This window comes from Taudactylus pleione, unplaced genomic scaffold (genome assembly GCF_031769625.1).
Source record: "Taudactylus pleione unplaced genomic scaffold, aTauple2 ptg000205l, whole genome shotgun sequence".
NCBI classification, from domain to species: Eukaryota; Metazoa; Chordata; class Amphibia; order Anura; family Myobatrachidae; genus Taudactylus; species Taudactylus pleione.
In genome coordinates this window covers 2,342,077-2,453,767 of record NW_028284607.1, presented here as the reverse complement: position 1 = coordinate 2,453,767, position 111,691 = coordinate 2,342,077, and the positions used below count along the sequence as shown (strand labels likewise).

Below are 111,691 nucleotides of genomic sequence, written 5' to 3'. Positions count from 1 at the left end.
ATTGCTACCCAGAGAACGCAAGTACTCAACTGTGGAACATGAGTGCTTGGCGATTAAATGGGCAGTAGAGTCACTAAAATATTATCTAGTGGGGCGAGAATTCCGGCTAGTCACAGATCATGCTCCCTTACAGTGGATGCACACATACAAAGAGGTGAATGCCCAGGTGACCCGCTGGTTTTTGGCTTTACAGCCATTCAAATTTGAGGTACAGCATCGACCAGGGAAACAGCACCTCAATGCTGATGCCCTTTCCAGAAAGTTTGTGGGTCCCGAACCTCCGAGCAAGAGTATGGTGAAGCTAGGGGAGGAAGAGGGAGTGCAAGGCGAGCTCTAGAAACTGGTAGAGGAATGTGTTCCAGGTCGGATGACTCAAATAGAGGTGGACGAGGAAGAGAGCTTGTCTGAAAAGTGTTAGCTTCACCAGGGTGGTTGAAGCTAAGGGGGAAGGAATGTGGCAAGCAGTGGCATAACTAGGGCTGGGCAAGCGGGGTGCTTGCCCTGGGCGCTGTAGGACCGGCTGCGCGGGGGGGCGCCACCGGCCACGGTCCGGCCTGCCCTAGTTAGCCACCAGTGTAGCGCCGACCGCAATGAGTGCGGTCAGCGCTACACATTTACACAGGACCGGCGCTAGGCTTCCAGCGCCGGTCCTGTGCTGCACACCTGAGCCCGTTCCCTCCCCCTGAGCGCTTGCCCAATAGCGCCAGGAGGCGGGCTCAGGCTGTGCATAACACACGCATCGCTGCCAGCGCTGGCGGCGATGCGTGTGTTAAACAGCAGCCAATGAGAGTCAGATAGACTCTCATTGACTGCTGCAGCTCCCAGCTCCTGCAGTGGGTAATGGGACTAACATCATGATGTCATGACGTCTGTCCCATTATGCTGAGCGCGCCAGCCCGGGAGGACTGGCGGGTGGCGGAAGCGGTGTCACGGACTGGAGGAGGAGCAGCAGGAGCAGCAGGAGCAGTAGCAGCAGCGTGGATTCAGGTAAGTATGTTCTTATATATATATTTTTTAAAACTTGTCAGCACTACTGGGGGCACAACGGGGGTGGCTACCACTGGGGGGACCTCTACTGGGGTGGGGGCACAACGGGGGGGTGGCTACTACTGGGGGTACCATTATTAGGAGGACCTCTACTGGGGGGTGTTACTGGGGGCACCATTATTGGGAGGACCTCTACTGGGGGGGCTATTACTGGGGGCACCATTATTAGGAGGACCTCTACTGGGGGGGCTATTACTGGGGGCACCATTATTAGGAGGACCTCTACTGGGGGGGGCTATTACTGGGGGCACCATTATTGGGAGGACCTCTACTGGGGGGCTATTACAGGGGGCACTTAATCGGGAGGGGGAACCTCAACTGGGGACCACGACTTGGGGGGGAACTACTACTGGGGGCATTATAAAAGGGGCCTACTACTAGGGGCACTGCACTGGGGGCACCACAACTGGGGGCAATAACAGGAAGGACCACTACAGGGACCACTGGATAGGGGGGGTCACTACTGGGAGCCTGCATCAGGGGGACCACTACTGGGGGCACTGCATGGGAGGGGGGGACTACTGCTGGGGGCACTATATAAGGGGCTTACTGTTAGAGGCACTGCGGGGACCACTACAGGGGGCACTAGATAGGGGGGACCACTACTGGGAAACCTGCATGGGGGGGACTACTGCTGGGGGCACTATATAAAGGGCACTGCATAGGGGTGGAACTACTACTGGGGGCACTATATAAAGGGCACTGCATAAGGGGATACCACTACTGCGTGCACTGCTTTGTGGGGACTGCTACTAGGGGCACTGCATAAGGTGGAACACTACACAGGGCACTGCATTTGGGGGGACCACTACTGGGGGCACTGAGTAAGGGGAACTAATTGGGGGCTGTATAAGGGGGACCACTACTGGGGATACTGTATAAGGGGCACTACTATGGGCCTGCATAAGAGGGACCACAACTGCATACTGGGGGTACTATATAAGGGGTACTACTGGGGTTAATGTGCATATGAATAGGAATGTTCAGCGTGAAAATAAAGGGGTGTGTCATGTTGACACGCCCCATTTTTAAGTGACCACGCCCATTTTTTCCCGCACACATATCGGGGTGTTTTAGACGGGGGGAGGCTCCCTTTTCAAATTTGCCCTGGGCTCCAAATACCCTAGTTACGCCACTGGTGGCAAGGACAGGATAGATCTGACATAGTGGTAAAACTGCAGGTTGTCATATCCAGGCCCAGGTTTGTGTGTGTGTGTTTAAGTCTGGAAAAGCAGCTGATTACAGACACCTGTATGAGGCTGGTAAAAGAGCTGTATTGCTGTTTGGAAGATTCTGTGTACCAGCCTGTAACACAGTGATTCCCAACCAAGGCACACTAACAGTCCTGGTTTTAGTGATATCCATGCTAAAGCACAGGTGGTTACATCAAAATAACTGAGATAATAATTAAGTCACCTGTGCCCAAGTATGGCTATCCTTAAAACTTGGACTGTTAGTGTGCCTTGAGGACCGTGGTTGGGAACCCCTGCTGTAACATCTTGCCTGTGAACACTGCAGTGTCCTATATGAAAATAAAGCTACTGTTGGACTTAACCCGGTCCTTATGTTTCTGGTCACAATATATACATATACACGTACACACATATATATACACACACACACACACACACATATATATATATATATATATATATATATATATATATATAGCAAATGCATATGTTGTAAAATTTCAACAACAGATTGATAGTAAAAATAAAACAGAAAAATGTCAGTCTTTTCCGTTAATCTTTTTATTTCCCTAAATTAGTAAACTAGACAGACCAAAGGGACAATTAGCATCCATTAATTAGCTTAAGAAAACAATTATTGGACTTCCGGTGGGCGGGCCAGCTAAAATGGCCGCTTTTTAGAGTCTCTCTCGCAAAGGGCTCCCTACTTTGCCCTCCATTTTCAACTTAAAGTGTCCTTCTGGGCTTATCAGGCATCCTAATTTTAAGCCTAAATTGGGAGGAGAAGATTGATAGGTCTCTTGTCCCTGCGAGACCATTGTACCACCGGAATCGGGCCATAAGACGTACTGGCCGCGTGGTTGTTCCTCCCCCCAGGACAAGACATCCTGAAGCGTCTCTGCCCCCTGGCTGTGGAGGAAATACTACCTGCACTCCCTGCCACAAAGTTGAGGGTGTGCTCCGGATCGCCAGACCCGGATGAGAAGCGATGACGCCTGTTGCCTCCGGTGCAAACGCCGCTGAAGTCGGTCGCGTGTTCCTGCCTTCCGGAAGCATCACCAGCACTCCCTGTTGTGCAACATTGAGGGTGTGCACTGGACCGCCGGACTCGGATGAGAAGTGGTGATGCCTGTTGCCTCCGGTGCAGGTTCCGCTGAAGTCGGCCGCGTGCTCCTGCCTTCCGGAAGCATCACCCGCACTCCCTGTTGTGCTCCTGTCGGGAGTGTGCGTTTGACCGCCGGAGCCGCGGGAGCGGCAGTAGTACCTGTCGCCCCTTGCACGGCAGGGGTTTATCGCATCCCTCTGCCTTCTACTTGCGCAGGACGTGCCACCTGCATTCTCGGGGGGTCTCCAGTCGGGAGTGAACACCCGGTCACCGGTCCCAGAGACGGGCGGTAAGCACATATCACCTACCTGGGTGGGCACCTCTGAATCACTTTTTCCCTCTGCTGCTCACCCTTCTGACCTCTGCAATACTTGCAGAACCGCTTGCACACTGTTTAAACGGTGGCTACCAGCATCTCTCTATTCAGCTTGCTGTGCAGTGTGACAGTGGGACTCTGGTCCCTATATCAATTAGTGTCACTTCATAAACGGAGCTCCAGTTCTGCATGCCCCCCCAAACAAAGTTGGTATTCTACCTCTGCAAAAGTGTGGGACTCATAAGCTAAAACGAGGAAGATCTTTCGACTACTATTTACCCTCTGGAGTCTTGGGTATATTGATGTGGAGGAGTTTGTGCGGGCAGCTGTGAATTATTATATACCATACTTGTGTCTTTCAGCACTTCACAGAATAAGTTCATCACTCTAATTGTTAGCTTACGCTACCCTCTAGTGGCGAACCTTCCTATACACAGCCACATTTAATTTCTATATTTCCATTTTTTGTGATTGAGAAATATCTTCACAATAATTATGGAGCGATATGTTAAAAAGACACCCAAGCCTCCAAAGGGCTCACAGACAGCCAAAAATAAATCTGCAATTCCTGCTTCAGAGGCATCCCTATTTGACACCAACAAATACAGTTCACTCTCCATAGAAAGAGTGAGGGAAATTTCTGATATAATTTCGCCACTTTTAGATATTAAATTAGCTCCACTTACAGAGGCTATTACTGCGGCTACTGCACAGATATCTCAGCACACAAAACTCTTGACTGAAGCGGAAGACTGCATTTCAACTTTGGAAGATGATCTCCACGAAGTTAAATCTCTATTACATTCTCAAGTCTCCACCATAGCGGCTTTGAATGACAAGGTTGAAGATCTAGAAAACCGTAACAGACGTAACAATCTGGGTCTAATAGGTCTTCCTGAGTCAGTAAAGCCTAAAGATCTTCACGCCATAGTCTCTAACTGGCTTCCTGTGACCCTGGGAGTCATTTCTGGATCCTCCTCTTTGATAGCGGAAAGGGCGCACCGAGTAGGTCCAGATCGACAACAGATGCAGCATCGCCCACGTCCAGTAATTTTCAAATTATTAAATTACCTGGATATGGTGAAGATCCTGGAGGCATACCGCAAACTCAACAACTTATCCTACGAAGGATCTAAACTTCTCCTGTTTCAAGACTTTTCCTTTCAAGTTTCCTCTAAACGGAGGGAGTTTTCACCAATCTGTAAGGACCTGTTCTCCAAAGGTATACGGTTCTCCTTACTCTACCCTGCTAAACTACGGATCATCCATAATGGTAAACCTTACTGTCTGGACTCCCCATCTGCTGCACAGAACTTTCTAAAATCAATGGGATCGGCTTCCCCCCATGTCTCCATGGATGACAATGACTGATTCCATTACATCAACGCTGATAAGTATTGTATTACTGTTTATAATGGCTAACAGTGTTTTTCTTTTATTTGCAATGCTGTTTCTGCTAATACTAGATTGCTCTGGATTTATTGTTGATAATCTATGTTTTCAATATGTAATGGGGAGCCTCCTTTTCCTCTTTTCTTTCTTCAGTGGTTCTTGTGGCCCCCATGCTGTTTTTTCTGTTCTGTTTTTCTCTAACCTTGCAAAATTTTTATTCTTATTGCGACAACCTCTTGGGTTGTCATACTGGGTTCAGTTAAATTTCAAAAACTTTGACAGATTGTTTTTCTATAATATATTTACTGTTATTGCAATTGTTGGGTATATGCTAGATTTCATTCTATGCAAATGTTTATGGTCCCTATTATTGGGATTCCCCCGGCTTGCTGGCTGGGACGGGCTTGGGGATTTTTTTGGATGGCATCTTTTTGACGGTTTTCCTGTTGTTGGTATAGGTTAATGACTGCTGGGTATAAACAGACACCTCAGGATACTTTGATTAAACGTTATCTCACATTTATATCCTGGAATGTAGAAGGTTTAAATACTCCTACCAAACATAGAAAAGTTTTATGCCACCTTAAGAAATACCATCCTGATGTAGTTTTCCTACAGGAAACTCACTGGCAAAGTACTGACCCAAACACCTTAAAAGATACATGGTTGAAGGAATATAGAAGTGCTTCATATACAACAAAAATCTGTGGGGTATTGGTTTTGTTTAATAAGTCTCTTAAATACACTATAAAAGATGAGAAAATAGACCCAGACGGTAGATATCTGTTGTTAAAAGTGGTTGTTGGGCATGAAATTTATACTTTAGCCTGTATATATGCCCCCACAGGCAGGGCCGGATTGAGGGCCACATGTGCCTGGAGCTGAAAATGACCAAGAACCTATTATGAGATGCAGAGGAGGTGTGACCAGTGCTGTGTGGGTGTGGCCAGTGCCATGTGGGTGTGTACCACCTTATATTCTCAGCCCCAATGCCTCCCTAAATATGTAAAAGAAAAAGATGCTTCATTTTGTGAGGTAAATAGAAATACAATGTTACTACTTATGATTTATGGCTGACCGTGTGGAGAGCAGATGACCAGTCAACATCATTGTGTCATGACAATGGGCCTATTTTTATGTGGAGGCCTGGAGCTGGAGCTCCATCCGCCCCATTGTTCATCTGGCCCTGCCCACAGGGCCTAACGCAGAATTCTTTTCTACTTTATATGTGACTATACAAGCTTGGTCAGAGGGTACCTTGATAATGGGAGGTGATCTAATTATAGTTCTAGACTCTTCGTTGGATGTCTCTGGTGGCCCTAGGCATGAGGTATGGGCTCATTCTGCTCCCTACACTATGGCATTGTTATTAGACTCCCTGGAGTTAGTCGATCCTTGGCGTCATCTTCACCCAGTCTCTAGGGAATATACATTTTTCTCACATCCCCATAAAAGTTTCTCTAGATTAGACTATTGGTTGACGTCTAGTTCTTTATTACACAGAATATTGGATGCTTCAGTTGAGGACATACTTATCTCAGACCATGCCCCTATTAAATTAAAGATACAATTGGAATCCCCTATATTTCGTTCCCCAAATTGGCGTTTTCCTGATTATTTAGCTTCCTCAGAGGATTTTCAACAATATCTACAACAAACTTTCCTAAATTATTTATCTGACAACGCTGAGCATGTTGATAATATTAATCTTTTTTGGCAGGCATCGAAACCAGTTATGCGAGGTTATTTGATTTCCTATGTAGCGTCAAAGAAAAAAGATATGCAGAAAACTTTTTCCCAAGCTGCTAGTACAGTATCTTCTAAATACTCTGCCTTATTATCAAACCCAACAGAAGCAAATAGAACATCATATAGAGATGCTAAAACCGTTTATGATTCCCTCTGTGAAGAACAGGCTCGAATGAATATCACTTATTGTAATAATAGATATTTTTGTTGGGGTAATCGCCCGGGTAAATTAGTGGCGCACTTGGTGAGAGCTGCAAATGCACCTAAACATATTAGATTCGGGTTCAATGGGATCCACTCCAAACCAGATTAGTGAGGCGTTCCTCAAGTATTTTGAATCTTTCTCTATGGAATCTCCTGACCATCCTACACAAGGTATGGAATTTCTAGATAAGGCTGATCTCCCAACTCTGACGGAGGGAGACAGGAAAATTTTAATGGCTCCAGTTACCGATCTAGAACTTACGTCGCTCATAAAAGGTTTACCTACAGACAAAACACCAGGCCCAGATGGTCTGTCAGCGGCCTATTATAAGTTATTATTCCCACATCTTGTCCCCCATCTTTCGTTTCTATTTAATTCTATTTTACAAGGTAAACCAGCCCCAAAAGATTTTAATACTGCCCGGATCATCCTCTTGCCAAAACAAGATAAGGACCCCACGCTAGTTACCTCGTATAGGCCGATTTCTCTCTTGAATCAAGACATGAAACTTTTTACAAAATTATTATCAATAAGACTACAGATGATATTGCCTAAAATTCTACACCCTGCTCAAACCGGCTTTCTTAAAAATCGTCACTCAGTACATAATATTAGAACACTCCTGGCTGCCATGATAAAAATTCACCAGACTCGGGGTAAAGATAGTATAGTAGTCAGCTGTGACGCAGATAAAGCCTTTTACCGAGTGTCATGGGCACATTTAAATAGAATTTTCTCTTACCAGGAATTTGGTTCAGAATTTACCCATATTTTTAATACTTTATATCATATGCCAACAGCTTTTCTAACTATAAACGCCCTAAATACAAGATCATTTAGACTCTTTCGTGGCACTAGGCAGGGTTGCCCGCTGTCCCCGCTTTTATTCAACTTGGCTTTAGATCCCCTTATTAGGCTTTTCTTTAAGGATACTAGATGGCAGGGCATTATGTTAGCACAAACAGAAATAAAATGTTCTGCATTGGCGGATGATTTTTGTTATATTTACCTGACCCAAAATTAGCAATGCCTTAAATGCTAGATTTATTTGACGCTTTTGAATTAATATCGGGATTCAAAATTAATTACACCAAAACTGTGGCCCTACCATTTTTTCCTGAGGCCAGGTTGGGTTGGCGGGATTCTTTTCCATTTAAATGGGCTAATGAGGTTGGTATAACCTATTTGGGTATCAAAATTCCGACTCATCCTGCTAAGCTGTGTGACATCAACTATTCCCCTCTCCTGTCAAAGACCATATCAGATTTTAATAAATGGTCTCATCTTCCCTTATCATATCTGGGTAGATGTCACCTATATAAGATGATATGTTTCCCCAGATTCCTTTATTTTGCACAAATGCTCCCAATAATTCCGCATAAAAGATTTTTGTCAGCTTTGAACAAAGCGCTAACGAAATTTATATGGGCAGGGAAAAAGGAGCTAGGAGGGGTTAATTTGCCTTGTTTACGTAGATATGCTCTGGCCGCAAACTACAGAGTGGCGCTAGATTGGATCGGGGGTTCTGACGTCTACATGCAGCGACATATTGAACAATCTTTCACTCCTGATTGGAACCTGACTTCATTATTACAGACCCCTCAAACATCTTTCCCTATTTTAATTAAAGACAATATTTTGCTATATTCCACGTGCGTGGTGTGGGGTCTAACGAGATCTAGTCTAAAACTGCCCAAAACAAAATCTATTTTCCTGCCATTATGGGGGAGCCCATGTTTTCCACCTGGCCAGAACTCATCCATATTTAAAATATGGCATGCTGCGGGATCATGTTATATCTATCAATTTTTGAATACTGAAGATTTAACTCCAATTACTAGATCGCAAATTACAAGAAAAATTCCCCTCCCTCTCTATCCCGTTATTTCCGTATTTACAAGCTGTCAGCTATGCGCAGTCTTTCTTAGGAAATCATAACTTTAAGTTAGATCAGCTATGCTCTCTCGATAGAATATTGTACTACAAACCTAAAGATCCCCTCAACACTTCCACCATATATACGTATTCCCGACCTGAACTTGATTTGGAAACCGGCTCGATAGGCTTGTTGAAGTGGAGGGAGATGTTCCCTGATCTTACTATGGCAAATATGCTGATAGCATATGTGAGACTCAATAAACTTTTAGTTTCAACGTCATATATGGAAATGCATATAAAGATATTACACAGGGTATACTTCACCCCAAAATTTAAATTTGTTATAGGGGAAGCGCAGGATTCAAACTGCTACAAATGTAAAACCCCTGATGCAGATATTATGCATTGTTTGTGGTCTTGTTCTCAAGTCCAATCATTTTGGAAATCTCTCCAAACCTATATCAATACTATATTGAAAATAGAGTTTGCAATAACTAAAGAATGGGTCTTTTGGGGCATATATCCAAACTCTATGAAATGTAGATTAACAAAAGGCAATCGTGTTCTATTGATTAAATTGACGGCTGCCGCAAAAAAAACTATCCTGTCACACTGGATCTCGTCGGAACCTATCCCCATACACTTATTTCAAACCAAATTTTCCTTTTTATTTTTTATGGACTGGACTGAAACCTCCTTACATAAAGAGAAAATGACAGAAAGGTTTTTTGCTGTTTGGCTCCCATATGTTCTCACACTTTCTGATGTTATAAGGGATGCATTAAGAAAATGTTTCGGTTTAACAACCTGGTACAATCGGGAAGTACTGTCCACTGGTGTGCCATTTTAATAGACTTAATAGTTATAATTGGGTACTATAGGTTTTTGCATTTGAAAGATATAAGTATAGATACCCTCACGTTTCTGAAATGTTTTTTCTGTTTTTTTCTATATGTGATCTGCCTGACATTGCAATATTTATGTAATGCTTATGTATTGTATTGTTTTGTCAATCTGTCAATAAAAATTTGATGAAGAAAAAAAAAAAAAAAGAAAACAATTATTACAACTTGAACATCAAATGATGTGAAAAGACTGGTTCAGATCCTTAGCTACGGAAAAGGATGTTATTAATTGCTGTCGGTCATGTTGTGATTGCGATTGATATGCTATTGTAATAGCTACTGCGTATGGCATCGCAAGCACTGCGTATGGTGGGTGTGTTTATTTCTCCGTCACACTCCTGCTGGCGATCGCAATTTGTGCATACGCAATCGCAGTTGCGATCCGTAATAAATCAGGCCCTCAGTTTGAGGTGGCAAGAGAACCTGCAAAGTAAAATGGCAGAGATATATCAGTTGCCTATATTCTGTCCAATTCATGTGAATATTAGCTTATTATTATTTTGTGAGTTAATGGTGTCTTGTAAAACATTGGGTCAATAATACAGAAAAACCATTATAAGAATCTTTCACTTTTCTGGGATGAATCATTTATAGATTGAAAGGAACATTAAACCAACACAGGATATTTCAATAAAAATAAAATTTTCAAAGTCCTCTTCCCTGTAGAATGTCGGCTTTCACGAGCAGGTCCCAGTTCCCTTGTGTTTTCCATCCTACCACTACACCCCTGCTTCGCAGACCTATTTATTTAGTCCAATGCTCCTGAGCACTGATCTAGTTCACACAGGCTACTTAGAAAGCTGGCCACACACTAGACCAACTTACATCCAACCAGCCAACTAATTGATTGGTTGGAATGAAAATCTGGTAGGTATGAAAGCAAATGACAATCAGCAATTTGCTCCCAAATGCCGGAAAATGGACAAAAACTTTTGTTTGAACAAATTGTTTAGATTAAACATTTAACAAATTTATCTGAACGACCATTTTCATCTGTTGTCTGGCATTTAGGAGCAAATTGCTGATCATCAGTTACTAACATACGTTACCAGATTTTCATTCCAACCAGCCAACTAGTTGGCTGGTTGGACAGATAATCTTTAGATGTGTGGCCAGTTTTACTGACACTCACTGTCTTGTAGCTGGAGCCACAATTTTATGTCATACTTGCCAACTCTCCCTCATTATTAGGGAGACTCCCTGAAATAGTAGCAATCTCCCTGATTCCCTGAAGAGTCTAGCAATCTATCTCCCTGATTGCACCTTACTCCCATTATGAAGCTTTTATATTAAAATAAACAGATATATACATTCAAATGGGATCATTAGTATCAGGGCCGTAACTAGGGTAGTGTGACCAGTGCTATGGCACCGCAGGGCAGGGGGCACTGTTTGGACCTGTCAATTTTCCTGTTTATTAACATTCTCACTTGTAGCTTCCTCTTCTTTTATCCCCAGTATCTCCTGGCCTCCCCTATCTCTTCCCTGGCCCTTCCCCATGAGGCCTTGTCCCTTTTTCCGGGGTACTATCTAATGTCCCTATTTAAAAAGTGTGTGGGGGGGGTGCAAAAGCTCTCTCTGGCACAGGGCATCAAAAAGTCTAGTTATAGCTCTGATTAGTATAATTTCTCTGCATTGGTTATAAGGCATGATGATCCCTATGGCTACATGCAGTTTCTGAAAAGTATCAGTGTTTTTTAATCAACAAATAGATCTTAGTAACTGCTTTTGGGCTCAGTTACATTTGGATTAGGGGTGAGCGGGTTCGGATTTCTGAAATCCGAACCCCCCCGAGTCCCCCCGATCCGAGTCCGATCCGAATCAGGCTCGACTTTTCCCGCCTGACTCGGATCTGAAATCGAGGCAAAACGTCATCATCCCGCCTTCCGAGTCTCGCGGGTTTTGGATCCTATATAAGGTACCCGCGTCGGCGCCATTTTCTCACTCGGCTGTGGACAGTGAAGAGGGAGGGTGGGAGTTAGGGCTGGCTGGGCTGTGTAGTGTAGTGTAGTGTAGTGTAGTGCTGCTGTTGTCCACTACTTCAAAGTCCGTAGGGGCTGGCTGTGTTGTGCTGTGCTGCTGTTGTTAATAGGGGCTGTGTCCACTACTTCAAAGTCCTTTGGGCACTGGCTGGACTGTGTTGTGCAGTCAGTTCTCCATAGGGGCTGTGTCCACTCCAAAGTCCTGTGCAGTGTCCCAGTCCTAAAGGGGTGCTGTAGTGTTGTCCATGGGGTGCTCTGTCCATCAGGGGTGCTCCCCCCAAGTGCTAAAAAAATAATATATTTTCTGTGTTTGTGAATTGTGCGCGCAGTAGCCGCACGTGCATCAACAAAGTAGTGCCAAGCGTGTGCCTGTGTCATAAGTAAAGGGCCGGCTGGCTTGACCGTTAAAGGGTGCTGTAACCCCCAAAGTACACTCCAGTCCAAACCAAAAAAAAAATTATTTTCTGTGTTTGTGAATTGTGTGCGCAGTAGCCGCACGTGCATCAACAAAGTAGTGCCAAGCATGCGCCTGTGTCATAAGTAAAGGGCCGGCTGGCTTGACCGTTAAAGGGTGCTGTAACCCCCAAAGTACACTCTAGTCCAAACCAAAAAAAAAATTATTTTCTGTGTTTGTGAATTGTGTGCGCAGTAGCCGCACGTGCATCAACAAAGTAGTGCCAAGCGTGCGCCTGTGTCATAAGTAAAGGGCCGGCTGGCTTGACCGTTAAAGGGTGCTGTAACCCCCAAAGTACACTCCAGTCCAAACCAAAAAAATATATATTTTCTGTGTTTGTGAATTGTGTGCGCAGTAGCCGCACGTGCATCAACAAAGTAGTGCCAAGCGTGCGCCTGTGTCATAAGTAAAGGGCCGGCTGGCTTGACCGTTAAAGGGTGCTGTAACCCCCAAAGTACACTCCAGTCCAAACCAAAAAAATATATATTTTCTGTGTTTGTGAATTGTGTGCACTGTGGCTGCACGTGCATCAACAAAGGAGCAGCGCCAAGCGTGCGCCTGTGTCCCTTAAGTAAAGAGCCGGCTGGCTCATTTCTTAAAGGGTGGTGTAACCCACAAAGTGCACTACTCTCCAGCAAAAATAAAAAAATATTTTCTGTGTTTGTGTGCGCTTTAGCCGCACGTATATATCAATATAACATAAATGGAGGACCAAACTTTCTCCGATAAAAATAAAATAGGGAAAGATCAAGAACCACTTCCTCCTAGTGCTGTTGCTGCTGCTGGGAGTTGTTCATCATCCCAGAGAGGAAGTAGGAACATCACTACTTTTACTAAACAATTGACCCTCCAACAGTCCCTAGCGATGAGGATGAAGTACGACAGCAGTCATCCTGAAGCAAAACGTATAACTGAGGCCTTGACTGCTATGTTGGTGTTAGACGTGCGTCCGGTATCCGCCATTAGTGCAGTGGGATTTAGACAATTGATGGAGGTAGTGTGTCCCCGGTTCCAAATCCCGTCTAGATTCCACCTGCATCCTCAAAGCAGCAGCGACAAGCGTGCGTCTGTCTGTCAAAGGGTGGTGACACCCTCAAAGTGTGCTACACAAACAATAAAAATATTCTTCTTTTTTCTGTCTTTGTGAATTGTGTGGGCTGTAGCTGCACTTGCATCCTCAAAGCAGCAGTGACAAGCGTGCGTCTGTCTGTTAAAGGGTGGTGACACCCTCAAAGTGTGCTACACAAACAATAAAAATATTGTTCTTTTTTTTCTGTCTTTGTGAAATGTGTGGGCTGTAGCCGCACCTGCATCCTTAAAGCAGCAGCGACAAGCATGCGTCTATGTGTTAAAGGGTGGTGACACCCTCAAAGTTTGCTACACAAATAAAAATATTGTTCTTTTTTTTCCGTCTTTGTGAAATGTGTGGGCTGTAGCCGCACCTGCATCCTTAAAGCAGCAGCGACAAGCGTGCGTCTGTCTGTTAAAGGGTGGTGACACCCTCAAAGTGTGCTACACAAACAATAAAAATATTCTTCTTTTTTCTGTCTTTGTGAATTGTGTGGGCTGTAGCCGCACTTGCATCCTCAAAGCAGCAGTGACAAGCGTGCGTCTGTCTGTTAAAGGGTGGTGTAACTCTCAAAGTGCTCCAAAAAATAAAAAACTATTTTTTTAATGTGTTTGTGACTTGTGTGCAATGTAGCCGCACTTGCATCCTCAAAGCAGCAGCGACAAGCGTGCGTCTGTCTGTTAAAGGGTGGTGACACCCTCAAAGTGTGCTACACAAACAATAAAAATATTCTTCTTTTTTCTGTCTTTGTGAATTGTGTGGGCTGTAGCTGCACTTGCATCCTCAAAGCAGCAGTGACAAGCGTGCGTCTGTCTGTTAAAGGGTGGTGACACCCTCAAAGTGTGCTACACAAACAATAAAAATATTGTTCTTTTTTTTTCTGTCTTTGTAAAATGTGTGGGCTGTAGCCGCACCTGCATCCTTAAAGCAGCAGCGACAAGCGTGCGTCTATGTGTTAAAGGGTGGTGACACCCTCAAAGTGTGCTACACAAACAATAAAAATATTGTTCTTTTTTTTCCGTCTTTGTGAAATGTGTGGGCTGTAGCCGCACCTGCATCCTTAAAGCAGCAGCGACAAGCGTGCGTCTGTCTGTTAAAGGGTGGTGACACCCTCAAAGTGTGCTACACAAACAATAAAAATATTCTTCTTTTTTCTGTCTTTGTGAATTGTGTGGGCTGTAGCCGCACTTGCATCCTCAAAGCAGCAGTGACAAGCGTGCGTCTGTCTGTTAAAGGGTGGTGTAACTCTCAAAGTGCTCCAAAAAATAAAAAACTATTTTTTTAATGTGTTTGTGACTTGTGTGCGATGTAGCCGCACTTGCATCCTCAAAGCAGCAGCGACAAGCGTGCGTCTGTCTGTTAAAGGGTGGTGACACCCTCAAAGTGTGCTACACAAACAATAAAAATATTCTTCTTTTTTCTGTCTTTGTGAATTGTGTGGGCTGTAGCCGCACTTGCATCCTCAAAGCAGCAGCGACAAGCGTGCGTCTGTCTGTTAAAGGGTGGTGTAACTCTCAAAGTGCTCCAAAAAATAAAAAACTATTTTTTTAATGTGTTTGTGACTTGTGTGCGATGTAGCCGCACTTGCATCCTCAAAGCAGCAGCGACAAGCGTGCGTCTGTCTGTTAAAGGGTGGTTACACCCTCAAAGTGTGCTACACAAACAATAAAAATATTCTTCTTCTTTTTTCTGTCTTTGTGAATTGTGTGGGCTGTAGCCGCAGTTGCATCCTCAAAGCAGCAGCGACAAGTGTGCGTCTGTCTGCTAAAGGGTGGTGACACCCTCAAAGTGTGCTACACAAACAATAAAAATATTCTTCTTTTTTTTCTGTCTTTGTGAATTGTGTGGGCTGTAGCTGCACTTGCATCCTCAAAGCAGCAGCGACAAGCGTGCATCTGTCTGTTAAAGGGTGGTGACACCCTCAAAGTGTGCTACACAAACAATAAAAATATTCTTTATCTTTTTTCTGTCTTTGTGAATTGTGTGGGCTGTAGCCGCACTTGCATCCTCAAAGCAGCAGCAACAAGCGTGCGTCTGTCTGTTAAAGGGTGGTGTAACCCTCAAAGTGCGCTCCACAAACAATAAAAATATTCTTCTTTTTTTTTCTGTCTTTGTGAATTGTGTGGGCTGTAGCCGCACTTGCATCCTCAAAGCAGCAGCGACAAGCATGCGTCTGTCTGTTAAAGGATTACATCGGTGACAGCATCCAAGTAGGCATGTCAGACAGTCCGTACCTGTACTGGCAGGAAAAAGAAGCAATTTGGAGGTCCCTGTACAAACTGGCTCTATTTTACCTGAGTTGCCCCCCCTCCAGTGTGTACTCTGAAAGAGTGTTTAGTGCAGCCGGGAACCTTGTCATCGAAAGGCGTAGGAGGTTGCTTCCACAAAATGTGGAGAAGATGATGTTCATAAAATGAATTATCAACTCTTCCAGGGAGACCAGCCTCCAGAACGTACAGAGGGACCTGTGGTTGTGGATTCCAGCGGGGACGAATTAATACTCTGTGAGGATGAGGATGTACACACTGAAGAGGGTGAGGAATCGGTGGATGAGGAGGATGAGGACGACATCTTGCCTCCGTAGAGCCAGTTTGTGCAGGGACAGATTAATTGCCAGCTTGTTTTGTGGGGGCCCAAACGAACCAATCATTTCAGCCACAGTTGTGTGGCAGACCCTGGCGCTGAAATGATTGGTTTGTTAAAGTGTGCATGTCCTGTTTATACAACATAAGGGTGGGTGGGAGGGACCAAGGACAATTCCATCTTGCACCTCTTTTTTTTCTTTGCATTATGTACAGTTTGGGGCCTAGTTTTTCAAACTGCCATCCTGTCTGCCACTGCAGTTTCACGCCTAGATGGGTCACGTGTTTGTGCCGCCCACTCGTGTCACTTAGCATAGTCATCCAGCTACCTCGGTGCAACCTTTTGGACATAAAAACACTATTGTGAGATGTGAGGTGTTCAGAATAGACTGGAAATGAGTGGAAATTAAGGTTATTGAGGTTAATAATAGCATAGGAGCAGAAAAACCTACAAATTCTGTGATTTTAGCTGTTTTTATGCTTTTTTTTCAAAAAAATACAGATCCAAAACACAAAACCCAGAACCCAAAACACGGAAGGGTGGTTTTGGCAAAACCAATCCAGATCCAAAACACGAAGAAAGATCCAGATCCAAAACCAAAACACAAAACACGAAAAGTGGCCGATGCACACCCCTAATTTGGATGTAAGTCAGTTTTATGACACGCCTCTCAGATGTAGCAGAACACGCCCACTTTACCGCTGTGCTCATGCAGGGCAGCACAGACGGTGTAATGGTTAGCGTTACAGCCTCACAGCAATAAGGTCATGGGTTCAATTCCCACCATGGACCCTAACTGTGTGGAGTTGGTATATTCTCCCTGTGCTTGTGTGGGTTTCCTCCGCGTGTTCTGGTTTCCTCCCACATCCCAAAAATATACCGGAAGGAAGGAATTGGCTCCCAACAAAAAATTAACCCAAGTGTGTATGTGTGTGTGGGCATGTGATAGGGAACATAGGCCCTGATTCAGAGCGCTCGCTCTGAATCAGGGCATCTTTTTTTTTTTCGCATTGCTGTGGGTTGCCACCCACAGCTAATGCGAGTGGCCAGGATGATGGTCGCGATGGTCAAGAGCATTGCGACCATCGGGCTTGCGACGAGACCCTTGTGGTAGGGTCATTTGGCCGCAAGCCCCAGAGAGCTTTCGGCTCAAACAGAGCCGAAATCTCTCCCACTGACATCACTTGTCAGTGGGGCCATCCCCAAACGGTAGGCGTTCTCATGGGAACGCCTCCATCTGGGCAGACACCCCCCCAGCCCGCCCACCAAAGGGGGCGTGCTGTCACTCAACAACGACAGCACGACCACTTTGGTGTGAGACCTGGAGCCACAGATTGCCCGTCGCTATCCGGGTCTCGCCAGCTCTGTCATGCGCATGCGCTCTGGGCCACTATCGACACGGTTGCCAGCGCTCAGCGCTTGCGACCGGGTCTGAATCAGGCCCATAGATTGTAAGCTCCACTTGGGGCAGGGACTGATGTGAATGGCCAAATATTCTCTCTGTAAAGCGCTGTGGAATATGTGTGCGCTATATAAATAACTAGTACTAAATAATAATAGGTGTTGCTTTCACAATCTCCCTGAAATGCTTTTTCAAAAATAGGCAAGTATGTTTTATGTTCTGCTTCCTTATATCATTTTGTATTGTATATTAGTGTTTTATTCATGCTGTCTGTGCATTGTTTAATGCTATTAAATGTGTTCTCTGTTCACCCCCTTTTGTCAGGGTTGCCTACCCTCCCGATTCGGGCAGGAGCCTCCCGATAAATGCCGGAAAGGCAGGCAAGCCCCCCCCCCCCCCCCCGCCAGTACCTGTTAAACCCCCGCAGCAGGGGGGCGCTGATGCGATTCGCGTCATTTTGGCCCCGCCACCTGCTTCACAATGCCTGTTTTTTCGTCATTGTGTAGCGTGGCACCGCCCCCTGTCCCACCCGCAAACTGCCCTCAGCCCGCCCGGCCACGCCCCCTGTTCTGCCGATCTGGCTGCTTCCTCCCGGAAGGAGCAGCCAGATAGTCGGCAAGTATGCCCTTATGTATGACGCTATGGATCATTTGTGGTGCCTTACAAATAACAATAACAAGAAGAAGAAAAATACTACTACTAATAATAATAAGGCGAGTCCAGCGTTAAGGCTATTAGTTTATCTCCTTGGGCACCTTGCACTTGGCCCTGGCTAGCTCCCTCTGGCAACATGTTTTTAGTGAACAACAGGCTGCCTTTCTGAAAGGAATAGGGGCAAGGATACACCCCTTTTCATCTTGTAAGTAAGCAATCTCAGCTACCTACTGTAGTAGCCTCACTCACACAAAAAGATCTAATGTTGCCATCTAGTGGATAAAGCTTGGTAATGAAAACATATTATTCAAATAAGGTAGACTTTAATTTTAAAAACTGTAGATAGATAGATAGATAGATAGATAGATAGATAGATAGATAGATAGACACACTGGACGATGTTGAGAACAATTGTTCATTGTTATCATTCACAATTTTGGCCAGTGTGTATGCGGCTTTAGCTGGACACAGTATAACTTTTATCCAGGAAAAATAATAGTCTTTTAGAGCAAGAGGTATTTTTACCACTGAATCCTGAGACAGGTGATACAATTATCCGACATCTAGGGAGATTCACAGAAGACTTAGCCTGTTTAGCTGTCCACTCGATTCCAATTCTCTAAATCAGAGTGACCTCCAGTCAAAGTCCATATAGGCTGTGAATAGTTCAGCAAAAAGGGCTTAGGGCCTGATTCAGCAGGGATCGCAATTGCAACCGCATACGCAGATCGGCCAATTGTTGCGTACAGCGCATGCATATGCACCGCACTGCACTTGCATGGCTATCGCACTGCGATTACGCACACAGACAGGAATCATTACAGAGTGAGTGACAGGCTGTGAGCTTTTGGGGGTGGTGACGGGGGAGAGGCTGTTGAAATGCAGACGTGCCTGTCCATTTGAACACCGTTACATGGGCGTGTATAAATTAGCCACTGCGATTGCCTACGCAGCTTGAGTACTCACTGCGTGTGACAAGAATTGCAAATTCTGCGACAGGTCAGACCTGCTGTAATGTGCATGAAGGGCAGATGTGCTTCGATGTTACCGATGTATACGCAGGACTGAAAGGTACTATGGATGTGAAAATGCAGTAGTGGGCGTCTCTATGCTGGCTGACCGGCGGCAGACATTAGCATATTTTTGCAGCTGCATTGCGTCTAATTATGCAGCTGCAATTGCAGTCCATGCTGAATCAGGCCCTTAATTCATTTACTGTGTTTCACTACTCCATGTAAAGTGAAGTTAAAAGAGCTGCAGCGATCCAAACTCCAAATGGGCAGCTGTCCCTTTGTTCTCTACGCATTTCTCCGCCTCTCGCTATCAACGTCTTCCTGAGGAAACAGTGTCATTGTGATGTTCCCTGCATTATGTGGTGGTCACTGCAATGTCCTCTGTAAAATATGGCGGTCACGGTGATGCTCTACGTTTTCTGTATTGTATGGATGTCACTGCTATGTTCTCTGTGTTATATGTCGGTCACTGTGAAGCTTAATAGGGATGACCTCCACTGCATGCTGCACAGTGATTGACACTGACTGGGGGATAGAGATGTTTCAGCACACTGTATCATTGACAGGCTCAGTGCGACAGTAAATGTGTGGGGCTCTGATCCTGCACCCACACCTGGTGCCTGGACGCCCAGCTCTCCCATGCTGCTGCCTGTATCATGCATATAGAGCGGGATGTGACTTCTGCAGCTGCATCACAATGTTCCATCTGCGTTTTTTTTCAGCTGCTCATGAGGGGACGACATTCAGCAATTTAGGAGCACCAAAATCAAATTATATCTTGCCCCTCCTCCCAAACTAAAACATTGTGGCACCCCTGAAGTGAATCAGAGTTGGTTTATCAAAGTGAACCAAATTTAGGGCCAAATTGGATAAACCGAAAGCTTTTAGCCACCAGTCTGTTTTAGTTGTGTTCAAACTCTTAGAAGCAATGCCAGAGGTGGAAAAGTATACTGTATGGTCAAAGGTCTTTTGGAAAGGAAAACTGCAATTTTTCCTGTAACATATATATTACACTGTCATGCCCATTGTCAAATCTCCAGAACTTCTTGCCTAGAGTAATGGGACATGTAGATCACGTCCTGATTTAATGTAGGATATCAGTGTCATATTGTCTAGACAAAGTAGAGTAATGCTGGGTACACGCTGGTCGACATATCGGCCGTTCAGTTGAACGGCTGATATACCATGTATGCATCGACCAGTGTGTACCAGCGATATGTCTGTGAATGACGTCATTCACAGACATATCGTGATGGTTGTGCTGCACAGCCAAAGCCCAATATATCTGCAAGTATATTGGGGCATTGTGCGGTGTGTACGGGCAACCAGCCGACCTCCCGTACACTTGCTGCATGAGACGGCGGTGATTGACAGCTCAACTGGATCGGGCAGTCTGTATATCTGCAGTTATATCTGAATATCAATCAATCTACAGTTATATAGGTAAGGTGTGTACCCACCTTTAGAGTTCTAGCTAGTGAATTCAGGAATAGAGGTCCTGATTCAGAGCCGGACACTCTTACAGAGCACTCGCTCTGAATCAGGGCCGGGCTATTTTTTTTTTAGAACGGCCTCCTGACCGCTCGCATAGCTGTGGGTGACCACCTGCAGCTATATCGAGCGGCCAGGAAGATGGTCGCGATGGTCAAGACCATCGCGACCATCGCGACCATCGGGCTTGCGACGAGACCCTTATGGCAGGGTCTCGTTGCTGCAAGCCCCAGAGAGATTTCGGCTCTAACAGCCGAAATCTCTCCCACTGACATCACTCGTGATGTCAGTGGGGCCACCCCCAAACGGAGTTGTTCACATGGCAACGCCTCCGTTTGGGCAGCCACTCCCCTGGCCCGCCCACCAAAGGGGGCGTGCTGTCACTCAACATCGACAGCACGCCCCCTTTGGTACGCGACCCGGAGCGACGGATTGCATGCGCTCTGGCCCACCATCGACCCGGTTTCGAGCGCACAGCACTTGCGACCGGGTCTGAATCAGGCCCAGAGTCTGTAAAGCAGGGGGTATTAATGCCTGAGGGGGCTCATCTGAGCAGCACCCCCTCCCCCCAACTCGGAATCATACCTTGCTCCTGCAGGCGGGTTCATCCTCCTCTGTAGTAGCATCATCTTCCCAGTGATATTCAGGAAGGTCGCACATGCCCACTAGAGAGCAAAGGCTCTGGTATATTTTGGGTGCAGGGTGTAGGGTACATGTCTTATAGTTTCAATTAATAAGGTTGTCACCTTCCACATCTCCATGACATCAAAAACAGAATTCTATTTGTTGGTTTTCAAAATGAAATTGGTAAGTAATAATGCATTTTTATGTATTCTGTGTTTATGGAATTTTCATATAGGCAAGAAAAATACAGGCAGTGCATTTTTTATCAAAACAAAATCAGATCTGCTCAAGAGGGCGGTCATGTACATGTCTATAAAAAATTAGTAGCATAATACAATTTAAACAATTCAAAAGAAAAGTAACAGATTAATGGAGGGTACACACGGTCAGATTTTCTGAAAGATATGAACGACAACGATTGTAAAAATTACATCGTTCATATCGTTAACATGTTTGGCATGCATCGATGAACGATACGCGTGCCCGCATGTCAGATAACGATGTCTGAAATCGACTGTGTTTGCAGTCAGATTTGGACGATTTCATTCATTTAAATACTCAGAAATTGTCCATCGTTATCGTTCATCATTATCGATGATCTAGCAAATCTGACCATGGGTATGCACCATTAGAAGAAAAAGAAGATAAACCTGAGAGGGGAGAGAGAAAGCGTGTACAAGGGAAAATAAGAGGGAAGGGATCATTGAATGATAGGAGAAATATTGATCATTACACTGGTCAATCTGTTGCCAGGGATTTAAGAGTCGATTTCGATTTATTTTGTGCTTCTGATCATGAATATGCCATGCTTATTTTTCAATTGGCTCTATAATTTATGAAAAATTCAATTAAACAATGTTAAAAATATATTTTTTTTATTCTGGTTACATTTGATTCGTAAAATGTTATAAAAAGACACAGGATAATTACATACATAAGTGTTAGGAAGCTATGAGAAACATTTTTTGTAGGATTTTCTTTTGTATTCTTGTTGCGAGCAGTCCCTCTGCAGACTCGAACAGTATAGTAACATCTGACTCAAGACAGTGCTTTTCTTGAAGGCTGGATGCTAAAAGCTCAGGGCCTGATTCAGAACCGGACGCTCTGACCAGAGCGCTCGCTCTGAATCAGGGCCCTCCTACCTAAACTTGGAGCGGCCTCTTGGACGCTCGTATAGCTGTGGGTTACCATCCACACCTTATGCGAGCGTCCATGATGATGGTCGCGATGGCCAAGACCATCGCGCCCATCGGGCTTGCGACGAGACCCTGCGGTAGGGCCTCGGTGACCGCAAGCCCTGGAGTGATTTTGGCTCTATCAGAGCCAAAATCACTCCCACTGACATCACTAGTGATGTCAGTGGGGCCGGACCCAGACGGTAGGCGTTCCCATGGGAACGCCTCCGTCTGGAAGCCACGCCCCCGGCACGCCCACCAAAGGGGGCGTGCTGTCAATCAACATCGACAGCATGCCCTCTTTGGTGCGAGACCTGGAGCGACGGCTTCCCCGTCGCTCCCCGGGTCTCGCGCATGCGCACGACGGAGCTCCCTCTGTCGTGCGCATGCACACTAGGGCACCATCGACCCGCTTATGAGCGCTCGCGAGCGGGTCTGAATCAGGCCCTCAGCTCCTTCTTTCGATAAATCGTTTAGTTCCTTTTGAGAAAATTTGTGTGGAGCAGAGGAACTTTCTTCAAACTCACTTTCATCTGTGTTGTCACTTGAACTTGATGAAATTAACATTTCCACATCATCACATTCAACTTCGCACAAAGAACTAAATGATGGTACAGGTAAATCTTCGCTATGTGGTATTGGTTGTTTTGCAGAATTCATACTCTGGTATTCCCATTTGCGTTTCTTAAATCGATTCATACCCTTCACATTTACAGCACAAAAATAGCAGTCACTCATGTGATCTTTTGTCTCACTCCACATCATAGGTATGCCGAAAATAAAGTCCTTTTTCGGTCACATTTAGTCCAATTGCGGAGTGATTCCACGCAGGTTTTACAAACTTTGTGAGGCACCGAAAATCTTGTCTTGTTGGCTTATGTGACGTTCAAAATAAGCCTGATACGCTTGTTTTACGAATACAGTTATATTTTTCTTTCTTTTACAACACTATATTTGCTACAAATAAAACAAAAAAACATCAGGGTTGTTAGTTCACCGTCTCCGAGAACAACCCATTTTTATGGCAAAAACGTTTTGTTTCACACATTCAGTGCTAACTCCCAACAAAAGCCGAGGACGTACTGAACAAAACAAGCCCAACCGGCGGGAAATTGGTTGTGGTGGGACAGAGAGAGGGCTGAGCAAAGGGACAGGAGGTGTGCTAACTGCGTCACTCGGCCCTCTCCATTGCTCCTCTCTGTATGCTGGGAGGAGGCGTGGCTGTGGTCTGAGGATGTCCCAGCAGGCTCAGCAGTGCCCTGCCACGTCTCCTCCCAGCGTTAGTGAGGAGATATGAATGTGTTGTGTTGCTCCTCTCTGCATGCTGGGAGGAGGCGTGACTGTGGTCTGAGGATGTCCCAGCAGTGCCCTGCCATGCCTCCTCCCAGCGTTAGTGAGGAGATATGAATGTGTTGTGTTGCTCCTCTCTGTATACTGGGAGGAGGCGTGACTGTGGTCTGAGGATGTCCCAGCAGTGCCCTGCCATGCCTCCTCCCAGCGTTAGTGAGGAGATATGAATGTGTTGTGTTGCTCCTCTCTGTATACTGGGAGGAGGCGTGGCTGTGGTCTGAGGATGTCCCAGCAGGCTCAGCAGTGCACTGCCACGCCTCCTCCCAGCGTTAGTGAGGAGATATGAACGTTTTATGTGTCTCAAACGTGACTACCAGCTACGTTATCACAAATAAAAGAAATTCTTGTTATTGTTGAAAGAGGATAGTTGTTAAAAAAAGCAAAACTAAGTCGATTCTATTAAGTAAAGAAGGCCTAGGATAGTAAGGTACTTCAAATGGAGAAAATAATAGAATTTTATAATTTTTAATTCATTTGAAAACTGGAACCAATTCAGCTATAGCGAAGATCTAATGCGAAAATAGGACCTGCGAGTACTCTCAAACCGATCTTATATCCTTGGCAAGAAAAAAATTGTTTTTGTTCCCCAGTATTATCTGAGGATTGTAAGTTATTTTACATTTTTGCTGTTTTCAACTTATACAATGAGTAGGAATAAGAATGGGCGTAACTACCATAGGTGCAAGGGGTGCAGCTGCTATGGGGCCCAGTGCTAAGGGGGCATCTTTCTTATCAAAGTTACATGTGATATATACATTTTTCACCCTTGGCTGGTACATGGGGGCCCTTATAAACTTTCGCTATGGGGCCTTCAAATACTTAGTTACTCCCCTGGGAATAAGTGTAGTTTGAAGGAATCTATTATCTGTAAACTCTATTCCATACTGTTATAACGTATGAGAGTATGAAACTCTGAATGTGCAGTGAGAATGTAGGCTATAAAAACTATTCACTGTCTTCCTTACTGACGAAGGAATGAAATGACAGCTTATACCACGGTGAGCATGAGTATTTTGGTAGGACAAAAAATAACAGACCATCAGTAATACATTCCCTCCAGTAGAAGTAGAGCCAAACGACTGTCAGTTGGATGTATACAGTACAGGACGTATAGAATGGTAACATCCATGAGATCCACTTTTACCTAGTAGCAATGTGTTGGGAGAGGAAAACAAACAGTAATACAACATTCTGAATCTTTAGGGATTAAAAAACCTGTTTAAAGTTTCTTAGTTCCAGACTGTACTGAATCGTCTTGTTTCTGATTTGAAATTATTATATATAAATATGGCTCATCTGGCCATGTAATTCAGTATTTATTGGCTCTATCTTGCCTTGTATTAGAGGCTGTTTTAGGGTGTTGTCAAATGGATGACTGTATTTGTCTGTAACATAAGCATCATTAATGTGGACTTAAGGCCTGGTCGAGATGGCCAGTAATGTGATCATAGTATTCGCATGGTACGCAGCTACGAAAAATATGTTAATTGTTCCTAAGATCACCTGAGCATAGGGACGCCCACTGCTGCCTTCTCATCTACGTACGACGTTGCTTACCAGCGTAAATATCGGTAACATCAACGCACATTGAGCAGCAATCTTGCCCTTGTGGCAGTTCTGACCAGCCGCAAACACTGCAGCTATCCTGGCATGCAGAGGGGTCTCATGCTGCGTAGGAGATTGCAATGGCTAACTTATGCACGCCCATGTAACGGCATTTCTGACCACCCCCATTATCTCATCCAAACACTGTCTACCTGTCACTCATTTTGCAAATGGGTTCTCTGTGTGTGCAGAATCGCTAACACCCATTTGAATGGCAAACAATTGCTCAATCTGCGTAAAATCGTCATTATGTAGTTTCTGAATCAGGCCCTTAGTCTTACTCAGTTCTGTGGGATCACGTCAGGCCTTTGTAATTTTTGGGTCTGACCTGGGAATCTAAGTGTAAGATCCCCTTTCAAAAGGATCTTGACCACTAGCGTTGAGGTCGCTAAGGACTTGCAAACCTTATATTTAGAACTGGCTTGTCATATGAAAACTAGAATAATAGCAAAAATAAATAAATTCTATGTCCATAATATCAGGTTTTATTTGATACATGACCAGATTATCCACAAGGCGGAACAGGCACCCACGTCGCGTCTGATGGATCTTAGGGGGCCTGCCTGCCGCCCTATTTCTTCATGTCAAGAATTTCTCAAGCCCTTTTGTTGTATGCAGGAGCAAAATACTCCATAAAATAGGTGCCTGCCTGTAGTACTTCAGGTTGAGAATTTGAGTCTCAGTTATGTCATGCTGGAAATGTGTGTTTTAAATACAGGGAGATTTAACTGAAGGTGTGGATAGAGGCGTAACTAGGGTCAATGGCACCCAGGACAAAAAATATTGCACCTCTTAATTGTAATTTAAAATTATGTCTGAATTCTCATAGCTTATTTGTACTCAAATAAACATACATTGTCATACAGTGCCGTCACCTTGTCTGTATTCTCCTTATAGTGCCCTCTGTGCCACCCTTGTCTGTATGCTCTTCATAGTGCTATCCCCTGTTTGTACTCTCCTTATAGTGCCCCCCTGTCTGTACTCTCCTTATAGTGTCACCCTTGTGTGTCCTCTCCTCATAGTGACCCATTTGTCTGTTCTCTCCTCATAGCTCGCCCCTTGTGTGTTCTCTCCTCATCGTGACCCCCTTGTCTATGCTCTCCTGATAGTGCCACCCTTGTCTGGTATAGTCTCATAGTGACCCTCCTGGTCTTTACTCTACTCATAGTGCCCCCCTTGTCTGAGCTCTACTTATAGTGCCCCCCCTTGTCTGTACGTTCCTCATAGTGCCCCTTTGTCTGTGCTTTCCTTCTAGTGCCCCTCTGTCTATTCTTTAGTTAACACCTCACCACCTCCCCATATGTTCCTTATAGAGCCATCCCCACATATTTTCCTTATTGTGCCATCCTTCACTGAACCCCAGTCTGTATGTTCAGTCATTTCTTCAATGCGCTTTACATTCCTGATACCCTTTCCCTAATAGTAGTTAACTTGCTGAAGACAGTCCTTCTTCCTGCTCTGTCTTCTCTATCCCGGTCAGGCAATGTTGGATAATATGTGCATCATGTGCAAGATACTGCCGGGAGCCTTGACCAGTATGATATAATGTCTGCTGCAGCAAACTGAAGGGAAGAGGTGCTGCTAGGTGATTAGAGGGTGGCTATCTGCCCCTTTGCAGGAGAAAAGTGTGGGGCTCTCAGCAGCTGTGCCCCTTCAAGGGCCTATGTGGGTCAGGGCCAACACTGAATGCAAGTCTTGGCACTGGTGCCCCTACTGTATTAGTGCCCAGAGTACATGCCCCACTGTTGTTACACCACTGCATACAGGACCCAAATAACCAAGCCTGCCTGCCCCCACTCCTATACACATTGATAGAACATTGGGAAACACATGATCATACAGGGTTAGCCATCAGCCACTGGCACCAAACATCATTTGATTTCCATCCCTACTCTACCACCTCTCAACATAGGATCCAGTAAGACAAGGCAAATGGAGGAGAGAGAGAGTTAAAATATATTTTCTGGCAAATAAGATTATGTGGGGGCATCTGATGGGCATATAAGGGGCACCGGGAGACATCTGAAAGGCATATAAGAGGCATCAGAGGCACATCCGATGGGCATATAAGAGGCACCGGGGAATATCTGATGAGCATATAAGAGGCACAGGGGGACATCTGGTGGGCATATAACGGGTATGGGAGGACATCGGACATATAAGGGGCATTGAAGGAAATGTGATGGACATATGAGGCATGTGGTGACATCTGATGTGAACGTAAGTGGCATGGGGGCTATTTGACAGACATAAAAGGGGCAGGAGCGAAGTTTTGATGGGCAATTAGTATGGTTTGATGGCCCTGTGGCTTATGTGTGTATGAGGGGAGAAGAATCTTATGGTGAGTGTGCAAATGTGAGGGGTTTGTAGCCATTTACATTGTTTTCCCTTAGCTCATGTGTGCATGTAGGGCCTCATCTTGCCTAGGGCCCCCACTGGTCCTTAATTTGGCTCTGATGGAATGCTTAGCAAAGCTGTATGATATCCCTGAGCGACGGCTTCCAATTTTAGTATGTTTGCTGCAAAAGCAAACACTGGTCTCGAGACATCCTAGCTATATATTAGCACAGAGGTTCCCAAACACGTTCCTCAAGCAGTGGCATAGCAATGGCCCATGCAGACCTCACGGTGGCTTGGGGGCACCGGCAGGGGGGGATGACGTGGGGGCAATCGTGAGGATTGGAATGCCGAGGGGGGGAGCCTCCCTCAGCGTTCCAATCCTCACAGTTGCCAGGGAGACCGGGTACTCTGTAAACCTCAGAGCTGTCTCCCCAGCCCCGCCCCTCCCCAGTTGTGATTGGTTTTGGCTTAGCAGTACAGGGAACAGATGTAACTGACAGACAGTGCCTCCTGCCTCGCTCATAGTGATGAGAGGATATCGTTCATAGGCCGATACTGGCGCGCGATGCAGGGGTCTTTTAGGGGAGTGGAGACAGGTTGGTGGGCAGTGCTATGAGGAAATATATAATGGCATGTTGTCTCACACTCCAATGTCAGTAGACCTCTGACAGAGGGGGGGGTTGTGCCAGAAACTTTTTTTTTGCAGGGTGGAGCAAAATTTATAGTTACGCCGCTGTCCTCAAGGCTCCCTATTCAGCTCAGCTTTTAAAGATATCCATGGTTGAGCACAGGTGACTTCATTAGTGCATCAGTCAATTTGATTTAACTGCCTGTGCGCAACCATAGATCTCTCTAAAACCTGAACTGTTCTAGTGCCTTGAGGACTGCATTTGGGAACCTCTGTATTAGCAGCAGAAAGTGCTCTGGTGATCCATCTAGATCTCCTACCATTAGTCTCCTAGTTAAATGTTTGGCACACAATTCAAGATGTCCTACTAAAAGAATATTTAGAAGCAATCAAACTTTTCCTTTTAAAGCACCGCAAGCAAAATAGACACTGTCTAACACCCAAAGACTGTACAGAGGTGGTTGGATTATAAGATAAATCAGAACAGCCTCTAAAGAAGGCTCCTCTTCCCATACTAAGCAGGGTCTGCTGCAAAAAAAGCCATGCAATCCTGTCAAAGCATTTTTACGCACGTAGAGCCTCCACCAGAGTCCTATGAGCTGCAACATAGTTTAAAACAATGATCCCTCTGCTATAAACGGTAACAAGAGAAGAGAGAGACTGGCCTTTAGTTACCCAATTTTTGCATTACATTATCGAGTTAAATATACCTGCCAGCATGGGAAATGAGGCACCTGCAAACTTTACATATTTGGAGGTGGTGAAACTATTCAGACCCAGGAAGGCTTAGCATTTAAGCTCTTTTATCTGGATGTAGTCCGGAAGCCGATGGCCTAAATCCCGACCGCCGGCTTCCAGACACTGTAATCACGGCGTGGTACTAATGACAGGCGTCATTAACCAGACGCCGGAAGACCGACGCCCAGCATACCAAACGAAGGTAAGCCGGGCCCTGGTAGCGGGCAGCCGCGGGGAGGGGGGGGATTAGGTTTAGGGCTCCCGGGGGGTCTTAGGGTTAGGCACCCCCCCGGAAGGGTTAGGTATAGGCAGCGGGGAAGGGAGGGTTAGGGACCCCCCCGGGAGACTTAGATTTAGGCAGCGGGGAAGGTTTAGGCACTTACAGGGGGGATTAGGGTTAGGAACTTGGGGGGAGGTTAGGGTTAGGCACCCCTAAGGGAGGGTTAAGGTAGGAAATTAGGTTAGCGATACTTACCTTAGGACGATCAGGATTTTCACCCTTGCCGGGCAGCCGCTGTCGGGATTTGAACCGCCGGCCATGCGTCCGGCGGCAATACTTACCACACCCCTTTTATCATATTTACATTCTTTCCAATCATAATTTCGCATTTATGAAATGTGGTTTGGATACTGGATCACCCAGCTCAGTCACAAAATTGTATTGTGAGGTCATTTGTTGGTGGAATCTACTATTTAAGTAATATGATCCCATTTCTAATGTGTTTAGCTTTCAACTTCTGGGGTAAGGAAGGTGTCAGCTTTTGTCCTTTTTCTTAGTACCACTGTTGCAGCCAGAGTAGAGTTGTAACAGTTTCTCTTGAGAGTGTTTGATTTAGTTGGCCCTTGAGAACAAGTAACCTAAAATTGGAAGCTTTTTTTTTTTTTAAAGATGATTTTGATCATTGGTGCTCAGGGTTGCGTTAGGCTGGCAGCGATGTAATTTTAAACTAACCTTATGAGCCTCCCACCCTATTTCTGAGTCTCAAATGTAGCATTGGTTGCTAAGTAGCCCTTAATCATTTTGGTGCTCTTTAAAATATTATTTTGTAATAATGAAGACACCAGCAATGCTGACTGTGCATTGGATGTAAAATAGAAAGTGCCATTTCTAATGCCACATAGTCTGCCCAGGTGACAGGAGATTTGGCAACATGATCTACTGCATTAGAAAGTTGTCAATGCTCAAGTAGTGTTTATGTGGGCAGTGGGTGAAGGCTTTAGTGTTGGGTTAAGCCATTCAGCACTCATTATATACTGTAGGTTGATTCATTTTAGTTGGGTTAATAATTGACAATCTTAAAAGAGTTGACCCACCCCAGGGGAATATGGTTGCTACGGTGTGGCATATGCAGTTGGGAACCTGGAATTCCTCAATTGAATTCCTGGGTTTGGAAAAGGGTTGGTTGAATAACTCTGGGCAGCGATGGTTCCAGCAAATCTCCAACCTTGTTGATAGAGGTCTGAGCTGTAATTAAAAATAAATCCAATGTTTCAGAGTGTACCAAGAATAGAAAAGAAAAAAATCACCAGTGTACACTGTGGATGAAATAAAATGCAGAAATTAAGGTGCTAATACCCTCACCAAAGTTTCAGACACCTTGGTCAATCTTGCACCTAAGGCGCCAATGTTCTGGAGTGTTGCAGCCATTAGTCTTTTGTGAGAATCCAATGTATTGAAGTTCTAGGATAATGTTACATCCAGTCCATTAGAAAATCCATGAGCTCAGAGAGGGATTAGATAAGACATGACATAGGGGTAAAAAAAAAGTGAGTAATAATTACACCTGTGCACCTGGAAAACGTGACCTGTGTGGAGTCCTGAGGATCGAGTTTGGGAACCACTGCACTAGATCCTTCATTCCTACCTTCCCTGAAGTTCCATTCAACCACTGGGGTATAGAGAGGGTGGAGCCGGAGCTCTATGACCATTTTAAAGTGCCCATGCTCCTTGTACACACTACACCCCATTGTTTGTCCCCCCAATGGCTGCCTGAGAAATTATTGTATTCAAAGATATCAGTATTATATAAGCAGATGTGTAAACTCCCAAATAAACAACAAAAAAGTATCTTAACCAAGTGAAAAGGTGATAAAACTATTAAAAATCAATTACTAAAACTAGATATATTGAAATAAATTAATAAAAATAAATATACCTTTGATAGATACAGCAGTACTTCAACCTCCAAATAATCTCCTCCATGAAGAACTTCCAGCTGGTCCAGATTTATGTATGAAAAGCAGTTTAATTCATGTTGAAACCAATAGAAATCTAGCATTATAAGCCTGCCATACTGAATAAGTACACAGACTAGCTATGCTTTGATGGATAAAGGAATGTTAATAATTGTTAATACTATTATGTCAATCAAACATCTAAAATGCAGCTATTGATCCGTTAATCAGTGACATTGAATGTGTGATGTAAAGGATTTGGCAGGGGTAGGCAACCTGCGGCACTACAGCTGCTGTGAAACTACACATTCCAGCATGCCCTGCCAGAGTTTTGCTGTTAGGGCATGCTAAACGTAGGGAGGGGTTAATGATGGAAGGCCTCATAGAGGGCCTATCTGTCCGGTGGGAGAGGCTGCAGTGGGGATCCTTATTGCAGCACTCTCCGTTCCTCAGAAAGAAAAAAACTCGCAAATATACACTTGTATGATGCTTAGTTAATTGTTGCAGCTGTGAAAGAAGAGTATTAAACCTCCTATTAGAATCTTAAAAAAAAAAGCGACTAGCATGAAAGTATAAGATGTAAGCAGATAATAAAAGTGTACAAGCAATATTCTAAAATCTGTTACATTTAATTAAGCAAAAAAAACAGTAAACAAATCATTCATGTGTCTTAAAAAGACCGAAGCAATTTGGCATGGAACAATTATATTCACCACAGTTACGGACTTATCAAGAGCAGTTATAGCACATGATTAGAACATACAATTCAATAATAATACCAGCACAGAGGGAGATTTCTATTTAAGCTGGAGTCCAGAGTTATGCGCTCCAAAACCGGAGGTCTCCTATAAAGCTTAAAAAGTCACATGCAGTGTCCCAATGGTCAGCGGCTGTGGATCGTACTGAGCCGTTGAGGTGGTTAATATATGAAATGAAAGTGGCCTATAAGATGAAAAGCACCTGTAACTGCACTCTCACCTGTCCATGTCCGGTGGTGATGAGAGTTTCTGTCAGCAGTAAGGGCCAATTGTGAAATGCAGGCAGGTGGTGAGGTAGCTCCAAGTGCGGCCAGCACTGTAAGGGGATGGCTGGCAATTGAAAGTCCGTGTGGCTGGTTCGATGCTAAGCAAAGCTCGGTGGTCACAAATTGAACAATGGCAGTGTCTGACGTGTTTCCCTGTGGCTCTGCCCACGGCTTCGTCAGAGGCATATGCTCTAATCATGTTGTATAACTGTTCTTGATCTGTCCATAACTATGGTGAATATAGTTGTTCCATGATAAATTGCTCCAGTCTTTTTAAGCCACATGAATGATTTTTTACTGTTTTTTTTCTTAATTAAATTTAACTCATTTTAGAATATCGCTTGTACACTTTTATTATTATCTGCTTAAATCGTAGTGCTGTGTTATACTTTCTTTACTCTCCGGTCCTCAGCTGCATTCTTCTGCCGCAGGCCCGTCCTGGCCAGCAGTGGCACTGCTGGAGCTCTTCACCCGCCACACTAGCTCTTCCACTCAGCAGCATCAAATGCCGTGATCAGGGCCAGCCATGATGTGGTGAGGCACGATTGGCTTGCCGCTTTCTATTAGCCAGCACCAAACATCACCCACCGCTGCTCCTTGACCAGCGCTGGGAACAGACTTACTGTCTCAGTGCCGGCAACTGATATGTCCAGTTGAGGACACATCTCACAAACTTGATCCCAGCGCTGGCTGCTGGGGTATGGAGCAAATCTCCACATTGTACATTGCCCTGGCAGGCGGCACCCCCCCTCTGTCGGGCCTGTCATGGCGTCCAGGGCACGTGCCCCACTCGTTCCTCCCTCATTGTGCCACTGATAGCCATACGCAAAGATCTGATACTTTAAAGAATCTTTTGCACCCATAATACAGTTGCTCTCACATGCATATGTACAGGAACAAACTCAATCGAGTAATTAGCAATTACGTTTTTTCATATGCAAGAAAAAAAAAGTAGGTAGAATATGGCTAACTGCGATGAACAGGGTAATTGTTACAAACAGTGTAATCATAATGACGTAATTCTTTTGTATATTCTATTTTACATATATATTATAGGGGATAATAGTGCAACCCTGGAATTCCAGGAATATATGTAATTTATATTTGAGTCTCCTGGTTATATATGTTAATGCTTAGTGCACATGTGTAAGAGATAAGAATGGTTTATGTTATTCTGTACCATCCAAGTAACTCTGGTACAAGAAATGCAACATATTATGGGATTAACATCCAATATCCACCACCCTAATTCCAATTTAAATAGAGGGTCCCTATACTATCTTCTTCAGCCTCATGTCAGGACCCAAGACTGCAGTATATGGTGCTTGCTTGTATATTGATTTGATCCAGGCGTTAGGGTGTAGTTCTCCAAGGAGCCCCCCCATTCCTATGTTAAGAATAAGCTGACCCTAACCTGTATTGCCTGAACATCTTGACGAAGTTGAGTATAATTTGTTTCTCTATCTTTTTATTATAATAAAGTGTGAATTGAATTTTACTCAATCCAGTGGTCACATGTATAACTATACACTTTGATCAGAACGAAACCCACCAAACAAACAAACAGCAATACTACCTAAATTAAAGATCAACATATTGCAATATACAACATAAGACATTATTACCAAAGTTTAGCTTAAATGAAAAAGTTAACCTACATTAATTAATGGCGATATTTAAAATTCCTATTTGATCAGTTAGTACTGTACACAGTATTAAAATATAACTGGTCTAAGCATTTGTTTCAACAGTACACCAAGGCATCGATCCCGGCATAGTAGAAATTAATGTCAAGCACCTGAAGCCAGGACATGACGGCTTGTTGAATTTCACCATCGGTTGCAAATCGCCTGCCGCCAGATGCAACTTCAATGGACCAAAGAGATGGAAATCACTTGGTGCCAGGTCAGGGATGTAGGGAGGATGGTACATGCGGTTGGCTGAGTGTGACGTGGCATTATTGTGCAGCAATAAGACGCCTGTTCACAGCAACCCAGGTCGTTTTCAACTAATTGCCCTCCGCAACCAGCTCAATGTGTCACAATAGTGGACAGCATTCACAGTATATCAATTGGTGTGGAAATCAACAAGTAGCATGGCCTTGTGGTCCCAAAGCATGTATGCCATGAACTTCTTCACTGATTGAATTTTGCATTTTTTGGGGCTGGCCGGGCTCCGTTTTTGAAAAAGCAGAGCAGAGATTTTAGAAGTGCCCTGTTCCTCCCCAAAATGTTGCTATGGAGCAAGGTAGGCAACAGAGTGTCATGCCCCTACCGCAACATCTAGAACTTTTACTCAGATGTTGCAAACACCTCCTCTTACACATGCTAAAAAGATACAGACTATCCCACTGACATTACATGCAAATATAGAAATTTTGAGCAGCCGATTGGTAAGAATTTGTATCTTATTAAATCGGCCACTGGGTCAATGCGACGGCTGGTCGGCCACTGGATCGGGTAAGTGTTCCCAGCTTAAGAGTATGACAAACGACTACTTTGCATTGGCAATGTATACCAGACTGCAAGCAGAGAATTGATTCAACACACTGACTGAATACCATGGGTTACTATTAAATGCTACAGTGCCTGATATTATACCACTTCCACCTCTAAGATTAACCCTACATAATTTCTTTCTTGGACAATAACCTGGATTATCTGTGCTAAGGTTCATTCAAGCTGTTACCTTTCAATACAACTTTATACAAGGTGTCCTTTTTCTCCATGTCTGTGGCACTACATAAACTTTGCGCCTATCCAGAAAACACCATTCAACTGCCTGGACTTGATGGAAGAGAGCAAGTACATACCTGTTCTGGTACGAACACACTAGAAGATTGTAACAGATAACATACTGTATATGCTTTAACTGGGCTCACACGGTGCAGATAACATGATTACAAACTTTAATGTGTGTGCAGATAAAAGAATTACAAAACTTTAATATGTATCACACAGACAAGTTGAATGAGAACCTTGTAAGTCATACCTAAAATTTTCTAAACTGAGAAAAAAACAAATCAAGCTCCATTAGAACCTAGCAGCAATCAGCACGATTCAGCCTTTTGTTTGAGATATTGGGGAGATGTATCAAGTCTGCTAAAGAGTGGAGGTTGCCTATAGCACCTATCAGCTTCTAATAAAAAGAATAATTGTATGTATATAGTGCTTTAACCCATCAGGACTCCTTACAAGCATCAAAAGTATTTTAGTATTACAGCAAGAAGAAAACACCAAAAAACATTTAAGCTAGGGACTGACTCAGATTTACGCAAAGCCGATATTTTCGCAGTACGAGCGTTAGAAAAACGCAGGAGTATCGGAATCATTTAAACTCTTTCATGGGCGTGCATAAATTTGCCATTGCGATCTCCTTTGCAGCACGAGAGTTCTCTGCGTGTCAGGAGAGTTCCAATGTTTGCGGCTGGTCAGATTTGACTTACATTCTGAATGAGTGTGTGTCGATGTTACCGATGTTGTAAGTCATCGGAAGGATATGAGAAGGCAGCAGTGGGCGTCCCTATGCTCTGCATTAGCATATTTTACATCTCTGAATCAGGCCCATAGTAAACATAACAGGGACAATAAACTTAGGGCCTGATTCAGAGCCAGACGCTATTTGCGTTCGCTCGTTCAGAAAAAGGGTCCGGCTATTTAAATTGAGCGCTCGCTCTTTGCGGTCTGTTGATGCCTCTATGTCTGAGCGAGCGAGCGAACTAAACATGCGCTCGCTATTTTGTAAAGACGCCCCCTGGCCATTCGCATCCTACGTCATCTCCGCTATTTATTAGATTAATCGAGTACATCGAAAGGCGTCTGAACTGCTCGCAGTGCTTGTGGTTGGATTTTCCTACCGCAATCATGCGAACAGTTCAGGCTAAGAGACAACCAAGTGACGTGGCTGATGACGCTGCTTTGTTAATTATGCACACCCTTAAAACGCCCGTTTTGACCGCTTGGCACGCCTGCGTTCGGATCTCCACTCCCCGTTTTCAAGCACCTTCCCCTGTTACCACCCACAAACGCCTCATCCGACCGCACTGACTGGTTGGCGCATGCGCATTACGATCCATACACATGCGCAGATGTGTGAACATCGCTCGGAGCGAACGAGCGGCCGCTTACGAGCGGCTCTGAAACAGGCCCTTAATGCGGGGTTGAGCAGCCATTTTGGGTAATAAATAGCTAGAATATATAAAGTACAATTGAGAAAATGCTTGGTAGTAGCGGACTGGATGCTATGGGTAACTTCCCCACTCTTTAGAAGGCTTTGTACCCCCTTGTCCCTTTCTTTGGGCCCTATTCTGTAAGGATCGTAATTGCAAAGCTGCACGCAGGATATAGATACTGTATATGATGTATGCACTCAGGCAGCTTTGCAATTGCGATCCTTGCAGATATGGTAATGCGGCAGAAGGCATCACGCCCCCTGTGCATTACTTAACCGAGCTGCGTTGTTCAACGCAGCATCGGTTAATCTGCGTACCATCGGCCGGCCGCCGCGACCCATAGGGTCCCAGATTAGAGGAACAGGCCAGGAAATCTCAGTCACCCGACAGAGATGCTGGTCTCTTCCCTCCCCCCCCCCCCCAACGGCAGCAACACGCCTCCGTTTCGGGTAACGGAGACTGCCGCCGCCCCCTCCCCGCCCTGCACTTACTTTGTTGTTTATCTGGTATGTCCCTTGTACAGCAATTGATCTGTGCTACAAAGCACTATGGCTCCTTAAAAAACACTGGTAGCAATAATAAAGTGCCTCCTGTCAGTCCATATTCAACAAAGCATGTTGCTTGACTGAAGGCCCCTATACATCAGCAATTGATTGCGGCAATTCTGCAATTTGCAATCGATTGTGTATGAAAATCTTTCCCTTTTTCAATCGATTGTGGCAATTCTGCAATCGATTGAAAAAGGGAAAGATTTTTATACACAATCGATTGCAGATTAGCCGCAATCAATTGCAGATATATGGGGGCATTAACAGTTGATTCAACTTTCATTAATCAGTGTAATGACATCCAAATCAGTGTATACAAAAATGTAAATGTGAATGCCTCTCTAATCTTTGCTTAGTTGATAATGGCACCTCTTACATTTTCTGCTAAGAATTAAACATAGTACATCCTGGTTTAATATATTAGCTTGTAAAACAGAAGAATGTGTAATGATCACGGAGACGCAAACAAAATGAAAATTCCAGAATACAGCTTTATTTTGGCATATGAATGAAATGTTTGTCACAGTAACATGAAGAGAAAATCAGTAGATTTAGTGAAAATGAAACTAAACAACCAAAAAATGAAATTAAAAAAGTCACAGGGGCTGAAAGATACAGCATCAAGTGTCATTTCTACATTGTATATCAAAATTATTTACACACTGCCACAGGTAAGATCAGTCACAACAGCTGACGTTGAGTAGAGCAGGAACCACTCCCCCTCCCCCACCCCCATACACACCTGCAATAGTGGCTTGTAAACATATGCCCATTATATCATAGTGATAAATGATGACCATTTTCTGTTATAACATACAAGAGAGGATATGCTCAAAGCATGTCAGTGCTGACTCAGCAATATTGTCCTGACATCTGGGATGAAGTTTTTGGGAAATTGTGCCATCCATAGTAGAAAAAAAATTATATAATTCTAATTTAGTAAGTCTATTTTGTCCAGACAAGTCAGCAGTACATAAAGTACAAGACTAAAGCACTTCTCTCCTGCATATTTGGCTTTATAACCAGAGTGACACCACAGTTTAAACAGAATGTATGACCTATGCTTGGATATACTCAGTGGATATTACTGTACTGGTAAATGGGAGGAGGAAAACGGTTTTGGTAGTACTGTGCAAAAAAGATTTCACTGTAAATGAAATAAGGTTACTGATAAATATGCATGTACTGGATACTAGATTTAGGGCCTGATTCAGAGATGGCTGCACATCACACATTAGCTGCATCTTTGTACGCAGCAGCTGTGTGATAATACACTAATGGCTAAGGAGGCGTCTTGTGTAAATAGACGCTTCCTGTCGGCTTCTCTGATCTGCTGCTGCGACTGAGGACACAGCATCAGATCATCTGCGTGCACGCTGGACAGCCGAGTAACCCTCATGTTATTCACACTGCTGAAGCCAGTGAAGCTGCATCCAAGGACACAGCCACTGACTTCAGCACGCCCAGAAAACGGGTCCCGGCGCGTTTCCTGGGACGCTGCATGACGCCTGGGGCACTGCGGGTGACATTGCAGCCCAGAATCTGTACATGTGCAGTACAGCTCCTGCACAGATCTTAAAACATCAGATGTACATAAACCATCGGGTTTGTGTACATCACTGCATTAGACCCTTCGTGCAGTAGTTTTTAAGCACAATTTTGGTGTGGTTCCTTATTTTAATTAACCAAATCCATGATTTTTGAAAATAAATATTGGCTTACAAACTAGCATTCACTCTCCTATTATCTTAAATTAATGATAGCATTGTATCAAAGGAAACATTGTATTGCACTAACTCCTAAAATATGCATTTGGTACATCTTTGCATTTCATTTTTAAATTGTCTGCCCCGACTGATATTTATTTCCACCATTACACAATTTAAAAGTAACGCACCACATCTGGGAGTGTGAGCTACATCCTGCATTATACTGAAGTACCAGCCAGTAGTGCTGATCATATCCTGCAGATACCTCAGAGCATCATCACATATTAAGACTAACATGGGACTGAGGATGGAGAGAGAAGCATGATGTAGATCTGCAAACATAGGATATACAGTTCTATTGTACTGGACCCTGCAGAGCTGCCACCAACAACAGAAATCTCTTCTGACCTCCATGTATGTAGCACACACTTTAGATTGTGAATGTAAAATGTGCTTGTTATGATAAGCAGCACAGCCAAGAGGACCGAAAAACAAACAGCAAAGCAAAGTGTTCTGGACACAAAATTGATCATCTATAATACAGCAGCTTTTAAATCCTTCCCAGTAGAAAGAAAAAAAATTGTTCGAAAATGAAATACTTTTAATTAAGAGAGCAATGCCTCTGTTTAAAAGTGCAATCCTCAATTTTCATGCAGCTTAGGTCCTGGCAAATGCAAGAGCTACAAAATATAATAAACATACACAAAGTTATACTAGTGTCCCAGAAATCATGCACATTTCCACATATCTACCATTTTGTTGGTCTACTGTTAGATGGGAAGAGATTGCTCTTAGCAATCCTCTTTCCATTACAGTTGGATGAATAACAGAAGAATGCACTTTTAAAAAGGCAAAGATATGAGCAAAATACACTGCAGAATTTCAGTTCCAGGGTTGATGACGTTACAATAACTATTAACCATTCTTTCTTGCACTGCACTAGCGGTGCTCCCAAAACGTAATCCCCCTCTTACCTCCATCGTGAATACAGAAAGGTAGCCTTAGCATCTCATGTCAGCATGCTGTGATATGGTAATAATACATAATGTATGAAGACTGCTAGATATAACTTGAACTAAGGAAAAATAGGGACAACTTAATGGAGGAGACATATGCTATAAGTTCATACCTGGAGACACATTTGTAAGTAGGAAGTCTTCTGTTATCTTTAGGGAAAATAAAATTCATATCAACACTACCTGGTCCCAACAGTAGAGAATATCTACACCTTGCAAGTCTACAAACAGATGAAAACTCATCACACATACAAAGATCTCGCAGATATAGTCGAGTGCCTGGGAGGATGGCACCAAGCAGTTTAAATCCATTACTGCCAGAGACCCAGTGGCAGCTTAATGTCAACGCTGAAAGTACTCCAAACAAGTATATTGTCCTTCATGGTGGGTGAGTCTCACCATGTGCTGAAGCCGAATTTACAGTATCTTGGAGGGTCCCATGATTGAAGTTCTTGCTTGATTATTGCAAGTAATTTAATTCAGAAAAAAGCAAAATACAATCCCAAAATATGTATAAAAACTCTACAGGAGAGACTGTCCTCCTCACACGCCCACACATACACACTCTAGGGGGAATGGACAAAGTGCAGCACTTTAAAAGTAATATTTACATGATAAATCATTCAAATTTCAGGACATGGTGTAGATTGCCTATTTATTTAACACCTGATCTGCCCTCAGCAGCTTTGCAAAATGGCATACACCTTAGGTAGCAAAAGGGTTAATTATAACTGTTGTTTTTTTTTAATTAACAGGCAAGAATGATCTGGGTTCCTTCTGATAGTGAGAGTATATTCAAACAGTCCACAGTATATTCAAACAGTTAGCACTTTGTTCTGGGCACAAATTTTATGCCATTCTCCCGGTCTTGCGGTTTTCTCCCTTCCTTTAAACAACAGTGTTAAGAGAACAGTTACTTGGTGAGGGTCCTGTCTGACCAACACTACAGAAGGCTTCACGTTGCAGAATATTAGGGGCCACAAGTAGTGAAGTGCTTCTATCTTCAGAGTCTTCTGTGTCACCTTGTGTTTGAGGTGGGGCTGCTGGTGGCAGTGGTTCTTCTGTGGTTTGCGGTGAGGAGGAGTTGCTACTGCTTGCAGTGGATAGTTGCCCCAGCACAGCAGATTGCCGAGTCACTTGATCTGAGTTTGGATTCACAAGAGAAAAGTGAAGAAGGAACATCAGATATTTTAAATAATAGACAAAAACAGATTAATAGAAAGGCATTTTCCATCTAGCAACTCCAGACAAAATCATCAGTGTATGTCCTTCCCAATTCCTGATGAAACTGTCCCCTGCACCTTCTTTACTGGGTTTTTCTACAGAGCTGCTGAATAATGGAACTAAAGGAAATATTCAACAAAATAAGTGAAATGATAGCCAGCTGATGATTGGATGGCCTGTTAGTGTTTACAACTGCTATAATGGTGTTAACATTGCGCTGCCTGACAGTACAGAACGTGGCATTAGTGCACAACTTAGATTTATAAATTGTGTGGTGTAACATACGTCACGCAGCGCGATGTGAGTGAGCCGCCAGGTCCCGTACTACTCTGCTAGCGTTGGGAGTCTATTTTTTGCTGAAAATGCGTCAGAAGGTGCCTACACACTAGACGATTTTTGGAACGCTATGCCAGATTATGACACATCGGAACGACATATCGTTCACAATCATCTAGTGTGTATGCTCTATATCGTCCGGTGCGTGCTCCCATGGAGTCGTCAGTCACATTGTCAGGTTAGCCGCCATGTAGGAATGCATTCCATGCTGCGGGATGCGGCAGGGGCAGACATATCGGGTGGTCGGGCACCTGGTTGTGTGTAAGGACCGCCCGGCATGTCGGCCCGTCAGCAAGGAGGGGAGTAATCGCAGACGGGCCAGAGGATGAGTCAGCCCGGCCTGCGATGCGACTAGACTGTACCGATTAATTTGATATGCGACACTTGTATATCTGTGTGCACCTGAGTCTGTATAAATGAACCACAATGGAACTTGGAATGAAAAAAGCTGCGGCCGCTACATTGTAACACTTCGTATGCCGATTCAGAGACTCAGTCGCACACAGATATACAAGTATCAAATAATCAACACACTCTGCTGGTGTGCCTAGTCACAACACATTGCAACTTAGAAGCATTTTTGGCAAAAAGAGATGCAAAAAAGACGCCCGGCGCTAGCAGAGTATCATGGGACCTGGTGCAGAGAGAGAGAGGGGCTTTTTAGCATGAATGCAGCAAAGATGTATAAGGCCACATCTGCAAGTGGCAGGAAAGAAACATCTAACATTGAGATAATAAAAAATGGGATCTGATCCCATTCGGATATGCCAAACGCTGCATCTTTTAAAAGGGGTCATAGGTTATAGAAATCCTGTCCCTAAAACATAGCCGTTGCCAATACTAAACAACTGCAAGCACCCCACAGCTTTTCATTTATATCAATTTCTCACCAAGCTCTATATAAACACAGACAATATCATACAAATATCACCATTTACAGACAAAAAGGCCTCTCTACAATCTCATGTACACATAGTTATTTGCTACAGAATGTAAGCCAATGGAAATGAAAGCAACCAGATACGCATGTTATAGGAGATTGTTTGCATGAAAGCACACAAGTATACCCACCAGTTGTTGAGCATAGAATGATATCAGGACATATAGAAGCTTCATATGGTGGCGGTGGATCGTCCGGATGCTGGATGTCAGAGTATTTGTATGCAGTATAAGGGGGAGGTGGCTCATGGAAGTGAAAAGCTCCACCCTCTCCATCATCAGATAAATGTAGGGGAGTCAGACCAGTACCAAAGCCATCAGGCCCATAATCAAAGCCAGGCATTCTGCGGCCAAGGTTAAAATGATGCACTGTGAAGGAAAAAATTGAAATCAAAGACCAAAACCTCAAAATTTACATAAATAACAAAATGTTGCTGAAAAAAAGACCTATCCTAGAGGAGATCGTTGATGGTTAACCTAAAAAAAGCAGCAAAATGTAATCATATTGGTGACAGGGTTTTCAACTTTAGTATCTGGAATGCTTATCTTTTCTGGAAACACGATAAAAGGAAGCAATATCACAAATACCATTAGTCTTCTGACACATCTTCAGTATCAGTCATCACTATAAGATGCTCTTATTAGTCACTAATACTATTAAAAGTTCTGCCTGGTAACCCCACTTATGAACAGTATACAATATGATCGCGATGACCTCCCATGCACTAAATCAGCAGAGCAGGCTTTCACTACAAATTGGTAACAGTTCCTTTGGGATAACTGCTACAAATAAACAAAGGGATTGACAGTTTCAATGTAAGCTATACTTATGGATCATTTTACGACTGTCAACTTCAGATAGGTCCCTGTCTGCTGTATAACCTCTTTGTAAAAAAACAGTGAATAGTGCAGTTTGTGATCACAGAGTACTGCTACTAGCCATTACAGCCTTATTCTGTTCCAGCGTGAGGTGTAATGCTGGGTACACACTGGCCGATGCATCAATCGTTCAATTAATCGGCCGATATATCGTGTGTGCTTCGGCTAGTGTGTACAGTGTATATGTCTGTGAATGACATTGTTCACAGACATATCGTGACGGTTGTGCAGAACAGCCAGTGGCCGATACATCTGCAGATATATCAGCTCATTGTGCTGTGTACCCGGGCGGTAAGCAGACCGCCCGTACACTTACTGCAGAGGCTACGGGAGACTGACATCACAACTGGGCTGACTATTGGCAAGTCTGTATGCACTTACCAATCGTCAGATAGGACGGCAGATCAGCCATCCTAGTGCGTATCCATATTTAGCCACAGAGTGTTTTTTTATGGTCTTATTTATTCACAAACTGCTAAACTTGTTAGGTTTTGGATTATCAAGACATAATACTGTACACATGATCACCAGTATTTCTGTACCAACATCTTTCATACACTTCTGATGAAGCACGCAGTACGTCTGTGAAACATGCATAATGCACCTTAATACAAGACTTAAACAGGTATAAGGAATATAGCAAGGAGTTAGTTGCACATTTTAACAACTATTGCTTCATCTGGGTCATATGTGAGTCGTTTTGACTTTTCTACTTGAATGTCTATTATTAATTTTATATCCCTTGACTTTAAAAATAAAATGAAAGCCTAAAAAGAACCTTAGCTGAAAGATTACTTCCTTCAGCACTCCAGGTGGTACTTGAAAATAGAGACAATATAAAAATAGATTGACTGATAACAGTAATTTATTTTCATATGCTCAAGCTCCCTGCCAGTAACCATATTTAAGTAAAAACTGCAGGAGGTCACATACAAAGAGAGTCCCTAAAATTAAACAATGTAAATGCCTGTATGCTTGCTTTGGGTTGCTGCACATGGACACTGGTTGGTTACTAATGTGCAAATCATTTACTGGTCAGAACATGGTAACTTTTATATAACCCATGTGGAGCAAGTTTCTTAGTGGAAGATTTACCAAATATTCCAAAGAGCAGGGCTGGCTCTAGGGGTGTTCGACCAGTGCGGTCGCACAGGGGCGCCACCTGTAGAGGGACGGCACCCCTCCCCAGCATACCGATTTCAGCGGGACAGTACTGTCCCGCTGTTCCACCAGCGGGCCGAGGTGGCCCACGGGTGGTCAAATCGGGAGGTTGGGACCCCAACCGCCGCAGCTGTGCCGCGGTGCTGGACCCCCAGAGTGTCCCCGGAGTGTGAATGGAAGCTGCGTGCATGCGCGCCGCATCCATTCACTGACGGGAGAGGGCTGGGGGAAGCCCAGCCAGTGACTGAGTGCTGGGCTTTACCCCCAGCCTGACATTATGGCGTGGCCTATGGTAATTAGGCCACGCTCCCAAATGTGCACTGTTAGGGCGCCTTCTGAAGGGCTGGCACAGGGTGCTCCAAACCCTGGAGCCGGCCCTGCCAAAGAGCACAAGTGGAGAAGTTGCCCATAGCAACCAATCAACTTCTCTCTACCATTTTGTACAGTGTACTTGGTAAATAAATTTGCACAATAAAAAAAAAAAAAAAAGATGCTGATTGAATCTATAAACCTCTTCCATTACCCTACTTAAGTTGTAGAATATTGATGAAGTTCCACAGACAAGATTTTGAAATGAGAAAAAACCAAAAGCAAAGGCCAATGAGCACAGGTGGTTACTTTGTATGATACTAATGCACATTTTTCCTTCCTACATAGAGCAGAAAAAGATAAAGACTCCACAAGCAGCTCAGCTGTGCTGCCACAAGACTGCTTTTCTGTTTAACAAAATCCACAGATTTACAGGTGCAGAAGTAGACAGACATTTCATTACAATACTGCCTGCAATTGTAGGGAAACTGCTTACAGTTGGCCCCAATTAAGGACTCAATACGTTCCCTCCGTCGCTGACGCAGCCGGTGGACCATAAATAGCAGGAGGGAGAGGATGAGGAAAGAGGAGATGCAGCTCACAATCAGACGCATACCACTGGCCATTGAATCAAAGAGGCTGCTTCCATCTTTAAGACAAAGAAGAAAAAATGTAGTTAGTTTACAATCTAGGTGACAGCTAGCCTAAGTATTGCAGCTTCCGTTCACACACTGCTTTTTAAAGAACATGTCGGGACTCCTCCATTTACAAAGGAATACCCAAATATTTGGATGGCAACAAAAATGCTGAAACCATTTAAAAACAAAATGCTGGTCTCTAGTGAAACACAGAAACACAAACATTTCCTCAATTAATGAACCACTGTAAGTAACCTACAGACAGCAGCTTGTCAGCTTTTTCTGCTGTGTAATTTATCTACATAAGCTAGAGCAATGGCAGGCTTGCACAAATAGCAGGCTCTAGCTGTTCTCCTATTCCCTGGGAGCAATAAGGCAACCGTTACAGCATATAAAACATTGCATTAGCAAATTCAGCATATACACTTTCATTTTTCAAAATAAAAGACTTATTCCATAATTTGAGTGTCCAACTGAAGAAAATTTCTTATAATTTTCATATAACATAATATCCCTCTATATTTGATTTGGCACATGATCAGTGAACCATGTGTCTACCTAGTACTCCCTGCACGGAAACTTTGGGCTCTATACATAGGATGCCTGCGCTCGGGATCCCAAAGGTCAGAATCTCAAAACAGACATCCCGACAGGGTTAGGATACATACACCTGTTTGTAGGTATCCCAACCCTCCCCCTCCCCGGAACCCAAACTGCCCCCCAGTGCCTAAACCTAACCTGCCCCTCCCCGTACCCTAAACCTAACCCTCCACCTCTAGTGCTTAACCCTAACCCACCCCCTAGTGCCTAACCCCGCTACTTACCTTCGGGATTACGACAGTCGAGAATCCAGAACCGGGTTTCTGACAGGTGTCAAGATTCCGGCGCCGGTAGTCTGACCACCGGAATCCCCGCAGTCAGGATATTGACTGCATCCCCTATACATCTACATTTATTAGATTGTGATGGCTGCAATATGGATTATGCTGCCAAGGTAAAATTAGAAGTTAGTCGTATAGACATGGAGAATGTAAGCTCTCACGAGAGCAGGGCCCTCTTCCCTCATGTGCTTCTCCTTACTTATACTTTCATATACTCCCACAAGGGCACCTAACACTTGGTTGCTGACCAATGCAGCAATGTGTATATAAACCATGTCCTTGTCCTACATTGTATTGTACTGTAAAGCTGGCCACACACCATGACTCGCAAATGATACATTGTCGTTAACGATTTCCCTTAAACTCCCCGGCAGCCTTTGACAAACGATATATGCATAAAACTGCACAATCTGACCAACGATCTCACGATATATCGTGCATCGTTAACAATTTCCAAATCGTTAGATCGTGCACGATATATCGTTTGCTTGCTAAAACACCTGAAGATCTTAAAAATTTGTTTAAAATTTTAATAATGGGCAGAACTATAGTGAGTATAAAAAGCAGGCGCCATTTTCGCTCAGTACACTTCTGCTCTGTGACTAGTGAGGCTTGGTGTATACCTGCTGAACGCTGTACATTGCTATTGTGCTCTGCTTTGTTTTGCCTGGCTCAACAAAGTGTGTTTATCCTGCATTCTGTGGTGATGGATCCCTATCGCTATACACTTCTGCTAGCCTATGCTGGCGTGAAGCTGAGATCTGAGAAGGAGAGGAGGCTGAAGTCCTGCTAGATAAAGGAGTGGCTATTGCAGAGGGATAGTCGCTGCTGTTGGAGATTAGGGAGAACAACCCGGATGATTACCACAACTCCCTGCGTATGGATGACGCCACGTTTCAAGAGTAGCTGCGTCTGGTGACCCCCTACCCAGAGGCAGAATACAAAGATGCAGAGGGCCATTCCTGCTGAGGACAGACTGGTGGCTACCCTGAGGTTCCTGACTACAGGAAGGTCCATGGTAGAACTGAAGTTTGTGACCCTCATCTCCCTTCAAGCTTTGGGACTCATCATCCCTGAGACCTGCAAAGCCATTGTGAAAGTGCTGCAATACAAGTTTTGCGAGGTAAGAAACCAGACCACACTTATCTTGAGAATGAAAAAAGTTTTTTTATTCAACATTTTTTTCTAAACTCAATTTTTTTTTTTTTTATAAAATGTAAAACACTATAAAAATGGTTTTGATGTCAACCTGGCTGCTTTCTTCTTTAAAATTGTAAAATCAATGTACAACTGTACAAAATATCCAGACAGCTTTCTTTATATAGCTCCTCTGAATAAAGATTTGGGAGCGTTGACATAGGGAAGAGACCACTTTGGAGTGAAGAAAACATATTCCCTCTACACCTCTCCCCCAGGCACATAAAGCTCACAGGGGAAAAGTGTTTGTTTTAACATATGCACTATAGTGACTGTAAATACACAAAACAATAGTATTCAGCAGACATTCAATACTCAAAAGCGGGAAAAAAAAACTACAATACAATTTGAAAAAAAAATTTTCAACAAGTTTTATCAGGCCCAAATAACTATGGGGTACATACATATACAGTATGTTGCTTCAAGCACAGATCGGAATAGAAGAATAAACATGTGATGTAATCGCAAATTGAGGTGCGGGCCCATCATTTTGCACTTACATCAGGTGTTTATTGACCTATTTTAATCTGTGACAGAAGCATCATATAGCATACAGCCCCATAGTTATTTGGGCCTGATAAAACTTGTTGATAATTTGGGTACATTTTATAAAGTAAGTCAGGAGTCTCCTCCTCTGCCTCTATCAAGGCAGCGTATATTGTGGACGGGTAGGGTGGGGGAGCAGGTTGTGATGCGAAGGACGGGTGGGGGGAGTAGGGTGTAATAGGGTGGGATACATCCCTCTAGTGGGAGGGGCAGTGGTGATAGGTCCATGCTGCGTCAGGCAGGTGTCTGCAGTAGAGGGCTGCTTTCTCCCATGGAATATAAGGTCGGAGACTATACGTTCAAACTCCACCTGCATGTCAGTGTCCATCTGGCGGACTGCGCTAGATATATCTATGTAGCAAGGTGGTAAAAATGATCAGGTGGTTGTCGTAAAGCTTCTTCTGTCTGTTTCAGTATGTCATCCTCGCGTTGTGCAATATGCTTGGTTTTTAGCCGCTGTTTCTTTGGGGGTTGTAGGGATGCTGGTGTAGCCGATTAATCCCCCTCACTCTCAGCGAGTAGGCTTAGGTCAGGGGTGTCCGGTATGTCCAGGTCTGGGAGTCTGTTGAGGAAAAAAAAAAATAAAGATCATGTTTTAACCATCTATTTTATTTTTTTTCTAGTTCCCTACAAGCGTTTTGGAGTGGAAAGCCGTCGCAGAACAATTTCAAAGGTATTGGAATTTTCCTAACTGCAGGGGAGCTATCAATGGGAAACATGTACGCACTATTCCACCTGCCAACACCGTATCATATTATTACAATTACAAGGGGTAATTCAGTATCGTTCTCATGGCGGTGGTGAATGCCAACTATGAGTTTATCTTTGTTATTGTTGGCAAGAATGGCCGTGCTTCGGATGGTGGGTCCTTCAAAAAGACGGCTTTCTACAAGAGACTCACCTCCAAGACCCTTAATTTGCCTTCTGTGGTGGAATCCAAGCACAGACTAAAGTTTCTCTTTATCATGAAGCCACACACACAAAGGGGCCTGAACAAAGAGAAGCGGATCTACAACTACAGGCTTTTCAGGGCACGGTGTATTGTTTATAATGCCTTTGGAGTATTAAGCAACGGTTTCCACATATTTCACACCGCAATCAACCTGCACGTAGACAAGATTGACCGGGTGGTGTCGGCATGCTGTGTCCTGCATAACTTTCTACGCCACAAAAACACACATCAAAGGACATTAGGCACAGCTGTACCAGAAGACATAGAACAGCCAGTGGAGGTAGTTCAAATGTCTTCTGTGGCTGCACCTGCACTGCAAAATACAGGGACTGCACGGGTAAATGGTAAAGGAGTACATGGCCTATTTTAATGGAGTGGGTGTAATGCCAAGGCAGGAGGACTCAATCAGATAAAGTTGTGTAATGTGAATTCCAAATGCATTTAAAAATTATTGGGACTTTTACATTTCACAACAACATTTAGCATGGTGTTTATGTACTGTGTACCTACTAACTAATAGTGCTTCAGACGATTCCCCCACATCTGCGGCCTCCTCTGCAGTGTCTCGCTCGGCCATTTTCAAAAGGCCTGTCCTCTGCGGCTCCTGCTCCTTACAAAAACTTCAGCAGACGAAAGTACCACAAGGTGGGTTTGTATACCTCATCCGCCCCTGCACCGGACATCTTGCATTCTTCATTCTTCTTGTTCTCCTTCGTGAAGACGGTGCTGAGGTTTTGCATCTTTCGGCGCACCCAATCCACCGTTGCAGCACTGTAACATGGCTTGCAGAATTCAACCAATGCCTGCAGTGCCTGAGTCTTCTTTGCCTTTTTGGCATAGTCCCTGCTTTTCACTCTCCAGAGACTTTCGTTTTCTCTCAATAAATCCTGAGATGAACTGGTGGTCTTTGTCCAACCCAATTACTATGCAAAAAGAATAAAAGAAAAATCATTTAAATATTGTGGCCCCAATCTTTAGACTACTTTTTAAATTTGTACATAGTTAGATTGTTTATAATCTGGAGTCGATAATATTTTTGTTTTTTTGTGGTTTCAATAAAAATTGGTTAATGGTTTAATATTTGTGATAACAACACATTTGGGGGGACAGTAGCGTGTAATACACAGTTGGGGGACAGTAGCGTGTTTTGCACGTCAGTAGCATATTATATTACACACATTTGGGGGAGAGTGGGAAATGTACAAATTGCAGGGTAAACATATAGGCGTTCAGTGTATATGGACACTGCTATTAAGGGGAATATACATTTGGGTGGGCAAACATTGGTGTTCAGGGAAAAAAAAACATTTGTAGGCAAACATTGGTGTTCAGTGGATTAAAACATTGGTGACCAGCAGTACACACATACCAGAACATAGTAGAATCGGGCTTGCAAATTGTAGATCAGTCACAGCTGCTCTGTGTGCTTCCTCTTCAATCGCCCTCATGATGCTGCACAAAATGTAGGATGGAAGTGTCCAGAAATGCTGCTGAATTGACGCTGATCAGACGATATATTGTTAGTATGATCGGAGGTGTAAAAAGACGGGAAGATATGAAGATACGATTAACGACCCGCGGGCCCGCGCATCGGATCATTATCGCTTGTGGAAACTGAACGATTTGCACGAATTTGAACGATTTATCATTACGATGCAACAAAAGCATGCAGAAAATCGTCTAGTGTGTGGGCACCTTAAGTCACTGGTCCCTTGTTCATTTATTTGTTTATGTACTTTGTAAGGCGCTGTGGAACATTTGTGACGCCATATAAATAAAGGATATCAATAATTATAAGAAGAAGAAGAAGGACATTTGGTAATCAGTTTCATGACTCATTCATTTTCTCATTAATGATGTGCTTTTTAATGTCACAATTATTATTAAACTGCTACAAATAATATGATGAAGTACTGTTTGCACATTGGAAGGTAGAGTTTGCCATGTATAACTTCAGTTCTGCTCACTCTACATAAGAGAAACTCTGCTTACCTGGGTCCAGACAAGTGAACTTGCAGCATTCTTTGGGATCCTTGCGATACTGTTGGCATCCCTGTGGTTTCTCACATAGAGCAGCCACACACATTTCTGGTTCCCCGTTGTGGCATGTGCAGCTCAGACAGGGATCATCCCCTTTTGGGGTGAAATAGTAGCCCTCATCCACAATATTATCTTTAATGTCAACACATGTCTGGCCTAAAAAAGGTAAGCACAATACAGATGTTTAAAGTTCTACTGCATGTATATGATTGACACTTAGAAAATATTAAGATGTTTCAGGAGGAGAGGACAAGTTATTCATCTGTAAAAGTTATGCAGGATATACCACTTTTATGGGTGATTTTTAGACAACTGGGACTCCTGACATTTATTCAATGCAGTCAGGTCCTGTACTTCTAAATAGTGAAGACCTCAACTGGAATGATTTATTACTGCTAGTGTTGGTGACAATGCAGGTGTACACGCTAAGAGCTAACACTGATAGAGTTTATCTTAATTGTTTTGACTAAAATAAACATGGAGTATAAATTAGGTTCTTAGTGCATATTTGGCCAAACAGTGAGCTGATCCACTACGTCAAGGTGAACCTGATCAGATGGCAGCAATGCTAAAACTAACACATTATATCAATTTATCAAGGACTCACCTATTTTGGCCAGTCCTTGATAAATTGATATAATATGTTAGGGAGATTGATTTGGAAGGATATGGCCAGCCTATCAGACAAACAGACATGGGCCTGTATTCAATTAGTTTCGCACGCGCAATACTTTCCGCCTGCTGCACTTTTCGCCTACATCGCGTGTTTTGCATGAGAAAAAGTATCGGGTTCGCCGTATTCAATTAGAAAGGATGCGAAAACGGCACCCAGCGAAACTGAAACAGGCTGAGTTCCACATTTTTGTCAGGACTTTTTATCCTGACACCCCCCAAAAGATGCACTAACATTGGGAATCACTATAGATGCCCCCCATTAGCCCTAATGAAGGTATTTGGGGTACTTGAGTTGAGACAAATGGTGCCTAATTATGGCATTAACACAAGTAGTGAAGAATAGCATTAAGCAGTATTGTTATGTGAAAATAACTACTCTCAGCAAATTTGGGGTTCTTAAAAATGGGTACTAGCATATTTTTAAGTTGCTAAAGTGAAACTTTAAATTATATTAAAAACCAACCTGCCGCAAGCACCTGCAATCAAAAAAACACCTGCCCCATACTTGGGGACCCCCCAGAAGTCTATTTTGTTAGTTTTTAAGTCTATCCCCTCAACTTTGCACTTTTTCGCCCCTAAAATGAAAGTACTTTTTTGGGGTGTTCTAAAGTAATTTTTTTTAATTATCTTTGGGGGACTGTCACAAGGGTGCAGGGGGGTTTCCCAAAGTTTGCACCCCAAAACCGCAATTCTGCACTTTTTTCCCCCTGCTATTCATAGGCAAAACTTTTTCGCTGATTTCATTGCATTGACTTTTCGCGTATGCGGAAAGTCTTTGGAATAGAATACGGCGGAAACTTTCCACCTGGCGAAATGACATCATCCGCGATACTTTTCAGCAGATTCTGACTTTTCGACTGTAATTGAATACGGGCTTAATTGTCTGACATTGCCGTACACTGTAAGATGTACTGTAAGATATACTCGCTGTTTGTTAGAGAGTATATCCACTGTCAGATCCGAACACAAATTATCAAATCTGCCGGATATGCTGGAAGATTTTCATGCCCAACAAAAAGATAATAGCTGCTCGGTCGCAGTCGCTTAATAGACTGATTGTGCAATTCTTGTCCCAATGTATGGCCCATCTTTAGTATTAAAGATGTTAGAGACCCATCTGAAGAAATTAATTTATAGAATTTATCAGTGCACTAACATTTTCTTTTTCCTTTAAGGTACTATAAGCTCGACATGGTAGCGCCACTTACTATGTTTAACATTAGGGTGTGCAGTCAAAGCATAACCCACCCCCTTCCCTCACCTTCCTTAATATTGTACAATACACAGCTTAATAAAAGAGCTCATTTAATGTCACATACTAGACAACTCCATAATTATAACCAGGTCCAAGTGTTTTATCAGTGAGCTACAAGTAAACAAAATGAACTAAAACTCCCTGTGCACCAATATTAAAAAAATAGGAATTTCCCCAAAATGACATTACAAATTAAAATGACCAATAAACTCTACAACCACAAAAAGTGCTGTAGCTCTACAAGCAGAGCTAAAAACAGAAGCGCAGCCACCATTGTAGATATGGTCAGCTGGATGTGCAACCCTGGAATCCGCAAGTAGTGTCACGTTGCAGAAGGTGTTACAGCCAGTTGGGCAGACACATTACAGATATGTAAAAGAGTATATGGAATAATAATGCATGGAGGCAGTGAGACGTTTCTTGCACCTTACAAAAAAACGGGAGGTATTTGGCATCCCTATAGTCGAGATGCCGGCGATCATAATCCCGGCACCGGAGTCCCAACAGCAGTCGGAATGCTCGCTCCAGAATCCCAACAGTAAGTATCAAGGGTAAGGAGGAGGACTAAGTTTAGGGATAGAGGTTAAGCTGCAGAGGGGAGGGTTAGGATGCGGAAGGCGAGGGGGAGGGTTAGGCTGTGGAAAAGGTGGGTTAGGGTGAGTGTAAGGGGTTAGAGTACTTACCTGTATGCGTCGGGATTCTGACCGCCAACATCCCGACTGCCGAGATCCCATACCCAACCACAAAAAACAGCAGTCAGTCAACACAATTCCTAATATTATATATACACCATAAAAATCTACTTACTGCGTTTGCAGAGGAAGGATGACTTTTCATTGCAGTTCTCAGCATACCAGCTGTGCAGGCCATGATGCCGCAAAGACGGCATATGGAAATATTGCAGCTGGGCACACAGGATGTTCTCATTTTCAGACAATGCTGTTCCAAAGATTGGCACTGGGGGTAAGAATACTTCAGAAGAACCTGTGATGGGAGATCAAGGACACTCTGCTTACTACTGAAGTCATTTGGTTTATTACCAGCAGCAATTATATATTCTTCTTAGTTTGCTGCAGCAGAACTGTAATTTAAATCTAACGAGAGGTTATGGATGAGTGTATGTGTACGGATGAGTATGTGTAAATTGGGCACAAATGCTAAATTCTGCACCTACCTTTATATGCAACCTCCCAGTGTCCCTCCACGGAATGGTTCCGGCTTGTTATCACAAACTGGTAACCCACCCACAGTCTAAAAATGTGGGGAAACAATATAACAATATTTAAAAAAAATAAATAGAAACGTTTTTTGTTTTTTTAAATACACTAAATATCTGCTTTATGCTGTACTTGAATAAAGTCAAAGAAGTCATAACCAGCAAAGTGCATTACTACAAATTATTCAGAACTGTTCAAAGATACAGTACATTATATTATGGGTTCTACCAGGGACGTGCTTATAAGTTTGGGTACATTGTATGGACTTCTTAAAGCTGAATAGAGCAATGTACCTATTCTGCAAAATAAGGCATTGTGGATTTTATATTTTTAATACAGAGGAAGAAAACAAGATAATTATATATGTATCTAAAAATATAAGAAATAAATCAAACAGGGAATCCCAGGGCGATGTATTCATGCAGATGGAAAACAAAGAACTCTCCTATGATAGGCAGGAATAATTGAGGAAAGAACCTGCATTTAATGAATTCTCCTGTTTCTTTGGTTGGAGCTTAACCACATTAGTTGTGTACTTTAAGTGGTTGTGGGAAACTGAGCCTATTAATGACACCAATTACTCCAAGAGCACCCATATTGTGCATATCAGTTGGGTTGGAAAAATTAAAACCCAGTAAGTTGAAAGGAAAAAAAAAAATGTTCCCTTAACTATGTACAAAGTATCTGTTACTACATTTGACTTGAATAAATGCATCTGCGTTTCCCAATTTGCCTGTGGTGCAAGCAGTACAGTGGAAATGGATGCTCATCACTTCCAACCAGTGCTCTATTTGCATGGCGGCGGTATAAAAAATAAATATAAATATATATATATATACATACATACATACATACATACATACACACACACACACACCCACTGTACATACACACACACTCTTGATTTGCATTCTGACACTGAGTGGATCGTCTGGTTAGATTTAAAAGTGACAATTTACTTATTAGTTGCTTAAAGTTTAAGCCTCACCTTCGCTGGTCCTTTCTTAAAAATGGTCTTTCTTCCATGTCCCACTCTTGTGCCAGGATGAACTTTAGCTCAGAGTCTGTAGTGAATGTTGCTAGTGAGCCATTCACCTTCTGACAGGTCTGAACAGCATCCCAGTAATTCTCCCCGGAGGAATACACCTTGTAGCAGCTTGCAGTCCCATCATAGTGATGCCACCCTGATGGGCATTTCCCTAGGAAACATAAAGGAAGGAGGGGGTACACACCCCCACAATATGAACACCTTTGACAGAATAAAACTGTTAAAAAAAGAAAAAAAAAAAAAACAGATTTATGCAAAGCCTTTTTTTATCATGGCCCGTATTCAATTGTCGGCAAAAAGTCTCGGACTTTTCGCATGCCGGAGTTTTCACCATGATCGCTAGTTTTTCCTTCGGAAAAGTTTTGCGCTCGTCACCACTTTTCGCCCTATTCAATTGCAAAGGACGCGCCCTGGCGAAACACAAATTAGCGAAAAGTCCTGTCAGATTTGGGGAAATCAGCCCGACACACCCCAAAAAATGAAAAAAGGAAGAAAGAATATTCTCTTTTGTGGTGCACTCAACCTACTAAAGTAATACTGTAAAATATAACTTTTATTCTTAAATCAATAAAATAATGATGTCCAGGAAATAGATATCAGTATACATACAACAAAACGGACGAACAAACCATAACAGAGTACGGGCCACAATAGGTCCAGAAATGGGTGCCTGGAAGAAGAAAAATAGATAAGGACAACTATGTGTCCATATTCAATTACCCAGAATAGTGGGTCAGACACACGAATAAAGACACTATGGTCAAATAAAATGGCGAAAATATATACTGGAGGGATAGATAATTTCACAAATATATACCCATCAGTGTAAATATAGGCGGCTATTGACTACATCCCCTGAAATTCAGGGTGAAACCCACTATGTTATTCTTAGATCAAATTCATGCATCACGTGGGAATGTAATAACATAGTTATAAGTCTCGTTATTAGAGCAGACACAATAAACAAAGTTCCTTCTTAATTATTCTAGAAACATGAAATAATGTCCTGTGATAGTGCAAGAGCTGATACCTTGGTACACGAGCACAGGTTTGTTAAACAGGTAAGTCATATGAATATAATTAGAATTCAGTGATCAGTTATTAGATAAATCTAAATCAAGATTGGATAGACAATTGAGCAATTAGTGCATACTAATGATGATCACCCATTGTAAACAAACGGATTCCTGAATGTAAACCATGTATATTCATTGGTGGATACATATCCCCTCCTGATTTTCTGCTAGATATAGTTAAAGTTGTAGTAGATATTGGAATAATTGAACAAAAGATGCAAGTCTCTCCACTTGTGCTCGGGAGAAATGGCTGCTGCACGGTGTTATACTGATGCATTGAACACCGTGTGAACGGAGATCTTCCTATGCATGGAGATAGAAGTAAGATATAGACATCTGCTGTTAGACAGGACATATGGGGTGAGAGTCTAGTAATGTAAATCAGTGCAGACTCGCTCTCCTACGTCCTGCGTAATGAGAGTGTCTGTAATAGAACCAGATATAGAAAATTATATAGAAAATATGAATCACAAAGGGAGAGTGGAAGAAGGATAGAAGGGATATTAGCCTCAGAGTGCTGCTTCCCGCGGTGTGTGTACGATACACATTGGACCGTGGGTGAGCGGCTCAGGGGCTTCCCTAATCACCAGAATGACTGCAGAGAAACGGCACTGCCGTGCAAAAAGGCTATCCCTTCTGTGCCCTGATGTAAATACAATGCAGGGACACATGCGGGGTGCGCTAGTGCACTAAGTGTCCAAAGGAAATACCTGTAACAAGAGAGTGGCTGCTCGTAGTAGTCCACCGATGAGGGTCCCCCCTGTGAATTAAGAGGGATATCCCTAGGGTTCCCACCCAGACGCACGTTTCGCCGGGAGGCTCTCTCAGTGGGTGGCCTGCAGAGGGTGACGTGAGTTCCGATTATAAACCGGCATCAGCCAATAGAAATCTGACTTAGTTAATAGGCAAGTAAGTATGCCCTATGAGAGGACTCCTAAGTCAGGCCAGTGAGGGAGTTATAAAGTGATAGGCATATATAAGAGCCAATCAAATTTGAGGAAAAAAACGGACATATGGTTAATTGGCATATGTAAACATGCTGATGATTACAGTCCGTAAGTCTTAAGAAACAGAATTGAGACCTGCTCTAATTTAAAAATGCCTGGTGTGGGAATACTGTATAAATATACATATCCACATGTGACACACACACACACACACACACACACACACCACTCTGTATGTGCACGCGCGGATGCATGTGTGTGCTATACGCAAGTTAGATGGGGAGAAAGGAAAAAAAAAAAAAGGGGAGAATCATGGATCAAGCAATAAAAATAATATCGATGTAGGGGGATACATTATGTCATTGTATGGGACTGCAATGAATAGCTCACAATATGTTTTAAGCCCTCTATGTATGCTTGAATGTGTGTCAAATGGTTGTCTAATAGGTGAAGTAAATCAAAGTGATCTCAAGGTTTCAAATGAGATAAATTGTGAATGGATGAAGATCATAGTCAGTGATATGTAAGTGAACAAAAAGACTAAACAATAATAGATAAAATAAGATAAATGTATGAATAAAATGAAATGATGAAAGAAAAAATAAAAATTAAATAAAAATTATAAACTAAAAACAAAAAAAATAAAAAAAATAAAAAATTATATAAAAATATAATAATAAATACAGAATAATAAACAAAGATAATTATAATGCTAGTGAAAAGTAAATTAGAGAGAGTGATGATATTAACATCAAATTTATAGTGAAGAAGATGAGTAATAGGAGAGACATACATATAGTATGTATCTATTTGATGTGCATGTGTGGACACAGTCGTACACATGTGAGGGTGAAATTCAAATGACAACAGTATAGAAATAAATAACCAGTGTAGGTATACAAGAGATGATAGTTAAAAATAAGATGACCTAATATGGCATACGCAGAGGAATTAACATTAGAAATGGTATATAGTAGATAGTGAGAATATTACATCGATGATATCAGGTAGGGACAGAAGGATTGACAGATTAGATATACTATATCTAGAGAGAATCTTACAGAAAAGCACTATAGTTATTTCCTTTGTTCAGTCCAAATGGAGTGACTGTATTCAGTCTAAAGAGCCACTGGCTTTCACTTTGTAGTAGAATTTTGTTAAGGTCCCCTCCTCTAATCCTAAGTCTGATGTGTTCAAGTCCAAATGCTTTGAGATCCTGGGGGGATCCTTTGTGTAATTTCAAGAAATGTCTCAATACCGAAGTTAGTTTCTTAATTTTTTTGTGTGTCGGCCAATGCATTTCTGATATTTCCAACATGCTCCAAGATCCTCTGTTTCAATGTCCGCGAGGTCATCCCTACATACCTGAGTTTGCATGGGCATTCTAGACAATATATTACCCCCATTGCATTACAATTGATAAATTGTCGGATCTCAACGAGTTTATGATAACGATCATATATTTTGTCTTTCTTGGTGATATGTCCACAGGCTTTGCAATTGCCACAAGGGTAAGTTCCTTTAATTTTAGTGACCTTTGGAGGGTATCTATTGAAGTGACTTTGGACCAAAGTATCTCTTAAGTTGGTAGATCTACGCCTACTGAATGCAGGTTTGGTTTCCAATCTTTTATTCAAATCATTATCCACAAGAAGGATATGCCAATGCTTTTGGGTAATGTTTTGTAATGTCTCCCATTGTCTATAAAAGTCTCCCACAAAACGGACTTTGGGCCTGATTCAGACCCACTCGCGAGCGGCTGTCCGCTCGCAAGTGGGTCGATGTTGAGCACTGAGCATGCGCACGACGCATGCGCGCTCGTTGTGTCTGATCAAAGGGGGCGTGCTGTCGATGTTGATTGACAGCACGCCCTTTGGTGGGCGTGCCAGGGGCGTGCCTCCCTGACGGGGGCGTTCCCAAGGGAACGCCTACCGTCAGAAGCCGGCCCACTGACATCACTAGTGATGTCAGTGGGAGTGATTTTGGCTCTGATAGAGCCAAAATCACTCCGGGCCTTGCGGTTGAAAACCTCAACCGCAGGCTCCGGCTCGCAGTGGCGTGGTCGCGATGGTCACGACCATCGCGGCCATCAAACTGCACGCTCGTATAGGCTGTGGGTGGTGACCCACAGCTATACGAGCGTCCAGGAGGACGCTCCATAATTATGGAGGGCGGCCCTCATTCAGAGCGTGCGCTCTGCTCAGAGCGTACGGCTCTGAAAGAGGGCCATTGTTGTCATTTCTTCTATTATTGTGAGCAGCTAAAATAAGGTCTTCCCTTTTCATTTTGGAGACAAGATACTTGGCATTTTTGATAGATTTTTTTGCTATATCCCCTTTAAAGGAGTCTTTGGGTGAGTTCCCCACTTTTCTCTTCAAAGGTATCATCTTCTGAACAGTTACGCCTCAAATGCATAAATTCTCCTTTCGGTATATTCCTAATTGTTGCTGGGAAATGAGAGCTCCCATGAAATAGGACACGGTTTGTGGCAGTTTCTTTTCTGTAAAGTTCGGTCATAATTTTACCATGTTTGTCACAAATGAGTTTTAAGTCCAGGAAGTTTGCCGTAGTCTTACTCAGGGTGTAGGTCAGTCTCAAATTGAGATCATTGTTATTCAGGGTTTTAATGATTTGATGAAGATCACCCTCCGGGCCTTGCCATATCATGAGGATGTCATCTATGTAGCGTAGCCATGTTACATTATTGGTGTATTTCTCATTTTCCTCATTAAAGACAGATTCCCTCTCCCACCATCTGAGGAACAGGTTGGCAATGGCGGGCGCTCATGCTGCACCCATCGCTGTTCCTCGGATCTGTAGGTAAAACCTGTCATCAAAGGTAAAATAATTTCTGAAGAGAATGAATGCAAGAATTTCCAATATAAATTCGTGAAAATTGTCCATGCCTTCTGTATTAAGAAAATATCTTACTGCAGCAATCCCAGCTTGATGTCCTATACTAGTGTATAGTGACTCGACATCAAGAGTCACCATATACTGATCATTTTCCAATTGTACATAATTTAATTTTCTTAATACATCCGATGTATCTTGCAGATAAGATGGTAAGGCACATACGTGATGACGGAGATGCTTGTCCACAAAAATGCTACCTTGTTCTGTAAGACTTCCTATCCCTGAAACGATAGGTCTGCCCGGAGGTTTGTGTATATCTTTATGTACTTTTGGTAGCATGTAAAATGTAGGTGTTTTAGGGCATTTGACCTGTACAAAATTATGCTCATCCTTGGTTATGATACCATTTTTGAAGGCATTATCTATCATCTTATCATAGAAATAAGAGAAGTGATTCGTAGGGTTGAACATCATAAGTTTGTAGCATGAAGTGTCTCCCAGTTGTCTTTGTGCTTCCTGGAGATATTGATCTTTGGGCCAAATCACCACATTACCCCCTTTGTCTGAGGGTTTAATTTCACATCTGTCCATTCTTTTAATTCCCTCAGGGCGGTTTGCTCCTGTTGGGCCAAGTTATCATTATTATGAATATGATGTTTCCCACTACTATCCATCTGTAGTTGATCTAAATCTCTGGAAATTAGGTCCATAAAGACCTTAACTTCCGGACAGATACTGTCTTGAGGTGAGAATGTAGATCTTCTTTTACAAACTGGTTTTCTACCCTGTGCTGTGATCTGATATCCTGTGTCGTCACCCTCATATAGTTCTTCCAGGGTTAAAAGCGCTTCTAGGATCTTCATTAGTGTCTAGAGTGATGGAATGATCCAATTGAGGTTGAGTGGATGAAGTGACATTATTTCATGTTTCCAGAATAATTAAGAAGGAACTTTATGTCTATTGTGTCTGCTCTAATAACGAGACTTATAACTATGTTATTACAGTCCCACGTGATGATGCTATGCATGGATTTGATCTAAGAATAACATAGTGGGTTTCACCCTGAATCTCAGGGGATGTAGTCAATAGCCGCCTATATTTACACTGAAGGGTATATATTTGTGATATTATCTACCCTCCAGTATATATTTTCGCCACTTTATTTGACCATAGTGTCTTTATTCGTGTGTCTGACCCACTATTCTGGGTAATTGAATATGGACACATAGTTGTCCTTACCTATTTTTCTTCTTTCAGGCACCCATTTCTGGACCTATTGTGGCCCGTACTCTATGCTATGGTTTGTTCGTCCGTTTTGTTGTATGTATACTGATATCTATTTCCTGGATATCATTATTTTATTGATTTAAGAATAAAGTTATATTTTACAGTATTACTTTAGTAGGTTGAGTGCACCACAAAAGAGTATTCTTTCTTCCTGTTTTCTTCTTTACACACAATCTACTCCAACAGTTGCACCTCCATACAGAGACTCCATTTGGATTTGATCCAGTTATAATATTTACTTTGGAAAAACAAGAGATATGGTAAGAACTTACCTTTGTTATCTCTGTTTCTACGAAGTCCATAGGGTCCACAGGGTTGAACTTGGGGTATAGCTGGATCTGGATCCACGTGCACCACGCAGTTAAAGCTTTGCTGCTCCCAGGATGCACTTGGGTCCGTCCTCCTCTATACCCCGCCCCCAGGCACCTCAGTTGGTAAGCAGCTAAGGCCGGAGGAGGAGACTAAACAGAGAGAAGGAAGACTGGAACACACAAGAAACCATACTCACAGAAATGGGAGACGGAAAACCGGTGACCAGCCACACAGCCCATTTGAAGCCAGGTGCGTCAGGGCGGGCGCCCTGTGCACCCTATGGACTTCGTAGAAACAGAGATAACAAAGGTAAGTTCTTACCATATCTCTTGTTTTCTACTTCAGGGTCCATAGGGGGTCCACAGGGTTGACCTTGGGGATGTCCCAAAGCAGTTCAACTAAGGGCGGGGACGCTCCTGTGCTGAAAGGAGTACCCGGCGCCCAAAGGATGCATCCTGAGAGATGAAGGTGTCAAACGCATAGAACCTCAAAAACGTTTGAATTGAAGACCAAGTGGCCGCCTTACACAGCTGAACAGCGGAGGCGCCACGTCTAGCAGCCCAAGAGGGACCCACAGAATGAGTGGAATGAGCCTTAACAGAGACTGGCACAGGTAAACCCTCCTGTGCATAAGCCTCACAAATAACGGAACGAAGCCAACGGGCTAATGTTTGCTTGTTGGCAGGCCAACCCCTCTTGTGAAAACCGAAGAGGACAAACAAAGAATCCGACTTCCTAACCGAAGCAGTCTGATCCACATAGTTTCTAAGTGCCCAGACATCTCAAGAGCCACGCCGTCAAAGACAGCCGACCCAGATCCGGGTAAAGGCAGGGCCCTTGAGACAACAGGTCCCGACGCTGAGGAAGAAGGTACAGAGCGTCGATGGAGAGACACCTCAGATCGGAGTACCAAGGACGTCTGGGCCACGCCGGAGCAACCAGCACGAGCGTGCCGCCGTCCTGCTTGAATTTCCGCAGAACCCAAGGAAGTAAGGATATCGGAGGAAACAGATATGCCAGGTGAAACGAATTTCACCGACAGCGCGTCTACCAGACTGGCGCCTGCGTCTCTTGTCCTTGACCCGTAAACGGGCAACTTGTGATTGTGGCGGGAGGCCATCAAGTCCAGCTCCGGCAGCCCCCACCTGTCCACGAGTAGCTGAAACACCTCTGGGTGAAGCGACCATTCCCCGGGATGCACGTCGTGACGGCTGAGGAAGTCCGCCTACCAATTGAGGACTCCGGGAATGAAGACTGCCGAGATCGCTGGAAGGTGACACTCCGCCCAAGCAAGGATGCGAGACACCTCTGACATTGCTGCCCGACTGCGAGTTCCTCCTTGGTGGTTGATATACACCACTGTGGTGGCGTTGTCGGACTGCACCTGAACCGCCCTTCCGTGAAGAGCGGGACCGGACGACTGCAGGGCCCGATAAACTGCCCGCAGTTCCAGAATGTTGATGGGAAGAAGAGCTTCTTCCGCAGACCAACGACCCTGAAGTGACAACGAGCCGGTCACTGCCCCCCAACCCCGAAGACTGGCATCCGTCGTGAGCAGGACCCAGTCCGGGATCCAAAAGGGGCGCCCCTCGACCAGATGAGCTGACTGAAGCCACCAAGCCAAAGACTGCTGAACCTCCGGGGACAACACCAGCAACTGAGAGCGGATCCGGTGAAGTAACCCGTTCCATTCTGATAGAATCAGCCCCTGCAGGGGCCGGGAATGGAACTGGGCAAATTCCACCATGTCGAATGTTGACACCATGGAGCCCAAAACCCTCATAGCCGAATGGACCGACAAGCGGCAACTGCTCAGGCAACTGTGTATCCTCAGCTGCAGGGAGGAGACCTTCTCCGGGGTCAGGAAGATCCTTTGCTAACGAGAATCCAGCTGGGCTCCCAAATGAACCATCTGCTGAGATGGAATCAGGGAGGACTTTTTCCAATTTATCAGCCACCCGTGCGCTTGCAGGCAAGCGATCGTCAAGTGGAGATGTTGAAGCAATACCTCCGGGGAACTCGCCAGCAACAGGAGGTCGTCCAGATACGGCAGTAGCCGTACATTCTGGTTCCGAAGATGTGCGGCCATGACCGCCATAATCTTCGTGAACACCCTCGGTGCCGTGGAGAGACCAAAGGGTAGCGCCCGGAACTGGTAATGGCGTTGAAGGATAGCGAACCTCAGATACCGCTGGTGCGAAGGTGCTATCGGAACATGAAGGTAGGCGTCCTGGATATCCAGGGACACCATGTAATCCCCCGGTTCCATCGCCAGAATGATGGAATGTAACGTTTCCGTCCTGAACTTGGGAACTCTGAGGAATTTGTTCAGAGACTTCAAGTTGAGGATAGGGCGATGAGAACCATTGGGTTTCCGCACCAGAAACAGAGAAGAATAGTACCCCGTCCCTCGTTGTAATTGAGGAATGGGAACAATGACCCCTGCTGTCAGCAAGGACTCTATAGCTTCCTGAATCTGTAAAGACTTGGTCGTATCCTGAGAAGGACTCGTGCAGAAAAACTGGTGGGGCGGTCTGTGCCGAAAAGACAGGGCGTACCCCTGGGAGACCACTTCTCGAACCCAGGCATCTGTGGTGGTATTGTGCCAGCACTGGGCAAATAGAAGTCATCGGCCTCCCACTCTGGGGTCCCCCAGAGGGAGGCCCGTCCCATCAGGCAGAAGGTTTATCTTCCTATTTGGAAGAAGGACGCCTGGCACTCCAGGCCTGCTTCTTGGGCTTAGAAGCGGCCTTGGACGTCGACTGCCTCGGGAAGGACTGACCTTTGGCCTTGCCCTGAACCCGAAAGGACCGAAAGGCAGAGCTCCGTACCTTGGTAGGTGCAGAAGCCGAAGGGAGAAAGGCTGACTTAAACTTAGCCAGAGTGTCTACAATTTTGTCCAAGTCTGGACCAAAAAGCAACTCCCCATTAAAAGGTAAGGCCTCCAGTCCCTTCTTGGAATCAGCGTCAGCTCTCCAAGATCTCAGCAACAAGGACCGACGTGCTGACACCGCTGCAGCCGACACCCGAGAGGTCAGCAGGCTTGCATCTAACGATGCTTCTCTAATGTAGGAAGCCGCATCCCTCATTTGGCCTATCAACGCTCTCTGGATCACCAGAGAATCCTCCGGAAAGGTATCCGCCAAAGCATTGGCCCAGCTCTCGATGGCCTTAGCCACCCAAGAGATGGCCATGGACGGACGGGCCACTGCCCCCGAGAGAGAGTAGATAGACTTTAAACAAGTCTCCACTTTCCTGTCCGTGGGATCTTTCAGGGAGGAGATCGACGGCAAAGGCAGAGTAGCGCTTTTAATCAAGCGGGTAACGTGGGAATCAACCGCAGGCGGAGTTTCCCACTTCCTGCAATGAGCCTCCGGAAACAGATAGTTCGAAGCCAACCGCTTCTGCAGTTGGAACCTCTTGCTGGGCAACTGCCAGGCCCCTGCCATATGATCCGTTAACTGGTCAGACAGGGGAAAAACCTTCGAAGTCACCTTGGCCTTTTTAAAGTTAGGGTACTTCGACCTGGGAGCTGGCACATCCTCCTCAATATGAAGGATGGCCCGCACCACCCTAACCAACGCCGGCACATTGATGGAGGACTTAGCCTCCACCTCCTGGGCCCCGGCATCCGAGTCAGAGTCTTCATGGATCTCCCCGTCATCCGAAGACACGTCCGTGTCCGTGAACTGAGTCGCCAGTGAAGCCGGAACGGGTCGCTTGGACGCCCGTGGGGGCAAATCACTGTGCAACATAGATTGAAAGGCCGATGACGAAGCCGCCAGGCTCTGAACGGAGCTGGAGAGAACGTCCACCCAAGGAGGGGGTGCCGCCTGAGGATACCCCTGAAAAGGTACCATCGACTGCTGCGGCACCGTAGGTGATTGCAAGTATACAGGCAAACCTGCATAAGGACCCACAGTCTGAGACCCGGGAGGAGACTGCACCAGACGCGTCACACCCGGGGAACGGGGGATGGTAGGCTGGGGCAACGCCCTAGAAGGGGCCGCAGCCGGGACCGCAAGCCGGTCCGCGATAGACGCCAGGACTTGCGTAAACATCGCCCACGGAGGATCCTGCACCACCGGGGGTTTAGAGGGACCAGGTACCAGCTGGCACCGCCCGCACAGACCGTCTTGAGACAAATCTGCCCCGTCAACCCCTGCCGAACAGCGTCGGCAGGAAAACAGCACAGGAGCCTCGGAGCGCACATTCTCCTCATCAGACATGACACAAACTTTTCGCAATAAAAACGTATCACCGAAACGAGGTAAGGCGTATAACACCCACGCACTCCCAAGTATGCAACCCAAACAGCCCACAATATGGTACTGAGGAGCACACCGCAGTATGTGATGGACCTCACAAATACGTAGATTTATATAAGTGAGGTTACACAGAAAGAACACCCCTCCCCCACGCACCTGCGGGCCGTAGGAGAAGGAAAGGGATAGGTAAAAAGCTGACAGTAAGTAGAAATAAGCACAGACAGCAGCACTAGCAAAAAGTCACATACCATGCAGAGAAAGTACGCACTGCACCTTCCGCTACAATCAATCTCCCAGATTCAGTGTCTGGGAGGGCTATAGCGCTGCGAACACCGTCCTGATCAGGGGAGAGGCACGCAGGGGGACTGGTCCACTGTAAGCCTGCCTGGGAGCTCTGCGATGCTGCCTGAAGATGGCCGCCGCAGAGCACAGAGGAGGAGTGGCCAGGAGAGCACAGCCCAGTGACGCCAGCACGCTTGAGAGAAGGCGCGCTGAAGCAGGGAAGGCTGCCTCCCCTGCTAGTATGAAACCCCCAGGGAAGCCGGTTCCCCGCCGGTCTTACACCCTGGAGGTCAGCAGACACGCGGGGTATTCCACAGAGGGGGGAGCCCGCCGCCGCTACTAGCGCCGCCGGTCTGTCCCCAGAGACCGGCGGCTACAAGACTGCATAATCCCCGCGCACAGCGCGAAGCGCTGCACGCGGCTTACCTGGCTCCTTCAGTCCGGCAGCAGTCCTTGGGAGGTCCCGGAGCCACGCTAGTACTGACTCCGGGGTCCCGCTGCGATCCCCGGATCAGTACCGGCGTCGCAGCGCCAGCAGGGCTGGTGGAGCGGCAGCGTGGACGTCCAGTTGGACAGTCCCTTGCTGCCGCTCTGAAGAGTAAAAAATAAAATAATAATTCTTCTTTTTTTTTTTTAAATAAATAAATAAATAAAATAAATAAACCTTAGGGGCTGCTTATGCAGCTCCACTGCGCAGGGTGACCCGACTCCGGCCAGGCACCAACTAAAACTGAGGTGCCTGTGCCCAGGGGCGGGGTATAGAGGAGGACGGACCCAAGTGCATCCTGGGAGCAGCAAAGCTTTAACTGTGTGGTGCCCGTGGATCCAGATCCAGCTATACCCCAAGGTCAACCCTGTGGACCCCCTATGGACCCTGAAGTAGAAATACCTACTACATGCAACTTTTAAAGTAGTCCAACCAGTGCTTAGGATATCCCCTCTTTTCCCCCTTACACACCCCAAAAGATGCACTGACATGGGGGATCACTATGGATATCCCCGAATAGCCCTGCTGAAGGTATTTGGGGTGCATAAATGCTCTCAATTGGTGCTATTTAGCGTCTCTGCACAAGTGGTGAAGAACAGCATTTAGCAGGTTTTTTTGGCAAAAATAAGTAGTCCCAGCATATTTGGGGTAAATGAAAATGGGTGCATAGTTAAAAATCGCTAAAGTGCGTTTAAAAAAAAACCCCTAAATAAACGCACCATCAGCAAGCACCTGCAATCAAAAAAACAGCACGGGCATACTTGGGGGACCCAAACCCCCAATTCTGCACTTTTTTCTGCCTCCTTTCAGAGGCGATTCTTTCCCGCTGGTTACAAGGTGCAGAATTTTCGCACCGGCGAAAAGTCTATGGAATTGAATACGGGGAAAAGTTCTCGCCTGGCGAAATGACAACACCAGCGAGAAATTTTCGCCGGCAATTGAATATGGCCCTATATATCCGATGGCTGTATCTGGCTAGGCAGAGTCAATAGATTGCAGCTCTACATTTAAAAAGCCAGAAGAAAGGATAAGCATGAAAGTATGGCATTTGAACATCTAACTTCGGTTTACCAACAACAAAAACAATAACTGGGGGGTGAAGAGAGGGGCAATGGATGGAAATAAAGTAGCAGTGAGGCCTAAAGTCTTGACAGTACACATTGTGTAGTGCAATGACAAAGTATTACAATGAAATGTTGCCAGCAAGGGAATTCTGGGTAGGAAATTATAATGTAAAATCCTGCAGCGTTTGATTGCATATCTTTGCTCTTCTTAAAAATCAACTATAGGGCATCTGTACCTCCTAATTAAGACTAAACAATGATATTTTTACATTGATTTATGTGTACTCCATTTTGGGTAGTGAATCATCAGTAAATCCAGGGATGGATGAATATCTCCCACATCCTGGCTTCAATAAACTCAGAAACACAATGTTTGAAAGAAGGGGTCCCCATTTTTAAATTATGTTGCCCCTTAGTGGTTAATGTTTCTTAACCACTAGACAATATTAACCTGCACTGCAGAAATAGTACAATGGAGTTGGTGGATGGGGAAGGGCGCTTAAAGTGCCTGAAATCCCTCACCTAGGCATCAATACTTCCCTTAATAGTTCTTTTCTGGATCACCAGACAATAACACCCTATGATACAGAAGGAATTAAGAATTCCAGAGATCGGGGGGGTTTTAATGTTCAGATCTCCCCAATCCTGCCATCAATAAACTAGGGGTGAGCGGATTCGGTTCTACTCTGTTCCGTTCGGATTTAAAAACCGAATCTTATTGGGTATCAGCTGTCACGAGTTTTGGATAGCCAATAAGATTCGGTTTTTAAAACCGAACGGAACCGAGTAGAACCGAATCCGCTCACCCCTACAATAAACACAGTTGTCACCTCATTTAATGCAGTAGGTTGTCTACTTTTAAAATTGCTAAACCTTGTTGGACTGCTATATTATCCCTACATATTTTATGCACGTAAAATAACATGCATCTTCATTTACAAATACAAATTTTAGAATTAGTCTTTTTTCTGTTTTAGAAAGATGGATTAATGCCAAAGCAAGAACCACAAAGCATCAGTTGTTGTATATACTGTATATGTATCATCTTAAAGCAGTTCTTTCGTCAGAGACATTTGGAGATGTACTAAGCCTTGAAAAGTGATAGAGTGGAGAGTGATTAAGTACCAACCAATCAATTCCTAAGTATAATTTTTCAAACAGCCTGTAAAATTACAGTTAGGAGCTATTTGGTTGGTACTTTATTTCTCTTCACTTTATCACTTTTCAAGACTTAGTACATCTCCTCGTTGGTATGGTAAAAGGATGGCACAGAAAGCAAGTTAACCTTTAAAAATGCAATTGAGAGCCGGCTCACTGCTTGTATACAAAAAAGAAAAAAGTTTTAGTTACATTGCTTAATTATTCTCACAAGGCTAAGACAAACTAAAGCTATTTTTAAGCAGTACATATTTTAAGTTATCATTTAGTTGAAAACCAATAGACAAGAGCATGAGTGTATAAACAATATTGAAAATGAGCACAAGAAATAAAATAAAAAATTAGAAAAAAGAAAAATTCTGGACAGCACTGCTACAGACAAAAACTAAATGTATTTTATTTAACTGCATGGATGTTTATAACTTTTTTGTGCCATCACAAAAACAAAAGCATTTTGTGCTTCTGTGCCAAAATATGTTTATTTCCACTACCCAGATTAGAACACAAACCTGCTGACTGGATACAGTTGTATCAAATATAGTACTCCATTGTAAGCATAACAAAAAAAAAACACAACAACCGACACTTATGATAAAAACACATGACTGAAAACCACATAAATAAAACAGAAGGTTAAAGAAATATATTTAATAAAAATAGCAGCAAGACATGCTCTAGGTACCAAATTTCTGTAGGGGGATAACCTTTAAAAATAAGTCTGTGTAAGCCAATGAGCTAAAATTAGACAATGAAAATACAAAACATGACTTACTGCTGAAGCGCACAGGTTGGGCAAAGTTCACTGTGTGAAATCGAGGAGTTTCCCCATTCCTACTGCGACCGTGTCTTGTCTCCACACTTTCCTTTCCATGAAATGCTCTCTGGTCTCCAGCCAGACCTAACATAATATAAAAGGACCAAAGAAATAACATGTATTTTACAATTTACTATATGTAGGTCATATAGGACTGTAAACGTTTACATATATGTTCACTTTTGATGCCTCTCAGACCAGACCCAGCCAACCTGTGGCTCTCCAGGTGTTGTAGTTTCACAAGTCCCAGCATGCTTTACCAGCTGGTCAGTGGGAGGTTATGCTGAGACTTGCAAAAAAAAAAGGGTGTACACAGATTACTTTGCCCATCACTGCCCACTGCTACGGCTTATTACCAGCTTTACAACTAAATCGTAAAAATACCTTGAGTGAGCAATTCTCCCTTAGAAGCAGTATATTCCAGGAGATACAAACACATCATTTAGGGAGCCAAAAAGTTTATGTTTGTACCACCAGTCATCCTGGAATAAATAACTTCTCAGGGAGAATTGTTCTCTAACCTGATTGTGTGTGGTCTTTATTATTTTCATTAGCATTGAATTTTGGACCTGTGGGGTGGTGTTAGTTGTGGCTTGTTCCAGCTGAATATAGGGGTGAATGGACATCACAGTATATGAATTAACCTTTGCTTTTTATTTCAAGCATTACAACTTACTTTTACTACTGAACATATGATGTGGGTGGCTTATAAATGGGCATTACTGTTGGCTTATTACCAGGAATTACGGTTACTGCTTGACATATTTCTCATTAAATATTGACCTAATAAGGGGCACTAGTGTTTGAAACTTATTACGGACCACTACTATATGGCCAATAATTGGGAATCTGTTTTTAAGCATTACTTGTGGCATTACTACTGTAGGAGTCAATTTATTGGATATTAATGCTGTACATATTACTGGACATTACTTCTACTGATCGATTGCTAGTAGTGATATGCCTTTAGTAAGAGTAATGCCTAAGCAATATTACTATTGAAGTGCTAGCTACAGCCAATAGGTATCCAAGCCTCTGCTGACATGGGGCCTGATTCAGCTTGGATCGCTATTCTGCTAATACACACGCAAAGCAGTTACTAATATCAACGGTGATATGCAAAAGTTTGCATTCACATTGCGATCGCAGCCCAACATAAGGACATCCACTTCCCCTTACTCACAACCCTAAACTTTAGCAAAATAGCTAAACCATCGGTACAATCGAGTAACATCGGACCCATACGCACATTTGTACAAGCTCTGACTTCACTCAGAAATTGCTAACAGCCACGCACGCTATGAGACCTCAGGCTGTGTAGGCTGTAGCAGTGGATAATATATGCATGCCCCTGCAATGCCTTTGAAACGCACTGGCACGTCTGCGTTCGCCCAGCCACCCCTCCGTCACCACCCACAAATAGCACTTCCTGTCAATCACTCTGCAATGGGTCTGCATACCCTCTGCAAATGCAGTCCCGCAGATCGCAATATCTAAATGCACACCGCAATGCATACGCAGAATGCAACAATCAGCCGACTGCGTGCGTATTAGCAACTGCGATCCAAGCTAATTCAGGCCCATAGTCAGCTCTGCTCAAAGTGGTGTTTTGGCTCAAAATGGGCCTACAGAGAATTCCAAATGAATTTAAATATTAAAAAAGTATATAGCAATCTGATTGTTTATATTTACTTTTAAGAAAAATCTTAAAGAATGAAAAGGTGCTGAATGGCTGTTTGGAGGAGTCAGGAGCCACCAAAATCTTATCGATTGTGCACTACTGTTCTGGATTATAAATAACACACATACTACATTGTTATTTACCTTACGATTAAAACACACACACACACACACACACACACTTCACTGTGATAAGCTATGAAAGACTGGTAGAAAAGCAGTATAGCAGCGGTACCCAAACTCGGTCCTCAAAGCACCCTAACAGTCCAGGTTTTCAGGATATCCATGGTTTTCAGGATATCCATACTTAAGTACAAGTGACTTAATTAGTACCTCAGTCACCTTGATTATACCATCTATGCACAAGCATGGATATCCTTAAAACCTGGACTGTTAGGGTGCCTTGAGGACTGATTTTGGGAACCCTGCAGCCCAGCACACTATGGAAAATATTAAAAAGAAATAACAGTGAAAAATATAATTTCAGGAGCAGATTGTATAGGATTAAAGGGCCCATACAACAGCAATTAATTGGGGGAAATTCTGCATTCTGCTGATGCCTGGGTCGGATGATCGGCAAAATCCAACATGTTGGACAATCCCGATTGTCAGATTCTGACCTAAAGATTATCGAAATTGGCAAGTAGGTGATTTTGAAGAAATTGTATTTGCCAATCCCTCTAGAAATTGTATATGGCCTGCATTGGTCTCTACCAGAATTTGGTATTATGGGCAGCACACATATCAATCAAACATGTTATTAAGCATTACTATAGTGTGCATTGTATAAAGTGGTAAAGTCTGAACCACCACAGCACGAAAATCTCCATTCTAAGAAAATGCTGTTGTATTTCCCCATCTTACTAAACAGCCGTGCACTGCAAGCCTTCTGAAGCTTTAAGGCAGAGAAGGTCACTGTGCTTGGCGAACACAGCTGCAAGCAGCAGCAGAAAGGCAGGTGTTGGTCTGGATTTAGCATGCAAGAACGTGTTGTGCTGAGTGATGTTAATGCCATTTGTGCTGTAGGGTATCAATATTTCAAGCACCAGGTTTAGGCTGTTGGCAAGTTATGTGGCTTCTACTTCAGGAGCAGTGCAACATCCCAGCTTTCTAAAACACACTATTTCTTGTATTAGGCTAAAGAAAAACTGGCATTTGCAATGTATTTTTTTATGTAAAAAAATAAAATAAATTAATTATATGCAAATGCATTTTAAAAAGAAAAAAATCTATGTACACATATGCAAATGTGTTCTATCTGCATTTTTAAACATATGTATATGTCAAATCAATAAGTTATTTTGTTCACGTCAATGACAGTACATTACTGTTTTTATAATGCATTCATTAAGATGAATATTACGTTTTCAATGGCATTATGAGCGTCAGATGCAATTAAATGGTATAGGAGCCATAAAAGTCAAGTATGTTCAGACTTATTTGTTAAAAATATTTTTTAGTTCCACATACAATAGCATGTGCTTCATTAGTATTAAAACACATTTTAAAAGCAGAATTGTATTGCCATTGTATATGTAGCCACATAAAAGATCAATACTGATTAAAAAAAAAAGGGTGTTTAATGAAACTGCAACAAAATTGAAACAATGTTGACATTAATCTGTCACTTGAAGCTATCTGCACTAGCCTCAGGTACAGTGGTAAGTTCCTCTCCCCCCCCCCCTTCCCCACCTCGTTCGTGTGCTGGCGTCCTTCTGGATTCCGGCGGCAGGATTAAGATAGATGTCAGTATTTCAATGCCCACCTTAATTCCCTTGTCAGGCTTCCCCCGTCGGGAATTAGGCGGCATTGCGGCTGCTAGTCTCATAACTACATCCCTCAGAAAGTTTGATTTTGGCAGACGAACAGATAGCAGAGCTAGTCAAAAATGTAAACCCTATGATTTTCTTTCTACTCTATATCAGTGGCTAAAGGTGGGTACACACTATAGTGATATATCTGCAGATCGAGTGATCTGCAGATGATGGTCGTTCATATGCACTGAACGACCATCATCTGCATGCTGCATAGGGTCGGGCCGGCCTAGGAGCAGGTAGGGGGCATGGCCTAACTGCAAACGGCGTAGCCACGCCCCCTCGAGAGAAAAAAAACATTTCACGTCGCAGCGCTGCGCGCTGGGGAGGGGGCGCTGTGTGCCCCTCATCCCGGCACACAGCCAATGGGGGGCACGATCAGCTCCCTCCCCCTCTGAGCACCCCTTGTGTATGGGCGATCGGCTGATCGCCCATACACACTTGCTGATGGACAGACATGTCTGCAGACATATCTGTTCATCGGCTGTGCAGTACAGCCAATGCGATAGGTCTGTGAACGATGTCGTTCACAGACATATCGTCTGCACACAGAGGCACGATATATTGGCCGATCACAAGTATGGCATATTAAATTAATCAGTACAGCGTCCTGGTTGCACACAGATACACAAGTATTGCATATTAAATTAAATTGATCGGCCAATATATCGGCCAGTGTGTACCCAGCAGATTGGGACGAACTATAAACAAGTTGGACAATAATAACTAGTGTGGTAGCTCTTGTAGGGGTTGGGAATAAGCAATTTGGGAAATAATTATTTAATAGTAAAAGATCTAGGGACAAGTGGGGAAAACATCTTGTTGTTATAGGAACAAAATATATCTGTTCATACAAGTATTCCGCATGAATACAAAGCCTTAGGCCTCATAAAAGCTTTTGCCAATATAAGGCAATGTTGTCATCCCTCATATAATGCTTTTATTTATTGGGGCAGAGCCACTGTGCCCTATTTATATGCATTATTGCACACTACCATTAAAATAGAATGTATGGGTAAAACACCATGGAAAACACTATAGACGCACGTCATCGGGCATCCTGGGAACAGCTGCAAGGTCCAACAGTTACTGCTGCCTGTTGCTCCTCGCTCCCGGTGAGTTCAGATATCTGTGCACTGTTTGCGCTCTATAGGAGTGGGAGTACAGTTCTGCAGTGATCTTAAAAGGATGACCAAATGACCGATCATGTCAGATAGCCAACAATTTCTAAACTGGTCAGCCTATATAATGCAGGTCTTATTCCAATTCTGTTCCTGGTTTCTAGTATCCAGCTGGTCTGTATCATGAATACAGACTGTCTGCAGCGTATTCAAGCAGGCTTATTCCCAATCCCTCATCTGCAGATTTGGCTCAGATATTTCTGCTCCATTTGGTAGTACTACCCTCTGATGAAATAGCCTAAGAGCAAAGAAATGCATTAGGGAAACTTTGTGGTGAGCCCTTGGGTCATCACGAAGGACCAAGACAAGCTTACACAGCTGCATCTCATTGTGCATATACCTGATTTCAGATGCACTAACAAGAACCCGATTCTCAACCGCTGCAGGGGGTCTGTGCAATCACAGCTGAACATCTGTCTGTAGGCGAGTCTTTATGCATCCATCTAAAAGAGCTACACACTACAGTCATTCCTATTCATGGTCTCTTGTTTGCAATTACTACATTCATACAATCCACATAAGTCAGCTACATCTAAATCAAGTAACCCAGATTCCATTGGACTGGTCGCGGGAACTGAGACACCAGGGCCATTTTACTGCACACGGGATCGCACACGCGGACTGAGACACGCTCTGAAAATGGTCACACTATGCCTGCATTTGAGTCACTCCCCGTTGCTGACCACAAACAGTTCCTGTCGGTCCATAAATTTGCAAATAAATCCTCACTGTAAGCAACATCTGTAATGATACTTGATGCATGCGCAGTGTAACTCAGTTGCATGCGCAGATACCCATGATCGCTCAGCGCAGTAAACATGGGCATTGCATCCCTCTCTGAATCAGGCCCACTGTGTGGTTTCCAACGGGTTGACTTTTTTTTTTATACAACTCACAGTATTTGCTTATATTTATACTACAATATTACAATGGTGGAGTTGTGCTAATTGGACTTGTATATGTTAGATTTATTTGGTGTCTTGAATTAATTTCTGCCACGTTAAGTATTTGTTTGTAATTACAAGTCCAATTAGCGCAACTCCACCAGTGTAATATTTATGTTTGGGATCATCAGTAGGTGATCTTTTATTGGGTTTACACAGACCCATAGGAGTTTGCAGCTGTGGTCTATTATTCAATTGTAGTTTATTAGCGCCAGGCTGTCATTTGGTGGGACTTATTTATACTACAATACGACTTTCTAGAAAACACTGAAAAAGCTGCTGCTTTGGCATTTTTAATACTCATTTTACTTGTTCGATATTTACTTACATTATTTCAAAATTGCATTACCCAAGCACAATATTTACTTCAAAATGTTTCATTTTTCCGATAGCTCTGTGTGTTCATCCTGTTTACATGATCTCTGAATATTTTTATATTACAGTTATTAATATCTATTTTGAATAAGAATAAACATATTACACACAATCCCGGTTCTAATATATTTTATTGTGTAAATGTCTGACTGCTGTGCTGTGATATTTTCTTCCTAGTATCTACAGATGCCACAGTAGAGCTACCTGATACACAGCTTACATTTTCAAACAAAATTGGTCTGATTTAGAATCCACCGTGGATTGACAGTGGTATACTTGCTAGCATTTAGTAAATCGCGCATAATCCGCCATTGATGCTCGTTGGATTAGATTAGAGATGACAAGTTATTTTGGCGGCTTCTACTCAAATGCTTTGATTTGCGTTATTGAAAGCATCATTCAATTGACATCATTGAAACAGAGCTGACCACTTCCTTTTTCTACTTTTGTGGGTTTGTGCAGAGTTTAAGTGAGGTAGGAGAAAGTTGTAGGAAAATAGCAAGAGAAAGATATAAAGCGATTGCTGATTGTGGCAATTGTTTTGGAAGCAGTCTTGCTTCTTATTCTGTATATTGTCTATTTGAGGCGTAATTTCCATACAGCTGTGTTTTGTGTGTGGGTGTGTGTGAGCATTGACGTATCTATAATGGGTGAGGTTGTGTGGTCCACACAGGACCCTGGGTCCAGGGGAGACCACACTGCACACTCTGCACTAATAATTATACTTACCTCTCCGGAGTCCCCCATCAGTCGGCACTGCAGTACAGCAGTAATCACTGGAAAAATGGGGTGTTGCACATTTTCTTGGTGTTTTGCGCATCCGCAATAGAGAAGTCTCCGGGGCGTCATGTTCCCAGACACCTGCGCATGCTCAGTGGACTCTGGCACAAAGCCAAAGCTGCCAGAGAGGAAAAGGCTCACCTCTGTTTGTGAGTGTGGTGTGATTGTGTTTTATTTTTAGTGTTTCATAATTTTGTGTATTTCTGTCCAGTCATGTCTGGTGAGAGGCATTATAATTCAGCAATCACACTTGTCTAAAATAAAAAAAGATAAAATTAGGAGTTTCTTTTCTATGCATGGCCTATAACATCAATATTAGATTGTAAAATATGGTTTCTCTGTGGTTTTGGCCATAGTTAACCGGTGAGTGGCAAATCCACCAAAAACCCAAAACTGCCGCTTAGTAAATTTAGCCCTAAGTGAGGACACAACTACAAACACAAGTGGAACAGAAAGAATGTCATATAAATAACCAATTTAGATGGTCCAGGTGTTTTAATTCAAGTCTTTAAAGTATTTTTCAATGGTAAATGCAAAAACTGATTATTAGATACATGACAGTTGGTAAATCTCTGCAGCCATAAAACAGAGAACACAGAATTTGATCTTATTCTAAATTCCACATCACACGTTCTCCTCCACACAATGGGAGACCAGGAGTGCCAGAAGCACATGTGAGATCACACGAGAAAGGATAAGCAATTTGCACCACATGATCTCCCTCCTGGTGTACTATGTAGCCCATTTAAAAGGTTAAATGGCCGCACATGCAGCCCTTAAAATGTGCCATGCTGCCCAGTCATTGTTCCAGAGCCGGCCCTAGGCATAGGCATAATAAGCATATGCCTAGGGGCGACTGGAATGCCTAGGGGCATTTCAGAGCTCTGCCGCGCTCCCCCCCGCTGCTAACACGATCGGAGCTCGGCTCCGATCGGTCAGCGCCCTGCACCACTGCTGACGCGATCGGAGCTAGTCTCCGATCAGACAGCGCAGCGGTCAGGTGAGCTGCCCAAGTCAGAATGAGCTTCTGGACAGAAGCTCATTCAGACTACAGGAGAAAACAAGATGGCTGCGCATGCCAGCCGCGTCCACTCCTCCCATGAGCATTTGCGAAGCAGAGCAGTGAGTGACAACTCACGGCTCCGCCTCCGGCCCCATTTTAGCCTCCCAGCCATCGGAACAAGGTGGCATCTTCAGCAGTAGGATTAGCTGCGCAGCGCTCCATAATTTAAATAAAGGTTAGTAAATCCTTTAGCTTTATTAGCCATCTCTAGCTGGGAGAGGGACATACGTTGGGGTGGACACCATGTACAGTGTATGTGTGTGTGTGCATATATTATATATATTTGTATTATATATCTAGACATATATATATCTATATTAGGATTGTGCAGGCTTGGATAGGTTCGAGTTTGCACGCAGAGTTCGGATTTTTCCCTCCAAAAAAACGGAACTCAGGAAGAGGAAAAACGTCATCTTGCAATGACAAACATCATCATTCCTGGACAAAAGTCATCCCTAATCTATATATATTTCCAAAAAGACTTGCACTCAGCTCCTTCTTAAAAATACTCTGCGTTGATGCCCTCCCTGCTGCGTAGTAGCGGATCGCCACAGCCCAGGTATGTAGAAAGTTTTCACCGGCGGCAGGACTTGATATTAGTGGTAATAATTCAGGAGTCACTACTCCATAAGTGTAATTAACGTTTCAGTCGTTCTCTCCCCCTCTCCCTCGGTCTCTCCCCCTCTCCCACGGTCTCTCCCCCTCTCCCACGGTCTCTCCCCCTCTCCCACGGTCTCTCCCCCTCTCTCTATATATACACACACACTTAGAGACTTGTGAAGAAGTTTAATGTGACATCTCATCTCACATCACACCGACGCTATTATATGCTGCAATGCACATAGATATTTGCTTTTCCTGTATATCTGTCTCTAACATTTACACTTAGTTATCTCCATCTTATCTTTTTTTCTGTAATAGGATGACCAGCCACGTCGATCCGCTGGCGTCCTGGTTGTCTTCACAACGGGAGACATGCAGCGTGACGTCGTCATCATTGCGGGACTCCGGCTGCGACACAGGGAGTCCCAGGCGGCGTCCGGTTCACTTCTCTTGGCGGGCTTCTCCCTTTATAATGTAAGCTGTCTTTTAGTTCTTCTACTTTGACAAAGGGGCGTGTGAGCCCCGAAACGTCGGTGTGATGTGAGGGGTCACATTAAACTTCTTCACAAGTCTCCAAGTGCCACTGATTTGTTCCACTTGTTTGCAGATGGCACAGGAGCATGTATTGGTCGGTGTAAAGGAGTGCCGGTCCGTCTGAATAAATTTACTGGTAATCTCCTTTACTGAGCTGAAGAGCCCCCTCAGGAAAAAAAATAGACTGCACTTGTCAGTAGTTGTAAAAAAGTGATATATTGTCACAAATCAGATATCACATAGGTGCTCTTAATGTTTCAAGACCCATTGTTTTTTTTCCATCAGGACATATCTTGATGAAAAGACTGATGGGTCGTAAAAAGACAGCACCTACTGAGGAGTGCCGCCTGTTTTTTTCCTGAGGGGCTGTTCAGCTCGGTATGGGAAGTTGTTAGGGGGCACCAGTCAAAATTTTGCCTAGGGCATCAAATGGGCTAGGGCCGGCTCTGCATTGTTCTATGCATGGAATACATATATAATATATTTTATCTAGAGGCAGGTAGAACATATTTTCTAGCTGCATCCGGTTAGACACTAAAGATAGTATCAACCTGCAGCTTAGCAGTGGTCCTCTGTGTAGGAAACAAGATACCAATGACCTTTGCAGCTATATTTAGCTCAGGACACACTCATAATATCTTAGGTTACTGATCCACCTTTCTGAAATGTATTTCTACACCTAGAAACTAAAATACATGCATTTAAAAAAATAAAACAATACAATACATAGCTAAAAAGTAAAAGAAGCCTAGATCAGGGTATGCAACCTGCAACATTCCAGCTGCTGTGTAACTACACATCCCAGCATCACCTGCCACAGTTTTAGCATGATCTAACGGCAAATCTGTAGCAGTGAATGCTGGGATGTGTAGTTTCACAACCACTTTTTAGAAACTTTAGTAGATTTACACCATAGTGTTTAAAAAGAAACACTTGCAGATAATGGACTCTGGTATGACTTACCCGGACAGTTTACCTCATCACTCTCATCCTCGCAGGTTGGCCATCCATCACACTGCCAGTTCAAGGGAATGCACTGGATGGCACCACTGTGGCATGCAAACTGCACAGGTGTACAGCGCAGTTCTGAAAAAAAAAAAAAAAAAAAAGTACTTATTCTAAGTATTAAATGACTTAAACTATAGATTGACTCTTCCATACTAAAGACCTGAAAATCATAAAAGGTGTAAGGGGAAAAAAAAAAAAAAGTTGACCGTTTTTTGACTTGCCAATTAGAGGAACACAAAGTACCTCTTCCTACAGTTACAGTAATAAGGAAAGTAATGAAGAATTTAAAAAGGGTATGCTGTAGCCAAGCACACAACTAGCAAACAAAACCACATTAAAAGCACCATTGTCTGCAGAGTTACAAAGCTCCTCATAAGATCTAAGCACGTCTAGCATCATTCATCAGAATCCTCCAGATAAACACTAGATGCGATAATTCTGCTATTCTCCCGATAATTTTGTTTTCACGGCTATCACGAGAAAACGACTACTTTCAGTTTCGTCATTTTCGTGGTATCCAATTGCAAGCGACCTTCCGTAAAGATCTCCTGAATACAGACCAATCGTGCAATTGGGGGGTGGGAACTTATCACTTTCCCGCCGTTACCTCACAATATTTAAGGACTACTGGGGCGTAGTGCTTGCACCGTTTTGACCAGCGTGTTTCCACTGCTTGCCTACACAGTTCATAAACATTTCATAATTTTCCACTGAAAACGTTTATCCCAGTTTATTATATTCATTGTATGTACCACTCTTGGCTGCTATAGATAAAGTGGCTAGATAGCTTTGACCTTGCCTTGCCCGCTTGAAGAGTCACAAAGGTGAGGTGGAAATGACAACAGTCAAATAATGAAATAAAGCAAGTGTTTTCTTGCAAAATAAATTTTCTATCTAAATTGGGGGAGCATAAAAATGGATATAAAGTATATATTTGGGTCATTTTAAGACACTTTAAAAAAAAATAAAAAAAATACTTTAAAAATTCATCTCTAACACCCACCTGCTTAAAAGACACCTGTTCCACTCATACATCACCCCATATACCTTCCCCACATCAATTAACCCACTTTCCTGCACTTTTTCACCCACAAAAGCTTTAAGCAACTTGTCTGAACTACAGTTTATCTGTTTTCTGGCGCTTGGGAGCAAACAGCCTATTATCATTTGCTATCATATTTTCATTCAAACCAGATGGGTGGCTATAAAAATTATCTTTGTGTGTGTGGCCATCTTATCACATCAGAAGCAGCATATTTGCATTTTCTTATAACCACAGCCATGCTAGTAGACAAATCACTGTATTATGGTGCGTACACGCAGTACGATTTTTCTGAACTATGATATAGTTTAACAATAAATCGTTAATTTTTATGCAGCGAACGACCAACGATGCGCATTCCCGTATGGGCGATAAACATATCTATGGTCGTTCATACATGCAGGCCAACTTGGACGATTTCATCACGATTTGCATGTTAAGAGATGTGGAAGATTTACTTCACTGAGAGATATCTATCATAGATATCTTTCAGTGTGTACACCCAATATCGTTTGTCCTGCACTACAGAAATGTTCAAAGGAAATCGTTCAGCGATCTCGTTAGTTGTGCAGATCGTACCGTGTGTATCCAGCTTTAATATGCAAGCATTTTAAATAGAATTGTAGATTGATAAAGACTAACTATAAAACTTTCCTGTTTATCTTTGACACCAATTGAAATCTTCAAGGTAAACAATTTTTCACTCTTATAAGTCACCATGACAAACATTGCATATTTACTTTGTTAAATAAAAAAAAAAAAAAACCACACACATGCAACTTGCCAGAGACCCATATGATTTAAAGTTTATACAGCAACATCTATGAAAAAGCAAAAACACTGCAACATTTTTGCAGTGTGTGTGTGTTCGTATTCCTAAAGGTGTGGTGCAGTATTCAGAGAAAAGCATGTTTTAATAATTTATTCACACGAAGAAACCCATTTCTCTACATCAGTGTTTCCCAACTCCAGTCCACAGAGACCCCTAACAATGCACATTTTACAATAACCTCAGAAACATGCTTTATTAATCAAAAAGTGATCTAAGATTTATTATTAACTAAGGGCCTGAGTCAGAAATGGTCGCAATGCCGATGTTTATGCAGTGGAGCGATTATCAGCGATCTGCGTATGTGTCTGAGTCACACTGCACATGCGTCAAGTTTCATTACTGACGGCGGTTGTAGAGAGCCTTTGGTCACAGAGTGTGACAGTCAGGGAGCATTTCTGAGACGTAATGGGAGAGTGACGATCAAAACACAGGCGTGTATCTACCATTTGGGGGTTTTAAGGGGGGGGGGGTTTCAGACTGGGACCGCAATCTTGTATGCAGTTGCAAATGTTCTGTTGTCTCAGTTCGGCGGCAATGGGGTTACTCAGACCTTCGATAATCAGTTGATCTGTGTCTGATTCGGCATCTTTTTCTGAAATCACTTGGATGTGAAAGGCTGCCGGTGGGTGTCTCAAAACAAATCCCTGTGACTGCGACCTTTGTGATTTTCACATATGTGTATAAATGCGCAGCAGGGTGGCATTAGAGTCCATCTCTGAATCAGGCCCTAAGACATTATATTAACCCTTTAATCAACTAAGTGGTCTCTATTGTGCTTCAATAATGGGCATATTACCCTGGCAAGGTTTGGGTTCAGTCATTTAAATAGAAGGCAAGGTTAATACTAACTGCTACTTAACCACTTGCCAGGCACTGACATATGAGATGCGACCGTAGCCAGGAGTGTATTAGCTAACCTTCACCCCCTAGGTATATATTTTTTGAAAATAGCCTGACTCTCCAACAGGGCGGACGTGTCTCCTGGAGCTCCCGAATCCAGCGCCGTTGTAGCAGCCCCACGCCTGTGCTTGATCCCCTGAATGGGTCATCTGCCTCTCCTGTGGTGCCGGCAGTGCTCCTGACCCCTCCGTCGAGCTCTGGAAGTGAGCTGCAGTGTCTGGCATGTCACAACCCACACAGACACCTGATGCCCCAGCCTTGATTTCGGAGCCCTATCGGCGGTCCATGTGACGTCAACGCCACCGTTATATACAGTAACCGCTCCCCCTCACTCTAGGACCTCTCTACAGTGGATCCCCCCCATTTTCAGTGGTGTTCTTTTGCTAGCATGCCCTCAGGATCCTTCAGTACTTGAGGGGGGCACCATTTTGGGCCTTACTGTGATAGCTGCTGTGTGCTTGGGCTTCACCTGCACTGCTCTAACTTGTAATAAAGACACTCTTAATGGCTCCAGAGCTCCCTGCAGTCATTAGTGTTCAGGCTAGTAACTGATCTAAATCTACCTACATTTCCCTGCTGGGCTGTGCTGCCCCTCTCCTCAGCTCCATGTTGCTGCATTGATTAAACTTCCACACATCCATGAGACCTCAGTAGTTTCTGTACATCTACCCTAAAACCTATTGTAACCTTTTTTCTTTTTTGCTGGCCCTTGGACTACCTGTATTTTTATTTCACTGAGAGCCACCATGTCTGTTAAACGGGACAAACTCCCCACCCTTGCTCCTCCCATTAGATCTTCAGCACAGAAAACCTCCGAATCAGTATCTGCTGGAAAATCTTTAATGGCACTTGTCTCTATGACCTCCTCTCCTAGATCAGTTCCTGAACCGGACCTCTCTGCTGTGCTCCGCTTACGGTTCGCATGCTGCACCAGGCGTTCCAGAACAGATCTCACCTCTGACTCAAGATTCTATCAGACAGCTCACTGGAGATATGACCAGTATTGGCGACCGTACTAATAACCTGGAGAATAAAATGTAAGAACTAGTTTCCTCGCATAATGATCTCCTCACCTCCCACAACTCGGTCTTAACTGAATTGACGGCTGTTAAAGATAAATTAGCTGATTTGGAAGACAGGTCCAGGAGAAATATTAAAGATCAGAGGTGTACCGGAATCTGTGGATAATGATGGGCTTTGGGACTTTGCTTCGACCCACTTAAAAAAATTGCTACCTTCGCTAGAAGACCAGGATTTGTTGATTGACCGTATCCACTGCCTGTCAAAGCCTCGCTCAGCTACTGGAAGTTCTCCCAGAGATGTCGTTTTACGTCTCTACTTCTTCCACATTAAGGAGGACATTATTAAGGCTGCGTGTTTGGTGGAAGATACGGATGTCTTAAATAATTTACAGCTTTTTACTAATTTTTCGATCCATAGCATAAACAATCGCAGATCCTTCCAGCCCATCACAAAAGCGCTTCATGATCAAGATATCAAATACCGTTGGGGGTTTCCGGTTAAGCTACTAGTGCGGGAGAATGGCTTCACATATTTTATCTCGTCCCTGGAAGCCGGCACCAAATTACTGGCTGAATGGAATATTTCTGTCACCATTGCACCATCTTCTCAAGGTCTCCCTAGTGGTCCCAGGTGGGATGAAGAAATCCCAAATATATCCGTTTTGGTTTCTCAAATATTCCTGGATATTTAAATCAAACACTAAGAGAAAAAACAAGATTTTGATTTTATTTATTACTCTTTAAAATAATGTGTTCTACTATTAGGTGATTATATTAAATAAAATCAAAGTAATAGTATTGTAAAGATAAGAGTAGGTGTCAGATATATAAATAGGGGATTCAAAATTCCTTCTGCCGTTGGTCTAATGTGGTCCTTCTCATATTTTGTGTATCTGAGTAGTAGGGTTTACATTTATAATTATCTCTGAATTGAATCCAGCGTATCCCCTCTGAGTGTTAATAATTTTCCCTGTGACAAGGTTGTCATCTGTTCATTTGAAATGCTCTATTTTGGTGAATAATGAGTCATACTACAATATACAGATTTTGTTGCTTTATACCATTTATAATTATTGAATGTTGCCATTTCATGAAATACTGTATTAAATATTGCAACAAATGTATCTGAATAGGCTAGGTTGAGTGACATATGTATTTTCTTTTCTAGTTTTTAATATAGCATCTAGGGGTTGTAGATATTATTTCAACAATCTGAAAGGTTTATTCCCGATAGGTCACATCCGTGTTCTGCAAAATCCACGGGCATTATATGTATCTTTCCCTAATTGGTAGCTTCAATTGTAGCGTCAGTGTAAAGTGTTCCTTAATATGCTGTATCCTGAATGATAATCTAACCCCAGAAAGATTGTGGCCTCACATTCATACAAAACCGCGACTCTATTCACTCTTAATCATTAGACAGGGGAATGGTCATCACTGTAGGTTTAAAGCTCCGTGTTTCTTGTTAATCAATACATGACAAGTAGCATTGTGCTGCATACAGTTATACAGTACCCGGCGATGTCAGCTAAAACGCCGGGCTGTTTCTCACTAGGGATTATATCCCTTACACTCAGTATTCATTATTACAACAGGTACTTCAGTGTAACATAAGCTGCATTTGATAGTGCGGTGACCAGCAGCAGTGGGTAGAAACGCCAACGCGCGTTTTGCCTGAGGCTGCCTTGAAAAAGCAGCCTCTGTCGAAATGCGCGTTGACACAGGACGAAGACTTTTGGAGGACGGCCTGGTTTCAAGAATGGCAGGAAAGAAGCCACTTCTCTCCAGGAAAAACATCAGGGACAGACTGGTATTCTGCAAAAGGTACAGGGATTGGACTGCTGAGGACTGGGGTAAAGTTATTTTCTCTGATGAATCCCCTTTAAGATGTTTGGGGCATCTGGAAAAATGCTTGTCCGGAGAAGGAAAGGTTAGCGCTACCATCAGTCCTGTGTCATGTCAACAGTAAAGCATCCTGAGACCATTCATGTGTGGGTGGGGTTGCTTCTCAGTCAAGGGAGTGGGCTCACTCACAATTTTGCCTAAGAACACAGCCATGAATAAAGAATTGTACCAAAACATCCTCCAAGAGCAACTTCTCCCAACCATCCAAGAACAGTTTGGTGATGAACAATGCCTTTTCCAGCTTGATGGAGCACCTTGCCATAAGGCAAAAGTGATAACTAAAGTGGCTAGGGGAACAAAACATCGATATTTTGAGTCCATGGCCAGGAAACTCCTCAGACCTTAATCCCATTGAGAACTTGTGGTCAATCCTCAAGAGGCGGGTGGACAAACAAAAACCCACAAATTCTGACAAACTCCAAGCATTGATTAGGCAAGAATGGGCGGCCATCAGTCAGTATGTGGTCCAGAAGTTGATTGACAGCATGTCAGGGCGAATAGCAGAGGTCTTGAAAAAGAAGGGTCAACACTGCAAATGCACTCTTTGCATAAACTTAATGTAATTGTCAATAAAAGCCTTTGACACTTATGAAATGCTTGAAATCTTACTTCAGTATACCATAGTAACATCTGACAAAAAGGTCTAAAAACACTGAAGCAGCAAACTTTGAGAAAACCAATACTGGTGTCATTCTCAAAACTTTTGCCTATGTTTGTACACTCTGATCAGGCAACCGGATCACTAAGTAGTACTTTTTATCTTGACTGGAGACTGAACCGTACATCTAAATTTTCTTTCATTTACTGCACCCATTAGTCCTACTGCACATAGGTTTGTCCAGTCACTGTGTCTAAAGGTGCGTACACACCAGATGACATTTTAAACAAATCATGGGACTCTGCAACTAGGTGTTGATGTGGTGAGAGACTGGTATAACAGTGTGCGCACTTATATCATACAGAAAGAGCTTTGTATATTTAATTATTTATTATTGGATTTTCCACATCATTAATTTGACAAGAGACTGCTCCAGGCATCAAAGATACAGTGATTCATTTCTATTAGAGGTAGTATATTTTATATATTTAAATTCTCAGGAGTGCATTTGAATCTTTCTATATTGGATAAATGTGATTATTTATAAAGTGTAAATGTGATTATATGTACTGACATATTCCATTTTTATAAAGATTATTAATATTATATAGGTGGTTTCTTGAGAATTTTTTTCTGCCCTTTAGGGAACTACATAGTATATTATTTGTTTATTAGTGCATAACCATTGTCTTGTTGTGGTATCACTATATTAGTAGTGGGCAGACACAAGCCCATTGGGTGAATTTGCTGCTATTATTTATAATATTCTATTCATTGATTAGCGCCCAGTCTTTTTGTTTTTCTATCTTTACATACCTGACCTAACCCATTTTTGAGCTTTTTAGAGAAATTCACCAGAAAACTGACATGTTTATTGGCCAAATTATGCTATTTAAACCCCTCCAAGTGCATGATTATTCATTGGCATGGGTGACCCATAGGTTCTACACTGTGTCCCGACATTGCTACCGTAAAATATCTTAATTCTTCTGACAGGCACCTTGGAAGGGATACAGAACCACTACGCCTAACCTCTGGCTCTTTACGATGCTACCTTGGGCACTGCCTCTACCGGTCACGTTCTTGATCTCTTCACCATCTGGCCCTATCCAAGACTCTGCACTAACTTTGCCTCTACATCATCAGGTCCTTCTAGGTCTCTGCTCAATCCAGGTGTTAGTATCTTGCTGCCAACTGTCCAAGTTTTTCTTACTGTCTAGTTACCCCCTCCGTTAGAACGTAAGGTAACCATGGCAGCACAGTCGAAACTGGGGGTTGGCCCGGACCACCCATTAGCCCAGTTCGCCAATCCACCGTTACCCGGCTGGCCAGCCCACTGCCCACACGCTGCCCGCCCATCTTATTGGAGACCTGGCACCCAGGCCACTGAAATAGGATCTACATCAGAGGAGTGGACTTTTTCAAAGCAACAAGAAAGTAAGTGAGGGTGGTGTTTGGGGCCGGAGACACATAAGGGTGGCTGGCTGTCTATTTATCCATTTTAAAATCTTGTTGCTAATCATGTTACTGCATGGTCTAGTTTTTGAATTGTACAATACTGACATATAGAATTGAAGACATAAAGCAGAACTTTCAGAAAATGATCAGTTGCTTTTATTTGTTGGTTCACTTGATTTATTTTTTTACATAGAAATGTAAAGGAGACTATCTTGTTAACTTTAAATTGGTGTATAAAAAAATCACTGTATGTGTGCTGCAAATATGTTCTATACAGCACTGCTTTTAAATGGTTCCTGCATGCGTACAAACAACAATATCTGGCTTAGGGCAACATTTATCGAGCTGCTCTGTCTGATATGCCTCATAATTAATATCTCTTGATTTGAAAGCCTGCTTATTAGATCTAAACAATGAAAATGGCGGTAATAGTGTTTTCACACATACGCAAAGCCTGGCCCATCTTGAGATGCGATTTGGTCTCTACATTATGTATCCTGTGGTTTGTAATTAGGTTTATATGCAATTCTGTGTAAAGTACTTGTTACTATCCTTTTTGGTCTCTCCTGTAGTACATCATTTAACTATAGATTCCATCATCTGTACAGTGCTGCGGAACCCATGTGAAGCCATATAAAAGTCAAAATATATATTAATAAATAATAAAAAAAAAAACACACAACATTGCATGTGAAACCGGCACATCGCCAAAATGTGAAAATTGGTCTGTATGTAACATGGATTCAAAAATGTCAAAAGTAACTTTTCTCATTATACAGAGACATGTTCTTGTATTATGTTCAGAATTGTTAAAGTAGGCACTTTTCACATAAACAGCAGTAGCTTTAAGGATCCATTCACATGGGGACTGTTACTCTAATATGGATTGCACATTCTCATTGCGTAAAATGTCATAAAGGAACAGGACTAAAGGCGCATAACCACTAGACGATATGTTCCATGAGGGATATCGTCTAGTGTTTGCCCTGCAGTGCCGATCTCAATGTTGTTAACGACACTGAGCATCCACACTGAACGATATCGTTAACGGCCAGCGGAAGCGTGCATCACTGGTTGTTGATGGCATACACACTGAACAATATTGTGGACGATGAACGATAACGATATAGTTATCGCTCAAATCGTCCACTTTATCGTTTAGTGGATTGCGTATTATCCTGTGTTTTTCTAAAGGCTTGTATCCACTAAACGTTAAGGGGATGATTTGAACGATAACGTTATCATTCATCATCCGCAATATCGTTCAGTGTGTATGCCATCAATGACCAGTGATGCGCGCTCCCGCTGGTCGTTGACGATATCTTTCATTGCCCGTACTTACAGGGTAACCTGACAATATCGTCAGTAGAGCAAGTACGGGGATGAGGGAGAGTGCCGGCACTGAACGTTATCGCCAACGATATCGTTCCATGTTTATTCTCAATGTCGTTAACGAGCCTGGCAATGCATGGCAAACACTAGACAATATCGCTCATGGAGCATATCGTCTAGTGGATACACGCCTTAAAGCTGAGTACACACTGTACAGATATCTGTAGATTGAGTGATCTGCAGATATATCTGCAAATGATGGTCGTTCATACACACTGAACTGTCATCTGTCTGGCCGCAGCGTCCAGGAGGCATGTCCCACCCACCCGCCCCAATGCGATGGTGCGTGTACGGACGGTCAGCAGACTGCCCGTACACACTTGCCAATGGACAGATATATCTGCAGCACAGCTGACGCGATATGTCTGAACAACGTCGTTCACAGACATATTGCTGGTACACACTGGCTGACGGGCACCAGATATATTGGCCAACAAATCTAAGTGTGTACCCAAACTTAACAGCTACAGTGGTTTACAGGGTGGTAAAAATACAACAAACATTAAATCAACACAACATTAGCATACTTATTCACTGCAAAAAAATAATTAATGTAGGTAAATAAACAACTATTTTTACAGTTACAGATTACTGCCTCATGTTATATGGGTCATCTAAGAATAGAAAACCTCATCTGTTGATACACTTGTAATCACTCCCATACACTCTAGGAAGGAGCATATGACCAAACAATGCTAATGCTTTGCAAGGCTAGATTTCTAGATAGCACTTATGATATAACACTCTTTTGAAAAGCTTTAAACAAGTGTCAAAAAAAAAAAAAAAATATCATATACTGATTTTACAAGCTACACAATTTTAGTACATTAGGGCAATATCAGCGGTCTTCTTCAATGAAAAACAGAAATTCCTAAATGCCTACAAGTTCACATATTATGTGTGAGGCATAAACGGGGTTCCTAAAAATCCTCAAAGGCACTGCTTGGCTAAACACTAATCGGAGATGGTTCCTTTCAGTTGGCTAATGAACCGTGGGAAGGGCCTCAGTCCAATGAATGAATACAAAGCACTGAGGCACCATTATCACATCTGGGAGGCTCTTTTTAAAAAGCATTAAAAATAATGGCTTCCCTTTCAGGTTTTAAAAAATTAAATGTAAATAATTTCTTATAAAAAAAAGTAGAAAAAAAAAAAAAAAAAAAAAAAGTCAGCTCTACTGCTTGATTGGGTTTACATTTTATATTCAGCACAGAGGTCACAGTGTACATGTAATACTATAGGGGAATGACTATACATGTGAAGGTTCAGAGCACACAGGAATTATTTTATCAGTTTATGAGATGGAAAGCAAAGCTACAACAAAAGAGATGATACACTGATAGACAAGAGACAGACAACTGCTTATAGGGATTCTCCTCCTAAAACAAACATGTACTGTGTCTTCAGAGATACAAGTGTGCAGAAACAAGCACATGTAGCTGCAATATGAACCAAGACAGGATACATTGCCCCTCTATATGCAGCTTAGAATGGATGATACTGTACAAGCGTAGAGGAAGAGTGCAAAATGATAGATAAAACCTGTAAGCTAGCCATGCTGGATTCCACACACCAGCAGCAGAGAAAAGAAATTGTCAAAGACTATAAAATATTTATATTTATTAAATAGGTGAAAACCCCATTTAAGCAGGTTTATTCATATCACAGGAAACATAAAAAAGGCATTCTTTTTGTAAATTATTGGTTTACAAGGAAAGATAAAAACGGTCAGTATCTGCTGCATTTCTAGATATTCGAATTACATTTCTGTCTATGCTGGGGAAACATTCAATGAGGTGTACCCAGCCGACCTGTCGTGCGACGGGACACTTGCCGATATCGGGGGAGACATCGTGGCAGCAGGGGCCATGCTTGCATTCGGCAGCATGGTCCTCGCTGACAATGTCGCCTGTCAGGTAATGTCACTGACGATGCATGGGAGTGCGCATCATCGGTGACATTGAGTGTACACGCTGGACGATTTTGCCAACATGTCATCCGATCCAGTCGGATCAGACAACATATTGTTTAGTGCGTACCGGCCTGGTAATGATGTCAACAATAACACTATGAGGAATTTACAAGATTTATTTCATGGTGTAAAATAGTTGGGAATGCAAGACCTACATGAGCACAGACAAATATTATGATCTGCTTTTTCCAAGAAGAAATGCTGAACAGCAAGAAGGCCCAATATATAAAAAATATGTTTGTTTACATACCCTGCAATTATTTTAGAGAAAATTACAGTTACATGAAAGGACACCCAAGAGCCTAGTATAAATAAATAGAACACCATTAAGGGTATAACGTTTGACCTAACAGTACTCAATTTTTGTTTTTAGCAGGTACCACCAAAGGCCATTGTGCCATTATTCTAATATAACAAAGGGTTACTCCAAATTGAATATCTGACAACCAGTGGATCCCACTGTGCATACTTTACATTATATCAGAACAAGCATAGCAGTGCTTATCAATGGCAATTCTATTGAAAAAGGACCTCATCATTTTATAAAAAATTACTGGTAAGTATTTTAACATTTATGTGGCTCTGCGGCAGCTGTACAGGTTGTCATCCCAGGCACCCTGCAAGCCAGATGCAGATGCACCAGGGTAGCAACAGTGCCGCTCCACAGGCTCAGCGTGACAAGATCGATCTCAAACTCCTAGTTACAGCCCTGGCTGTACACAGTTATGTCCAGATGCAGTATATAACCAGAATTTAAAAAAAAGAGCTTGAAGACTACATAATATCAATCTATGTTCGTATTAGTGGCGCTCAGAAACAGATTATATTTCATATCTAAAAAATACTGTAAAGGTATGCGGTCAATATCCCGGCAAGTGGGATGCCGGCGCTTAGAATATCGGAGCCAGAATCCCGATGCCAGCATTCCTGACTGCCGACATCCCGGTAAGTAGTGGGGTTAGGAGAAGGGTTAGGCACTAGGGGGGAGGGTTACGCACTAAAGGGGGAGGTAAGGTTCCGGGTGCGGAGAGGGAGGGTTAGGTGGTAGGAGAAGGGTTAGGATATCTACCGACAGGTGTCTGTAACCTAACCATGTCGGGATGCTGGCATCTGTATTTTGAACGCCAGGATCCCGAGCGCCAGGATCCCATACCCAACCCTAATATAATAATGTAACCAAGACTTCTGCATTTTATGTATAAATAAGGAAGCAGACAGCAGGGCGTTAGGTTGTTTTGGGTGTTTTTTTTTACTAGGTAACCTTCTTTTGAGTACATAAATGAATGCAAGAAAAGGATAAATATACATTAATATTAAGAACGTTTTAAGTTATACCCTTTAAATAATTCAATATTTCTATTTTCTTCCACCTATTAATCATTTAAATGGCTACTATTTCTTAACAAAAAATCTCCAATTTTGGGAACATTTTTGTAATCAAATTATGTAAATAGTTATTTTAATAATTTTATTAATAAATATGCAGATGTGTTAATAAAATGATACTGAATAACTGTTAAATAGCACTTAGGAGGGAATTCAATAGTTTTTTTTGCCAGTTATGGGCGTCAGATGGAGCTATTCAAATGTTGCTCTGATCATGCGCAAATGCAGCGGGTGACAGGATCCTGTCCTGTGGTTGTGAGCAGAAATCCACAGACATTTGGGTGCGCTACACAGTACTTTATACATGTTTAGCCTTTTTATGCAGCTAGACTCTGTGCATTTGGGCATGACATGCAAGATAACTGTGCCATTCCCATCTGATTGAAGCAACAATTGAAAAGCTCCGTTGGGTGCCCAAAAAAACAATTGAAAACCCCCGTTATTTACATAAGTTGATCACTAAAAATAAAAAAAAAAACACATTTTAGAGACTTTAAAAAAAAAAAAAAAATTAATTAATAATAGATTTACACAGTTAAAAAAAAATACAGTGAGATATTAGTATACATATAATTATATGTATACTAATATAAGAACGGTGTGCGTCCGGAATCAGTATGATTTACCGCTGACCGCATGGCCGGCGGTTTAAATCCCGACAGTGGAAGCCCGGTAGGGTTGAAGATCCCGAACGTAAAAAGGTAAGTATTAACTAACCCTATTCTACACCCTAACCCTCCATTAGGGGTGCCTAACCTCCCCCCCGCAAGTGCCTACCCCTAACCCCCCTCTAAGTACCTAAACCTAACCCCCCCTTCCCCACAGCCTAAGCCTAAACCTCCGGGGGGGAGGGGGGGCCCAACCCCAACCCCCCGTACCCTAGCCTAACCCTAATTCCCGGGGGGGGGGGGGTGCTGGTTCCTAACCCTAAGCCCCCCCCCGGGAGCCCCTAACCTAAGCCTCCAGCCCCTGCGGCTGTCCGCGCCCGGCTCCCGGCGTAGGTCTAATGACAGGGGTCGGGAATTCGGCGCCTGTCCTTAGTGCCTTACTGGGATTAGACAGTCGGGAAGCCGGCAGTCGGGATTACGTCCGTCGGCTTCCCATGTGTTTGTACAAAGTTGATTCAAAAACTACTGAACCGATTTTCATGAAAACTCATCATTTTGTAGCGGAAACTCCTAGAATTAACTTGCACTTTGTGCCTGTAGCCAGGGGAGAATAGAGAAGATACTCTTCCTGCAGCCACAGGTGTGTGACCCGTTTAGGATTGCCCCCCTTTCTGTAGTCTGGCCACCAGGTGGTTGCTGGGATGAGGTTGCTGCAGCAACAGAGGAGCCAGCTGGGTGGGCTGAACTTGGCAGCTGCTGGTAGATTAGCTTCTAGCAGCCTCCAACAGGCTCCTTTGACACTGTCGAATCAGGTGTAACTGTCAGGGAAAGCCTAGCTTGGGTGTTTTCGCTTCTCATGCAACCATACCAGAAAAGTGGTTAAACAACAAACTATTAACAAAGTGCAGTTAGCTATCTGTATGATGTTTGTATGTTCATCAGGTACCACTCACACTCCAAAAACACACTCACAAAATTAACATTAGCATCTGTGTGGCAATAGACTATACTCACCACTAAGACCAGATGTACATAGTATTTAATTATGTAGATATTTAGACACACACATATATATATATATATATATATATATATATATATATATATATATATACACACACACATACATACATACATACATACACACACACATATACACGCCTCCATACCCAGTGGCATGCCTCCATTAGCGCCCTTTCTGTGCAGCTTACTGCCCTTTGTGTGGCCCTGTCCCAGCTCTTCAAGCAGTGTCTGACTATACAGAAGTGAGACTGAGCTGTTGCTGCCTCATCTCTCATCTCCACAAAGCTGGTGTTATCTATACAAATTATTACAATAAACAAAGACTACTTTTGTAAGTCAGATATCCTCTTTGTATTATTCTGAAAATTTTTATAGCACGTCCGTAAATATATACATATTCCATAGACAAAAAACCTTACGGTTTTACATGTCCCATTAAGGCTTCTTAGACAAGATCTGAAATTTCACAAAACTTACTGAATTTGTGCCACACAAACTAAAAAAAGCAATACAGGTATGGTATGCCATCACTCCCTGTGGTTAACTGCAGATTCAGCACTCTCACAGAATGAGATTGCTGTCACTCACAAAATGGTGGAGCTGCTAATTCACAGAATTGTGTGCTCATTGGAATACACACATGCAGTCTATGCAAATGAGGTTTGAGCAGTTATGTGGCTTCCACATCCCACTCAGTGCCCACAATCTTCCCATTCGATTACCACAACAATCTCACTGGCTTCCAACATCCTTCTCACTGCATGCATTTATCTCATTTAGAATACACCTTCAGCTCCCTTATTTTTAAAACTATCGCTCTGTCTATACATATACACTTTCTTCCCTTATATGCCTTGATGCTGCTATATATTCCCCAATCCCTACTGCTGTGTGGTCTCCCAACTGTGCTAGTCTATGTTCCTTCATCAGCACCAATCTGTTTTTCTCCAGCCGCACTGCCCTGCATCCGTGCCTCCCCCACAGCCACGTTGCTGTCTGTCTCTCATCTGAGGCACGCTTTCTTCCTCCATCTGCACTACTCTGGTCCCACCAACTGTGCAACTTTGTCTCCTCCCCACCACCCTGTCTTCCTACCCATCCACACCAATCTGTATTCTCCAATCCCTACTGATGTGTGTTCTCCCATTTGTGTTAGTCTGTATTCCCTTATGCGCACCAATCTGTCTTTACCCATCTGCACAGTGCTGGTTGCACTGAATACGGGGGACGCCATATTTTTTTAATTTAATTTCTAAAACACAGAAGCAGGTATCACGGATCTTCCAGATCAGAGCCTGCTTCTGTGTGCTGCTACCTCCCCCGGGTCCTAACGCCTGCCCCACCGCTGACCGCACTGCTGCCGCTAAGGCCTCTACCGTCCCCAGGATCCTGGCCGCAGCTAACGCTTGCTTCATCCCCGCGGCTTTCCCCCGGTTCCCGCTGCAGCTAATGCCAGCTTCCTTCTCCCGGACCCGGCCCCCGCAAACGACGGCCATCTTTGTGTACCCAAGTGAAGCCACAGTGAGTACACCTGCTGGAGGCTCCTACTGAGGCTGCGCAACAAGTTGAAATTTCCTATCTATTCAGTGGCGCATTCTTGAGGTAATAGTTTAAAAACTGTAACTTCTAAATTATCTGAAGCCCAAAAAGCACGTACTCTGACACAATAGCTACCGAATAAAACAAACCCAAAGTCTAAATTCACCCCCTACCCTGAGTTATGCCATCCCAAAAAAAAAAAACAGGCTACAGCAGAAAAGTGGTCCTAATTGAGAAGGTCAGCAAAAAGTGACAGTTGGAACTTTAGATTACTCCCAAATCCTCATTTTTTATGTTTTTGCCCTGAAATTTGGCATATAGCACTGAGCGACAGTTCTACCCGCACGTGCCAAATTTCAGCCCAGTACCTTCTATAGCTTTTGTGGTGTAGCCCCTTAAACACCATGCCCCCCCTCCAGAAATTCTCTATGGAAAAATCTGTATTTTTAGATGCAGCCTTAATATAAGGGCACAACTGTGCCTTTATAATACACACAATACAGTGCGAAATGTCATGGTGTTCATGGTATAGCAGTATGTGAAGTCAACGGTAGGTGGCGTTACCACCATACTGTGACGTCTTGAAAATGACCAGACCTGAGGCAGTTTGAACACTGGCTAGGCTGCTCATAGCAAGGTAATTCGGAGTTCGAATGGGGCATGATAGTGGATGCCCGACAGATGGAACATTCCATTTTCGAAGTTGTGTGGACATTCAACATTTCTCGATCTAAAAGGTGTCACGTGTGTACCAGGACCACCTCCTGGAAGGCATCACCACCCACCGTGGACTGCGCAGTGGCTAACCACGGGTGCATAATGATCGTGATCAGCTGCATCTGGCCAGAATTGTCCAAGGTAACAGACAAGGGACACTGGGTCAAATCACATCCGCATTCAATCCAGGAAGTACCTGACACATATCCAGCAGGCCAGTGTAGCTTTCATTAACTTTCATGGGATATGGGAGCAGAAGACCCCCCAGAGTGTCCCATTAACAATACGACAGTGCCTCACCTGGGCTTGTGACGCCACTGATTTGACCTTGGAGGACTAGCAACATGTGGCATAGTCTGATGAGTCACGGTTCCACTTGCTTCAAGATGATGGTAGGGTTTGAGTGTGGCACAGACCCCATGAGGCCATGGACCACAGTTGTCAACAAGGGACAATGCAGGCGGTTCCATAATAGTGTGGGATGTGTTCACATGGCATGGGTTGGGTCAGCTGGTCGATATGAACACGTCAGTGACTGGTAACAGCTATGGTGCATTGCTTGATTGCCATTTGCAGACCTTCATGGACTTCATGTACCCCCACAACGATGGAATATTCCAGCAGTATAATGCAACACATAGCAGTATAAGGCAACTGTTATCAGTCCCAAGTTGTCTGGAATTGGTTCAAAAAGCATTCTGGAGTGCTAAAGAATGGTGTGGAGAGGTCCATTCACATCTAAGAACCTGCACCTACAAATATCAGGGAGTTGTGGGAAGCTATTCAGATGGCATGGTTCAATATCTCTCCAGAAGTCTTCTGTCAACTTGTGGAATCGATTCAACGTCATGCTGCTGCACTTCGCCAGGCTAGAGTGGGTCTTACACGATACTAGGCATCTATCCCATTACTTTCGGCACTTCAGTATATACACACACACACAGTAAAATGTTAAAGGGTAAAAATGTCTATAAAATAAATACAACACAAAAGAAAAACAAACAATATCTGCAATTCCTATTTAATTATATTTTTGACTGTAGTAATAAATAAAAATTTTCACATATATTTAAAGTTCCTGATTTGATTAGCTTCAACTTCCTTTCAGATGAACTCTGCATTTTATTCACCGCACACCCCTTGCATAGATGCCTGTAAAGCAGCAAACAATTTGGGATCATCACGGCTGACAGACTTTCTCTCTCTACTGTAAGTAGTGTAAACTTGGGTACATACTATGCGGCATATCCAATTAGGTGCGAGTTTACCAAAATTCTTGCACCTGGTGTGTTTTTCCCGCAGGAGCGAGATTTTTAGTATTCAATAATATGAAAGCTTTGTTTTTACTAACGCCTCTATAGCAGGTCCAATTTTTCCTAAAATCCATATTTTAAAGGAAAAATTGTCGATACCTGTCCTGGAATCCAGTGAACACCCCCACCATACCTCCCCGAAAGACTAATTAAGCATTCGGAAATTTCCGATTGGCTTAATTAGTCTGTAATTATTCACCTGCTGCCCTCCACTTCCGTCTCTTCACCAGCATCGCAGACACCTTCCATGGACCAGCCGGGCACAGGACAGGTACTACTCCTAACCCTGCACCCCCTCTCTACACACACTACGCTACACTGCATACTCTCCCCGAACACACAACCTACCTACACTGCACTATACTACCACTGCTAACCCTGCACCCCTCTACTCCAGGCCCTGCACCCCCTCTCCCTGAACACACTATGCTACACTGCATCCACTATCCGATCACACAACCTACAGTGCACTACCGCCACTAACCCGGCACCGGCTCCCTACACCCACTACACTACCACCGCTAACCCTGCACCCCTACACTACCCCTAACCCAGGTAAGAACTTTCCCATAACCATCCTCCTCCTCCCAGCATCCTCCTCCACAACTTGACCGACAGAAGGGGAGCTGATAGGGAGTGAGAACCAGGAGCGTCCAGAACACATCGGTAAGTGCCTTGTGTTCCGTGTCACAATTTTTTTTTTCTCCCCCACAGGATTTTGGACGCAAAAACATTTGAGACTTATATTTATTTGGATACTGCGGATATCGGTAGCGCGCATACCCGTGGTAATACAAAATTGGGTGCGAGATGAGCAAAGTTTTTTGCGGGGAAAATCCCACATTCAGCTGGATATGCCCCTATACAATGTATCGTACGATGGGTCCTTCCGATGACTCGCAAGAAATTTATCATTACATTGCATCGCACATTAGTATGGTATATACCCAGCTTTAGACCTGCAATTACATTCCGATAACTGTAGTTGACAGAAGGATACATGAGGAAGTAGAGTCCCTATCTGGTGAAAATGTCTTTTACACCAATTTCCTGGTTTGTTCAGTGTTTTCCACCAAGAGCTTCCAAAATCAGAGTGGTCATTTGTTCAAAGACAAAGTAGTTATACTAAACAAGACCTGCTAGCATAGTTCTAGCAGTTAAGATGTGAAGCAGTTTAGCAATATTAAAAGGTTGCAGAAACCCTAAAATAACTTCTAAACTCAACAGGTTATACCATTTGTCATGTGGGAAGTGGATTAGTCTAAAAAGGAATTTATTTTCTAAGAACCTTTTTAATTAATTAGGTATATCTACTCAACCGTTAATTTGTCGAGATAAACAGAATAGCATCTTTATAAAGGCGTTAAAGAATACATATAAACCATGATAAAATAGAGCAATTATTAATACATAATGGATGACCACTTATCTTCCAAAATGTCTCGATATTTTATTAAAATCTAGGCCAGATATACATTCACAACAAAGCATTTCTACTATCAATCTACTCACTACCAAAACTATAAGCATGCTCACCTGATTGCAGTCTTGCCAGAGCTACTGGAGGACCTGAAATTTAAAATTTAAAAAAACACTTACCAAGCTAGATATAATCTAATCGAACACATCAAAAGAAAACTGTATGAGAGAGGGGGGAGGCTCTATAGAACCACTACTGTTTACTTAAACATTCCAAAGGGAAATGATAATCAACCAAATTCCATTTTTATTATAAATGTTAATGAAATAGAACAGAAAGAAATAGATCTAACAAGGAGTTCATAGTACTATAAAAGGTTTAGAAAATATTTGAGTTAACCTCTCTAACTAGTAAAGGTACCTAGATGATAGAGGTTAAAAATTGGACAGTACAACTATACTGTATGTCCCAGAAATTGCAGATCTCTGTTGTTCAAATAATTCTAGGAACAAGGTTGTGCATTTGTAATTACTAAGGACCAAAAAGTTAAGGCCCCCCCATACATCTGCAACAGACTGCCAGGATCCTGCTTTCCTGGGTCGAAGGATTGGTGAAATACATCATTTTGGATTTCACAGATTTGACAATCACAATCAAAATTTGATCATGATTTGCAAATCTGTGAAATTTAACATGTATAATTTCACCGATCCTCCAATGTATCTCAGAACATCGATGGCCGGCGGATCGGTGTTTCTGATCCGATCGTAGGATCGTGAGACCTATCGTTAGATGTATGGAGGCCTTTAGGCGCAAAGAATTAAAAAAGGAACAATTTGCACCTTTGCAAAACTATGCTGTAGGTGGGGCGGATTTAAAATGTGCATAGAAATGTCCTATCTTAATTTAAAATTTCAAGGTAAAAATAATTATTGCGTCTTATATGCATTACTTTTTATTTTGGTAAAACAAAATATACACTTTAATCCATTCCTGACTACGGATTCATTTTGATATGTATGTACAGTCAGGTGCATAAATATTGGGACATTGACAGAATTTTCATATTTTGGCCTCTATTCACCACCACAATGGCTCTGAAATGAATCAAACAAGATGTGCTTTAACTGCAGACTTTCAGATTTAATTTGAGGGTAATTACATCCAAATCAAGTGAACGGTGTAGGAATTACAACGGTTTCTATATGTGCCTCCCACCTTTTAAAAGCTACTTCATGGACAGGTTTGGGCTATTCCCTCGTTATTTCATTATCAATTAAGCAGGTAAAAGGTCTGGAGTTGATTATAGGTGTGACATTTGCATTTGGAATCAGTTGCTGTTGACTCTCAATATGAGATCCAAAGAGCTGTCACTATCAGTGAAGCAAGCCATCATTAGGCTGAAAAATCAAAACAAACCCATCAGAGAGATAGCAAAAACATTAGGTGTGGCCAAATCAACTGTTTGGAACATTCTTAAAAAGAAAGAACGCACTGGAGAGCTCAGCAACACCAAAAGACCACGCAAAACAACTGTGGTCGATGACAAAATAATTATTTCCCTGGTGAAGAAAAACCCCTTCACAACAGTTGGCCAAATCAAGAACACTCCAGGAGGTAGGTGTATATGTGTCAAAGTCAACAATCAAGAGAAGACTTCACAAAAGTGAATATAGAGGGTTCACCACAAGATGTAAACCATTGGTGAGTCACAAAAACAGGAAGACCAGATTAGAGTTTGCCAAACAACATCTAAAAAAGCCATTACAGTTCTGGAACAACATCCTATGGACAGATGAGACAAAGGGCGGAATTCAATTGTTTTTATCCCCTATCGCGCCCGACGGAGCTATTCTATTCTTGCTCCTGTAGGGCGCGATCAGCTGCCAAGCGCTACATTTCAGCTCGCAGCCCCTGGGGGATGAGAGCTGAAATGTGCGAAAAGTGACATGTTTGGGCGCCCAAACATAACTTTTCGCGATCGCACCCAGCACTTTGGTCGGGTTTAGCGGCTTTACGCAGCTAAACCTGACCTCTATAGGCGCGATCACGGCGAAGAACTGCAGAAATTGAATGGCGGCCCGCAATCTCCTGTCACTTTAGACGGGAGATCCGGACCGCGTAATCAACTGAATTCCGCCCAAAGATCAACTTGTACCAGAGTGATGGGAAGAGAAGAGTATGGAGAAGGAAAGGAACTGCTCATGATCCAAAACATACCACCTCATCAGTGAAGCATGGTGGTGGTAGTGTGATGGCGTGGGCATGTATGGCTGCCAATGGAACTGGTTCCCTTGTATTTATTGATGATGTGACTGCTGACAAAAGCAGCAGAATGAATTCTGAAGTGTTTCGGGCAATATTATATGCTCATATTCAGTGAAATGCTTCAGAACTCATTGGACGGCGCTTCACAGTGCAGATGGACAATGACCCGAAGCATACTGCAAAATCAACCAAAGAGTTTTTTAAGGCTAAAAAGTGGAATGTTATGCAATGGCCAAGTCAATCCCCTGACCTGAATCCGATTGAGCATGCATTTCACTTGATGAAGACAAAACTGAAGGGAAAATGCCCCAAGAACAAGCAGGAACTGAAGACATTTGCAGTAGAGACCTAGCAGAGCATCACCAGGGATGAAACCCAGCATCTGGTGATGTCTATGCGTTCCAGACTTCAGGCTGTAATTGCCTGCAAAGGATTTGCAACAAAGTATTCAAAAGTGAAAGTTAGATTTAGGATTGTTTAGTTTGTCCCATTACTTTTGGCCCCTTAAAAAGTGGGAGGCACATATAGAAACCATTGTAATTCCTACACCGTTCACCTGGTTTGGTGGCCAATATATGAAAATTCTGTCAATGTCCCAATATTTATGCACCTTACTGTATGTGTCACATATGTAACATCACTAATAAATAAGAATTCAGTGGAGTACCGTGAAGGTTAACAAACCTCTGAGCTTGTAGTCTTCACTACAACATTAGGGACATTTAGCCAAACCTTTATCAGAACTACTTTTTAGCTTAATCCTAAACAATAGAAGTCAAATCATAGCAAGACATTGGGTTACATTTTTAGTATTTATATTGAAGGGATTATATAATCCAACGTGCTTTTGTAAAGGCTGCACACTGCATTACACAGTGTTCACCAAATTTAATCATTTTCACCACAAAGTAGTTTGAAGCCGAAGGGAAAGCATTCACTACTCACAATTAGATGCATCACTTCATGTTTCATCCCACAAGAAGCATTTAACTTCTGAAATGTGTGATCTTTACCTTCTGTTTAATGATACCATAAATTATTTGTTTTTGAGAACTTTATAAATAAAATAGAATTATACTGTTCACACTAGCTCCGGCGCGAGGCAGGGCGCCGGAGCTAGAGAGGGCACGTTCGTGCGCGCGCCGAAGGCGCGCGTGCGCCCGAGAAGGGGGCGTGGTCACCGAAAAGGGGGCGTGTCTATAAGACGCGTCCCCTTTTCGTCACTCTTTGGGGCGTGCCCGGCACTTACGGATACGCCGGGCAGCCCCCAAGCCATGCAGACAGGGAGAAGAGATGCCGGGCGCCCGGCGTCTATTCTCCGGCGGTGACCAGGTCACCGCACATTTCTTCACCCGCGGGACACTGTGACCCGCGGGTGAAGACAGTTTCCGCAGGATGTTATGGCAGGGCGCTTTTTGCCCTCCTTCTGGAGGGCAGGGCGCTTTTTGCTTTCCAGAAAGAGGGCAGGGCGCCGCGCCCCGCTAAAACAGCCTAGCGGGAACGCTACAATTACTTACAATCAGTTGCAAATTTTACCTAGGGGCTGTAGCCCCCAGTAAAATCTGCCATTCCCCTGTGAGCCCACAGGATGAGGCATTGGACTGCAGCCAGGGCAACCCCCCTGTACTAAAAAGGTAGGTGCATCTACATCCATGCACCTCCCCCAGTGTCTACCGCGCAGCCGATCACTGTTAATCAGGCAGCCTGGCACCACCTATCACCCGGTGGCTGCAGAGAGGAGCAGTCACCAGAAAAATGTAAATGAAGTAGCCCTCAGCCCAACAGTGTATATCTGATGGCTGCACAAAGAAGCAGCTTCCAAAAAAATGCAGTCGCGATGCTCCGTTTATCAATGGTCCATATATTGCTAAACAATATTAAAAAAAAATATCTAAATTTAAGTTAAATGGTTAAATAAATATATATATATATTTTTTTTAAATAAAATCGTGTTGGATAAGTTATAAACAGATGTTCTTGACCTAATAAAATTATAAATAAAAACCAATTTGAGCAGTTTTAGGAAAAAATTATTAGCCAGTTAAGGCTAGGCCACTGTCCAGATAAAACAGTGGATCTCAACTCCAGTCCTCAAATACGAGTCATGTTTTCTGGATTTCTTTAATCATGCGCAGGTGAGTTAATCTATTTTGCTGGGCCAGTTTACACAGATAGACATGCTGAAAACAGGACCTGTTGGGGGATATTAAGGACTGGAGTTGAGAACCAACAAGAGAGAAAGTCAAATGAGTAAAGTATACAATATTATAGCAACTTGCGTTTTATTCTACTGATTGTGTGAACAGATGAGCAGCTTGCTCAATTTGCATTCTGTATTATACCCCTTTGCCACTGGCCAAAATACCCGGGTCTTTGCCGAGTCAACCCGGGTAGCAGCGGAATACATATGATTGGTTCTAATCCCAACAGCGGCATCACGGCAGACGAGTAGATCCCGACCGTCAAAGGTAAGTATTTACTAACTGAGGCCCTCATTCAGAGCCGTACGCTCTGAGCAGAGCGCACGCTCTGAATGAGGGCCGGGCTCCATTTTCATGGAGCGTCCTCCTGGACGCTCGTATAGCTGTGGGTCACCACCCACAGGCTATACGAGCGTGCTTTGTGATGGCCGCGATGGTGGAGACCATCGCGACCATCGAAATTGCGAGCCGGAGCCTGCGGTTGAGGTTTTCAACCGCAAGCTCCGGAGTGATTTTGGCTCTATCAGAGCCAAAATCACTCCCACTGACATCACTAGTGATGTCAGTGGGCCGGCTTCTGACGGGAGGCGTTCCCATGGGAACGCCCCCGTCAGGGAGGCACGCCCCCGGCACGCCCACCAAAGGGGGCGTGCTGTCAATCAACATTGACAGCACGCCCCCTTTGATCGGACACAACGAGCGAAGGACTTTCCTTCGCTCGTCGCGTCTGGCGCATGCGCACGACGGAGCTCCCTCCGTCGTGCGCATGCTCAGTGCATAACATCGACCCACTTGCGAGCGGACAGCCGCTCGCGAGTGGGTCTGAATCAGGCCCTTAATTCTACCCTCTAACCCTCCCTTAGCGGTGCCTAACCTCCCCCCAAGTGCCTAAACCTAACCCCTCCTTCCCAACTGCCTAAACCTATCCTCCCCCCAGGGGGTGCCTAACCCTAACCCCCCTTCCACCAGCCTAAACCTAACCTCCCGTGGGGGGGGCCTAACCCTGTCCCCCCCCCCCGGGAACGCTAAACGTAATCCTCCCACACCGCAGCTGTCCGCACCTGGTGCCCGGCTTACTTTGGATCGGTAAGCCGGGTGTCAGGCTCCCAGCGTAGGTAAAATGACAGGCGTCGGGATATCGACGCCTGTCCTTTAACCCCTTGCCGAGATTAGACAGTCGGGAAGCCGACTGTCGGGATCCCGTCCATCGGCTTCCCAACTTCTTCCCGTAGCAGCTCAGTGGAAAAGGGTCCTAGGAAACAATCCAGGTGTGGATCATTAGGTCTACATTGTCTAGATCAGGGATTCCCAAACACGGTCCTCAAGGCACACTAACAGTCCAAGTTTTAAAAGATGCTCATACTTGAGCACAGGTGACTTAATTAGTACCCAAGTTATTTTGATTTAACTGCCTGTGCTCAAGCATGGATATCACTAAAACCAGAACTGTTAGTGTGCCTTGAGGACCGAGGATGGGAATCACTGGTCTAGATAGACAATGTTTGGGTAGACAATGGAAGGTCGACAGGGTCATTAGGTCGACACTCAGTCGACATGCAATTGGTCTACTTTTTGTGTTAGGCACCTACCCCGACGGTTAGGGTTAGTATTAGGGTAAAGATTAGGGCTAAAAAAAAACATGTGTCAACCATTTACATGTCGACCATATGAGTGCCGATCTAATGAACATGTCGATCTTCAATACATGTCAACATTTAGTGTGTCGACCTTCAGACCCTGTCGATCTACTGCCTGCCGACCTTATTACTAGTCGATCTTTAGTGCGTCGACCTTAAGACCCTGTCGACCTACTGTCTGTCTATCTTCCATTGTCTATCTAGACAATGTAGACCTAATGACTGGATACCAAAAATCCCAGGCATTTCTACCCAGGTCTCGAGCAAAGTTTTACGCAGGTAAAACCTTGGCCAGGCAGTGTGGAAATGGGTAACCCGGTACTTAGGACCTGGGACACGTTTCCAGCATGATTGCATGTCATTCGGAAGCTGTCTGTGGCAGCTGTCACCGGGGAGGAAGAGATTACAACCTCCCCATATGGTCCGGACCATTCCGGTTTTTATGCCTTCCCCTTCATACGGGGAACCTGTAATCTTTCCATCCCCAGTGACAGCTGTCACAGACAGTCTCCTGAATGACACCCCTGCAATGGAAATGGGGAAAATCCCAGGTCTGACCTGGCTTGGAACAGTGTTTCAGACCCGGGATTTTTGGTGGAAAGGGGTATAAGATGCAGTGTGAGCAAATTCTAATGCTGGGCATAAACTCTGCAATTATCTGTCAGACATCTGTCCAATCTGGCTGATTGGAATAAACTGGTAATTATTATTATCATCATCATTTATTTATATGGCGCCACAAGTGTTCCGCAGCGCCTTACAAAGTACATAAACAAATTGTAGACAAGTGACTTACAGAACAATACAATACAGGACATGGATAATATATATTGCTACATTAGCGACCATATCACCCAGATAAGCAACAGAGCATAAGCAACCAAGTGTTAGGTGCCCTAGTGGTGAGTAAGAAGTAAATGACACTATAGTAAGGAGAAGCACAAGAGGGTAGATGGCCCTGCTCATGAGAGCTTACATTCTAAAAAGGTGTGGGAAGACAAACTGGGTTGACACAGATGGGGTAGATGGGGAGGAAGGAGCATGTAGCAGGGAGTTAGAATGATAGCTGGAAGGCTTTGTTGAAGTAGTGGGTCTTGAGAGCCCATTTGAAGGATTGCAAAGAGGTGGAGTGTCTGAGCGGGAGTGGGAGAGAGTTCCAGAGGTGGGGAGCAGTGCGGGCAAAATCTTGGAGGAGGGAGTGGAAGTAATCAGCTGGCATGAAAGGCGGCGTGCATTAGTTGAACGAAGAGAGCGGAGAGGAGCGTGAAGGGAGATGAGATCAGAGATGTATATGGGAGAAGATTGGATGAGGGCTTTGTGAGCGAGCGTGAGAACCTTAAATTGGGTTCTAAAAAGGGAAGGGGAGCCAGTGGAGGGCTTGTAGGAGAGGGGAGGCAGATATAGAGCATTTGGAGAGGAAGATAAGCCGTGCAGCAGGATTAAGGATAGACTGGAGAGGAGAGAGATGGGATTTGGGGAGGCCAGATAGGAGGAGGTTACAATAGTCCAATCTGGAGATGACCAGTGAGTGTATGAGTGTTTTAGTAGCATCCTGGGTGAGATAGGGTCTGATCTTAGAAATATTTTTGAGATGGAAACGACAGGACTGTGAAAGATTCTGGATATGTGATTTGAAGGAGAGGGATGAGTAGTGTTCACTCTAGCTCCGGCACGAGGCAGGGCGCCGGAGCTAGAAAAGGGCACGTTCGAGAAGGGGGCGTGGTCATCGAAAAGGGGGCATGTCTATAAGATGCGTCCCCTTTTCGTCACTCTTGGGGGCGTGCCCGGCACTTACGGACACGCCGGGCAGCCCCCAAGCCCTGCAGACAGGGAGAATAGATGCCGGGCACATGCGCCCGGTGTCTATTCTCCGGCAGTGACCGGGTCACCGCACATTTCTCCACCCGCGGGACACTGCGACCCGCGGGTGAAGACAGTTCCCGCAGGCTGTTAGGGCAGGGCGCTTTTTGCCCTCCTTCTGGAGGGCAGGGCGCTTTTTGCCTTCCAGAAAGAGGGCAGGGCGCCGCGCCCCGCTAAAATAGCCTAGCGGGAACGCTAGATGAGTCCAGGATAACTCCAAGACAGCGCACCATGGGACTAGATGAGATAGTTATTTGATCAATTGATAAAGAAATAGTGGGAAGTGAGGTGATGTGGGAGGGTGGGAAGACGATCAGCTCTGTCTTAGACATATTAAGTTTTAGAAATCGCTGGGACATCCAGGAAGAGATAGCAGAGAGACAGTAAGGATACGAGTCAGAAGAGAGGGGGAGAGATCAAGGGAGGAAAGGCAGATTTGAGTATCATCAGCATAGAGATGATAATGGAGGTCAAAAGAGCTGATGAGTTCACCTAGAGAGGAAGTATAGAGGGAGAATAAGAGAGGACCAAGAACAGAACCTTGGGGAACACCTACTGTAAGAGGCTGTGGGGGGGGGAAGAGGAGTCATGAGAGGAAACTGAGAAAGATCGGTCAGAGAGGTAGAACGACAGCCAGGAGAGGGCAGTTTCACGTAGACCAAGGGAGTGAAGGATATTCAGCAGGAGAGGGTGGTCCACAGTGTCAAAAGCAGCAGAGAGATCAAGGAGAATGAGAAGAGAGTAGTGGCCTTGAGATTTGGCAGCAAGGAGGTCATTAATGTATGGAAGCAAATGGCATTTGCTCAAAAACACTAGAAAATGGACAAAAATGGTCGTTCAGACAAAAACGGTTAAATCAAACAAATTTAAATAATTTGAACAATCGTTTTTGTCTGTTTTCCAGAGTTTGGGACCATATGGTCGAATGTCACTTACTCCCATACATCACCAAGTTTTCATTCCAACCAACAAAATTGGACAGATGTTTTACAGGTAATTGTATAGTATATGCCTAGCATAAGTAAAAGATCATCTGAATGAGCCTTGATTATTGCATTGATCAGCCATGATTGCTATTTGAAAAAGTTATATTTAATATGTAAAAAAAGTAACACTTTCAGCAATTCTAACATGCAGAAGTCATCACTTTTCTTGCAATTAAACAATATCTATATTTAGACCAGATATCCAAATATATATGCTTGTGCTCAGATAAGGCACCTAAAAGTAATATACTAAGCGTTAATTTCTACAGGACAGCTAAAGTGGGTTGTCTGCCTCCAGTTGTGTCTTGACATAATTGGCTTTTCCTGTCTCCATTGTAAAGTGGGTCAATTTGTACACTAAATCCTTGACAGCAGTGAGTAATTCCAGTTATTGTTGGATGGAAAATATTTCTACATGAATTTATATAGTCAAGTCCAGGTACAATTCACAATAGATGACAAAATTGCTAGTGTATTTCATAACAAAATTAACTAAACTTGGGATTCAGCTTCCTAAATATGTAAACAGTTCCCTTCTTTCTTACAGCTCATACATTTTAAAATGTAATATCTAATACAGAGTATTTACACTGTATAGATATTAATTCACAGTCAAACTTGCAACTACTTAATTATAGTTGAACAGAGCTCATCACACATTATAAAAAGCTAAAGTCACAGAACTGACCAAAAAATGTGCACTTAAGGACAAAGATAAGTTTGCCCGCTTTAAGGTAACTCTACACTGGCAACCCGTCCCCTCAAAAGATTACATAAATGCAGAGAGTATTTTAAAGCAAGATGAAAAACATTGTTACATGATGAAAATTGGGAAACTAAGAACTGACAAAACTCTAGTTTCAGCAACAACTGAGGACTAAACTACTTTCTAAAGAAATAGGACTCGAGTGAAAAGACACACTGAGGCAAAGTCAAAAGTATAATGGCCATAAATGACTCAAAAGTAAAGATGAGCCCTACGGTTTGGGCTCGGGTCATCCTGCCAAGTTTGGATCTCAGAACGAGGCAAAACGTAATCTTTTACAGACATCTGTCCTGAGACGTTCAGAAAAATTACATTTTGTTTTGTTCTCAGATTCGAACTTGGCAGGAAAATCCAAGCTAAACCAAATCACTCATCTCTACTCAAAAGTAGTGCACGGTCCCGTGCAACTCTGCTAGCGTTGGGCATCCTTTTTTGCCAAAAAGGCATCTTAAGTCGAAATATGATGCAACTAGGACACCAGGAGACTGCGCTGATTAAATTATTATGCGACACTTGTCTATCTGTGTGCGACAGGGTATGCAGTCAGGAAGCCGACGGTCAAAATGCCAACCGCCGGTTTTCCGACTGTGTAATCCCGACAGGGTACTAATGATAGGCATCGAAATCCTGACGCCTATCATTATACCTACACCGGGAGCTTGACGCCTGGCATACCGAACAAAGGTAAACCGGGTGGCGGGCTCGGACAGCCGTGGGGGGGACTTAGGGTTAGGCACCCCCCCCCCGGAGGGTTAGGCTAGGGGAGTGGGAGGTTAGGGTCAGGCACCCCCGGGGAAGGTTGGGGTTAGGCACCCCCCCGGGATGATTAGGGGGGGGGGGGGTCGGGGAGGGTTAGGTATAGGTACTTACTGTCGGGATCTTCACTGCTGCCGGTTTTCCGGCATCGGGATTTGAACCACCGGACATAGGTCCGACTGTCATTCATACTGATCCCTGCGACAGAGCCTGTAAGCGGAACTTGGAATGGAGAAGAGCAGCGGCCGCTGCACCGTGGCACTTTGCATGCTGATTCAGAGAGTCTGTCATACAGATATACAAGTGTCGCACATCAAATTAATCAGCAGAGTCTCCTGGTGCGTCCTAGTCACTTTGCATTGCAACTTAAATGCATTTTCTGCCAAAAATAGATGCAAAAAAGAAGCCTAGCGCTAGCAGATTCTCACGGTACCTGGCGCGTCGAGAGATTCTGTTTGGGGCAACTAAAGCAAAGATATGCGAGGACACACCTGTATATGTAAAATGTGTGGTCTGCATCGCCAAATCTGCATGCGATCATTTTCTGAGCATGCGTCATGACAAAATACGTAAGATACACTAAACAAATGTGCAAACATTAAACCTGCATTAACCCCATTGGGCTTAATGTGTTCATTCCCTAGAGCACAGCCCATGCATCACTGAAAAGCTGATATACTGTACACAGCAAAACTATCAAGCGGATACAATATTTCTTAAGGTAGTGAAGGACAATAACCATTTATAATAACAGTGCATAAACAGAACACGCTCTACAAAACCGAGATAAAAGTAGAACTACTTCTGTCCAATACAGTATTAACAAAACCAGGAAATTAGGCTCAATTGATACAATTTATTTATTTATTTATTTTTTTTAAAAGCACTAAATGTGGAAACAATGTTTGGTTACAAAAGAAAATGTTAACTTCCTGTTAGCAATGTTGACATAATAGGGAAACATTTTACACTGTGTGCAGGAAGGTCAAACCCTACCCAGTACAGTTACAGTATCCCAGATGCACATGACAGTATCATGTAAATAGCCTAGTAAATTGGTATTTCCTTGACATGTGATGGGCAACAGTTCCTACTGTCCAGTGCCCACCATGAAACAACTGCAGAGCAAAGTCACCCACCGCCCCTCTGCCCACAGAGGGCGGCTGGGACGGGGTTACTTGAGTCCTGTGCTGGCAGATCGGGGCTCTGACAGTGTGGAAGCGGCAGCCAGGCCTTATCCCAGCTCAGCTCTGCAGTATGTGACCTTCTGCTGACAGCGAATACCGGGAAAGTCGTGTCCCATTGCCGGGCCACTGCTGTCATCTGACTAATCACTGAACTCCGTTACAATCGGTAATTAGTATCCCCCGCGAATTGTCTGAGCACTCCAGGTCTCAACCCTACCCCTCGCACGCCATTTTAAATGCCGTTCAGAAGCAGGCCTCGCCCTCCGGTGCACTCACCTGGCCGCAGCGGCTCGGTCAGAGTTAGAACAAGCAGAAAGAGGAGGAGGAAGGTGCCGCTGTCCGGTTTGAGCACCATTTATCCTCCGTTCATCCTCCTGCCAGAACAACGAAAACCGGACAGTCGCCGGAGGGGGTGGGGAACGTAGCGAGAACCGGTCCAGGTGCTAAGGATTTCCAGCCGTAGGTCACAGACAGGATTACTAGACTTCCTTGAAGACCCACGTCCCCCCGTCTTGTTCGGTAACGGGTACCGCACCGATGCACCTAGCTCCGGGAACAAGATGGCGGCCTCCGTCACTTAACAACAAACAGAGCGCAGTCCAGCCAATCACAGCAGCACGGGGGCGGACTTTACGGTGTGTCACGTGATGCCGAGCCTGGAGGCATCTCGCTCAAATCACCGGAGTCGTAAGGGGCGGGACCCGGCGGGTGTTCCTATCTGAGGTCGGTGAGGAGAGCAGGGTGACAGAGTATTGCCCTTGGCTTTGTAATCAGTCGTTAGGACGTCGCGGACACGCTTGGCATGGAGCAGCTCCCAACACACCCCATTTCCCCAATGTCTGCTGCGTCATCCATAACTGGCTACTGACATTTGGTTTTGCTTTGAAACAATAATACATGTTTTAATCCCTGCCACAGTAGGTTGGTATCTATATTGACGAGGCTGAAGTTAGCTTCACTTCTTAATCGTGCTCCAGCATATTATTCACTTATTCATTTTCCAGTTTCTTATTCACAACATGTTATATTAAAACATTTAAATAAAGTTAGATCACTAAGCTAACACTATGTAAAGATAAAATTGTGTCCCTTACACAAATGTCAAATGTATTTTACCTGGCACAAAATGGTTTGGGGCATAAATAGGGCTGTATAGTGGGCATAGGCACCAGATTTTGTCATTTTGAATAAGAAGCTGTAGTTGTGCAGGGGTTAACTAGTGTCAGTCAACAAATAAAATACTTGTAACCCACAGACAGTGGTCACATTTATATGACCCACTTGCCATTTGCCTTGACCAACCAGGTTTTGGGTATAAATAGGGCAGTACAGCGGGCACAGGCACCAAAAGTCATTTTGAATAAGAAGCTGTAGTTGTGCAAGGGTTAAATAGCCTTGGTCAACAAATTTTACACTTGGAACCCACAGAGGGTGGTCAGGTACATATGTCCCACTTGCCATTTCCCTTGACCAACAAGGATTTGGGCATGAAATAGGGTGAAAAAGCGGGCACAGGCACCAGATTTTGTCAT

General features: G+C 43.6%; 1 protein-coding gene and 1 pseudogene across 3 annotated transcripts; both read right to left on the bottom strand.

The window, feature by feature from the left end:
• Window positions 1-37,287: 37,287 nt before the first annotated feature.
• Window positions 37,288-110,796, bottom strand: DGCR2 (DiGeorge syndrome critical region gene 2). Of its 2 annotated transcripts, XM_088477840.1 has the most exons (11): window positions 110,436-110,796; window positions 98,615-98,647; window positions 79,327-79,449; window positions 69,348-69,473; window positions 54,779-54,989; window positions 53,748-53,824; window positions 53,381-53,557; window positions 50,596-50,799; window positions 44,886-45,038; window positions 42,173-42,409; window positions 37,288-40,683 (listed from the first exon to the last, which is right to left on the bottom strand). In XM_088477840.1, the coding sequence occupies exons 1-11, from the start codon at window positions 110,512-110,514 to the stop codon at window positions 40,430-40,432; spliced, it is 1,674 nt and encodes a 557-aa protein (XP_088333966.1). In that variant the 5' UTR covers window positions 110,515-110,796; the 3' UTR covers window positions 37,288-40,429. The 2 variants fall into 2 exon arrangements, with proteins under 2 accessions (XP_088333966.1, XP_088333967.1); XM_088477841.1 differs by lacking the exon at window positions 98,615-98,647 and having other exon boundaries at window positions 110,436-110,795.
• LOC148517952 (uncharacterized) lies at window positions 47,615-50,051 on the bottom strand (annotated as a pseudogene). The gene is made up of 3 exons (XR_015879239.1): window positions 49,973-50,051; window positions 49,110-49,526; window positions 47,615-48,213 (listed from the first exon to the last, which is right to left on the bottom strand). The product of XR_015879239.1 is annotated as an uncharacterized LOC148517952 (transcript).
• Window positions 110,797-111,691: the final 895 nt, after the last annotated feature.

What these genes read in the sequence shown, in the direction of transcription:
- DGCR2 (XM_088477840.1), bottom strand. Translation starts at nt 110,514, where the DNA reads ATGGTGCTCAAACCGGACAGCGGCACCTTCCTCCTCCTCTTTCTGCTT. An exon ending in CCAACCTGTGCGCTTCAGCA is followed by an intron (nt 54,990 to 69,347) that starts GTAAGTCATGTT and finishes TATGTTTCCTAG; the next exon opens with GGAAATGCCCATCAGGGTGG. An exon ending in CATTCTATGCTCAACAACTG is followed by an intron (nt 40,684 to 42,172) that starts GTGGGTATACTT and finishes ATCCAAACTCAG; the next exon opens with ATCAAGTGACTCGGCAATCT.